Source organism: Camelus ferus, chromosome 9 (genome assembly GCF_009834535.1).
Source record: "Camelus ferus isolate YT-003-E chromosome 9, BCGSAC_Cfer_1.0, whole genome shotgun sequence".
Taxonomy (NCBI): domain Eukaryota; kingdom Metazoa; phylum Chordata; class Mammalia; order Artiodactyla; family Camelidae; genus Camelus; species Camelus ferus.
This window is the reverse complement of record NC_045704.1, coordinates 36,714,828-36,827,399: the sequence shown is the minus strand read 5'-3', so window position 1 is coordinate 36,827,399 and position 112,572 is coordinate 36,714,828. Positions and strand designations below refer to the sequence as shown.

At 51.1% G+C, this 112,572-nt stretch overlaps 3 protein-coding genes and 1 non-coding gene across 12 annotated transcripts; 2 read left to right on the top strand and 2 right to left on the bottom strand.

The window, feature by feature from the left end:
* Positions 1-6,932: 6,932 nt before the first annotated feature.
* Positions 6,933-25,638, bottom strand: USB1 (U6 snRNA biogenesis phosphodiesterase 1). Of its 3 annotated transcripts, none has more exons than XM_032486427.1 (8): positions 25,439-25,638; positions 24,418-24,584; positions 22,626-22,809; positions 12,582-12,635; positions 10,375-10,480; positions 9,055-9,138; positions 7,916-8,016; positions 6,933-7,300 (listed from the first exon to the last, which is right to left on the bottom strand). In XM_032486427.1, exons 1-8 carry the CDS (start codon positions 25,534-25,536, stop codon positions 7,279-7,281), a joined length of 816 nt encoding a protein of 271 aa, XP_032342318.1. In that variant the 5' UTR covers positions 25,537-25,638; the 3' UTR covers positions 6,933-7,278. The 3 variants fall into 3 exon arrangements, with proteins under 3 accessions (XP_032342318.1, XP_014410579.1, XP_014410580.1); XM_014555093.2 differs by having other exon boundaries at positions 6,933-7,142; positions 25,439-25,637; XM_014555094.2 differs by having other exon boundaries at positions 6,933-8,016; positions 25,439-25,631.
* On the top strand, positions 13,092-75,401 carry LOC102517361 (cyclic nucleotide gated channel subunit beta 1). 7 transcript variants are annotated; one of them, XM_032486424.1, is made up of 18 exons: positions 41,991-42,101; positions 50,235-50,389; positions 52,605-52,656; positions 52,955-53,027; positions 53,832-53,952; positions 54,052-54,094; positions 54,289-54,325; positions 55,960-56,035; positions 56,277-56,316; positions 56,724-56,889; positions 57,707-57,782; positions 58,779-58,815; positions 64,554-64,716; positions 65,667-65,847; positions 65,887-66,077; positions 72,153-72,246; positions 72,903-72,948; positions 75,220-75,401. In XM_032486424.1, exons 2-18 carry the CDS (start codon positions 50,243-50,245, stop codon positions 75,270-75,272), a joined length of 1,596 nt encoding a protein of 531 aa, XP_032342315.1. In that variant the 5' UTR covers positions 41,991-42,101; positions 50,235-50,242; the 3' UTR covers positions 75,273-75,401. The 7 variants fall into 7 exon arrangements, 6 of the variants coding, with proteins under 6 accessions (XP_032342313.1, XP_032342311.1, XP_032342314.1 ...); XM_032486425.1 differs by lacking the exons at positions 41,991-42,101; positions 64,554-64,716; positions 65,667-65,847; ... (2 more) ...; positions 72,903-72,948; positions 75,220-75,401 and adding exons at positions 30,530-30,652; positions 60,852-61,024; XR_004322426.1 differs by lacking the exons at positions 41,991-42,101; positions 50,235-50,389; positions 52,605-52,656; ... (13 more) ...; positions 72,903-72,948; positions 75,220-75,401 and adding exons at positions 25,766-26,618; positions 28,668-30,652; positions 37,213-37,273; positions 41,721-41,818.
* LOC102508431 lies at positions 37,789-41,332 on the bottom strand. Its single transcript, XR_004322427.1, has 4 exons — positions 41,271-41,332; positions 40,995-41,059; positions 40,607-40,639; positions 37,789-39,474 (listed from the first exon to the last, which is right to left on the bottom strand). It is a non-coding gene; the product is annotated as an uncharacterized LOC102508431 (transcript).
* A 7,110-nt stretch (positions 75,402-82,511) lies between the features above and the next one.
* On the top strand, positions 82,512-110,153 carry CNGB1 (cyclic nucleotide gated channel subunit beta 1; the record flags this gene model as incomplete). Its single annotated transcript, XM_032486426.1, has 16 exons — positions 82,512-82,625; positions 83,418-83,575; positions 84,660-84,815; positions 85,762-85,970; positions 87,042-87,092; positions 87,351-87,437; positions 89,267-89,331; positions 90,202-90,324; positions 94,626-94,767; positions 95,524-95,683; positions 97,408-97,505; positions 97,602-97,685; positions 100,477-100,595; positions 100,857-101,003; positions 107,033-107,249; positions 109,836-110,153. Coding segments are annotated over exons 3-16 (1,893 nt in total), but the record flags the coding sequence as incomplete, so codon positions are not given.
* Positions 110,154-112,572: the final 2,419 nt, after the last annotated feature.

Below are 112,572 nucleotides of genomic sequence, written 5' to 3'. Positions count from 1 at the left end.
TGGATATAATTCCCTGTGCTATACAGTAGGAGCTGTTGTTTATCTATTTTATATATAGTAGTTAGTATCTGTTAATACCAAGCTCCTAACTTATCCCTCCCCCTGGCAGCGTTAAAGTCTTGACAGCTCTGTATGGTGACATGAGAAGGAGAGAGTAGCAGGATTTCGTAACAGGTGAGTCGAGAGGCAGAAGAGTACTGTGTGTTTTCTTGAAGCACTACGGCCGGTGCAGCACGAGGGACATGTATATCAAACAGACGATCTCATACTAAATCAGAGGGAGCGTGGACAAGCTTTGATGCGGTAGCCTTGGCTCACGAGCAAGGGGGCTATGCCTTAGCTGCGGGGTTGAAGGCCCAACTATAATATCCCAGAGGTCCATCATGCTTCTCGGATGACACTCTGAGGGTGTGAGCCTCTCATTCACGCACAAACAAGGAAAAAGGCAGAGAGTAATTGGAAAATTTCAGGATGGGAGGTAAAAGCATAGAGCCCTTAAGTTCTCACAAACATCTTTGGATGAGGGGGTCCTGGACCACTGGGTCTGGGGGTGCCTCCCTAGTCATGGCATAGAGGGATGACGCAGTCATAGTAAAATCTGGTATCCATGTCCTGCAATATCCTACAAGACGTCTCCCCGCCCCCAAAACCTGTCAGTTGTCATTCTCTTTTAAGAAGAGGAAAGTGTTGAATAGCAGAGCCTCCGGTCTGTGGAGATAGTTTTATCTGGAGCTGAAATATCATGACCCAGATATCAGACACGCAGAGCATAGTTGAATTCTGTCTCTAGCTACCTTGTGGCCATTTTTTTTTTTTTTTTGCTAATACCGTAAGAAGGTATTCAGTGTCCAAAAGGAAGAAGCTATCATAACTGCCAGAACGTAGAAGGAGGTCATCTTCATATTGGATTAAAACGGAGTCTCCTGGGAATTTTAATTCCCTTGAATTGGCGTTTGGGGTGTGTGAGAGTAAGTAGGAGCCTCAGGAAATCCTTGGGGCACAACAGTCCACGTATGTTATTGATCATCCCAGGTGAAGGCAAACAAGTATTGGAGTTCCTTGTAAAGGGGAATCCTAAACAAGGTGGAACACAAATTGAGGGCTGTGAACTATGGGGTGCTGAGAGGAATAGCAGACAGGATGGTGCTAGGATCAGGCACTGTGGTGAATCTGGGTTTGATGATTTTGAGAAATCTCAGATCTTGGACTAACTGATATCCTTGCCCATTTGATTTTTTGATGGTCCAGATGGCAGAAGTGCAGGGGCCAGAGGTAGGAACTAGAAGGTTTTTGTCTAATAAATCTTTGATTAGCAGGCAGAGACCCTCAAGGCCTTGTGGTCTTAAATGACATCAGGAAATCTGGGGATGGGCATGGAAGGATCAATTTCCACCTTAAGGGGTTCTACAGCCAGATGCATCCAACATCAGTGGAGGTTTTTGTCCAGAAGTAAGAGGGAATTCTAATAGGTGATTTAAATCTTCAGGAAAATAAATGTTAATTAAAGAGGGCAAAGGACCTCAGAGAAGTTGGACCAAGAAAAAAAAAAAAAGCCTATTAGGAGACAGATGTGAAGGGGACGAGTCAGGGACCCACAGAAATCCTTCAGAGGCACAATGAATGTTTATACCCCAGTTCATGAGAAGGTGCCTTCCTAAAAGGCTTACTGGGCAGGTAGAACCAAGGAGGAAGCCGTTTGGAGCTTTCAGAGGTCCTGTAGAAACAGTAGGGGTTGAGATGGAGGCAGATCATGAGGTAAGTTATCATAACTGGCTGCAGGTAAGGTTCTTGACTCCAGGGAAGGGTGTCAAGAGACAAGTGGTGTTGAGGTGGAATGTGTTACCATGATGTCGATGAGAACTGTGGTGGGGACCTTTTAACCCATAAGGTTATCTCCCCTTGTGAGTTTGGTGGCAGTTGAGGGCCCTGGACATTTATTTTCCTGGAGTAAATTCTCTCGCTTTCTGGTGAGGAGTGGGCTCAGGCTTTTGCCCTCCTCTCGAGGTCTGACCACTCCTGGCAGAGCCAGGGTCTTTTCTTCTTACAATTTCAGCAAGAGTCTTGACTAATAGGAGAACAGGATTTTGGAAATTTCCATAGATGAAAATGTTGAGGTCCTTCTAGCTGTTTTAATTGCAAGGCCATAAGCATGTATTGTATATTTTCCAGTTTGCTGGAAATAGCATCTTCATAATGCTGGGCTAACGTCTGGAGCTCAGACATGTTTGCATTTTGCTGGTTAATACGTTTCTCCATAATGAGTCACGGAGCTCTGGTTTGAGACCATTTACAAAACTTGTGGCCAGAGCAGAGGCTGCTAGGGAAGTCAGGTGCAGCCCTGCTGTTTCCATGTTGTCTCTAATTGATGCCAATGGTAAGCCACATTTCATTTCTTTGCTGCTTATAATTTTAATACACAGCCAATCAGTTTTGGTGAGAGAGACGGGAGGGGTGGCTCCTAGTAATTTTTCTATTCCTTCCCTTATCTTCTGCTGAGAATCAGGGTCATTGAGACTCTTGAGGGTCTTCAGGAACAATGTTCCATTTGGCCTTTTCAAACCAAAGTGGGGCATCCCCAGGGCCAACTGGTAGGTGGATTAGTTGACATAAATTGGGGAATCTGGAGAATATGCCCCCAGAACAGTCTCCAATTGTTCAGTAAATCTTTCCCTTTTCTTTTGGGAGATTCTTTTGGAAACTCCTTTATGATAGCATATAATTCCACAAAGACCAAAGTTTAAATGTTATCTCTTCTGTTGGCCTCCCTTGAGAACAGGTAGCAGCCACTCTGGGCTTCAGCTACAAGAGATGGGGACTGGAGAACCTTACAGTTATGGGGAGTTGAGAGGCTGGGGTGTCACTGGTGAAGGACATACTGGGGGAGGACAGGTATCAAGAAAAGCTGGGAGCTGAAGGTGGGGGAGGGAGCTGTGGAGGGGTGTAGGGGGTTTACTAGGTTAGAAAAATATTCTGAAGATGCTGTTTAAGAACTTCAATAGTTTGAATGAGATTTGAATTGTTAAGTTGCTTTCTGGCTTCTTCATACCAAGTGAAAAAAGCAGACCATTGTGCATCAGATATTTTTGTTCCATTTTGCCCTCGGGTTCCCCTCAGGTGGACTCATTTGGATCCCAAGAGCCCCAGAGAGGCTGTAGTGGCTCAAGAGTTTTTGGTAAAGTTTTGCCAATGAGAAAGAAAGCTCAGGCTGTAGAAGCATGTGGTCAGCCGGAGTATGAGATTTCCAGTCGATCAAGAAGCCCCCATGTTCTTGACTCATGGTACCTTTACACTTATGAACAGAGAAACATGGGTTTCCAACCCAGCCTCTGTTCCTACAGGGACTAGCCTCTTACAATCAGAAAGCCTAGGACTTTAACCAGCCTCTATTTACCCAGGACTCTAACCCAGCTTCTTACAAACAGCTGCTTGCTTAGGGCTCCAACCCAGCTGGTTACAGAGAAATCCAGGACTCTACCCTGGCCTTGGCTTGCCTGGGACTCTAACCCAGCTTCTAGAGTGTACATGGAATCCTAAAAATCAAGATCTGTCCTCACTGTGCTTCATTTGACATTTACCCAGAGCACTGGATTTTAGCACTGGACTCAATCACCAGATACCCAAACCAGCAAGCAGACTGGAGACAAAAGGTTAGGTAGGTGTGCCCTGTGAGGCCTGGTGTTGCATTTGAGGCTTTGGTGGTAGTTCCAATCCAGATTTGATTCACAGCACCAAAAACTGTTAAAGAGAACTAGAGTTGGATAGAGGTTAAGGGAGTAAAGATAGATTTTATTAAAACAACAACAACAACAAAAGTATTGCAACAGGGGGAAAGAGACTCCAGTATAGCACTGGGCTCAATTCCAAATACAACCAGAACAAGTGGGGATTCATAGCCAAGAAGCACGGGGTAGGTAGGGGCCAACATTGGTGAATGGAAAAGTACTAAGTGGAGACATCAAGTCTGAGAGATTCCGGCTGAAGGCAGGTCAGGGTGATCAGATATCTGGAGGGTAGTGGGGATGATTTTGATCAGATATTAAGGGCAGGGAATTCTCAGTAAGCTGACTTAGTAGGGTCTTGCTGGAACTGGATTCTAGAAGGAAGTACACAGATGGACCTTGTTGGGAAGAGGGTTCGGGAGAGCCTGTCTAAAGTTTGGTCAAGCAAAGAATCTTTGTCAGCACCAACAGCGGACATTACCTCTTGTTCGGCAGAGCATCCTAAGGGAAAGGAAGTTGGGGTTTGGAGGAAAGGTGACAATTTCATCCATTTCTATTGACCAGCTTTTATGTGGGGTCCCTCATTTGGGAAATGAATTTCTGATTTTTTTTTACTTTGAAATTTCCTTTTGGGAAATGTACAGTGGTTGTCAGGAATGGTCAACAGGGTTGTCTCAGTTTAACTGAATGCACTGCAATCTTCCACAATATTTATTCACAATCACCGAATTAGAAAAAAAGGTTAGAGGTACCGAGTAAAGACAGGAGCCCAGAAACCGTGAGCAATGCTCTTAGGTGCCTGCGGTCAGACAAGGTCGGTCATTGTTTTCTCTCTATTGGAGGTTCCTGTCTTGGGGTAAATCCTACTTCAGGGAGATGGCATCCCTGGTGGACCAGACCTTGAAGCTCCCAGTGACTGGCTCTGGCCCCTACAGGTGCTCTTCGGGGCTCCAAGGTGGGTTTGTACCTGCATCCATCACAGGGGTCTGTGGTTCTGTCAGGTCTGAGGGGAGCTGTAGGACTGAGCTGTGTGAACTCCAGCTCTTCAGTCAACCAGCTTTAAGTATTACCCACATCTTGCCTCTATCTTTTCTTCTAGCTCCTAACCTCCCCCAACTCTTTTTCTCTTGGAATCTTTTGAATTAAAGCCCAGGCGTGTCATTTCACAGCACAGTTTCATTCTGAGACCCTGCTGTGGTGTGAGAGGTTATACAAACAGCCTGGATCAGAAGCCAGGGCCGGGGGGTGCTGCCTGGCTCTAATTTACTGGGCAGTCTTGACCAAGTTACCTCCCCTCTTTGGGTTTGTCTCATTTGTAAAAGGAAGGTTCTGGCTCAGGTAGAGGCCGAGGTCCCTAGTCTAGTAAAGGAAAGGTGCTGTGAGTTAGAACCTGGCCCAGGGCTGCCACCCCCACCCATGGCTGCCCACTGCGGGCCCCTCGGGCGCCTGGTACCAAGACAGGGAATAAACAAACAAGCCAAAGTAATTTCCCTCTTCCTTGGAAACAAAGCTGGGGTGGTCTGGAGAGGCGTGTGGAGAAGACTGGAGAGTGCCAGGTGGAAAAGAGCCAAACAGACCGAGAGATGATGATTTCCTTGCCCTGCAGGGAACATCTGAGGACACTGAGGCCAGATGTGTTGATTTTGCACCCTCCCCAGTGTGATAAAATCCCCCTGGAGAGCGAGTCTTTACTCCCCGCCAGCCTGCCGAGGGGTGGACCCCAGCCTGCTCGGGTCTTGCCTTCTGTCTCCGGAGCACATCTCCTCTTATGGAAGAGCCCCAGCTGCTTTTGCACGGTCAGCGCGGCGCTCGTGAATGCGCCCTCTCCAGCGGCGCACTCAGCGTCTGGGCGCCCGCCAAGCCCTGCCGACCCGCCACCCGCCGCCAGGCCCAGCCTGCCCACCCCTCCCCTGCGGTGAATCTCCTGCTTCCTTCCTCTATCACCACCTTCCATTCTCCGTTGAAGAGCCAGTTATTGATCTTGGCCCATTTCTCAAAGTTGCTGCACGCTGATTCCATCCAGGCCACATCCTCCCCCAAGGGACCTGCTGGTCAGCCAGTCCTCCTGGGTTTGTTAATGGTGGTGCTACATGACCCCCCCCCCCCAGGGACGGGGGTGCCCTCCCAGGAAAAAGGAGTGGATGACCCCTACAGGTACTCCTCAGGGATTACGCAGCCCAGGATGGAGGCTGGGTATCCCTGAGGAGGAAGATCAGGTGGTCTGTGTCTGCAGAACCTGCTTTGTTGGAGGCTGGCATCCATCCTGAAGCTGGAACCTGCAGGAAATTGTATGGCTTTGCTTGTACCTCCCAGTCTGGGAAGTGCAAAGTCAGGGGTGGGGATTCTTCTCTGCACCCTGTCCATCCCCTAAATTGTGAGAGTCCAGAGGGCTGGATGAATCTGATTCACTCAACTGCCTAGGGCAGGGTCTGGCCAGGAGCAGGTGTCAGTAAGTGCTGGCTGCACAATGGATTTGCCAGGAAGGATGCCTGGCTTCTCCCCCTCCAGCGTGACCTCAAAAGCCAGAGGAACTGACTGGCCAGTGGTCATTGAACCAGCAGCTCAATGCAGAGGGGTAGGGGAAAGAGGCAGAGAATGTGGTTTTCTGGGTCTTTCAGCGTGGACATTGGGAGCCTGGCTCGGGAAGCGCAGAGGAGCAAGAGGGAGTGTGGGAGCCAGAGTGACAGGGCCCCTTTTCCCTTGCCTTTCCCTGGGGGTGAGTTGCATGGGTGGGGAAGGTGGATGGGGGAGAGCAGGCCTGACCAGGAGCAGGCAGCAAAGGGCAGCCTTGATTTCTTGATTTCTCATGTGACTCCAGGCAAGTCATTGAACCTGCTCTTCTGGAAAAATGGAATAGTCATTCCTATTCAGTTTGCTTTTCAGGGGGTTCTTGGGAGGAACAGATGAGAGGGTCCTAGAAAGGGCTCTGAAAGTGTTACAGGAGAATCAAGTCTAAATGTCTGTGCTCATACTGACGCCCTGCCGCGTGCCAAGCCACGGTCCAGGTGTGTGTGTGACCCTCTGGTGAGTGGGCCTGGCAGGCCGGGTGACCCCACTGTGTACGGAGGCATCACTAAGGCCTCTCATAGCCACCACAGAAGTTGCAACAGAGACTCCAAAGAGTTCCCCCAAACTGTGAAGCACGCTGGAGAAGCTGGGGGCAGAGGAAAGTCATCTGTTCACCTAGTTGAATAGAAGCAGTCCAAAACAAAATCCAAAATAAAAACTGCAATTTGTATTTGTTAAACATAATTTAAAACTAAAACGTAAAAAAAAATTTCTTCCTTCATTGCTGTAAGTCCAGATGGCAACTGGAGAGGACTGGGCCTTTGCTCTGGTGAGGGCTTGAAGAAGAACAAAAATCCCATGCGACCCTGGTCCTTCCTCTGTCCCTCTGGAACGCCCGCAGGTCACAGCCGGCCGCTGAGGCAGCAGAAAGAGAACTCAGCCTCGGGAAGGCGCCTCTCTGCCTCTTTGGGAAGCTGATGAGACGCCAGAGGTCACAGAGCGTCGGAGGCCTGGCTTAAAGCCACCAGCCAGGCCAAGATGAAACATCTGCTCAAGTCTCCCCAGGCACCTGGCTGGGGGCGGGGTGGGAGGAAGGAATGGGGAAGACTGATGCTCAACCACAAATTAGCACCCTGGGCCTTGGCCCTGAAATGGCCTCTGCTGGTAGAGGAGGGGGTGAGACTAAAAAGAAATAAATGACACACTTCAAGGGGGGAGGGTGGCAGGCCCGAGGATGCATCCTGTGTTGGACTTGAGCAGGGATGAGCCAGGGCAGGATGGCTTAAAAAACTCTTCGTCTGTGGCCAATGGTATCAAAATGCTAACGGCCAAAGGGACTGTGGGGGAGGGCCATTTGTTGGAGGGACTCCAATGGGGGTTCTGGCTGAGTATGGGTGGGCTCACCGGATGACCCTAGTTTTTTTGTGTAACCAGCACAGACCTGGAACTGGGATACCCAGGCTGCCCTCTACTGGTGATTTCTGGGAATGACCACAATGCAGCAGCACCTGACTTCCAGCTCCAAAGACAGAGGAGAGAACCAGCTCCCAGGAGGACCAGGAGTGGCTGCATCTCTGGCCAGGCCTCCCAGTGGGGTGGCCGGCAGCCTCCCCATCGATCTGAGTAGGTTCCTCCATCTCTGCCTGGCTGCAGATGGGCACAGGACAGTGAGGGCCTCCGGTGCTCACTTCAAAGGCATCGAGAAAAATTTGTTCCCCGACTTGCAGCGGATCTGCTCGGCACACACGCGCAGGAACATCTCAGAGTCTTCAAACTCATCCACAATTTCCTTAAACCAGGAGCCAGAGGAAGACAGTCACATTAAGGGGAGTCAGGGACCCAGAGGGCCCTGCAAACAAAGCCAACCTACCGACACCCTTCAGAGGTTAGACACTGCTCAGGGGAGGCCAGGGGCCACGCAGGCTCCAGGCTCTGCACTTGGGTATCTTGCCTAATTAACTCTGCAGTCTTGTGGGATCAGGCCTATCATCCCAGCTTTGCAGATAAGGAAATGGATGCTCAGAGCCCTGGGTCACAGAATCCAATAAAACCGAGACCAGAGCTCTTTGCCGCCTCCAGCACGATCAGGCCAAGAGCAGAGGTGGCTACTTGATGATGGCCCATGGCTTTGTCCCACCTGCACATGTTTTGTTTGGCTTGTGAAATGTTTTCTTAAAAAATACATGTTAGTTACCAACATTTGAAAACATGAAAATCTAGATTTCTGGCTTCTCTTGAAAAACAGAAGTGCTTGCAGTAATAGGTCCACATTCCTGCGAGGCAACTCCCCACTGTCTCCTCCTCCAGGGGTGAGGACCAGCTCCTCCGAGGGCACTGACAGGAAAGTGAAATATATCCCCAACTTATCACAGGAGGAGAAAGCCTGAGAGGGAGGACGTCCCTTATGCCTGGCACGTTTCATTTCCAACACCTGCCAGCCCCCTGGGGGCACCCAAGCCATTGACCTCTGGGCAAGGGGCTAGGACTTCAGGGGAGGCCTGCAGCATCCTTTCAGATCAGTGTTCTAGGGCAGGACTTCTCAAATTTTAATGTGCACTCAAATCCCTAGAGAGCTTGTTAAAGCCTGATTTCTTAGGTCTGGGCTGGGGCTAAGGAGCACATACTGCTAATAAGCTCCAGGTGATGTCGCTGCGGCTGCTCTGGGGCTGCACTCCAAGGAGTAAGGTAAGGAGTTGGGGTCACTGGCCACGTCAGTTATTTCCCAGGGATGTAGGTTTGCAGGCCTAAACCTCAGGGCCCTTCGGCTCCCCTCCCACCCCCCAACTTCTGTGGCCTCACTCCTGGGCTTCCAACACTGGGAATTCACCTGTAGTTCCTGCAGGCACTGCCCTTCCAGCTGGAGACGCGCATCACCCACACACCAGGCCAGACTGATGTGGAATGAGGGGTCCTGCAGAGGAACAGCAGGGAGGCAGGTGGTCACCTGGATGCCATGGCAGGTCCAGATCTCACAGCAGGCCTGTGACAGAGTTGTCAGGGTATCCATGCTGGACCCCTGGCCTGATCCACAGGAGACCCGATCCTCAGTGTTGATCCCAGGCATCCGCCACAGATAGATCCAGTAACTCAGGGTTGGTCCTTGGCTATGGACTGAACTGTGTCCCCCCTAAGTTCACAGGCTGATGCCTTAATGTGATGGTATTTGGAAGTGGGGCCTTTGGGAGAGAATTGGGTTTAGATGAGGTCATGAGGGTAGGGCCCTTGTGATGGGAGTAGCGCCCACACTAGAGTCAGGGGAGCTTGCTTCTCTCTTTCCATCATGTGAGGACACAGTGAGAAGATGGCTGGCTACAAGCCAGGAAGAGAGGCCTCACCAGAAACTGACCACGATGGCACCTTGGCCTTGGACGTCTAGGCTCCAGAACTGTGAGAAAATAAATTTCTATTGTTTCAGTCATCCAGCCTCTGGTATTTGGTTATGGCTGCCTGAGCTAAGACAGTCCTGTTCTCAGAGGCTCTCCTTCACATAGCTTAGAGAGTCATTAAATCTGGGCTGTGGAGGAGAACCCAGCCTTCAACTCTATCTTCTAATCTAAAACATTTCAATAGATGGCATACTTTTAAAGATGAAATGACCAAAAACCGAACTGTCTATGATAAAACCATAAATTATCTCCATTCAAATTCATATATATATATATATATCTCAGCATGATTTTAAAATAATATATCAAACAAAACCAACAATCTTTTAAAGCCTTGACATTCAAGTTGGAGTTCAAGTTCCCCTGGAGGGCATAGGGCAAGCAAGGCATGGGAAGGTATGCAAAGCTACAGCTCTACCTGGAGTGTCAATTTTACTAAAAGAAAGTATTGGGGGAAATTACTTAAAAAGTATCAGAATAAACTTGGATACACGATAGAGCAGAAGGCATAAATCTCATGGCATGCTGAAGATGTAACAGAAGATTTCTAAGGAATGTTGGACTTCAGGTGGGCTGCATCTGACTACAGCTCAGACCTCAACTCAACAGGGGTGTGTGTCCTCTGAGGACTGGCATTTGGGACACCTCCCGTGGGAATGTTCTGGAGGGCTCTTTGGTTTGCCTCTAACAAGGATATCTTGAAGGTTGGTTTTGTTCCCATAGAGATGGGTCAGTGGAGAAGACAAGACGGTGTTGATTACCTGGTAGAAAGTGGTGAGGTCAAACTCCTTCAAGACCCTGTCTACCTCTGAAACCAGGTCCAGGAACTGGGCGTGCCCAGAGGTGACCTCGAGCCCGACAAAGGTCCTGGGGAGGCAGAGGTGGAGACAACACGGGCATGAGACACAGCCACTGAGAACACAGACCATCCACACTGGGGAGGATGGGACAGACAGACAGCTGGGAGTTCAGCTCGCTTTCATGCTCTAGGAGCCAGCTCTTTCTTTTGGCTAGCCACACATCTCCCCTCCTTCCCCATGGCTGAAGAACCCTCATCTTCACCTGCCACATGCCACGGCTGAGGCTACAGAGCCCCAAGCTTCTGTGCCCAGGCTCCCAGCCATTGCTCTGCAGTCTGGACACTTTCCCCAGGGCCGGCCCTCTGGCACCGGCTCCCTCCTGTCAGCACTCTCATCTTTACATCCTCACCCTTGAACCCACATCCTCAGCCAGCCCCTACACCCCATTCTCGGTGAAGCTTCTGTTCCAATGATTTGTCTACCTCAACTGTCTCTAAGTGCTCCCGTCAAAGCTGCCAACCATCTCTGAACTTTCTCTGTTCTCTAAACTGTCAAGGGCCGCACAGCCCGGTCCCCCTCATCCTCTCCGTCTGCACGCCCCAGCAGGCGGGTCTCACTCAGCCCTGCTTCCAACATCACACAATCCGACGGCTCCCAAATTTCTATCTCCGCCTGGCACCCCTCCTGTATATCCAATTGTGTGTGTGACATTTCCACCTGGGGGTCTCATAGGCAGATTTTACCAGCTACAAAGCAGAACTTCTGATTTTCCTCCCATTGGTGTTTCCCATCATGGAAAATAGGGCTATTATTTACCCAGTGGTTCAAACTCCAACCCAGGAATCTACTTTGATTCTTCTCCTTACTTTGCACAGATCCAGCCTGTTGGTAATTCCAGTTGGTTCTACCTCCAGTGCATTGGGAATGTGTCTGCTTCTTGGCTCTTCCACTGCCATCTCCCTAAGCTAGGCCACCTGCTGGTGCCTCACCTGGATGGTGACATCTGTCTCCTCTGCTCTCCCTGCACCCAACCTCACTCCTTTACATCTCTTCTCTACCCTGTAGCCACAGACATCATCGAGCCAAACTGACATTAACAAACAAATTAGATCACATCTCGCCTCTGCTCAAATCCCTCCAATGGTTTCCACGACACTGAAAATCCAAACTCCTTACCCTGACCTTGAAGGCCCTGCATGGGCTAACCCCACCTGACTCATCTCTTGCTCTCCCCCGCGCTCCCCAGGTTCTGCTTCACTGGCCTCCTTAAACATGCCAACCTCCTTCCTCCCCAGAGTCACCTCGGTGGCTGTGTCCTCTGCTGGGAGGCTCCTGCAGGCAGCTCTTCCCAAGGCTGATCCCTTCTCATCCTCAGGTCGCTGGCAAGTGCACCTCCCTAGTGCCCACCTTGGCCATCCACTCCAGAGTAGCTATCGTGTCACACAGCAGTTTTTAACAATCTCATTCACTTGTTCATTGCCTGTCTCCCCTTGCAGAATGTAAGACTCCAAAGAGCAAGGATTGTGCCGACCCTTTCACTGCTGATCTGTCGTGTATAGCAAGTGCCTGGCACGAGGAGGTGCTTAACAAGTTCGTGCAGCAGTAGAATGAATGAATGAATGAATGAATGAATGAATGAATGAATGAATGAGCCCTCCTCTCAGAGGTGCTGAGAGCAGAAGGCAGCTCAGGGAGTGGATCCGACAGGAAGGCTTGCTTTGAAGCCTTGATTGTAACAATTTCGTCTCACGTTCATCTCATATTTTAATGCTTTGACAAAATTTGTTTGGTTCATCTGAGCCTCACAAGTGCCCGATGATGGCGGCGTCAGGGCAGGCACGTGACCACTTGGAAATGGAAGGTCACAGAGGTCGAAGGTATGAGCTCAGCATTAAATTGGAGACAGAGCTGGGCAGGGACCCAGGTTTTCTTTCATTCTCAGGCTTTTTCCACTAAACAAAGATGTTCTCTACCTCTGCTCCTCCTCCCGCGCTCCCTGCGTTATTTTTCTTAATGAAAGGTTCAGAGTTGGAAACAGCTGCCTTTGTAGTCATAGAGCTGGTTAAGACACAAACAAGAGAAAAACTGGGACAGACAAGGCCCCCTCGAGTCTTTATTCTAAAGAATCCTCTTCCAGAAACAACTGGGGGCAGAGCGGGGAGACCCACCTGGTTTTCTCTTGATTGGTGTAAATCTTTATCCGGTCAGCAGTAAAGCAGAATCTGAAATTCAGAAGAAGAAAGACCACATTTCAGAAAGAAGAATAAGAAAAAAAAATTAGAGAAAATCGTTTGTATTAAAAAAGAGCACTTTGAAAGAAAAAAAAGAGTACTTTGAAAACATAGTTAACTCATTTCACAGTATTGTCACCCTATTTTTACAGGTGGTAAATTGAACTCTAAAATATTAGACCTGGGACAAGACCTTAAATAATCACCCAGTCCAGGTCACACAGAGCTTCACTCAGATGCTAGAAAAATTTTTACTTTATTAAGAGCAGTTTATTCCAATAAGCAATTTGAGACTATCTCAGCTTTACTGATAAGAAATGAGAAAGTCTGGTTCATCAGGTGGGTGATAATAGGTCATTTAAGGGCCAATTTGTTCTTTGCAGGTTAAGACAATTCCGACCCAGTCTAAGCAACAAGAACCTTTCTGTGTGCCTGGGCTGCGCTGAGGGCCTGCACATGTCAGCTGGGGACCCTCCTACGACCCTGAAGCAGGCACCATAATGACCCCCATGTTACTGACGTGGAAACAAGCTTGGTGAGTCACAATCTGAACTTCAATCTGCCTGATTCCAGAGCCCTTGCTCTCACCTATGATGCTTTGGTGAAAGGGCCTTTGTTGGTGTGAAACTGGGGCAACCACCCACCCACTCTCCCCTCAGATCAGCCACACAGGGCTGTCAGGCTCAGCCAGGTGAGTGCTCTGACTCTGGCTGGTCCCGCTTGTGTTCTCTCCGACACCAGGAGATCTCAGAGGGACAGGCTGGCTTCCTGCCCTTCCCGGACCAGCTTGCAAATCCCATTACAGGAAATGCTCACTTTACAGGCTCCAGGCCAAGGTCTCACCCCAACCTGAGGGAATGCCTGCCCACCCTCCCCCAACCCTGCACTTGCCGGGTAGAATTTCACAACCTATCCAAGGGCGCAAAGTCAGTCAACTTTTGGCTTCCCTATTGGCCTTCAGTCTCTTAGTGCATCCCTCCGGAAAACGTAAGGGGTGACAGGACCAGCAGAAGCGTAAGCACAGAGTGCCTGACAAACGTCCTGGAGTGGACATGGGGTGTCTGTGCCCAACTGTGACGGTATTTCTTTGTGTGACTTGACTGGAGTAAGGGATGCCCGGACAGCTGGTAAAACATTGTTTCTGGGGTGTCTGTGAGGGTGTTTTGGGAAAGATTAGCAATTAAATTGGTGAGCTGAGTAGAGCAAATGGCCCTCCCGAACAGTGGGTGCGTGTCATCCAACATGCTCCAGAACAGAACAGAAATGCAGAGGAAGGACAAACGCAGGCTCTCCCTGCTTGAGCCAAGATGCCCGCCTTCTCCTGCCCTTGGACACCGGCATTCCTGATTCTTAGGCTTTCAGGCTCCTTTGGGTCTTACACCCTCAGCTCCTCCCCACCCCCTCCCTGGTTCTCAGGCCCTTGGACTCACGCTGATTTACACCCCTGGCTTTCCTGGTTCCCCAGCTTGCTGAGGAAGCTCACTGTGGGACCCGATCTTCCGAACTGCGCGAGCCATTCCTACAATAAATTTCCTCCTATCTCTGTATCTCTCTATCCTATTGGTTCAAAGTCTCTGGAGAACCCTCATATAGATTTTGGTACTTAGACTGGTTTTAGAGGTTCAGAATTTTAAGGATGAGTTTTCTGAATTAGTTCTGGCATTTCTGGAATTCACTCTCTAATCTGATTAGATTCAAAGACACTAACGACTCTCTATCTCCAGTAGAAAAGAGAGCACTGATAGTCCAGGCATGAACTGTTTATAGAGATGTGAAAATACACTCATGGGATATTCCTCATCAACCACTGATTAGAAGCAGGGAGCTAAGTGACCCTAAATGGTACTTTCACGCATTTTTGGAAAACTAAGGAATATAATAACATTGATTGATTGCTCCTAATGTTACTGGACAAAGTAGTGAAATAAAAAGACAGGCTCAGGAAACTGAATTCCCAACTCCAGCATAAAGGACCTAAGGGCCTCCATGTGTGCCCTAAAGGAGGCCCTTCTCTCTTGTCGCTACAGGGCTGAAATCGCTGAAAATCAAACTCAGGACCTTATTCTCCCATTGGCTGAATTACAGCACAAGTTGAACCCCTTGGCCATGCAGGATGTCCCAGTTAAACTGGGGGCACTGACTGGGAAAGAGTGGGATCCTGTGAGCTGGGAGACCCCGATGAAGTGAGGGGCATAGTGCCCTTAAATTCCGATGAGTCTTCTCTGCCAATGGAAGGGTCCTCCTCACCTAGAGTGTCAGGGATCTTCCCTTCCACCTGAGGGGGTTAACCCTGCCTTGCCCAACGAAGCGGTAACGGTCTCCCCTGAGGGCAGATGCCAAGAAAATGTTGTCTCCTCAGGACCCACCCCATCACCCACCCCATCTCGCTTCTAGATCTGTAATGAGACTCAAGTCACAGCAAACCCCTAAATTAGGTGAGGTACTGTGTGTGACCCACCAGTGTGCTACACTCCAGAACTACTTGAGTTTTCTAATTTATACAGCAGAAATCCAGGCACCATGTGTGGGAGTGGATTTTAAAGGTGTGGGGTGATGGTAGAAGGATCATTAAGTTGGACCAGGCTGAACTGATATGCGCTCACTAAGCAGAGATTCAGCATGTAATGGTGCAGCTTGGGGAGTTAGAAAGGGATCTGTTTTTTGGGTTTGACAGCTGAAGCGTGGACCAAAAGGTGGCCCACAGTGAGTGAACTAGAAATACCTGGCCCGCAAGGGGGGCGTAGTTACCAAAATGGACAGCAGAGGCAAAGCAGCAATCAGAATAGTCTGACTCGTGCAGACCTACGGCATTGGCTAGCTGATCATGGTGTTCCCACAAGTGAAACGGATAAGGAGCTTACTAAATTCTTCCTTCATCTGAATAAGCAGAGGAGTTTTAGGCAAAGTGCACCAAAGTCTAACTTGAATTATAAAGACAGAGTCCTGGACCCTCAATTCCTAGGCTTGAGCCAATTCCCAGACCCAGAGCCCCTTAAATGAAGGGGAGGCTGGTTCCCCTTGAGGAAGGACCCTGGTCCACTACTACAAATTTATATTGTTAATCTTCCTCCCAGCCTTCCCCAAAGGGACCTACGGCATTTTACCAGGGTAACTGTGCATTGGGGAAAAGGAAATAACCAGCCCTCCCAGAACTACTGGACACTGGCTCTGAACTGACACTAATTCCAGGAGACCCAAAATGTCACTGTGGTCCCTCACTCAGAGTAGTGGAGGTCAGGTAATCAATGGAGTTGTAGCTCAGGTCATCTCACAGTGGTTCCCCAAGCCCATCCTGTGGTTATGACTGTAGTTCCAGAATGTATAATTGGAACAGACATACTCAGCCACTGGCAGAATCCCCAGACTGATTCTCTCTCCTGTGGAGTGAGGGCTATTACGGTGGGAAAGGCCAAGTGAAGCTGTTAGGGCTGCCTCTACCCAGGAAAATGGTCAATCAAAAGCAATATCACATCCCTGGAGAGACTGCAGAGCTCAGGGCCACCATCGAGGACCTGAAAGGTGCAGGGCTGGTAATTCCCACGTCTCCATTCAACTCTCATTCTGTCTGCACAGAAGATAGATGGATCTTGGAGAATGGTAGTGGATGGTCATAAGCTTAACCAGGTAGTGACTTCAACTGCAGCTGCTGTTCCAGATGTGGTTTCATTGCTTAAGCAAACTAACACCTCCCTGGTTCCTAGTATGCAGCTACTGACCTGGCAAATACATTTTCCTCCATCGCTGTCCATAAGGCCCAGAAGCCATTTATGCTCAGGCCAGCGATGCACCTTCGCTGTCCTACCTCTGGGCTCTGTCATCTCTCCAGCCCTATGTCCTAATTTTTTTGGAGAGTCTGATCACCTTCCCCCTCCATGAGATATCACACTGGTTCATTATTGGTGACATTATGCTGACTGGACCTAATGAGCAGAGAGAGGCAACTACTCTAGACTTATTGCTAAGACATTTGTGTGTCAGAGGGTGGGAAATACATCCAACTAAAGGGGCCTTCTACCTCAGTGAAATGTCCAGGGGTTCAATGGTGTGGGGCGTGCTGAGATATCCCCTTTAAGATGAAGGATGAAGTATTTTTAAAATAAGGTATGTATATTATTTTTAAAAAATATAATGCTATTGCATGGGTAATAGACTACAGTAGGGTAAACATAACTTTTACATGCATCAGGAAACCCCAAAATTCGTATGACTCATTTAATTTTATTCTGGAACAGAACCCACAATATCTGTATATGCTCTGAATCAGCACCCACTTATGGTGCTGTATCTCCTGTAGTCAGGATTCATGGGTCCAGGAATCAAGGGGTAGAGATGGCACTGGTACCACTCACAATTACCTTACTGATCCATTAGCAAAACTTTTGCTTCCTGTTCCCACATCTTCATGCTCTGATAGCCCAGAGGTGTTAGTTCCAGAGGGAGGAACGCTTCCACCAGGAGACAGAGTGGTTCTGTTGAACTGGAAATTAAGACTTGCCACCTTGCCACTTTAAGCAGCTTGTATCTTTGAATCAGTAGGCAAAAGAGCTGCAGTGTTGGCCGGGGTCCCTGGTCCTGACTACCAAGAGGAAACTGGACTACTACTCCACAATGGAGATAAAGAAGAGGAGGGATGTCTGGACAATAGGAGATCCGTTATGGCATCTCTTAGCATTACCACGCCTGGTGACTTAAGGTCAGTGGAAAACTACAACAACCCTACCCAGGCAGGATTGGTAATGGCCCAGACCCTTCAGGAATGAAGGTTTGGGTCACTCCCCCAGGTAAAGAACCACAACCATCTAAAGTGCTTGCTGAAGGCACAGGGAATACAGAGCTAAGTAGCAGAAGAAGGTAGTTGTAAATACCAGCCACGACCATGTGACCAATTACAGAAATGAGGACTAGAATCGTCGTGAGTATTCCCTCCTTATTTTGTTCTGAGTACATCCCTGAGTAAATATACAGGCATACCTCAGGAGTACTGCAGGTTTGGATCCAGAACATCACAATAAAGTGAACACTGCAATAAAGGGAGTCACATGGAATTTTTACTTCCAAGTGCATATAAAAGATATGTTGGCACTACACCGTAGTCTCATAAGTGTGCAATGCCATTATGTTTTAAAAAACAATGTGCATACCTTACTTTAAAAATATTTTATTGCTAAAAAAGGCTAACCATCATTTGAGCCTTCAGTGAGTTGTAATCTCTTTGCTGGTGGAGGGTCTAGCCTCGCTGCTTATGGCCGCTGACTGATCAGGGTGGTGCTTGCTGACGGTTGGGGTGGTGGTGGTAATCTCTTAAAATACGACAACAATAAGGCAAAGGATGAAGTCTGAAGAATTGATTGACTCTTCCTTTCATGAACAATTTCTCTGCAGCATGTAATGCAATGCTGCTTGATAGCATTTTACACACAGAACTTCTTTCAAAATTGGAGTCAATCCTCTCAAACCCTGCCGCTGCTTTATCAACTGAGTTTACGTTATACTCTAAATGAATGCTGTCATTTCAACAATCTTCATGGCATCTTCACCAGAAGTACATTCCATCTCAAGAAACTACTTTCTTTGCTCATCCATGAGAAGCAACTCCTCATGCATTAAAGTTTGATCATGAGATTGCAGCAAGTCAGTCGCATATTCAGGTTCCACTTCTAATTCTCGCTCTCTTGCTATTTCAGCCACATCTGCCCACTGAAGTCTTGAGCCCTTCAAAGTCATCCATGAGTATTGGAATCAACTTCTTCCAAATTCCTGTGAATGTTGATATTTTGACTTCTTCCCATGAATCACAAATGTTCTTAATGGCATCTAGAATGGTGAATCCTTTCCAGAAGGTTTTCAGTTTACTTTGCCCAGATCCATCAGAGGAATCACTATCTATGGCAGCTATAGCCTTATGAAATGTATTTCTTAAATAATAAGACTTGAAAGTCGAAATTACTTCTTGGTCCATGGGCTGCAGAGTGGACGCTGTGTCAGCAAGCATGAAAACAACACTGATCTTATTGTCCATCTCCATCATAGCTCTTGGGTGACCAGTTGCATTGTCAGTGAGCACTATTATTCTGAAAGGAATCTTTTCTGAGCAGTAGGTCTCAACAGTGGGCTTACAATAGTCAGCAAACCATGCTGTCAACAGATGTGCTGTCATTTAGGCTTTGTTGTTCCATTTATAGAGCACAGGCAGAGTAGATTTAGCATAATTCTTAAGAGCCCTAGGGTTTTTGAAATGGAAAATGAACATTGGCTTCAACTTAAAGTCACCAACTGTATTGTATTAGCCCCTAATGAGTCAGCCTGCCCTTTGAAGCCAGGCATTGACTTCTCCTCTCTAGCTATGAAAGGCCCAGATGGCATCTTCCTCCAACAGAAGGCTGGTTCATCTACGTTGAAAATCTGTTGTTTAGTGTAGCCACCTTTCTTAATGATCTCAGCTAGATCTTCTGGATGGTTTGCTGCAGCTTCTACATCAGCACTTGCAACTGCACCTTGCAACTTTTGTTATAGAGATGACTTCTTTCCTTAAACCTCATGAACCAACCTCTACCAGCTTCAAACTTTTCTTCTGTAGCTTCCTCATCTTTCTCAGCCTTCACAGAATTGAAGAGTTAGGGCCTTGCTCTGAATTAGGCTTTAAGGGAATGCTGCGGTTGGTTTGATCTTCTATCCAGACCACTAAAACTTTCTCCCTATCAGAAGTAGGCTGTTTTGCTTTCTTATCAGTCCTGTGTTCACTGGAGTAGCACTTAATTTCCTTCAAGAACTTTTCCTTTGCATTCACAACATAGCTAACTGGCACAGGAGGCTTAGCTTTCAGCCTGCCTTGGCTTTCAACATGCCTTCCTCACTAAGCTTAATCATTTTGGCTTTTGATTTAAAGACTTTTCTTTCACTTGAACCCTTGGAGGCCATGTAGGGTTATTAACTGCAATACTGCTGTATCTCGGGGGAAAAGGGTGGCCCAAGGGGAGGGAAAGAGATGGGGGGAATGGTCGGTCAGTGAGGCCATCAGAACATACACATTTATCAATTAAGCTTGTGGTCTTACATGGGTGTGATTCCTGGCACCCCAAAATAATTACAATAGTAACACAAAGAACTGATCACAGATCACTACAACAAATAAGATAATGAAAAAGTTTGAAATATTGCAAGAATTACCAAAATGTGACACAGACATGAAGTGAGCAATGGTGCTGATAGACTTGCTTGACACAGGGATGCCACAAACCTTCAATTTGTAAAAAAGGCAGCATCTGTGAAGTGCAATAAAACAAGGTCTCCTGTACATATATTTAGCAAATACCTTGTTTGCTTCTCTTATTCCCTTATCAGGTAACATATGATGTACAGACTCCACATTAGTATTTAAGTCTTATTAATTTTACATCATAGTATTCAAGTTATGGGCTATCAGAAGAGTAACAGCATCACTCAAGAACTTTACCTCCTCTTCTGGGGAAGGGATTAGTGTATCTGCAGATGTGCACTGAATATTATATCATGTTAGGCAGAATTATGACCTTGTTGGGTCTTAATTAGAGATTCAGCATGTTTAAGGAGATGCATACAAGTGTCAAGTTGACAAGAGATGGACTTGTGATGGTTACTTTTATGTGTCAACTTGACTGGGCTAAGCGATGCCCAGACAGTGGGTAAAACATTATCTTTGGGTTTGTCTGTGAGGGTGTTTCTGGAAAGACTGGCGTTTGGATTGGCAAACTGAGAAAGGCAAATGGCCCTCCCCAATGTGGGTGGGTGGGTGTCATGCCATCTGTCGAGAGCCGGAATAGATCAAAATGGCAGGGGAAGGACAAACTCCCCTTCTCTGCTTGAGCTGAGACATCTGTCTCTGCCTTCCAACACTGGCACTCCTGGTTCTCAGGCTCTTGGGCTCATATCAGGACTTAGGCTGTCAGCCCCTGATTTTCAGGGCTTTGGAATCGAACTGAATTAGACCACGGGCTTTCCTGGTTCTCTCCTTGCAGATGGCAGATAGTGGTCTTCTTCACCTCCATAACCATGTAAGCCAATTCTTACATCTCTCGTGTGTAACTATATACATCCTATTGGTTCTGTTTTTCTGGAGAACTCTGACTAATACACCAACCACCACCCCTTCTCCTGGTGATCCTGTGTTGGAGAACTGCTCTCCCATTTTGTGCTGGTAGAGTGGTCAACCCCATCTCCCCGAGGAAGGGGTGTGTACCTGACCCAGGCCTGGCCGATCAGAGCATTCCTGCAGTCATGGCAATCGAATCAGAGGTGCGCTACCCACTCTTGGTCATCTTAGGCTCAACCAGTCAAGCTCAAAGAGGCCACCGGGCCCAGCTTCCTTCAGGACACGGGCTAGGAAACACTGCACCAGCAGGGCAGCACCAGGGAGGGCCATCCCAGTGGTCCAGGTGCTGTTCCCTGGTCCCTAAGTGAGCAGAAGAACAAGCTACATCTATGCATCCCAGGGACCAATGTGATGGCCCTTTGGCAAAGTTTCCAGACGTCCCAGCGAGGGACTTGCCCAGGGAAAGAACCACCGCATGTAGGGAAGCCCACCAGGGACTTGGTTCACTCACAGCCTTCCTAGCCCAGACACGGTGTGCACTAATAAGCCATTTTTACCGTAAGTGACCTGGCCCATGAACATAGCTGGTATTCCACCTTTATCTAGGGAACAGAGCTAGAGGCAGGGTAACTGAAGCATTCACAGGTAGAAGGGGGGAAAGGGTTTGTTAACTCTGCTTATGAAGGGAGAGCTCTGTGCCATATGATGACATATGAAGCCAGGGACACCTCTGAACTTTTTAGTTACATCGACCTATAAATCCCCCCGCCCCCCCCATTTAACCCACTTTTGGTTGGATTTCTGGTTGGATTTCAGCCTGGATGAAAAGTGTCCTGACTAATATACATATGACTCAATAAAAAGGGGGGTGGGGGCTGGATTAGGTGGAGAGATGAGTTTTAGTCCTGATTCTCTGACTAAATGAATTGGAGCCAATCTTTTTGTCTCTAGCCCTGAGAAGGGGTTAAAGGAGGGAGCCAGTTCTCCAGTTGGGCAGAGCATTTGTATGAAATTCCTGGGCCCAAGGCCTCCTGCAGTGTGAGGGTGGGGCTTTGGCTAGAAGACTTCTATCTTTGTCTCTCTTACACATCTACAAAACACATCAGGGATTTGTGTAATGCCTTATTTCAAGAAAGGATTCTGCAGATAAAATCAGGGTGAGAAAACCACCGCCTGGATGGCTTCTTAGGCTCCTTCTGGAACCAGCATTCAGGGAATCCAGAGGATGATATCTGGGTTCCCTCTCCTGCTCAGTCCTTCAACAAACATCTATTTGATGCCTACAGTGAGCTGGAAGAATGATGTAGGGTGATTCAGAGAGAAGCTGCACTCCTGGGCCAGCAGGAACTTGGGCTCCAGAGAGGGAGATGGGACACGGGGATGACTGGATGTGAGGGTGAGTGGAAAGAGCACTGGGGTGTAAACAGCCATGGGATGGCAGGATCCCCGGGACTGAGGAATTCTGGGGGAGAGCCTCAGTACAAGAGCAGGGCTCTGATCTGGCCAAGTCTAGGAGGAAAGGTATTGCTGGAAGGAAGAAGATGTATGAAATAGTTAAGGGGAAAAAAGCCGAGGCTGGCAGACAAAACCAGTAGCAGTGTTGAGTTCTGATCCTTCGCCAGGTGCCACATTGAGGGCACACGTGACCGCAATCATTCTCGCAAGTCCGCTCTGAGGCAGCCACCACCTTCCCCTGACCTGCACACAGACAAGACTCAGAGGCATGCCCAAGGATGCACAGGATGAAGTGCACGACAGGCAGCCCCAGGAGATGCTGGTGTGCTCATGTTTAGGCTCAGCCTGCTTGAAGGGGTAATGCCCCCCACAGGCCCACCCCCACAGGCACTCAGAATAGGAAGGGGAGCCTTGGAGGGCAGGGAAGGGAGAGGCAGAGGCACGCACCAGGCACTCACCTCTGGAAGGAGGCCACACGGTCTTTCAGAGCCTGCATGAAGGGGAAGATCCAGTGATGGCGCAGAACCACGCTCTGGGACAGACTGAGGTGGAACGCCTCCATCCTTACCAACCGGGGGACGTAGGTCCGGGCGCGTGGCAGCAACACATCAAGCAGGTCCAAGAACTCCTCCCCAGCTTCATCTGGAGGGGAAAAGTGGGGAGGGTGGCCCATTCTCTTAGCCAGGGCGGCACGGCTGGATGAGAAAGGCCTTTGTTACTCTGAGTTTTAGGAGAAAGTTACTTTGACAGCAGTCTATGTCAATGGATTCTAATAATATTTTAATATGTATTATGGTTATAGAAGTCACATGCGCTTACACTGCAAAATTATGTGTTATAAAACGTACACTCTTAAGAACAAATTTAAAAAGATAAGATAAAAAGAAATATACTAAAAAGTTTTAATATTTTTCTTTCCAATGGATCATCTTGATCTCCCCTATAGTGCACATACAGCCCACTTTCAAGACCACTGCCCTAAGGATAAAGATTATCAGACTTGATACCTAGTTCCCCAGCCTTTTCTCAGTGCAAGCACTGATGTATATATTTTATTTGTTAAAAAAGATGAGAACATACCATTCAAACTGTTCTTCCACTGGCTTTCTTCATATAACACTATGTGTTGGACCGCCTTCCTCTCATTACATAAGTTCAGCTCATGATTACAACTCCACAGTAATCCATAATCAGAAACAGTGCATTTCTTTCATCAGACATTTATGAGACATCTAGAATCTCCTGATAAGACACTTAGAATGCTCCTAATTATTCATAAAGACAAAGAACTCAACAAGGACCACTGTAGTATGTTTGCAGATTTTTAATTTTTTAGCAAACATGACTGGAGCTGCATGGCTAATAGTCTGCTCACACCTAATGAGTTACTCAATTTGTCCAAATGCCCCATGGAGTAGGTAGTATAGAGAATCATTCCCATTTTGTGGATAGGGAAGTGGAGGTTTCAAGAGCTTAGCTGATATAACACAAAGTGATAAGAGCTACCATGTCCTCTGTGGTGCTAAGAACTTGACACAGATACTTCGATTTAATCATCACAAAAGTCCTAGAGGATAGGTATTACTACTCTCCCCATTTTAGAGATGAGGAAACTGAGGGTCTGAGAAGTCCAGTAACTTAGAAAAGGTCACTCAGAGTAGTGGGTAGTGGAGTGAGGTCTGACTCTGAAGCCTGGGCATTTTCTGCCTGCCACTCACTCATTAGGAATGGAGTGGGACTTGAACTCAGCACAGCTACAGCCCTTTTAGAAATAAAGTACCAGCTACAGCCCTAGATCTTCCCCTGGTTACCTCCTCATAAGCAGGAAGAATAGCATACACAGGGTTAGTAAAAAATATTTCAGCAATGAATTCAAAACTGAAACCAAGTTAACAGAAAAATTCTTCAATTCTTTTTTTAAATTAAAAAACATTTTGTGGGGGAGGCAATCAGGTTTATTTAATTAATTTATTTGTTTTATTTTAATGGAGGTACTGGGGATTGAACCCAGGACCTTGTGCATGCTAAGCATGTGCTCTACCACTGAGCTATACCATCCCTCCCTTTTTTTTAATTAAAAAAATTTTTTTTTCTTCAATTCTTGAAACCTGTTCTCTCCCTGTTTAGTTAATCTCTTTCCCACTATCAATGTCACAGGTTTCTTGGCTTCTTCCTCCTGGTTGGGGCCAGCTTCCTCCCATCAAGGGGTACATATCAGTCTCAGCCACACACCTCTCATGCATTACTCACACTGTAGGTAGACGTGGGTGGCCCAGTTGCCCCGCTCATGGGGAAACGTGCGCACCCGGCCCCCATGTTTTGCACTGTCATCCGCCGGCCCCTCCTCGGTGCCCGGGAACATGAGCAGCACACTGTCGGGTACTGGCAGCCTCTGGCTGGGAACAGGGCTCTGGCCACTGCAAGAAAAAAGGAAAAATAAGCACATTATAGCCCCCTGGCATTCTCTACCTCTACACACAATGCAAGTTGTAACTGCTTGTACAGGGTGACTCTGTGTACAGGGTTTCTCTCCAGGTGCTATAAGCAGCTTAGAGGTAACCAAAAAGCTCTTTCCCATCACTGTTTCATCAGGGTCTCCCAACAACTCCAGAAGGCAGATCTTGGTGCAGAACATGGTCCCCATGGGAAACAACTGGGCAGGTAGCAACATGTGGTTCAGAGGTCACATATCCTAACTGGACAAGCCTGAGCTGGAGACAAGGCTAGTTCTGTGGTTTTGGGCAAGTCATGTGCCCTCTGTGGGCCTCAGTTTCCTCATCTGTAAAGTGTATTTCTATCTGATAGGGCTATTGTGAGATGAACCGAGTCACAGCTTGCACTCAGCAAGCACCAGGTCTGGCAATTAGAAACTGAAGCTCCACAAAGTGGGAGATTTCAATGGTTTTGCTCAGTGCTGAGTCCCCAGTCCCGAGTCTGGAGCAGAGACTGCTCAATGAATATCTACTGCATGAATGAAAACACTCTCTAAAGGAGGAAACAGATCTAGGGTGGTCCAGCAGTGCTCGCCAGAAGACAGAGTGAGCCAGTGGAGGAAGCTGGACCCGAAGCCACGTTTCCTGCTTCCTAACCTTGGAAGAGCCAGGTCGGGGCACTCTGGGACTTTTGTCCAGGGCTGTCCTCTGGATCCTCCTTTCCACCGGTGCCCCTTTTCCTTACCTCGCGAGCAGCCCCGCACCCTCCCCAACCCATCCCGAAGGTTGGGTCCAGTCCAGGTCTCAAGCGTCCCCAGAAAGACTTCCTAGCTCCTCACCCATTGCTGCCTTCAGCCCCTTGCCGGGCCAGGATCCCGGCCTCAGCCTCATCCTCGGAGCCGCTGCTGCTGTAGCCCACCAGGGGCGCCGCGCTCATGGGGCCCCCTCCACTACAACACGGACGGTCAGCCAGCAATCAGCACCTCACCCGGAATTCCGCTGCGCCGGAAGTGCACTCCCGGGGGCGGGGCCCGGGTTAGCACCGCCTCGGGGCGGAGTCGGGGGCGGGGCCGGCAGGACGGTAGCAAAGACTCTCCCCAACCAGACCACGCTGTTTGCACCCTCGCTGCGCTTTGACCGCTACCTGGAGCCTCCCGGAACACCCATCCTCCGTGTGCCCATTTCACAGGTCGCTTTGGGCCCTGACCTCTCTGTCTGCTGCCCTGTCTGCAGCAACTCAGGACCTCCCAGCAACAGATGGTCCCTGGGTCAGCGGTCAGTGCTTTAGACCCAGCCGAGATCCTTGCCATCGCGGTACGGACGGGGTCAGAGGTCCCAGGACCCCTTCCTCAAGGCAGCCCTAAGTCCGAGCTCCAGGGACCCCTTCCCCTAAGAGCGAGCTGAGAAGTCAGAAGAGGTTCAGTTCCAGAAGATCAGGGGGTCTAGGAGGCCCCTCCTCTCAGGCTCAGGGGTCAGACCAGGGGCCGGGCCCTGAGAGCCCCCTCCCTTAAGACCGAGCAGGGTGGTCGGAAGCGGAGCGCCCTTCCTGGGTCAGCTGAGGCGTGTCCGCTGGGCGACTGGAGAGCTGCCCCGCGCTCCCGGCTGTCCGACCCGGCCCGGCCGCGGGGTCCCCAGCAGGGGGCGGCCTCGCTCCGCGCGGCCCGCTCCTCCCGCAGCCGCCGCCGCCCCGGCTGCCGCTCCTCCCCCGGCCCCGCCTCCCTGGCCCCCGCGCCGCCCGCCTGTCCGCCGGTCTCTGCAAGGCCATCGGTCCGTCCGCCCGCCCTCCCATCGCTCCTCCGCCCCGGCCCCGCTATCCCGGCCGCGCACGTCGCTTCCTCGGTTCCGGCCGCCTCTAGCCTGTCCCCCGCCCCCGGGCCGGCCGCCGCCGCTACGCAAGGCCGGGGATTGGCAGCGCGCGTAGGCCGCGCTGCCGCGGATGGAGTCGGAATAAAGGGGCGGCTGAGAGAGCAGCCGGTCGCCACTCGCCCCGCGCCTGACCCCGCGGGCGGCCTGGAGCAGGTGAGCGGCGGAGCGCCCGGGGCCGCGTCTGGGGGCCACTCCCGCTCCCGCCGCACCCTTTCCTCAGCCAGTCCAGCCCCCCCCCCCCCCGCCTCCCTCCAGCCCGACCCGGCGGCCTCCTGAGCTCCTGGGCGGCCCACGCAGACCTCGACGCGCAGCCGCTTCCCGGGCCCGGCCTGCAGCCCTGGGGCCTTCCTCTAGACCAATCGCCCGTGGGACCGGCGCTCGGGCCGCAGTAGCCTGGCCATTCCCGGGAGGGCTGACAGGAGACAGCCCAGCTGGGTCTGCGGGCAGTGCTGGCCGGGAGGTGATCAGCTTTCATTCTGTTTCTCAAGGAGGAGGAAGGGCTGGGGTGGGGCGCAGGTGGGGGCCTCCCCTTGCCTCCCTTATTACCCTAGTTTCTCATCCTCTTTGCTGAGTGATCAGAGAGGCCTCCTGGCTGCACCTTCCTGGACAGGAGCCGGGGTGGGCGGCAGAGCTGGGGGCCCAGGGCTGGGGATCCTGGGTCTGGCTGCCATTCATGCTGGAAAAAACAGTTGGATTGGCACAGCCTGACCTGGACCTCACACAGAGTAGCCTTGCTTCTCTCTTTCCTGGAGAAGCTTTGGTACCTGCTCGCTCATGCAACCTGCTGCCTCCACCCGGAGGAGCGGCCCTTTCCTTCTTCCCTTCCCGGAAAGATGCTGAGCATGACAGCTTTTAGCTTGACTCATGTCTCTTTGCAGAACAGTTAGAGGCCAGGCTGGCCTGTGAAGGCATCCCCTTCCTTCTCTTTTCATCGGGAGAAAACAGAAACTTTTCAAAGTTAGAGGCAGAGGAGTTGGGAACCTGACAGTGGGTTGCATCTGATTCTAAAAGTTTCTCCCTCTCGCTGTCATTACCTTATGCTGCCACAAAGTGGTGAGTTAGAGATTTGCCTGGGCTGGGTGGTCTTTACCTTCCACTGATTTCCCAGAATGTTACAGACTTGGAGTAAGGGGACAAGATTGTCTCCAGGAAGGTGATGGGGAGGAATGCTCTGTGATTAGCATGCTGCTTCCACATTGCAGAGGCAAATTAGAAATTGCTTATATTTTCCTGCAGGCCTTAACACCATCAGATTCAGGGGATTCAGGATTTTTTTTTTTTTTTTTTTGGTGCTTGGGAAGATGACTAGACTGGGGAAGTTCTCGATGTATACATCAAGGCTGCATAAGTCTGTGGACCTATCATCCAACCCCTATCAGGCATTAGCTCAGGTCCCTGCAAAGCCTTCCCACCTGTTGTGTGAAGAGAGACCAGACACATGGTCAGGGTGGAGGGCCTGTGGAAGAGTTGAGAGGGATGTGGGCCAGCCCCTCACAGGAGAAGTTTTCTGAGATGGTCCTCAGTTCCATGTAGTTGTTTTAAATATTGACTGACTGAAGCTATTTGCTGTGGGGCCCTCAGATCTGAGAGGTCTGGCCTCTTAGACCCAGCAGTCTGTTCTTATGAGTAGTTGTGTCCTGCATTGAGATTCAGGGCAGCAACAGGCGAGGAGCTGGCAGGCCTCAGGGAGGCCTCAACCAGAGCCTCTCTACTTTTAGATAAAACCAGTATCTTGTGTATTGGGCTTCCAAGCAAGATGTTTTCTGCAAAAAAAGTTATGTTACTAAAATTCTTGTTTTGGACACTAGGGCCTTCCCTGGTCAGTCTTCCCCTTATTTCCTTGGAGCATGAGCAGAACTTGTGACTTCTTTGTTTTGTGGGCAGATAACCCCAGACTATCACCTGTGAGACAGCCAATTGAAGAGGGTTGGCAGTGAGCTGGGAGGCTGGGATGATAGCCCAGGGATGGGGAACTGAAGGTGAGTGGGCATGGAGACAGCCATCATCCTCTTTGCTGAGGGAGCTGAGCTGCCAGCAGACTTCTTTGGTAGTGTGTGATGTGAGCAGATCTCCCAGCCCAGAGCCTCTCGCTTCCCTGATGTGGTTTATGTCAATGTGGCGAGTGCAGGCAGATCAGGGAGAGGGCCCCGAGAACAGCTGTGTGCCCCCATTTCAAGCTCACAATTTCTCTCTTCTCTACAGAACCAATCCTCAGGGAAGGCAGAGCCTCCCTGTCATTGCTGGCACCCTGCCTCGAAGACTCCAGTCCTGTAGGCAGAGCCTTGTAGTCTGTCTTGGTTAATGACTTGGGCCGCCTGACCAGTCCCTCTGTGCCTTGTCTGAGGTCCTCTTCCGTACCTGATCCCGGGCAACTTCTCTCTCTGTTGTGGGTCACCTTAAGCGGGAAACTGAAGCCATTACTCTCCAAACCCTGTTTCATCTTTCCAAGCATGTCGGAAAGCTGGCAGCAGCCGCCACAGACACAGCCGCAGCAGCCGCAGCCACCGCAGCCGCAGCACCACGCGGAACCACCGCCGGCCCTGGCTGAGCACACACTGCCCCCAGGCACGGCTGAGAACCCCCTGGGCTGTGCGGTCTATGGCATCCTCCTGCAGCCCGACCCAGGCCTGCAGCCCCCGCAGCACGCGCCGTTGCAGGCAGCAGGAGAGCCGGGCCCCAAGTGTGGCGTGTGCGGTCACGACCTGGCGCACCTGTCCAGTCCGCACGAGCACCAGTGCCTGGCGGGCCACGACCGCTCGTTCCAGTGCACGCAGTGTCTCAAAATCTTCCACCAGGCCACCGACCTGCTGGAGCACCAGTGTGTGCAGGCAGAACAGAAGCCTTTTGTCTGTGGCGTCTGCAAGATGGGCTTCTCGCTGCTCACGTCGCTGGCGCAGCACCACAGCGCACACAGTGGCACTGGCGGCCTCGTGAAATGTTCCATCTGCGAGAAGACCTACAAGCCCGCCGAGGCGGCAGAGGCCGCGGCCACTGCCGCCCCGTCACTGCCCCCAGCACCCCCTCCGCCTGCCGTCGCCCCTGCTGAACAGGCCGACAAGCCCTACAGCTGCCCCATCTGCCAGAAGCCCTTCAAGCACCTGTCGGAGCTCTCGCGGCACGAGCGGATCCACACAGGCGAGAAGCCCTACAAGTGCACGCTGTGTGACAAGAGCTTCAGCCAGTCGTCCCACCTGGTGCATCACAAGCGCACGCACAGCTCAGAGCGGCCGTACAAGTGCGCGGTCTGCGAGAAGACCTTCAAGCACCGCTCTCACCTGGTGCGCCACATGTACGCGCACTCGGGCGAGCACCACCTGTTCCGCTGCAATGTGTGCGAGCTGCACTTCAAGGAGTCTTCTGAGCTGCTGCAGCACCCGTGCACGCCGAGCGGGGAGCGGCCCTTCCGCTGCGGCGAGTGCCAGAAGGCCTTCAAGCGGCCGTCGGACCTGCGGCAGCACGAGCGCACGCACAGCGCCGAGCGGCCCTTCAAGTGCGACCTGTGCCCTATGGGCTTCAAGCAGCAGTACGCGCTGATGCGGCACCGGCGCACGCACAAGACGGAGGAGCCCTTCAAGTGCGGCCTGTGCGAGAAGGGCTTCGGGCAGCCCAGCCACCTGCTCTACCACCAGCACGTGCACACCCTCGAGACCCTCTTCAAGTGCCCAGTGTGCCAGAAGGGCTTTGACCAGTCGGCCGAGCTGCTGCGGCACAAGTGCCTGCCGGGCACGGCCGAACGGCCCTTCAAGTGCCCAGTGTGCAACAAGGCCTACAAGCGGGCATCGGCCCTGCAGAAGCACCAGCTGGCCCACTGCTCGGCCGCAGAGAAGCCCCTGCGCTGCACCCTGTGTGAGCGCCGCTTCTTCTCATCCTCCGAGTTCGTGCAGCACCGATGCGACCCAGCCCGCGAAAAGCCGCTTAAGTGCCCGGACTGTGAGAAGCGCTTCAAGTACGCCTCTGACCTGCAGCGGCACCGGCGGGTGCACACGGGCGAGAAGCCCTATAAGTGCCCCAACTGCGACAAGGCCTTCAAGCAGCGCGAGCATCTCAACAAACACCAGGGCGTGCACGCCCGCGAGCAGCAGTTCAAGTGTGTGTGGTGTGGCGAGCGCTTTCTGGACGTGGCCCTGCTGCAGGAGCACAGCGCGCAGCACAGCGCCGCCGCCGCCGCGGCCGAGGGCGCCTACCAGGTAGCCGCCTGCCTGCCCTGAGTCCACGCCGCGGCCCACACCAGGCCCAGCCCGGCCTCCCTGCACCCAGCTCGGTGTTCTGAGGCCCTGGGAGTGAGGACAAAAGGGCACTGGGCAGGTGGAGGGTGTGGGTGCCTGGCACTCCAGGTCCAGGCCTGGAGGGCGGCTAGCAGAGTGCTGTGGCTGGTCCTGACCCCACAAACCTCTTTCCCAATACAGGATTCACTTTCTTGAGAGCTGTCAGCCTCCCTTGTCTCTGAGGGTTTGGAACCCGGCTGGAAGTCACGTGGCCTCTCTCCACCCCAAGAAGGAGGTGGTGCTAGCCCAACCTTCCCACACCTTTCAGCCTAATTAGAAACCAGATAGGCTAGGAAAGAGGAGGGCCATGGTAGGGAGGGCATGGGAGAGGGCTGGGCTCCAGAGGTGGGCTGGTATAGGGCTCCCCCTTCAAGTTTGAGGGAGATGGCCAGCTTTGTGATATCATCCTGGGACCAGAAGGGCAGACCGAGAGCCACAGGTCACTCTGTCAGCTTCAGCCAGGTTCTCTAGGTTTCTGACAAGCGAGACGTACAGCAGGGCTGCACATGTGTGGTTGGGTCTGTTTGGAGAGCAGCTGGCCCAGCCAGAAGGGAGGAGGTAGAGAAGTTCTCCCATGAGACACTCAGCCAGGGACAGTGTCATCCCTGGGGAAAGGAGGAAAGGCAGCTTTTACACTGAGGGCGAAACCCACCGTTTTGGAAGCACGGCTCCAAGTTCCGGTGGGGAATGCGCCCTCTGCCAGTCAGAACTGCTGCTGTGAGAGAAGGGGATTGTTAGACCACCTGGTGCCTGGAAGGAAACAGGGCCAAGCCCATGGTCTTCCCATGTGAACAAGTGTCATTCCTCCTTGAATTGTGAACAAAAGCCTCAAGGCATGGCCGTAATCAGCTCACCCTAGCCCGGCTTCAGGGCCAAGACCATGCCTGGGTACCTGGGTACCTGGGTTGGGGGAGGTGAAAGGGCTGTAGGAATGGCCTCTGACCCTGCAGTGCCCTCTCAGCTCATCAGTCTGGCTGCTGGCCTGGACTCCAGGGGTTTTGCACTGCCAAGATGCTCTAGACAACATTCAGCTACTTCCGAGGCCAGAGTGTTCCCTCCTGGGTCCTCCTAGGGACCCGCTTGGTCTCTGGCTTACCAGAGGGCTCATGGAGACAAGGGTGTCCAGGGCATAGGGCATGGGCAGGGGAAGATGGTTGTAAGGAAACCAGTAGGTAGATGGCTTGCTGGCCAGGGCTCTCCTCAGGAACACCAGAGGACCTTCACTAACAGAATGATTATTTTGAACCCAGCTCTGCCCCTGCCCTCTTCCAGCCCCTTTCCCTGGTTGTGGGTCTTGAAAGGAGATTTTAATCAGTGCACATACCAAGAGCCCAGAGGAGCAGGGAGACCCGCATTGCCCACTCTCACCTTAGGAAGTCTGAAAAGCCCACATTCACCTCCTCTGTCTGACCCAGTCACTCCATGTGTCCGCAGAAAGGGCCGGTCCTTCCCCTCGGTGCTGGCTTTAGTCACAAAGCCTCAAAAGACATGGAACCCAGGCTGACAACAGTCCCAAATGTTAACTTTTTCCTTTCATTTTGCTTTCTAAAAGCAGTTGTTATACTGTTTATAACATTGTATAGTTTAATTTCATGCCATTTTGGACTTATGTAAAAATGTGGGAATTTGGATTTTTAAAAAGAATGACTCCATTTTAGATAGCTCCTTTTGATGTTAATATATAGTGAGTCCAATGTATGCTTTAGAAGTAAAGACATTGACCTTCACAGACCAAAACACTGCTTGTTCCAGTCATCCTTATACAGGGGAATGTTGGGACGTGGAAAGGGAGAGAGGTGTGCAGGCCAGGGTGTCAGGCTTAGGACTGGGACATAAGGCTGAGTCTGAATCCAGAGTTTTGAACATCCTAGTTGTGAGACTTCGGGCAAATCACTTAGTCTCTTTGGGACTCAGTTGCCTCATCTATAAATGGGGAGATTAAACCTTTGCCTTGCTTTGTTCTTGTGAGAGTTAAGTGGAGTCACATGTGGAGGCCCTGGTGGGGAGGGTGACAATACTGCCAGTACCAACTGCCGGACACTTAGGGCCCTCGAGCTGCAACCTCTTGACCTCCTTGGGATTTAACCACAGCCCCTGTAAAGGGAGCTGGGCCATGAGGGACCAGCAGCTCATGGGTGGTCAGAAGCCGGGGCCTGGGCCTGGGAAGCATGAGCACTTGCTCGGCCCCGGTGGGAAGCCAGGGCCTGCCTGGGCAGCCTACAAGTGCTGCCCCCGAGGACTGCCCGCTCTCACCTCGTTCCACTTGCCCTGTCACAGGGTGATCCATCTACATTTCCGACCCAGCCGCCGTCATCTCTGCCTTCCTGCACCCCTCCTCTGTCTCCCGACCCCTGCCCGGCGGTGTGCCAACTGCAATTCAGGCTCCTGTTTCTCAAAGGCAACACTGGAGGTGGGGAGAGGAAGGGAGAAACAACCCCCGCTCCAGGCCTGGACATCTGAGAGCCAATGGAGGGTGGGCAACAGGGATGCTCTGCCCTGAAGGTGGGGATGGAGGTGAGGGTGGAAGGAGGACAAGGAGCTTCCCATGCCAGAAGGGGCTCAAAACTGGCTGCAGAAGGCTTAGTGGAAAGGCCAGGGGGACCCCAGATGTGACCTGGACGTCACGTTCCTTTCCTCCTCTGTGTGTGGCCATGGGAGGACCCTTCCTTTGGGAAGCTGTGTGCTTCCTTCCTGCAGGCATCTACCTCTCAGCCAGAGGACGCCCGGGCCCCTTGTGTCTGTGTCAGACTTGAATCGAGGCTTCCTTCCTAGCTGAGTGACCTTAGGCAAAACCCACCCCCCTCGCAGAGATGCCTGGAAAACACTAGCAGATGTTTGGTGTTTTATAGCTTCAGGGTGCCCTCCTGAATGGATGATGGTCTGTGTGAGCCCAGGGCAGAAGGAACCCTGGCTGGGCACAGACCAGCTCACATGGAGTCTGCAGTGACTTTTTCTTCCTTTGTCCCCACCCCTGCCTCCCTTCACAAAGCAATGGGGCTCTTATGGCTCCCACTTGGGCCCCAGCCGTGGCCCAAATCAGGGCAATGAATGGAGCCCTGGCCTGGGAGCCTGGGTGTTCAGGCTCAAGCCTTAGACCTTTGATAACATGTGGTCCCAGGCAGGCTCTGCTCCTCTCAGGGCCTCAATTCTGTCTGAAGCAGAGGTCTTGATCTCTGAGAGTCCTTAGAGATCTGTCGCTCTGATTCTGGGAAGGTGACAGGATCAACCTGAGCTTCCATTTCCCCTCCCTGCCTCTCCTGGCCTGCAGTCTGCTCCCCACCTGTCTCAGTCTGGTCTCTCTTGATTGTAAGTGACAGAAACAGCATAAACTGGCTTTAGCAGCTGCCCACTGCACCTGGCCACACACACAGGTAGCTCTCCCACACACCTGCCCAGGAACCCCACAGCTCCCTGTGTCCTGTATCTGATGCGAGTCTCCTCTCTCAGAGTGTGGAGTTCTCATGGGGGAACTTCAGGCATTATGACCAGGGGTACAAACTAGTGCTGTCTTCTCTAGCCTCTGGGGAATCATTCCCTATGTCCCAACCACTAACAGGATGGGAGGAGTGTGGTAATTTGGGTGAGGGGTTACATCTGGATGAGAACCAGAGAAGTGAGAGGGAGAAGCTGGCATAAACTTCACATTTGGGAGGCAGTAATTCGCCTTTTCTGGGGAAAGAGGCACTGCACTGGGGTGGGGGGTGGGGGGTGAAGAGCATTTTCCCAGGTCGTAGAAGTCATCGTCAGGGCAGGCTGGGCCACCAAAGACAACTTTCCCAGGGAGCCCATCATCCTGTTGGCTTTGTCAAACCCCCTCTGTGTGGCTTGCTCTGTGCTCGGTCCCTGCAGCAGGACAGTGGGAGGGGACCCTGCTATCTGGGAGTGGAGCCTGCACTCGTGAACCATGGTGGCAGTGGCAGTGCTGTTGTGGTTAAGAGCACCGCTGGGCCTGGCCAGAGTCCTACCCCCTCCACTCATCAGCAGCAAAGCTTTGGGAGGGTTATTGGATCGCCCTCATTTTCCTCCTCTGTGAAGGGGGCACTGTAATGTTCTTTACTGGGCTTTAGGGTGAGGGCCCAGTGAAATGACCTGTGTGGACTCTTTGGCACGTAGTGGCCACTCAGGAAAGCAGAGCACTGGGAGGTCAGAGGCAGGAGGGAGCCAGCCTAGCTCTCTGGTCTGAATGTCAGTGTCTCCCCACCCCTGCTACAGAAGACCTTTCCCATTCACCAGCTGGTTTGAGCCTCATACCGTCTTGATAAGATGGGCAGGGCAGACCTGAGGATCTGCTTTGTGCTGACCTTTGAGAAGTCCAGGGGCTTCCCAAAGACATACAGTTGGTGATGAGAGTGGCCTGGAATTGGAGGATGGGCTGACCAGGTGGGGGATAGGCAGTGGGGTGGGACTGCCCAGCCCTCTGAAACTCACAGGCCTCCAGCTCCAGCCACTGGAGCCTGGGACTCTGGCTCCAACGTGGTTTTTGCTGGCCAGGAAGCCAGGAACAATGGCCGGGACTGGTGCTGGCACCAGGGCTGGCCAGGGGAGCAGGAAAGGTCTTCACCAGCAGGCAGAGGGGGCAGCCAGCTCTCTGGGCAGCTCTCAAGTCCTTGAGGGATTGGAGCCGCCGTGCTCTGTCTTTCCATCTGTGCAGAGGCAGCTTTGTAGAGAGCCTCAGCCTCCCTAGGCAAGGCTGTCTCCAGTCCCCCAACCTCAGTCTCTCCTCCAGAGCAGAGCAGGCCCCAGACAGGACCAAGGGCTGCTCAGGCCTTGGAAATTTGCCCAGGGCCTCCCTGTCTGGGCCAGGCTCACCTGTGATAAGCTCCCATCCTCAAGCGGATACTTTCTTTGTTCCTTGAAGGTCATGCCTCCAGGAAAAGCTTTGGCCGCTATTGATTTTCATAGATCTACAAAGATTCCAGCAGGAATGCCCAGTCCTCCTCAGGGCCCTGAAAAGGAGGTCAAGAGGAGGGGTGGGAGGGTAGGAAGGGGTCTGTGGGGTCTCTCTCTTCACTGTGTCTGTGTGTCCATCCCCACCTTGGGTCTGCGTCCCTGCTTTTGTTCATCCACCAGTGTTCCTGAGCACCTGCTGTTTGCCAGACACTGAGCTGGTGCGGCAGGGCTTGAAGCTAAAGCTAGAACTTCAGATGAGAGACTTTTGAGGTTTTCATGTATTAAAAGGTAGGGTCCCAAAGGTCAAGGCTGCTGATATTTAGTACAGAATAATACTTGCAAGAGTCCTCCCTGACCCTCACGCACCCTCCTTCAGCCGGGACCCTTACTCTGTCCCTGATCCTCCCCATTGTCAGTTCCCGGCCCAGGGCGAGGGTACGTGTTTCCTGTGTTACTTTGTAATAATTGCAACTATCACTTGTAGTAGTTGTTTCATTTAGTCCAGGTCTGTGCCTTGGTTCTGGGAATCCACAGGCCCCATTCCTGAGTCCTAGGTTCACTTAGAGAGGCAAGAGGGACTGACAGGTGCAGTTTTTTTCCAAGAGTCTTCTGTGGGCCACAGGCTATGAGTTAGTCCCCCGAAGCAGCCACAGTTCCTGTCCTCATAGTCTTGGGGAAGAACTGGGGAGAAGGGAGGACTTGAGAGAGGCTAGCCTAGAAGAAAGAGTGAGATTTGGGTAGGAAGAGATGGAGAAAGAATTTCAGGTGGCAAGAAGCCTTTGAACAAAGTTAGGAGGCAGACAAGAGCCTGGGGTGTTTGCAACAGCAAGGAGACTGGTGATAGGGTTCAGGTCAGTGCCCAATAGTGGATTAGAGTCAGGTTAGAAAAGCCTGGAGGTGAGGCCATGGAGGCTGGGCTGTCCCCAAGGCAGTGGCCACAGGGAGGATTTCTAATATGATCTCTCTATGAGAGCAAAGAGCCCCGTGAGGCTGAGGGAACTTGGAGGCCAGGAGACTGTGGCCCAGGCTGGGGTGGAGGCGGGGCTTCTTTCCTTCTCTTGGGATTTTCAATCTGCAGAGTCTGCTGCTGCCAGCAACTCCACGAGAGCTTTCTGGTGGAAAATCTTCTCTCTCTAAGCCCCGGTTGAATGTCCCCACTGGTTTCCTCCCCACTCTTGGCTTGCGTCTCTCATAGCAGGAAGGTGGTAGTGGGGTGGCCACAGGCTCAGGGGTTAGGCAGGCTGGCTTCAATTTCTAGCACTGCCAGTCCCCAGCTGTGTGACCATGGGCCAGTCACTTAACCTCTCGGAGTTCATTTCATCATCTGTTAAGTGAGTTAAAATTACCCACCTCAGGGGGACTAGAATATTTAATACATTGCCTTGCACTTAAAACCTAGAAAGTGTATACTAAATCAGACTAAATCAGGCGTGTTCACACATCTTCTCTGCATTTCCTTTATTCTTGGGCACACATTTTTATATCTATGAAATCAGGATTCAATGTGCAACTGGTGGTTAAGGACCTAATCAAATTCCTGGGCTTGAGGAACGTGGTCTAGGTGTGCCCATGTTCTCACTTTCTGCTTTCAGGTTTGAGCCAGCTGGGTCAGCCTCTCTCCCCCTGGACTAGAAGCTCCTCTATCCTCCTCAGGTACGGCATCTGCTCTGTGTCCCTCCTGCACCCACATGGGGCCTGTTGAGGCCTCAGATGTCTGCTGGGTCAAATTCCCAGAGGGACTTGCCCAGTCATTCAGTGTCAAGGAAGCAGGGCTAGGAGAAAACTCAGGCACCTGATGCCCTCTGGCATCTTAGCACACTCTCTGGAGCCCTCTGACTGGCCCCGGTCTCACACAGGCCGGGACTCCAGCATCCCTGCTATCAGCCTTAAGCAAATCCATCTCTATCTGAGCTGTCAGGTTGGAAGGGACACTCAGGGTTGAAGAATGTGGCTCTGGAACCCCAGGGGGCTCTACCAATGGCTTCCCAAGGTTCAATCCAGGGGGACTGCCTCTCAGCTTGGAAGAAAGTACTCCTTCCTGCATGAAATGGTGGGAGGCTGGGTACCTCCTCAACAGGGTCCCAAGGAGGAGGGGGCTCTGACCTGCTTACCACTTCCCATCCACTCCCCCTCATGCTATTTTCTGCCCTGCTGTCAGCAGAGCCCATACCTGAGGACGGAGAGATGGACACCATGGTCCCTCACCTCCGTATACGGGTAATGATTCACCACTACCCCTAAAAGAAATTAAAGTCAGCCTCGAGTATATAAGGCAGGCTCCGTCTGCATAACACACAACAACACAACTCATCTCCTTGTTTATTAGCCAAGATTGAACAAAAGACCCTCATTCTGGGAAATAACTTATTCTACAAATATTGAACACAAACCATATGTAAACACTGTGCCAAGTGCTGGGACTTGCTTTGAGTTCTGGGTTCTGGGTTTGGCTAGAGGCTTTCCCTGACCTGGGCCTTAATTTTCCCACCTGTGAAATAGGGTAGCTTTGGTTCTGCTCACTCTCCAGGGTGCTTATGGAGCATGAGGCCTGGAGGAGAAAAACGGGTCACATGATAAAGTATAGCACAAGGTCCAGAAGTGAGGGTCCGGTATTATTCTTTAAATTCCTTCCACCTGAGACCAGGCTTACATGCACTAGGTGCTCAGTAAATATTGGTGAATGGGGACAGGGAGGATGTAAGTCAGGTTTTCTTAACTTTTGTGGGCACTGACTGTTCTGAGCATCAATGAAAACTAGGAGCCTTTCCATGGAAAATGCACGTGTGGGCAGACCCATTGTTTTGCACATGATTTCAGGAGATTCATGGACCCCTGAAGCCCCAGATCCTGGAATCAGAAGTCTTGCTCCACCAGTTCTGGAGCTAGGGGGCCATTCACCCTGATCTGGGTCTGTCCTTGCAGACTGCCACAGCTGAGTGGGGCGGGGTATCTGATGGCCCTGGAGCTAAGGGCTGATGCTGGCTGCTCCAACCCCCAACCACGCTGAGACACTCTGCTTTAGCCCAAAGCTTTGGGCAAGGTTATTCTGGACCTGGCCCAGGTGCACCCATGGCTGTCTGCAGGACATCATGCCTCCTTTCTGTCGGTTGGTTGGCAGATAAGTTCTAGTCCTAAAGCTCTGTGGACAGAGCAGATAACTATTTGCTTACAAGGTATGTTCTTTGGCTTTGGGGAACAGGAAAGTTTCTTCTCTGAGTGGTCTCAGGCACCTCATCTTACTTCTCGGCTTTGCAGGGAATGGAGTCCATAGGTCTGGCCAGCATTCCAGGACCTTTCTCTACGTCTGCAGGGGCACCCCAGACCCACGGTGTACACTGGTATGGCAAGGCCTTCTGAGATAGGTGTCTAAAAATCCTTCTCGATCCCCTCTTTTCTCTTTAAGGCTCAAGTTCAGAGTCTGAGGTGGAAGGGGCCTGGTTATAGGGGCACAAAGAAAACCTAATTCCCAGGCCTGCCTCTGCCCCTTACCCCTTGCTGGGGCTTGGGGCTTCGATGTTGACTACCTGGGGTCACCAGACATCTTTTCCAGCCTCCCACCAGTCCTCCAGGAGTTGGCAGGAGGCAGGTAAGAGTGAAATATCATCATCCCGAGGTCCTGACCCTCCCCCAGCCCCTGTAAGACACACACACACACACACACACACACACATGGGTGTGTTGCCTCCCTGTGGAGCATAAGGTTTATTTCCAGTCAGGTTGAACTCTTAGGAAGATGGGTGCTGCCACCATACACCCTCTGTCTTGCTGGGGAACCTGAGGTAGCCTGATCTGGCAGCCTGGGGGTCAGCCTCCTTTTCACAGATTAATGCCAGGGGGTCAGGTAGTTGACACGACTGTGGAGAGAAACAGGGGTGAGGTGGGGCCTCCAAGGTGTCCTGGGGAAAAATCAGGCTGTCCTTCTCTAGGCCTTCCCCTTAAAACCCACCTTCCTGCTCTGAAAATGCAGTCTCTCTATGGCTCAAGAGCCTTTGATGGCTCCCTATTTCCTTTAATATATTTTTGGTTGCTCTATTTGACTTTCAAGCCCCACTTCCAGTTGCCTCTTCTTTATCTCCTGTGAGCTTTACTCATTTTTCAATCATTTAGTGAACCTATTCCGCCAATCATTATATAGTAGTAGAAAAACAGTAAGTGTTCCCCTGTGGGTATACATGGTGGGTGAGGGAAGGCAAACTTCCTATCAATAATTAAAAAGCAATAGTCTGGGTGCTCTAAGATTGGGAGATATGCACATGTGGGGACCAACTGGAGTGAGGTTTGAGCTGAAGGGGAGAGGCAGAGGATCAGGGAAGACTTCAAGGAGGATGGGACATTGGTGCTGGGCTTTAAAGAGTAAGGAGAAATTTGCCAGGCAGAGAAAGAAGGCTCTGAAACAGCACAAGCAAAGATGTGAAGTTCTTGGTTGCACTCTTGGTTTGGGTCATTCCAGGAGTCTGGTACTGCTGAAGTGTAGGAAATGGAGCTGGAGAGGTGGGAGATGGCCAGAGTATGAAGGTGCTTGAATATCTTGGACACTCCTGCTAGGAATATGAGCCCCATCCCTTACCACCTAACCTGCATCCTGGAAGGCAAGTTTTTGGCTCTTCCATCCTATTTCTTATAGATATATTTACAATTCCAGCCCCTGCACTTCTTCCAGGTACCACCACCACCACCACTATCCTGGACCCTCTTTGTCTTTTGGCCTCATTGGGGCGAATTGAGTGGGAGATGCACTTTGCTCCCTCCATCTTCCAGTGGGCTACACCTTTGCCAGGCAAGGATCTCTTCAGAGGGAAGCCCTTTGGCATCCCCGACCCCTACATCGCCAAGTAGGATACTACTCCCCTGGCGCCTCCCTAAAGAGGCCCCGAGAGTGGAGAGGGGTCTGAGAATTGCCTGAGTCCTTAGGCTGCCCCTCAGGGCCAGGTGTGATGCGGGGATGGAGTCATTCCCTGCCCACCTCCCTTCTAGTTCCAGCGCTACCTGTAGTTGGAGCCGAAGCGTCGGAAGGCATTCCTGGAAAAGAGAGAGGAGGGTGAGGCCAGGGTGCAGAAGGGTGATCCTCTCTGCGAACACTACTTTCACGTTGGGAGGCGCTGTGCCTTCAGGATTACACTTGCACTTTCGTCCCATTTTAAGACCTCCACTCTAAAGGGTGAAGTTGCTAGGGACTGGATGACAGGATGCTCCATTTGGTAGGAATTAAACTTTTACTCATTTTGAAATTGCAACTTTCTTGTGGTGTATTGGAGCCAATTATTCCTAGGTCTCACATATTCAAGGGCCACTAGGTGTGCGCTGGTGAAAGCAGCCAAGATCCCACCCTCCCTCCTCCAGGTATGGGGTCCCGGGGCCTTGTGGGGTCACTTACAGGGAGTCGAAAGGCAGGGGCTTCTGTCCGTAGCGGTCCAGGCTAGGGTTCTGGTTAAGACAGAACTGGGACGGGCCAGAGGGATGGGGGCCCATTGATCGGGGGGACACGGACCCCCTGCCCACGCCCCACACAGCGCTATCTGCCGGAGATCTTTGCCCTCGGCACTGGGAGACCCTACTTTCGGTCTCCTCTCCCCTTCCTTGACCTCAGTGTTAGCCTATCCTCCCTAGCCCCCGGTCCCCCAGATATGAGTTAGCACGCAGCCCTTCCTACCCGCCAATTCTGGGTCACCTCCGGCTTCAGGTACCGAACCGCGTAGCCGCTGAAACTCTCAACTGCGGAGAGAGGGCGGGTCTCCGGCCCCCAGTCCGCCCAGAGCAAGCCCCACCCCTCCTTTACCTGAGCCCCGCCCCTAGATCAAGCCACGCCCCACGCCTGGTGCTAGAACTGGTCCCGCCTCCGGACAGTGCAGCTCCAGTCCCAGAACCAACCCTGCCCTCCGCCTCCGCCCCACCGGCTCCCCCGGCTCAGACCTGGTGCCGCCCCCTCCCCAAGACAAGCCCCGCCTCTGTGAGCTTCAGTCCGTCTCAGTCTCCCTCCCCTGAGTGCCCCAGCTGCTCTTAGCTTCCCCTCCCTGTCTTTGACGCAGCCCACCCCGCGAAGCCTCCGGTCCGAGGTCCGGGCTCGAGGGACCCAGCACCTCCGTTATCTCTCCCGCCCTAGGGCATCCTCCGCGCCCGTAGACCGACCCCTCTTGCTCGGGCAGGGCAGCTTGAACTCGCCGGCAGAGGACACGAAGCGGGACCAGTCCTCGATGGCGTGCGTGAAGCAGGGCCAGTCAACCCGATTGATGCCCGGAGCCATAGGCGCCAGCTTTCCCTCGCGGCACCTGTTTCGGAGCCTCTGGCCGGTCGCCGTGATGTCCTGCCAGGAAGCAGGGAGTCAGGACGCGGCAGGCCAACTGACACCACCCCTTAGGCGGGAGCTGCCACTTGGCCCATCTGACCGAAGGACCTCCCGAAGCCCCTGAAGGAGATGGGAAAGAGGACAGGAGTCCCAAGCAGGCAGTGGAGAAAAAGAGCAGAGTGGAGCCCAGGACCCAAGGTGCTTGGGGCTGGATGCGCGGGACATTCACGTCCTCTTCCCAGAGTAAACTCAGGGCCAGGGTCAAAGGATACTCACCAAACACTGCAGGGGTTTGTTGGGGACACCAAGGAGTGTGAAGTGGGCATTGTCAAAGTCATCTGAAGAAGGAAGAGAAAGGGAGAAGAGATGTCTCCTCCACCAGTGGTCTCAGGCCCACACAGGAGAGGTCTGGTCCACGCTGCTTTAGCAGGTTTTTGAAATACTTGACAACTTTAAAATCAAGTAGATTTCACTTAACATACCCCTTATAACAGAATAAACTCCAACTAGATCAGATTTCAAGGTGAAAAATTAAACCATTGAAGTGCTAGAAAAAACATGGGTAAATTTCTTTTAATCTTGGGGTGGGAAGGCCTAGCCAACTCTAATTTAAAATCAGGTAGCCTTTACTTCAAATAAGTAAGTAAGTAAGTAAGTAGTAAAATACACCATAAAAAAAATAAAATCAGGTAGCCTTAAGAAAAGATCGATAACTTGGACTACATAAAAATAAGCTTTTGCATTACAACATAAGAAAACATAAAGAAAGTCAAAAGACAAGTAGGAAAAAATATTTCCACATATTTTCCCTTATATTAAAAGAGCTCCTGGAAATCAAGACTAAATACAATAGAAGAGAGAAAAAATAAAAATGGCTAAACAGGTATACAAGACATCTTTGGGGATAATTTGGGACATTTTAAGACGGGCTGAATATTAGATGTTAGGGAACTATTTTTAACTTTCTCAGATGTGATAATGGTATTGTGTCATGTAGGAGGATGTTCTTATCTTTGGGAGCTGCTTGCTGAAGTGTGTGTGTGTGTGTGTGAGAGAGAGAGAGAGAAAGAGAGTGGAAACAAGTATGACAAAACATTAATTGAAGCCGGTGGAAGGTAATGGATGTTCATAGTATTATTAGTCTTTCAATTTTCCTCTATGTTTGAATATGTTCATAATAAAAAAAAGTTGGGGAGCAAAGAATATGTTTGTATTTGCAGTGGTAAACAGTGGAAGGGTATCTCAGGAACTAAGAGTGGTTACCTGTGAGTGGGGGTTGGGAGAAGGGGGAGGAATGAGAATTGTTTAAAAAAGTACATTGCTATAGCATTTTAATTTTTTTTTAGCATTTTGAATTTTGAAAGTTTGACCATTACTTCTATTAAAAATGTACTTGCAATAAAAAGCATATCTAAATCAAGAGCTCTCCCTAAAAATCTCGATTCCTGGCTTCTCTTGGAAGCCAGGGAATTGAGAGAACTGTGCTGACCCTTCCCACACAGCAGTCAGTGGGAGCCCCCTTTAGAGGGGAGGGTGTGAAGGCTCCCCTTCACCTCTCCCCTCTCCCCTTTTGCCTCCCCACCCACTTTTGGCATTTGTGTTTCTCATCTTGGCCCCAGGGGTCTGTGAGATCTCTGGAGATCTCCATGCCACCACTGACATCCTCTGAAACCTGGGTATCACCCTGGACTCACCCCTCTTGCCCCTCTACCCACACTGATACCAAATCCTATTACTTTGTCTCCTAAATACTTTCTAAAACCCTCCCCAGAGGCCAAGATACTATCAATCCTTCCTGAAGACTGTAGTCCCTCCCAGGATCCTAACACCCCCCTTTCCAATTATCCTCCTCTAGTCTCTCTGGGCCTCCACCACCCTTCCCCCACCCCTGCCCCAACGCTCAGACCTCTTTTCCACTTAAAAGTCTTCAGAGGTTCTTATCTACCTCCAGAGAAAGTCCAGACCCCTGAGCTTAGCAACAGGGCCCCCCTGAGCTGTGTCCTCCTCCCCAGCCACAGCTCCTGCTGTTCCTGCACACTTTATCCTCCGGCCCAACCAAAGCCCTCAAGTTCATCAACACCTCGCATAGCTTTTCCCCTCCAGGCCTCTGCACATGCTGTTCCTCTAGCTGGAACACCTTTGCTTCCCTGCAGACCCAGAACAGTGTCAGGCACAAAGTAGGCGCTTAATAAATGTGCTGAAATGAACAAGTGTGGATGTCCATGGGGCACCAGGCCTGCACACCCTAGCTTCTCAATGGATGAAGGGCTCTTCCTTGGCCCCGTGTGGCCCTTTTACCCTGGAGGCTCCTAGGTCCACCTCTCTTTCATGGGAGGTGTCTTCCTCTTCCTTTTTCAAAGGGAGAGATGATTGGGTAGAAGTTGTCATTATTGCCATTATTATTCCTCTTCCTCCTGCAACTGCTGACCTCTGCACAGTTCTCTCTCCATTAACAATAATAACAGCAACAATGTTATCTCTGAGCACATATTATGTGCCAGGCACTCCTCTAAGTGCTTTTCAAGCTGTGTCTCATTTTAATCTCACAGTGGCCCTGAGAGGCTGACCCTCTTATCATCCCCATTTTACTGATAAGGAAACAGAGGCTCAGACTGGGAGATTTCCTAGGCAGGGAGGAGCAGAGCTGGGGCTAGTGCCTTTAACCCTTTCATCTGTCACTCTTGGCTTTTCCCTCTGAGATTTCTCTCCTCCAAACCATCCATGCCTTCCCGGAAGGCCCAGCTGGGCTGGCGCAGGTGGCAACAAGGTGGCCTGACCTTTGTGGCAGTACGTGGTGGACTGGCAGTGCTTGTCGGAAAGGCAGGCCCTGACGGAGTCCATGTCCATGCGTCGCAGGCTGGGCAGGGCCGGGTGGTACAGCTGCTGCTTCACACCGGCCAGCTGGTTGCGCTGCCGCCCCATGGGCAGCAGGATGGCTGGGGATGCGTACATGTGGGTGGAGCCATCCTCCCAGGGCACCAGGTCGATGATGCGGGCCATGGCTAGGGGCAGAGACACAACCTTGTGGGAACACAGGCTTGGCCAGTGCTGATTTGTCTACTTGTCCAACAGTTATTGAGCACCTACTGTGTGCCAGGAGCTATGGTGAGGGGTCCATTCAAATACACACACAGAGAGGATGTGCTAAGGTCTCTGGCAGAGGTCAGAACAGAGTGTGTGTGTCTGGGGCAGCTGAGGTTGGGGCATTCAGGGAATGGCCTAAAAGAGGTGGCATTTGTGTCTATTCTTCAATAATGAGCAGGAAGCATCAGCAGCAAGTGGATTCAGAATTTAGCTCAATATGCCTCTGGGTAACTAATTATGGACTTTTGGTCTTAGCTGAGGTTTCTGGTATTTACTCAAAATTCTACAGGGAGATATAGAAGAGTCTTAAGTAAGGGGATAGACATGATAGATATGAACCAGAAAAAATATGGCTGGTTCCCCAGGGCTTCCTTTGAAAAAGCAGGTAGTCCCAGAGCCTTATTTCCTTTAGCCTTTAAACTTTAGCGAGAATCTGTTGAGTCAGGTTGCTTTCTTCCTGACCCCAGTTAGAGGTGAGAGATGGAGGTGGGCAGGAGGAGAGAGGACCTTGGGCCATGAAGAAATGGGGATGGGGCATGGTGATGAGTGAGGAAACTGCCACCAGGGAAGGGCCTGCGTGGGGAGGGATGGGGAAGTGGGGCAGTGGGAGGAGGGGAAAGGGAGGGCTCCCTGCTCCTGACCCACCAACAGTGGTACCTCATCTGCAGGCCATGGGCTCCACGTGTACAGACTTCAAGAATTTTCTGCTCTTCTGACTGCTCAGTGGGAAAAAGATGCAGGGAGATGGGCCGAGCGCCAGTGCCTTATGAGACAGTAGAAGAATAAAGGAACATTCTGCAGAGACAATGCCCATGGCAGCCTGATTGTGAGGGCACTCGCTCCTCGGCTACCCTGGCAACCGCAGGCTCCTAGGGGAAGAGCCTGCTGCTGGAGGGTCCTTGCACTGGCCTCCTCTTTCAGCCTTCCTGAAGGTTGCTGTCTCCCAGGCCTCAGCACATGCTGGGCATGCTGGGAAATATCAGACAGGGGGATGGGGTCCCAGGGGGTGGCTATACCCGGACTCGCCAGGGCAGGCTCTGTGACCTTAGACTAGTTATTGTCTCTCACTGGGCCTCAAAGCTCCCATTTGTGTTAGGCAAGGGCCCTGGGCCCCCATGAGGGGTGTCTATGAGCTGAAAGGGCACTCCCCTCCTTACAAACCTCAGGAAAGAGGGCACTGCCCTACCAACTAGTCCTTGGGTCTCTAGGGGTGGAGATTAGTGGCTGGCAGGATCTGGGGTCAGCATAAGGGGATCAGGGAGAGTGGTGGCCTCAGCAGGACAGGGATTAGCAGGTGATACTCCACCCCCAGCCCTCTGCAGGCCTGCAGCCTCCCTTCTGCCTTCCCAAAAAAGCAAGATCACGAGGGCCTAAGCGCTGCACCCCTAAACCCTGGGCCTGCCAACCACCCTGGCCACAACCATGGAGATGGACCCTCCAGGTGAGGAAACCTTGGGGAGACTCTAACTCATTTGCATATATTGGCATATGCTTTGCATACACCTGCCCAGGTGCTGAGCCTGATGGGCCCGGGGACCCCTACTATGAGGTTCCTGTAGGATTTGGCTCCCTAGTTGCTCATCTTCCAGTGCTGCTTCCAGGCAGGCTTTGCTCTTCCTCCAGTGCTCCATACAGCCCCAGAGCAGCATCTCCAAGTCCCATCCCTTACCAAAAACTTTTCTAGGGTTGACCTCATTTGCCATCCAACCCCAATGTATTTTTAACTTTAAGAGTTTAAAAAATAAAACCTTTAAACTCCTTTAAAGTTAAAAATATAAAATATAGAAAATGCAAAAATGTATAATGTAACTCATAATTTATAAAGTAAGACCCTCATATATCTACCAGTCAGACCAAGACATAAGTACTACTTTGCAAAACAGTGTAGCAGTTTCTTAAAATGTGAAACATAAATTTACTATATGACCCAGCAATTCTATCCCAAGGAATCATCCCAAGAGAAATGAAAATGTATGTCCACACAAAGACTTGCATGCAGATGTTCATAGCAGGATTTTATAATAGCCCCAAAGTGGAAACAACGTTAGCATCCATTGACTAGTGTAGAGATAAACAGACTGTGGTGTATCTGTACCATGAAATACTCTTGGGAATCAAAAAAAAGAAAAGAAGTGCAGATACATGCTACAATGTGGATGATCATCAAAAACATTATGCTAAATGAAAGAAACCAGACACAAAAATGCTCCACACTATGCCTACCCCTGCTCCCCTGCACCTCACACAGGTCTCTGCCCTCTGTGTTTGTTTCACGGTGCCCAGCATATTTGCAATATTTCTTTATTTATTGTTAATCTTTTTAATTTCTGAATCCTACATTGTAATGTAAGCTCCGTGAGGACAGGTCATATGTCTGTCTTTCTCAGTGTGCCAAAGCTGGCACGCTGCCCGGCACATAGGAAATGTAGATGATCAAGTCAAGTCCCTGCCCCTCTGCTGATCAACACTGCCTGGCCCCCACCCAGGTACTGTCACCTCACCGAGCCCCTTTACATGCTGGGCCTCTGTCCCTCTCCCTGTCTCCCTGTCTACACCCCTCCAGGGTCAGACCTCAGTTCAGGGGGCCAGCTCCAATGTCAGTCCTTGGATCCTCCCTAAAGGCCTGGCCCTGGGACCACAGTCACTCTGGCAGATCCACAGGAAGGAGCTGCTGAGGCCTTGCCCAAGCTGCAGAGAATTCTGGGACAGAGGGACTCGGCTTGAGTCCCTGCACTGGGGCTGGAGAGCTGGGTGTGCCTCCTGCCACTGCTGACTGAGAGTTGACAAGCCCCTGCCACCCTGAGAGTCTCCCAGAACCAGGTGGGGACTCCGGGCTGTTATTCTCCACCAGTAAACCCTGTGGGTTGGCCAAGGCGTGTGGGGAACCAGGTCCCCTAGGAGCTCATGGTGTACCAGACCAGGGCCATGTGGGGCTCCTTCCCTGGGGCCCAGATCCCTCCTGCCCCCTGGGGGTTTGCTGCCTGCTCTCTTTGCATCAATCTCCTCTTTTCCACCGCCACCTCCCCACCCTGTTCAGCACGTCCTAATCCTTTGCACACAGCCCTGCTGCCACCAATTAATCCCTGCTGTGTCTGGGAGGCCAGCTGAGAGTAGCAGGAAGAAGGCAGTTGCTGGCTGGTGGACGGCATCTGAGCAGGTAACTCAGGATGGGGGAGGTGGAGGCTTGGTGGGACCCTTGATGGGACCCCCTCCATGCTTTCCTCCTGGCAAGGCATTTAGACTTGGAGAACTGGGCAAGGCTGGAATCCTGAGGCTTCCCTCTCCCCTTGTTGGGGCTCAAACCTTAGTGAACGTCCAAGGCAGCTCGTGAAGTGTGGATTCCAGGTCCTGCAGAAGGTTTAGAGGGGCCTAGGAATCTGCATTTCCCCAGCTCCCCAGAAGATTCTGAAAGGCTGGTGGTCCCAGCACCAGAGTTGCCCTGAGCTACCACTCTCAGGTCCCCCTTCCGCCTGAGCCTCCCTCACCAACATGGAGTCAGCAGGGACATGGCAAAAAGATGGGAGGGACCTACAAGTGTCTCTATCCAGGAGAGAATGGCTGGGTCTGGGAGAAGAAGGGAAGTTGGGAAAGGGGAATGCTTTCCTAGTCATTTCCAGAAGGTTCAGAAACACATGCAGAATTGCTGCCCGCTGGGAAAGGGCTTGCAGGACTGGCCTGCAGAAGCAGCCAATCCTGGGCAAATGTCAGTGCTCCTGGGGTGGATGTGGGATGCTTGGATTTGGTCAGACCTGAGCGTAAACTCAGCTTAACCACTTACTGGCTGTGTCACTTTGGGCAAGTCAGCTGACCTCTCTGTGCCTCCATTTCCTTAACTGTGAAGCTGTGATGAAAATGCTTATTTTACTGAGGCTGAGTGAGAGGTGGTGAGAATGAGGGTGAGGTGAACACGACATGTGGGGCTGCCTGTGGCTGGCGGGGGCCGGTGGAATCTGCCATTCTAAACATGCAATCTTGGACTCTACCAGCCTTGGAAATCAGTGTCTATACCCCACACCCAGTGAGGAAATGGAAGACGGGAAGTGTCATGTCTGGCTCAAGTTCACCTTTTTGGGTCTGAGTCAGAGACCTGACCCCTTACTCAAAGCTGAAGCTGGGCTGCCAAGGGCAGAGCGGGGACAGAAGTCGGGGCTGTGAGTAGAAGGGCCAGCAGCATGGCCAGGGGCTGCAGGGAGCTGGGCACTGGGGTGGGGAATCCTGGCCCCATGCCTGCCCTTTTCAGCCTGGGGCCAGGGTCTCTGGCAGAGGAGGGGCAGGGTAGCAGTCTACGAATGCCTTGGCTGCTCACGGCTGAGTGGGGAGCATGCACTGTGCCGGGCGGGGCCTCTGAAGGGCCCTTCGAGGCTGGGAGCTTGCAGATTTTGATCTATGTGATGCCCTCTGGGTCAGGCCATCCTGCAGGAATATAGTCATAAGGGCAGGGCTGCCCATTCCCTGAAGATAAATAGTGCCAGAAACTGAACCTGTTGACGGTAGGGCTGGACTATCACAGTAAGCCATGGAAGGGGGGCTTAACTATCATTTTATCTTAAAACTGTTTAAATTATGAAAATAGGTTAATTTTATCTTATATTAAACAAAAAATATTTCCATTCATATGCTACTCAAAATGTGTTTTAAAACAGTTTAAATGGGATTATGCTGAACATGATAGTCTATAATTAGCATTTTTTGCTTGACATCCAACATTTATTAAGCTTTCAGGGTGTGCCAGTCACTGTTCTCATCAGTTTACTTTATCCTCACAATAATCTCTGCCAGGTAAGTCCTGTTAACATCCCCATTTTACAGACAAGCAAACAGAGGCATGGAGAGTTTAACTGATCTGCTCACAACTGGAGTTTGGAGTGTGTAGATTTTTCCACATGAGTTCAAATAGATCTGCCTTAAAAAATGGCTCCATAGTATTCCAATATTGGATGTATTATAATTTATTTAATATGTGCCCCTCTTACAGATGAACAATTAGATACTACCCAATAACCAGTCTCCTACTGCTGGATTATTTAGAGGTTTTTCATCTTTTGCTCTCACACTGGTTGTGACCAACCTCTTTGTACACGTATGTCTGTGGGCTTGAGCATTTCTAGAAGGTGAACACCTGGAGGTAGAATTGCAAAAACGTTTTTAAAGAAAGAAAAAGGAAATATGTGACCCACAAAAGCAGTCCACGAATGATGGGAGGAACTGGGAGGACTCTGGGGAGGCCTAAGGACTCTGTCTCCACAGGTGTCAGAATGTTGAGCTGGGCCCAGAAGGTGCTGCCTCAGCCCCCGGAGGCCCGTTGGAAGACCAAGACAGAGGAGGAGGAGGGGGCAGAACCAGAGCGGGAGCCAGAGACCGAAACAGCCCTTGAAGAGACTGTCCTAGAGGAGGAGTCCCTGGTAAGAGCTGGAGGGTGATGGAGGGCACACTGGCCTTGCTGCTCAGAGAACTCCCAGCTTGGGTCAGCTGCCCCCACGGACTGTCCACAACAGGGAAAGCTGGAGCCAGAAGGAAAAGGAGGTCACCTCATTCCATAAACGGCCAGATAGTAAATATTTTGGGCTTTGTAAGTCATGCCATCTCTGTTAATTACTCAACTCTGCCACAGTAGTGTGAAAACAGCCAGAGACAATATATAAATGAATCAGCCTAGATGGCTGTGTTCCAGTAAAACTTTGTTTACAAAAACAAGCAATAGGCTGGATTTGGCCCACTGGCCATTGTTTGCCAATCTCCAGAGTCTAGAACAGAGCTACTCGAAGTAGCCAGTCTATGAACTGTTTGCTGCTAGTCCCTGATGAGATCAGAAGCCCACCAGATATAAGTCTACTATGTAACTAAGCACACTGCTTTAGTTGTTGACATACAACCTACTGTAAACTGCTTAATAATTGTGGACCAGTGACAGTTTGCAGACTGACACTGGTTCATGGACCGCATTTTGCGCAGCCCTGTTCTACAAATTTCTTCCTTGCCAGTTCTGCATCCCATTCATTTAGTAGCTTGATGACACTAATTCAGAAACTCAGACAGATTTGATTTAGCTTCTAATCAATGCCAGGCCTGTGTGCAGTGCTGGGAGCACAGTGATGAGTAAGGCATTGCCCCCTGGGGGTCAGCAGACAATACTTAGCCAGGTCATTCTGCCAGGAGACAAGTGATGAAGGAATGTGATGAGCTCCAAGAACATCCTCAGCTCTACCCTTCTGGGAGGACCATATAGGTGTATAGACTGAGAACTATGAGAGCTCAGAGGAGAGAGCCATCTTCACTCTGGAGACTGAAAGCTGGTGGAGGAGTGCTTCCTAGCCTCAGTGCACGGGGCCAAATTGTAACTGGAGGAGACGAAGACATGGGGCCTTCCTGGTGGAGGAAAGGCTATTACTGGGTAGTGCAGGGTGTGTTTAGGAAGCAGTGTGCTATCCAGATGCAGGGTTGTTGTGCATATGTGTTTGCATGTGCACAACATGTGTATATGCAGGTACACGTGCCTCGTATTCTTAGTGGTATGTTTGTACATACGTGTGCATTAGCAAATTGCACTGGAACATGTGTTGATTCACAAGTGTGTATACACACGTACACACATACATGTTTATGTGTGTGTACACACGATTCATGTGCCTGTAGTTCCATGTGCATGTGGGGCATGCTAGTGTATATAAGTGTGTGTACACGCCTGTTTCTGAGTCTGTGAATGTATTTGTGTGTGCGCATGTATGCTCATGTCTGCATATCTGTGCGTGTGTATACATATGGACATAGTGTCTGCATGTTTGTATATGTACACATTTTGTTCATCTGTGCATGTATGCTCATCTATGTGTGTATTTGTGTGTTGGTGCACATGTGAAATGATGTGTTCACAAGTACATTCGTGTGTCAGTGCAAGTGTGCATGAGGATGTGTGTACATGCCTATGTTTATGTGACTGAGCACTTATTTTTGTGTCAGCCCATGTATGCACGTGTGTACACACACCTGTCTCACATATCTGTGCACTGTACACACATGTGCTTGTGTGTGTCTGTGAGTGTGTGTAGATGTATGTGACAGTGAGTGTATATCAGTGCACACACGTTAGTGTGTCCTTGTGCTCGTGCATGCTTGTCTGTGCATGCACACGTGTGCACACAGCAGGAAGTGCACTTGTAGACGCAGCTGAGAGGCAGAGGGCAGAGGCTGAATGCCACGCAGCTGCTAGAAGGGGATGGAACATTCGGTGCAGGACATGGAGGGCTCCGGCGGGCAGCTGGGTGTGGGGTGGGCTCCTCTCAGCAGCTCTTCCCCTCAGTTGCCCCGAGGCCTCATAGCTCTAAATTTTTTCCCTCTTTTCAGGCCATTTGAGTGAGACAGCTTCCTGGGGGATGTGATAGGCCTGGGGGCACCTTAGGGGGATGTGAGGGCCCGGCTCTGGATGAGGGACCCCTGGAGGAAGGGTGTGTCCCAGGTGGAAGGTGAGACCACCAGGATTTACAGAGAGGACTGTGACAAGAGCATTGTTTGGTCTTGTGGGGTGAGGGGTGGGGTCAGTCGTGGGAGGGTCGGAGGCTACCCCTACCTGAACCAGGCTGGTCTCACTGAGGCTTACGGGGTCCTATTTGAACCCTCCAGCCACCTGAGGAGCCCTGTGTCGGGGAGGAAGTGGCTGCTCCAGGCCCTCAGGGTGAGTGCTGGAAGCCCAGGAGGGCAGGGCGGGTGGTGTGGAAGGGCTGTGTTCTCCACTCAGAGCCTAGCTGCAGGCCATGAGGCTGGCAGGCCCATTTCACAGATGAAGAAACTGAGGCTCAGAGAAGCTAAAGGTGGGCTCCTGGGGATTTTTTAGCTGAGCTGAGCTGGGACCCCAGGCTTCTGACTCCCTCAGGGTTCTTCCCTCTCCTCTGCCTCCGACTTGACCTCCCCAGCAGGGTAGAAATGGGTCTCTCTGAGGTTCCAGTTCTAAAGTATGAGGAACTCATTTCCAGAAACCCAGGAGGCTGCCCCTTCTCCACCTACATCCCTCCAGGCCCAAGTCGCTGTGGTTCCTGAAGTGAACAGGTACTGCCCCACTGTCCCTTCTCCTCAGGGCCAGCCCCCTACCCAAGCTAGGGAAACATTAAAGGGGTGGGGATGGGCCCTGCAGTCAGATCTGAGTCACTTCCAAGTAAAGGCCCAGAACATCTTGGGAACTGACTGAAGGGAGCCTCAGACAGATGTGGGGGTCTTCTGGGCCAAATGAACCATATAACCAAGAGAAATGGAGCGTGGGGACCAGAGGTTTCTCAGTGCTTGGGTGAAACACAGGTCCGGTGTGGCCAGAGCTTCTGATTTTCCTAATGAAGACAGAAATCCAGACTTTTACATGAAAACTCCCAGATAGCTCAAACATTTTAGACCACTGGTGCTTGTCCAAGTAAGCATGTCTGCAGCAGGGCTGGCCTCAGACAGCGAGTCTGGGACCCTCATGTTTAGGCTGACCAGCCTCTGTCACAAGGAAACACCTTATAGGAAACCGTCAACCCTCCCAGAGCACAAGACATGTGCCAAACGCAGGAGGCACCCCCACCCCCGGAGCCAGGCTAAGGGGGCAGCAGAATGATAGAATTCAGCTGTTTTTACCAAGCATCTGGTGAAGGTGGGCTTGGAATGGCATGGGCACGCCTGGCCTCACTAAGGGTTGGTGTCCTCTATTTTCCAGAGAGGGATACAAGGCTCCAGGAGGGAGGGGACATGTCTGGAGTGTCCCAGTGGGGAATTAGAGGTTTGGGATTCAAACCAAGTTCTTTAGGATGCTGTGAACTGCCACACTGACCAGGGAGGGGCTGAGGATGTTGAAGGCAGGCCGGTATCTCTGTCTCTCAGTGGTCCCAGCGGCTGGGTGCCGACCTGGCTCAGGAAGGGCCTGGAGAAGGTTGTCCCACAGCCCATCCACAGTGACAGGACCGCCCAGAGCACTGCTGCTGGCTTGGAGGGTGCAGCTCAGGTACTGCTGGGCGGGAGCTGAGATGGGTTGGGTGGGGAAGGGATTGGGAGGGAGTCCGGCGCACCTGACCTCTCTGCCCATGTCTGTCTGTCCTGGCAGGCAGGAGCACAGATCCTTGGGCATTGCAGCACTGGGGGCTCAGGTAAGGCCAGGAGGCAGGATGGCTTTACAGGGGTGGGCTCAGGGGCTGCTGGGTTGGGTCCTGCTCCCTGGGGAGTCTGCAGGGCCAGAGTGTCTCACCTGACTGGGCCCGGGTTTGAACCTGGATTTGAGCTGGGCTGACTGGGGAGCTCCAGGCTGGCCCCTTGCTGCTGACCATCCTTCTTTCTTCCCCAGGTGGACCCAATGAGGCCCCCAGGGCCCAGGACACCGGGTGAGTCCCTGTCTTGAGCGCTGGTTTGGGAGCCCCTGAGCCCCATCTGCAGTGTGTGTGGTGGGCTCAGTGTGCCCAGAGCCCAGGGTCCACCACCAGCTCGGTGTGTGACCTTGGACATGCCTCTCATCTCTTCTGGACTTCATTTTTCTCAAGCACAAAATGGGGATGATGGGTCCAGTGCTACCCAGGGTTTTTTTGTGCTAATTACTGGGAGATTCCCTTCTGGGGATGGAGAGGAGGTGTGGACAAACTCCTCAGAGATGGGCTTCATGCAGGTGGGCACCATGTGGAGCCCAGAGGCAGGGCCTGGGTCACGGTGGGAACATTGGGGTGCCAGGTTTGGCTTCAAAGTCGGCAACAGCTTCGGACTTCTCAGAGCTGACTGAAGGGGTGGCAGACTGGTTGGGGGGACTGTGGCAAACAGGGGAGCCCATGTCCCTCTCTAGGAAGGGGCCCGCTGATCTCTTGCCTCTGCCCTGCAGGAGAACAGGCTGGGATGGGTTTTCAAAAATACTGTGAGGCCCCCAAATAAACCTGAAGCCTCCAGTTTGCTGTCTGCTGGAAGTCCAGAGTCACACCTTCATCTCCATTCACCCCATTCTTTCATTCCTTCCCTCATCCAGTCCTTAGACTGTCAGGTCCTTGAGCTCCAGGATTTTTGTCTCAGTCACTGCTGAACCCCTGCTACCCAGCACAGGGCCTGCCATGGGGAGAGGGCTCAGCACAGAAGGGATGAATGAATGAATGAATGAATGAACATATACAATCACACACCATTCATTCATTGCTCCAGCTTGCTCTCTATTTCTTTTGTCCTCTGGAGGCTGCCCAGATCATGGGTCCCCAGGGCCACTCTGCTGACCTGTGGGACCAGTAAAGTTGATTTAGGATGAAGACACCCAGAGGACTTAACAGCTTTCTTTTGGGCCATATCAGAGGGGATGGGTTCCCCTGGGAACATGGGGCTTCCCTGAAGAGGGAGGGGCTTCCTGGAGGCCAGGTGGATCTGGGGGCCCAACGTTTGCCCCAGGGCCAGCTGCATAATTCATAGGGCTCAGTGCAAAATGAAAATGCAGGACTCCTTTACCAAAATTACTGAGTTTAAAACAGTGACTCCTGAGCATTAACCAAAAATGGGCCCTGCCCTGTGTGACTGCACTGCTCACATACCCATGAAGCCAGAACTATCTGTCCCAGTCACAGGGAGGCCCCCATGCTGCATTCAGGTCCCCAGGCAGTACCCCTTCTCATCTGCTGTCCAGGAGGCCAAGACTAGGTGATCCAGCCCTGGATCAGAATCTGAGGTTGGTAGAAGTTCCCCTCACCAACGGAGGCCCCCCCTTTTTTTCCTTTTTTGGGGACAGTAGTTAGGTTTATTTATTTATTTTTTAATGGCGGTACTGGGGATTGAACCCAGGACCTTGTGCATGCTAAGCAGGCACTCTGCCACTGAGCTATACAGTCCCCCCACTGGAGGCCCTTTAAGGGTATCCAGTACAAGGTCCCCACTGTGCAGAATGGGAGCCAAAGGCGAGGAAGGGCTGGTTGAGACCGAGGATCCAGTGGGCGGTCAGGACAGAGTGGCTGGCCACTCTCTGAGGCTGCTCTGCTGACCACCGGCCCCTCTGCAGGTCCGGGTCCTGGCTGCTCAGGTGGCTTGAGCAGAATGTGGAAAAAGTGCTGCCTCAGCCCCCGAAAATATCTGAGGTAAGTCGAGGAAAATGGGGAGCAGACAGCTGACCATGTAGGAGGGTTTCTGGGGCCCCAAGAAGGGCCTGCCTATTCCAGAGGCTGTCCCCATCCCTAGGACCCATGGAGGGGATGCTCTTTTCTCAAGAGGGTCCTTGATGGGGAGGTGTGACTGCCAGAGAAGCAGGGGGATTCAGGGGAGGATGGGCCAGGGCGTGGCTTTCTTCCTCCGTGACCTCACTTCCTGTTTACGACCCAGGGCTGGAGAGATGAGCCTGTGGATGCTGCCTTGGGTCCAGGTACAGGGAAAGGATCTGGGAAGGGGCTGTCTGGGATGCTCATAGACTGGGCTGGGGGTACAACTGGGGCCTGAGGAATGCTGGGGGAGGACCTTAGCCCTCACCCAGGCTCCGGAGGGGTTCAGGGCTTGCAGGAAGCAGACTGTTGTGGGGCCCTGGAATCCCCGTCCCAGTCCAAGCTGGGAAAAGCCAGTAGCCTGAGACAGCCCTGAGAGGTCTTAGATAAGTCCCTTCCCCTCCCGGGACCTCAGCTCCATGTCTGTCTTATGATTGGGGTAGTCGGGATGGGCCCAAGGGGCTCCCCACTCAGTAGCGTTGGTGCCTTGAATCTGGTCCCCCATGCCCTTGAGGGGTTGCATGGAGCCCTGCGATGCCATCCTTCGTCTCCTTCCCTCCCTGCTGCTCAGAGCCCCCAGGACCCTCCTTGGGAACCAAGCCCGATCCCGTGCTTCAGGCCCAGGAGAGCCCCTCCCTGCCTGCTCCCGACCCCCCAGAGCCCAAGGAGGAGCCGACTCCAGACCCCCTGCCCAGCATCCAGACCTCCTCCCTGCCACCCGCCCGGGACTCTGCCAGGTGAGCCCCCCAAAAGCCACGCCTCCCACGGGCAGCAGGCTCAGTGCCTGGCCCCAGCCCAACACCCAGCCTTCACCAATTGAGTCTTTTTAAATTATAAAAGTAGCACATACACCTGGGAGAAAATTCAGAGGTTTCCAGCATCCCTTCCCAGGGCAATCACATCAGCAGTTTCTCCTGCTTTCAAGCATTTCCTACACACAGACAAGTTCTGAGCACATTTCTCCTTTAAACACACATACCAGGCAGCAGCAAACTATATATACTGTCCCTCATCTCATTTTTTTCACTAAAAAAAATTTGTCTTAGAGGCGGTTTTATGCGTAGAGGTCTGCTGCATTCTTTCACCGACTGCACAGTACTTCATTAAACGGGTGCACCAACTTTTATTTAACCATTTGGCAGACATTGAGGTTTGTTTCCACTCTTTTGCTGCAATCAGTAGCCTTGTACAGGCATCACTGTGTTCATAAGCAAGTAAATCAGAGCAAATGGAGTTACTGGGCCAACAGATACATGCATTTAAAATTGGAATATATACTGCCGAATGCTGCTGCCCTGGCAGTGTGTGAGGGGCCTGAAATGCATCTCAGGGGGTGATGTAGAGGGTAGGGGGCCTGAGTTACCACTGGGGTCTGACCAGTAGCCCGAGGCTCGGCCTAAGGAGGCCAGGGAGCAGCGCGACTGTTTTCAGGGCTGGAGGCCAGGGTTCTGGTCTGCCTTCTGGCTGGCTTGCTGCCTGCCCTGGGAGGGATCTGACACTGGCCTCAGTTTCCCCACGAGCCCTCCCACCTGGCCCACTCTCTCCCACTTGCAGGTTGGTGGCATGGCTCCTCCACAGGCTGGAGATGGCCCTGCCGCAGCCAGTGCTCCATGGGAAGGCTGGGGAGCAGGTGGGTGCTGGACTGGGGAGTGGGGGCACTGTGTGGTGGTGGGAGGGGTCTTGGGCGCTCAGGCAAGGTGGGATGGTCCCTGGGTGGGGAGGAGGGCACAGAGGAAGAAGGGAGCCTGCAGTGGAGCTCAGCCAACTATCCTGCCTGTCTCACTCACACACCCTGGTCACCGTGGCCACAGGGCTGAGAAGTGCTGGTCCAGCCCTACCAGTCACAGTCAGTGGGGGAGGGGCTTCTATGTGGAAAGCAGAGAGGATGCGGGGTGCAGAGGGAGAGCCTCCCAGGAGCACTAAGGAAGGCTTCCTGGTGGAGGTGGCCTGCAAGCTGAAACCTGAAGGAGGAGGAAGAAGCGGGTAGTGTAGGAAGGGCCCTTCAGGCAGAGAATTAGCACATGCAAAGGCCCAGAGACAAGAGAGGCCTGGAATATTCTGGGAAGAAAAGTGAGGCTCACAGAAAGCCAGCGGGGCCCTGTGTGCCTTCCTGACAACCTAGGGCTCCCACGTGGGCAGGCGGGGGTAGCAGGGCCTCCCTCTCCAAGAACCTGACACCTGGCTCCTCTCTCTCTTGGGGACAATTGGACATCTTCACAGAAGTGCTCACTGAGAGGAGGGTCCCTGGGGATGGCGGTGGCGGGGGAAGGTGTGCTGGCCGAGAGAGGCCTTCATGCAGATAAAGCTTTGAGACAACCCTCCAGGAAAGGATGGGAGAGGTTTTTCATATGTAGAGAACCAGAGGGAGGGCATTCGAGGCTGGGCGCCCAGCCTGGCAGAGAAGCTGAGGTGGGACCCAGCGAGCAGAGACCCTGGTAGGGGAGTGACCAGAGCAGTGGGGGAGCTGTGAGGCGGGAGGGGAGAAGCAGGATGGGATCTTCTGCAGGTGTCCTGGGAGCCGTGAGGAGACCCTCTTGCTCCTGCGTGTGCTGGGAGGGCTGATTGAAGCAGGGAGGCCAGTGAGGAGGCCACAGCTGGTTTTTCCCCTTCTTCCCTTCCCATGCAGGAGCCTGACACCCCTGTGACGTGTGACGTGCAGACCAGTAAGTGGCAGTGGCCCCTGCTGTGTGTCTCTGCAGGGCCTGTTTGGTCTGCGCACATGGGCGGTGGGCTGTCCCCGGTCAGGCCTGGACGTGCTCGGTGGGGGTAGGGGGCGGGGGAAGCCAGAGTCTCCGGACCTGGAGCTGGGAGACTCCATGATCCACAGGCCCCACCCTAGGTCAGCCTGTCTAGGTAGCCAGAGCCCAGCCTAGAGCCAGTGATGGCTGGAGGCCCCTCCTGGGGGCCGGGGGTGGGGGATGGGCACACCGGCGGGAACCTGGCCTGCCTTCCCGCTTCTTTCCAGGAAAAATGATTCTGAGATCAAGTTGGTTGGCTCCTCTTCCTGCTAGAAACCCCTGGAGAGAGCTCCCCACTGCCCCCTGGCCCAGTGGGTTTGGCTAAGCAGAGTTCCTGGTTGCAGGATGAAAGGAGAGGGATGGGGTCTCCCTGTGGAAACTGAACCCCATAGACTCCAGCTCCCTTAGGCTGGGAGGGCATCCCCTTACCTGTGGCTGGGCTGAGGAGGTGTGTGCTGTCTTACCCCAGCCCTTCACCAGGAGTGGGGCCAGATGGAGGCCTAGAGTGAAAGGCTAGGATCCAAAATCTGCTCTTCCTTCATTTCATGGCCTCAGGAAAGGCATGTGGTATGTGGGGCATTCACTTGTTCATTTGTCCTTCATTTGTTCACAAATGGTCATGGAGAGCTGCTATGTGCCAGGCCTGTGGTGAACACTGGAGGTGAGCAGAACAGAGTTCAGGGCCGGTGGGCAGTAACCCTGTTCCACCCTGGACACAGGCCCTGGCCCATGGGCCTCAGGGTGTCCCCAGGGCGGCCAACCCCAGTCCCCACTAGGCCGATGGTGGTCTTTACAAGAAGTCTGGCACAGGGGGTGGCTGCCCGAGGCTGGCCAGCTGTGGAGCATGGGTTTGATGGAGTGGCCATGGGAGGGGATGGCATTTGTATAGTTGTGACAATGTTGTGAGGGGGAGGCCTCAGAGCAGGGTGTGCTCAGTCTCGTGAAACTCATGGCCACCCTGGAGGGCACAGAGCAGGGATGCCCATGACTGTTGGGGAAGGCAGAGAGACAGAGATGTGCCCAAGGTCACAGAGCAAGTCGTCATGAAGCAGGGACTGGAAACCCTTTGGCCTGAGAGCAGTTGGAAAGGTTAGAGGAAAGGAAAACCTTCCAGGCACAGAGACCCCTCCCAGGGGGCGCCGAGAGCTCTGAGGATGGAGCCCCTCGCCCCCTCTCACCCTCCTCCCTGCTCCTCTGGAAGGAGGCAGGTCTTAGCCCGCTGTAGGCAGGGCCTCCCTGCATGCCCCGAGCATGTGGGACTCGGGAGGGCACTGGGGCCGCCTGGGGGCCGACTCAGCCTGGGGCCAACAACCGGGGGTCAGTTTCCTAAGGCTGCCATAGCCAAGGACCATAAACAGGCACCTTCAAACAGCAGAAATGCATCCTCTCATAGTTCAGGAGGGCAAGAGTCCAAAATTGAAGTGTTGGCAGGGTTTGTTCCTTCTGGGGCTGCGAGGGAGAAAATGTTCCAGGCCTCTTTCCTGACTTCTGGTGGCTGCTGGCCATCCTCGGTGTCCCTTGCCATCCAGCTGCCCTCCAATCTCTGCTTTTTCCTCTGTGTCTGCCAAACCTCCCTCTCCTGTCTTTTATAAGGACACCAGTCATTGGATTTAGGGCCTACCCTAAATCCAGGATGATCTCATCTTGAGATCTTTAGTGACATCTGCAAAGACCCTATTTCCAAATAAGGTCACATTCACAGGTGACAGAGGTTAGAACTTGGAAAGAGAGATATATAAAAAATATATATATATATATATATATATATATATATATATTTTTTTTTTTTTTTTGCGGAGGGAACGCTATTCAGCCCACTACGAGGGTGACCCTGAGGGGCTTAGGGATGAGTGTCCCTCCCCTACTCCCTGCTCCGTCCCCCAGATGCCCCATCCTTTTCATTCACTCCCTTCAGCTTGTCCACCCCGCCACCCACCCTTCTGTCTTCTCCTTTGTTTCAGGGGTGGCAGCAGCTGGAGGCCTCTGAAACAAAAGGGAAGGGAGCCTGGGAGAGCACAGATGGACAAACGGACAGATGGATGGAAGGAAAGAAGGGTGCCCTGAAGAGAAGAACTTCAGGGGAGGGAGAAGAGGGGGTCATCATCCCCCACCTCCTTAAACCCCCTGCTCTACCCCCCACCCCGATCCCAGGCAGGGCCACTAGGAGCCAGTCCCAGAGGCCAAGGTTGGCGCCCTTCCTCCAGAGCAAGAGGAAGGCCAGCCAAGGGCAGCTGTGGGATTTAAGCTAGGCAGCAGGAGGACTTCCCACTGGAAGGCTGTGGGAAAGCCCGTGGAGGACCCTCTTTGAGAGGACGCCTGTGAAGCCTTCAGCATGGTGCCTGGCACAGTCAGCACCCCCACGGGACACAGTTTTTTTTCCAGAAGAGGGTCTCCTTAGGCCTGGTCATGTTCGCCCCCTCAAAGAGTTGGGCACCACTAGTGGACAGCAACAAATGCTTTAATTGACATTAAAAAAAAAAGTACGTTAGCACATCAAACTTGTGAATGCATGATATTATTGCTTTGGAGAAGGCTAAAGGGCGTATCGAGGTTTGAGAAGTGGGTGGATTATTATGGCCATGTTATTGGGGTTGCTGGAAGGAGGAATTAGCCAGGGGTTCTGAGTTGTCTTTCCTGGGTCCCAGCTAGTCTACAGATGTCTTCGTTTGGGGGTGATTTTAAAAATTAGAATTAGATGTCAACATTTAAACATCAGGTAGCTGTCCATAGAAAAATCTGGCTTCTCTTAAAAACTGGTGCGATAAGGCTATAATGGTCCCGTGATGGTAATCTAAGCAGCAGCTGCCACCGGAGGGCAGGTGACGCCCTCCATTTCACACGTTTACGCCATTTCCCTGGCTACACAGGCCTTAGAGTTTGAGACCCCTGAGGTCTCAAACTGGGAGCAGTGGGGAGGGCAACACAGTAGATGGAATAAAGTAAGCATACGCCTGGAGAGAATGTGCAGAGAGGGTGGTGGGCACTTCAGCAAATATGGAGCCCAGTGTCCTTGATGCAGAAGGTAAAACTAGAGAAATTGGAGCCTGATGTTAGAGGACTAGGCTGTAGGCAATGGGGAGCCATTGAAGGTGGTTGAGCAAGGGAGTGACTTAAAGATTACTCTGAGGCTAAGCAAGAATTGGAGGCAGAGAAAGCAATTGAAGCAAGGATTCTCAAACTTTAGGCCACATCCAGGGGCAGCTATGATGAATGTCCCACCCCCTAGACCTTCCAATTTGAAGAGTGTGGGAGCCTGGTAATCTGCATTTTCAAGAAGCACCCACCTCCCCAGATGATTCTGAAAATGGGGCAGTGGCAGGGACCACACTTTGAGAAATACTCAACTAATGAGAAGTTAATTTAGTGCTTCAGGGGCCAGGTGGGAGAAGATGTGGGTCTGGACCAAGGCAAGGCAGGGGGAGCAGGTATCATGACCCAGGCCTGCCAGGGAGGATGAGGGCTCTCAGCCAAGGTCTAGGCTTTGCCAGCAATGCAGGGTCTGAGTGGGGACCTTGGCCTGGAATCCATGCCCTTGGGGCTCCCTGTCTGCTGGTGTTAGAAATAGCAGCCCCCTTCCCATATGGGGCCGTTGACCAGCTGCTGGAGTCAGAACCCCATTCAGCTGCCCTGAGGGCCATCCTAGGCCTCACAGGATGCTTCACAGGAGGGGATGTGCCTGTGAGGGACTCCAAGGGTCAAGTTTAAGCTCCAGATGGAGCAGCAGTTTCCATGTGAGTTTGAGCACCCATAGTGCTTCGTGTCCCCATCTGTGACATGGGCACCTGGGTAAACCCTGGGAAAGCCTGGAGAGCTGTGAATCAGATGCTTGTGGAGAGGGGTTTGGAGCTCCATGGGCAGGACCTGCCCTAGGATCAGTACCCCATGCCTGCCCTTCCTGGCTAGTGACCCCTGGCATCATCCTCTTCTTTGGCTGTAAAATGGGGACAGGCCTGGCACTAAGATGGGAGAAGGAGGTGCTTATAAAGTGCTGACTCACTAATTAGTACCTAAAAAGGAGCAGCTGCCAGTGCTGGGGAAACACTCACTCCTGGGGCATGTTTGTTACCTGGATATCACCAGGGAAAAGAGTCAGGGGACCTGGCACTTCCTCCGGCATCCTGTGTGGCCTTGGGCAAGTCACTCAGCCTCTCTGGTCTATAAAATGGGAGAGTACTGTTCTTACCCTGCAGGGTTTTTATGAAAACTAATAAGCTTACAGGCCAGGGGATATTCTCTCCCCTGGATGTCAGGCAGGGGCTTGCATCCCTAGGGTCTGCTTGGGGTGGGGATGCCGAACTGTTGCTGGGTGGCAACAGAGAATGACACATACATATGATATACAAGTCCCACTGTCAGATTCAAGGCCATAGTTGGAGGATTCTACCTGATCAAACCCCAAGGCTGCTTGTAGGGCTGGGGAGCCTGGACCACAGTTCAGAATGCGGGTGGGAGGCTTTCCCGGAGGGCACACAGATGTCTCCTCTGAGGGGCAGGATCACTTCGCTACCCGGACACCAGGAGGCAGGAGTGGGGAGCGAGGTGACTCTTGGAAGGCAGATAGCCCTGTACCTGGCACTGGGGAGCACCCTGTAAAAGATGGTGTTAATCTGTGTCTCATTTTGCTCACCTGTAAAATGGGGAATAAAATATATAAGGGGGAAAATTAAAAGGAGGTAACAGTTATTTCCACTTCAAAAGTTTGATGTGAGGACTAACTGGGTTAATCCACATAAATCACTTAGCACAGGGCCTGGCACACAGTAAGTGCTCAATAAATGTAGCTGGTGCTGCTGCTGCTGTTATTATTATTATTCTACACTATGAACAATAACTTCCAAAGTCAAAAGATAGGACTCGAGGCCAGTTTCCAATTAAAGTCGCTGTTAGTAATTCATGCCTGCCTTGAGGGCCACCGAGATCCCTGGAGCTTTTGGGGGAACACCTGCCCTCCAAACAATCTCCACCTTTCTCCCCTTTCTCCTGCCTAGGGGTAGGCTAGGCTCCCAATGAGACCCCCCTGCACTCACTTCTGCCAAGCTTATAGCCCCACGGTGTTTTCACTGCCGGGGACCAGGGTACATGGAGAACTGTTGAAGGTGAGACTACCTCTATGGGAAAGTCGAGTTCCCTTGGAGGCTGGAGCACCTAGTCCAGGAGGAAGTCTTTCTAGACTCCCAGAAGCAGGTTCTGAGACTCTGGGCATGTAGTATGCCAACACCTGGGGGTAGCATCTAGAGAACAGGCAGCATCTAGAGAACAAGCGCTCTCTGCACCCCTCGGGGCATTCCAGGCCACTGCACTGGGATGTAACAGGGTGGACCTCAAGCCTGGGCCTCTTGGCATCACCTGCAATGCTGTGGTTGGAAGCATTGTTCCTGCTTCTGCACAAACCTCAAAGAAAGAGGCCCTGGAGGGAAACAAAGACTAACTAATGGAAGCTCTGTCTCAAGAGGGAAAAGAGTGGAGCACTAATGGAAGGAGACAGGGTGAATGATCGTGGTTAGCCCTGGTCTGGTTGTTAATGGTCCTACTAATAATGGTGCCATTTCTGCTGCTTGGCTGAGAGCAGGCACATGGCTGGTGATGCCCATGCCTGCTGTGTGGTCCCTGGGTCTCAGAGGCCCAGGCCCACTTTCCCCAACACCTGTGACTGTCCCCCACAGTCAGCATCCTCCCTGAAGGGCAGGAGGAGCCCGATCTCATCCTAGAGGAGGTTGACCCTCACTGGGAGGAGGACACGCATCAGGAGGGCAGCACCAACCTGCAGAGCTCAGAGGCAGCTCCAGCTGCTGAAGAAGAGAACGAGGTGGTGGAGCAGATGCCCAGGTGGGAACCAGAGAAGGCCCTCAAAAAAGTGATTGTTTGGGAAGATTACAGGCACATGGTACAGAATCCCAAAGGTATCAGAGGGCATAGAGTGGGAACCACATCTGCCTCCTCCTCCCTCTCCCTCCCACCAGACATCCATCCCTCTCCCCATGGATGCAACAGCTTCCAGATTCTTCTGTACCTTTCCAGGGCCCATCTGAGCACATACAAGCATGGATTCCCTTCAGTTTTGCACAAAAGACAGCATATCACATGCACTTCCCTGTCTGCACCTCGCTATGTTTGTTCAACAATATACCTTGAGATTTTTCCACATTTAGTACATGGAAAGCATCCTCATTTTTTTACAGCTGCATAGTATTCCATTGTATGGGTGGGGTGTGCCAGAATTCATTTAGCTTGTATGCTATTAATGGCCATTTAGGCTGATTCCAAAATTTTATTATTATAAATAATTCTGCCACAAGCATGCTTGTCCACAAGTCCTTGTAAGTGCACATGTGCACATCTGAAGGGAATTGTAAGGTCATCGGGCACAGGAACATGTAATCATGGTACTGATGGCTGAGTCACCCTTCACAGGGACTGAACCCGCTTCGTTCACTGGTGATCTTGGTGATAGCTGCTCAAGCAGGAGGTCTCAGATCCTTAGGTCCATGACCTACATTGCAAAGATTGGGAAACTGAGGCCCAGGGAGGATCAGGGGCTGACCGAGAGATGGCATCAGAATACTTGGGGACCAGGACCAGCCCCTCATGCAGTGAGGGAGCTTTGTTACTAGAGAGAGGCTGGGGCTGCTCAGGTGGGGCTCCCCAGGTGGGATCTTGGTTGGGAAGTTCAGGTCTGGTTTCGGGGATCACAGGATATCCTACTGAAAGTGGGGACAGGAGGTGGACCCGGGGTGCTTCTGCAGGTGACCTCACCTCCTGCCTCTGACTCAACTCAGGATGTTGCCTCGGATTCAAGAGGAGAAAGAAGAAGAGGAGGAGGAGGAGGTTCGAGAGGAGAAGGAGGAGGTTCAAGAAGAGGAGTTTCGAGAGGAGAAGGAGGAGGTTCGAGAAGAGGAGGTTCGAGAGGAGGAGGAGGTTCGAGAGGAGAAGGAGGAGGTTCGAGAGGAGAAGGAGGAGGTTCGAGAGGAAAAGGAGGAGGTTCGAGAGGAGAAGGAGGAGGTTCGAGAGCAAAAGGAGGAGGTTCGAGAGGAGAAGGAGGAGGTTCGAGAGGAAAAGGAGGAGGTTCGAGAGGAGAAGGAGGAGGTTCGAGAGCAAAAGGAGGAGGTTCGAGAGGAGAAGGAGGAGGTTCGAGAGGAAGAGGAGGTTCGAGAGGTGGAGGAGGAGGACGAGGAAGAGGAGGAGCAGGAGTCTGAGTAAGAGACTTGCGCCCTGGCTGAGGGGTGGCCCAGGGAGGGGTTACGGTGGGGCTGCTGGGGCTGCCAGGGTTCCTGGGGTGGGGGTGCTTTCTGCTGCTTACAACTCCTCCCTTTGTTCTGTGCTGTGTGCTGTGTGCCGCTGGGCACTGACCAGAGAGGCTGCGGCAGGGGCGCTGGGGGTCCCCCACTGTGCTCATAATGACCTTGGGACTCATGGTACCCAACACATAACAACCACCCCCACACCTCCCACCCCTAAATATACAAACAAATGGAGAATGCAGCCTCCACAAGGTGAGCATTTTTGTCTATTGTCTTCACTGCCATGGCTCCAGAACCTAGAACAGTGCCCGGTACAGTAGGCACCAAATAAACATTGGTTGAATGCTTGAATGGATGTGTGGACCCATGTAGGGGGCTCCCAGTTCTCCCTGTAATTAACAAAGCCAAGGCAGAGAGCTGTCTCTGTCCCTCACACCCTCCCCAATCCTTGGTCCCTAGTGGTTGCCTTTAATGACTTGTAAGGCTGCCCTGGATTCTGCTCTGCCACCCATTAGTGGTTAATTCTCCACCCATTTCCATAAAGATTTCAATGTTAAAAAACACAGAAGAATTCAGCTACAATAAAGTTTAAAATGGGGATCAGAAATCACTGAAGATTATAATCATCAAACTTGCTCAGACACTAGATCTTAATTACTCCCACCATTAAAAAGAAATGATAATTATGTGACATGAGAAAGGGGTTCATTATCGCTCCAACAGCAACCATATTCAAATATATGAATGTATCAGTCAGCATGTTGTACACCTTAAACTTACACAATGTTATATGTCAAATATATTTCAATAGTAAGAGAAGAAACCACAAAGAGGGCGAGGATTTTGAGCTTTGTAGGGTGGACAGAAGGGCAAATGGAGAGGTGGATACACAGGAGGGGAAGAGAGACAGTTGAGTGCCTGGGTGGAGTTAGGGAGTGAGAGGTGGTACCCGAGATAAAAAGGTGGGAGTCTGGTCTGGAGGGAACTGAAAGCCAAGGGAATGGAGGAGATGCCCTGGGGAGTGAGTGTGGATGGAGGAGAGCCCAAAGGCTAGATCAGAAGTCAGGGAGATAAGGGAGAACTAGAAAGGACTGAGGACGAGGTGCCCGGGAGGGGAGAGGGAGGTGAGAGGAGGATGGGGCCTGGAGGCCCAGCTGGAAAGTGTGTCACGGAGGAGGAAGATCAGCTGCCTCAAGAACAGCCCTTGTGTCCCAGGAACAGTGACCATGTAGCTCGTGGAAGTGGGGGGAGATGATCCTTCAGAGGCGGTGGGGCCATATCATAAAAGCCTTGAAATTGATTTCCCAGGAGCGCTAGGGAGCCATTGAAGGTTTGTGAGTTGAGGAGTGACACAAGCTGGCAGCTGCATTGTGGAGAGACTGAGGCAGGAGGAGCAGCCAGGTGGCTGTTGTACTAGAGACCAGGCCAGACGATTTAATCTGTCCCCTTGCTCCATCCTCCTTGCATTATTCCCTGTCCCTGTCACTCTGCCCTCCGGGGTACCCCCTGCTCCACACTGTTCTTCCCTGGCCATGGCTTGTGGCAAGGTAGTACTGTGAGTGTTAGTAACACAAGCTTTACTTCTCTTAGCAGAGTGCCCTGAGCAAGAGGCTGACCCACCAGCACAGAGCCTCTGCCACTGCATCTCTAAGATGGGAGGATAATAGCCCCTGCTGAGTGGTCAGAGGGCCAGCTGTGAGAACGGGTGCGGTAGGACCTGATGTGGAGCAAAAGCCACTGATGTCCTCATCCTGACTGAGGGTCACTTTAGTCCCAGTCAGGAAAGAGTTAAACCATAAGCCCAACACAGGATTTCTGGGCTGGAAGCCTGCTTAGTGTCATCTGTTTTAGTCCACACTTGCCCAGTTCACATATAATCTTTCCATACTTGCTTGCCTCTAATGACGGGGAGCTCACAATCTCTTGAAGGCTGTCCATTCCATCCATAGGCACCTCTGACTTAGGAAATTGTTTCTTCCACCAAAATTAAGAGTGCTTCTTTCTGGCTTCTGTCCCCTACTCCTAATTCTGCTCTCTGGGCTCCTCCAGAGCCAAGATGCTCCCAGTAACAAGCAACTGCCCTTCCCCTAGGTGAAGACCTTAGTTGCTCCCTGGCTTCGTTAGTACAGCCCTCCTTGTCCTCTGCTTTCCACCTGCCTCTGTGTAGAGTGCACAGCTCTGAGCTGTTCTGCCACCAAACCTGTATGCTCAACACACAGGCCTGCCAGCCCCTTCATATGCCACTGCTCTTGAGCTAAAGCACTGCTTGAAGGCCAGTGAGCCTATGTGCCCACACACAGGCACACACACTAACCACCCACGGGTTCCTAGTGCATAGTACACAGGAGCACATACACATGTGCCAGGTTACACACACACTTATCTGCAGGCAGGGCACTTATACCCACACACAGCCTGCATACATGCACAAGCAACACACACACAGGCACACATGTCCACACTTGCACATGTCCACACTATCCACAAGTGCATGCATACAGTTACCGACAAACGCTGTAGGCACACACTTGCTCATACAAATGTTCACCTACAGCTTCAAACTCAGGGAACTTTTGGCCCTGGAGCCCCAGGTGGGATGAGGGCCCTGTGATGACTGAGTGATCGCAGGGCCCGAGCCAGAGGGACAGGCGGGCTGGGCTGTCAGTGGCTGGGGAAGGATGCCAGCTTTGCGGAGGCACAGGGGTTACTGATGACGCGTGGGCCCTAGTAACGGGCAGATGGTCGCCTAGCGACCTGGTCTCTGCTGGCAACAGCTCGGCTTTTCCTAGCAACCGCAGCCTTTTGGTCCCCACCTGGCCTCCCTGGGGGCGTTCCTGCAGAGTTCCCTGCACATCCCCTCAATCTGATTAGAAGCAGGAAGGACTGGTGGCTCATCTGCCACCCGAGCCACGCTGGCTCTGGAGCCGGCCTGGCAGGCTTGGGGGTGGGCCAGGGCTCCCCAGATTCTCCACTGGCATGCACCAACCGGGGCTTGGGATGAATGTCATCGCCCCCAGCTGAACTTCTGCACCATGGGCGTCCTTGTCGGCAAAGACAGCGAGACCCAAGTAGGTGGCTGCTTCTCCCTGAGTGCTCCCCCACTTTCTTCTTCTGGGGTTAGGGTGCAGGAGGAAGAGTTGGTTGAAAGCAATAGTGAGGACCTTAATTTGGGGGACACAACCTGCTCTGTGACTTAGGGGAGGAGCAGTGGGCTTATAAATTCTTGCCAGCCAGCCGCCACTGCTACTCTCTGCACCTTTAACTTGGAGAGCTGGGGACCTCTGGGATGCCCACTGCAGCCAGTCTGGCTGATCCTCTGCTTGGAAACCCCTGAGCCTTGGGATCTTTCCAGAAGTTGATGGTCTGCTTCTGGGCATGACTAGGGGCAGCATGACTTTTGGGTACATGGGCCCCAAAGCAGCCCCTGGTGGTGCTGACAGGGCCACTGTAGGGCTTCTTGTGTGTCTTGATAGCTGGAGATGTTTGTGCAAAATGTTCCCCAATCTACACGGGTGATTCAAAGACCTACTTGAACTAATAATAATAATGACAAGAATAATCATAACAGCTGTTGTTGGGTTAGCATTTATTTTCCATGCCAGACGCTGTGCTCAGGCTCCTGCTGCTAATCCCGTTTCACAGAGGAGAGAACTGAAGCTCAGAGACAGCAGCCCACATGCCCAGGGGTGCCCTGCCAGCGAGCTCGGAGCTGGGACTCTGTCCACGGCCAGGCTGGCTCCTAAGCGGACCCCTAGTACTACAGACAAGAAAGCTGCTTACCAGTGTTTAGAAGCTGAGAGTCCAGATGACACCTGACATGGGAGGCTTTTTGACTTTTCCATAAACTTCTCACTGACCCTTCTGACCTCCCTCAAGTAAGCCAGGCTGCACAGTACAGGCTGGATAAGTCCTACCCACTTGACAGATAAGCAAACAGAGGCTTCCTCGGGACTTGCCCAAGGCCATACGATGAATTTCAGGCCTGATTCTAGAATAAACAAGACCCCAGGAAGCCTCTGACTTGGACTGTGGGAAGTTCATTTCCTGGGCCTTCGTGCTCTGAGGACCAAGGAGGCCTCTGCCTCTGTTTCGGGGAAAGAGATTTCTGTCAGCCCCTCACAGCAGAAGCCCACCCAACCCTTCCGTGCAGGCTGACTTCTCCATCAGGCAAGGAAGACACAGCTCCCATAATACTTTTAGAGGCCCACAGAACGTTTTAATTTATTTTAAAATCAGACTCTAAAGTGAACTTTTAGATGGAAGAGAATGTTTTAATATACAATATTAGCATATTAATCTTCCTATAAATGTAGCCACAAAATGGAATTTTAAAATTCATTTATGGAGGAAGGGGCCCATGAAGAGGAAAGTGCCCAGGCCCTATGAAAGTCATGATATGCTGTTTTCTTTAAGAAAATTTTCTTCCTGGGCAGGGTGGAGAGTATGACCCTGATACCTAAGGCCTCTCACAATGGAAATGCATATACAAAGAAGAGAGATCAAGTGAGTTGGGTGTTTGAATCCTCTAGACACTTGCCTCACTCCTCTGTGTCACCAGGGCTGTGTAGACACTAAGGGGCAGGCATGGAGTATTGAGTACTTAGCACTGGGGTCAACACCCATCTTTTATCCGGGTTCACCTTGTACAGGCTGTGTGACCATGGGCAGGCCTATCTGACCTCTCTGAGTCTCTGATTTCTAAGCTCAACTGAGATCAGTCCCAGCTGGGCTCTCAGGGTTATTTGGGTGAGGATCTGGTGGGACACTGTGCGTGCAAAGTACTTGGCCCGGTGCCTGGCACACAGCCCTTGGGCGCTGCAGTGACAATATGATTGCCAACTGATTCCTGCTCCCAGGCTGCTGGATCCCAACTGACTGGACCCCAATTCTGTCCCCATCTCTTCACCCACCTCAGGAGGGCTGAGGTGTGGCCCTCTGGGTAGAGGACGGGGAATCCAGGTTTTCTGGGCAGCAGACGCCAAAGAGCATTCTCTGTGAGCCCCTTGATGACAGGGGTTTGTGGGGTGGGGTGAGGCCATTAGGAAGCAGGATCTAATTCTAACCACAAAAATCACATTAGCCCTTGGTCCCAAGTCATCATTTTAACCCAGAGATGACACAGCATCTAAGGGCCTAATTTAGCCTGGAGACAGGCTCTTTTGGATATTGACATATTAATATAGATATTCATATAGATTAATTTAGATTAATTATCAGCATCTAAAGATGAGGAGATTCCACCTTTAAAATGTGTAGTTCAGGGTCCCCTTGAAAATCAGAAGATCTGGCCACTGGTCTCCCATTCCAAGCGAGGTGGGGTTGCTGATTCAGAAGGGCACAGGTTCTCTTAGTTGCCATAGTCTTCTCTGCTCCCTATAGTCTCACCCCTGGCCCCCATTACTCATGAATGCCTCTGCCTGGGCCAGGGACCCCTGAAAGCATCAGCAGTTGCAGCGTGGCTCTGATCTCATGGCATAGAAAGAACCAGGGCCTGTGTTTGAGGTTTGTGTGATGTGGGACTTTCTTTTTTTTTTTGCTGTGTGATTTTGGCCAGGTCAGTTGACTTCTCTGGGCCTCACTTTTCTCACTTCCCACTCTGCCTACATCACCAAGGTTGCCTGGAGACTCTCAGAGGGGAAATATTGGGAATATATTGAACACTATACAGTGCCCTTTGGTCACTTCCCAGAGGACAGTTCCTCAAAACCATCCCCAATGATTTTCTTTGCAAAGAGAAAGAAAATTTGTTTCCCTTTCCTGGGCACCCGTCCCCACCTATTTCCAGATCACAGGCCACCTCCTCTGGGAATCCCTCCTTCCTGGGCAGAATTGTGGCTATGCCCTTCACAGCCACTTGCTCCAGCACGTGGCCCTGACTGGGAGATCATTAGGGATCTGCCGCCTGCCCGGTCTTGGGAGCTTCATGAGAGCGAGGATCTATTCTTAGGCATCAACTGGCACTCAGCACAGTTCGGGAAACATTTAACACCTATAACCCTGCTCCTTTCCTCTGCCCCCTCGCAGTCACAGTGTCCTGCTGGATAGCTGTCTGTTCTCACAGGAAGGCGAGGACCAGAGTGGGGTAGACGAAACCCAGCACCAGAGGACCTCATACCAGGTATGAAACAGCACCAGGCCAGGCCCCCTGGTTACCTCGGAGGCCTGGACTGGTGTTGGCGAAAGGGGCAGGGGCCTTGTCCGCTTTGTTGGCAAGGAGGTTTTGACTAGTGAGTTGCCCACTGGACAGAGGGAAGCAGAACAGTGGATGCTGTGAGGCCCTGCTTGTACCAGGGATCAGATAGTGTCAGAAAGGGCCTTGGGCGGGGAGCAGGTGAACCTGGACTTGTCCTCACGTGGCTGTGTGACCCTGGGCAAGTAACCTCCCCACTCTGGGCCTCAGCGGCCCCCTTTGTAAAATGGGGCTAAGAACCCCTCCCCAGAGTGTTGTACACAGCTGTACACTGTAAAATGTGGTGCCTGGGTGGAGAACACCATCGTGGCCGCTTCAGTTACTTGGTCCCCACACGCAGAAGGTTGCTCGAGAATTTCCCCTCATTATATGTGACAAGTCTGGGTGTTGGACCTGGGGCTCCTGTGGGCACTGGTTGCCCCAGAAGGTGGCCTGGAGGATGTGACCAGCCAGGCAGGGCAAGGAACAGACTTAGGGCCCATGAAGACTCCTGAAGGCAGATCTCCCAGCAAAGGCTGGACTGGACTAGGGCTAGGAGGGGACTTGATGTTCACACCTTCAGTTTTCTCTTTTCTCTTTTGCAGGAGCTGCAGGAGCTACAGGAGGAGGCGGTGGGGGCCAGCTCAGGAGGTAAGTGTGTAGTGGGGGTGGGGTTGCATAAGAATGTCCAGGATGCTTTCAGGCTCGGGGCAGCCTGGGCACGGGGGCAAACCGTCCCCTCACCTCCTCATTTCCCCACTCTCCACTGCCCACCCCCAGCCACTGACCCCACCCTGAGGCAAAACCCATTCTCTGTGTCTTGGGGCCACATTATCAGAGCCTGATGTATTTCAGAGACCCCTGGGGAACTGTGCTGAGGTTCCCAGGAACCCAGCAGGCCTGGGGAAACTATTCCCAGCCAACCCCTCCTGCCACCACCTTACTGGGGACACAGCTCTCTGGGCTACCACCCAGTGAGGGTTTAGCGCAAACATAACATTGTCTATGTGAAAACTGGGGCCAAAGCTTGCTAACTATGTGTCCTAGATGCTGTGTCTTTTGATAACCTTTTTTTTTCCTGCTAAGATCTCCAGCACAAGCACTTTATCACACCCCTTACCCCTAATCCTGAGAACTCCAGGGATAGTGGGAACAGAGTCTAGGGGAATCGAGGATGGCTGGACACCGAGCCCTGGCCTTAGAAACCTCAACAATCTTCAAGGCACTGGTGCTCCAGCTGCCCTGTGGGGCAGACAGTCCGTTTTATAGATGAGAAAACTGAGGCTCAGTGTGGGCAGCATTTGGTCCAGCAGTCAAGGGTACAGACCTGCATTTCACTCCTAGCTTCTCTTTCTTCCTTGCTATGTGACCTGGAGACAGTTCTGTCACCTCTCTTAACTGAGGCTCCCAAATCAAGAAAGAGGGGACAATAACAGTACCTACCTCATGGGGTTGTTGGGCAGAGTAGGGGTGACAGTACATCAAAGTCACCCAGCACTGTGGCTGGCACTGCAGAAGACCATAGTAGGGATCATGATGCTTGTGTCTCTGCCAGCCATTGATGGAGATGGGCCTGGACCCAGGTGCCTTTTTTTTTTTAAAACATCTTTATTGTGGTATGATTCCTGTACTGTACACTACACATACTTCAGATGTGCAATTTGGTGAATTTTGTTAGATGTACACACCAGTGAAACCACCACCACAATCAAGACAGCCAACATTTCCATCACTCCCCAAGAGGTGCACATTTCAAATCCCCACTATATCCCTTCCCGCTCCCTTTACCCCCTGGTAACCATAAGTTTGATCTCTATGTCTGTGAGTCTGTTTCTGTTTTGTAGATAAGTTCATTTGTGTCCTTTTTTTTAGATTCCACAATAAGCGATATCATATGTGGACCCAGGTGTCTTAACTCCAGGTGTCCTGAGCCTGCTCCCCACCTGGTCTTTGAAAAGCATCCTCTGTTAACTGTAACCCAAATCTGCCAGAAACCTACAAAGTCTGCACCCTCCATAGATGAGCAAGACCAGGATCACCTGGGTGCAGACCTGGGCTCCGGGGCACTGGTTCCACCCCCTTCCTCAGGTCATTTGGAAGCAAGTGGCCTGGGAACCACACTTTGAGAACACTGCGGCACAGCCATCTATCTGCTGCTACTCAAAAGTGTGGATCTCTAACCAGCAGCTTTGGTGTCACCTGGGAGCTGGTTAGACATTCAGAATCCCAGGCCCCACCCCAGACCTGTTGAACCAGAATCTGCATTGAAACGAAATCCCTGGTGATTTCTCTGCACATTTGTGTTTGAGAGGTAATGGCCTTGAGCCCTTGTTCTTAATCATGACTGCACATTGAAATCATCTGGGAAGATTTTTAAAATCCTGGTGCCAGTCCTCACCCCAGACCATTAAATCAGAATCTCTGGGGGTGTGTCTGGGCATCAGACATTTCCAGCCTCCCCAGGTGATTCCAGTTTGCAGTCCATTTGGGGAACAAGGGGCCTAGAAAATGTATTGCTTCTGGTTGGAAGTGAAATTAATTGAGCTCCAGGATTTCTTTGGGGTGGAAAATCCTACTGGACTAAGAATGTTCAAGTCTTGAGTCTGTGATCCTAAAAGCCTGAGGAGTTCTGGGTTCTTTGATTCTAACTTTTTTGAGTCTGGGGTAGAAAATGCTACGGTGGTTGATTAGCAGAGAGAGCACAAGACTGGGGGGCTTGGGGCTGTCTCTCAGAGCTGTTAGGCGGACCAGCCACATGACTGGTGATGCTCTGGGCACTGAACTTCAGGGACAAGAGTGATGCTGCAGACTTTGGGTGCACCTGCTCCAAGCGCAGGTGGGCACTGAGTTGGTCTGTGTTGGTGCTGGCGGGGAAGAGCGCCACCTACCCTGCCTCTCCCATCTCTGTGTTCCTCATTGCAGTCCCCAGGGTCCTGCCTCTGCCTGAGACCCCCTGGCCCCAGCACCATGGCTAAACCAGGCCGGGATATGGAGCTAAATCGCCTGGTCCAGGAACAGCAGCCTGGCCATGTGGCCCCCAAGCTCGCCCCCCCAAACCTGGTGGAGCACCTCCCTAATGTGCCCAGCTACCGCCCTCCAATCACCCGCATCCCTGTCCTCATCTCCCGGAGGACAGCCTTGTCCAACTCCAGCTTCGCCAAGGAGACCAGGAGCTCCATTCGTCTCCTAGGTAGCGTGAAATCGCCCACCCAGCATGCTTGTGCCTGTGACATGTGCTTCTGCATGGCTTGGGCTGTTTCTTGTGTAGATGCCATGGTCTTGGTGTGGACCACTAGTTGGGCTTGTCGACTGAAATAAATGCGCAGCCTAAAAGTTGAGAGTTATGTTTTATTTGGTGGGAGGACTCGAGCCGGGATGACCGCCTCTCAGATCGCTCTGAGGGACTGCTCCAAAGAGGCAGGGGAGGAGCTAGGATATACAGGAGCTTTACAACAAAGACCAGGTAGTTGGAACAATAAAAGATTACTTGTTGTCTAAAGAAAACCAGGCATTTCAAGTGAAAGAATTTAGTGCTTTTCTATGTATGGGAGGAAGGAAACATTTGGGCTCATGAATTCATTCCTTTGAGAAGCACCTAAGCTATCTAGGGCCAGTGTCCTGTCCTTTCTTATTTTGAATCCCCTCAGAGTACACCGTTGTGAGTGGCTGCAGAGGCTGGGCTGCAGACTTGTCTTCACTGGGGGATGGCGGCAGCCACTGATGACTTGATGGTTTCAGCATGCTTTGTTTACTGATATGGTTTGCAGTATTTTTCGTTCACAGGCTCATGGAAAACCCCCTTCTTCCTCTGCTGATCAATGCCTTCATTTTGCTTTGTGGAGATTTGAGGGATATTAATTCCCTTCTCTCTGTGCCTAAAATTCCACAATAGCAATTCATTTCTTTGGGTTAAACATGGCTTTCTGCCGATCATCATTTTTATACAGATAGTCACTCACACCCTAGTTTAAACAAGTCACTCTGATCTCCAGGGCAAGAGGCTTGAAGCAGGGAGCTGGGTTGGGGAACAGAGTAATTAGAGGGGAATGGACCAGAAGAGGAATGTGAGTGTCCATTGGAGACAGAATCTACTGGCCTTGAGAGTTTGCTGGGAGTTGGACATTCTGAGGACTTGTTATCTGCCCAGCAAATTCCATCTCAGAAAAGGAGAGGCCCCCAGGTGCCGACAGGCAACCCCAGAGGAGAGGCATCCTCAGGGGCCAGTGTAGCAAGAGAGCCCGTCTGGATCTATTTAATTGTGACAAGGTCCCAACAGTGGCTTTCAGGCTCCTGCTGCTTGCTGCCTGATGACAAAGTGCTCAGGGACTTGCTAGTTCCTCTGGGTTAACTCCTGTCACTTTCTTCCTTGACTCAAACCTGACCTGCCCACTTTCCCTTTAATTTGTTTGTTTGTTTGTTTGTTTTTGGATGATACTGAGCAAGGTTGCCTCTGAGATCAGCAGACAGGTCAAGCTGAACACTTCATGGGACGGGGTCCACCCTTGCTCAGCTCGGGATGGGCACAGAGTGGGAGTAAGATGGAATGTGATCATCCCCAAGACAAGGGATGATGCTCCGGCTCAGTCTTCAGGCAAGCCCTAAATCTACTCACCCCGAAGAGTCCCCCACATCCCCCTAACCCCCGCCACGTATCACTCCGTGATTTTTGTATATTTTGTACCAATTCTATGTTCATTTGATTACTATTTTTCTTTCAATGGATTCACTTTTTCATTTAATTAAGTGTATTTGAACAGGAAGCTTTACATTATAATTTCAGTGGAAAACCAGCCTGGCCTGCCATAAATAGAGGATGTAAATAGAATTAACTTCAAAGACCTAGAGAACAAGGTCATGGTGATATTTTCTAGTGAGGGACGTGGCCTGCTAAGGGGGGTTAAGGTGGTAGCAGCGCTAGCCTGAGACTCCCTCTCTGCACACTCAAGATCTAGAGAGAACGGGAAAGGGGGGGTGGTCTCATTCTATGTCAGCCTTTGCCTTGGCTGTGCCATCTAAAATCCTCATGCGCCCTTCCTGGTCCCTGGGAGCCCCCACACTTTGAGAAATAGCCCCAGCAACACACTGGGGACAGTGGGCTGAACCGGCTGCAGTATGACACACGATGACTTTAGATACTGCAGACAAGGCAATGTCAGTGTGTAGTGAGGACGTTATTCCCACTCCACTGGCGTTGCTAGTCACCAACCTCAGGATGGAGTAAGAGTTTAAGCTCTGGAGTCAGGCTGCCTGGGTCCAAATTCTGGCTCTGCAGCAAGTTTCTTAACCTCTCTGTGCTTCAGTTTCCTTCTCCACAAAATGGGTACAGTGATAACAGCGACCTCTTGGAGTGGCCGGGAATGATGAAAGGGTTTACATATAAAAACACTTAGGGTTCAGTAAAACAAATTCCTGGACAGCACATAGGAAATGCTTAACAGTAAATACTATTATGCTCAGAACCAATTTAAGCATATATTATTCTTTATATTCTTAATCATAGTATTCTTATTCTATAAATCAGTATAATATAAACCAATAGAATTTCTATTTTGAGTTCCTTCTCTGCCAAGCTGACAGGAAATGAAACACCAGGCTTGGGAGGTGGGAGCGATCCAGTTTGGAGGGTCTGATGCAGGCGAGGCAGGTGGTGGGGGGACCATCTATTCCCTCCCAGGCTCCCTGGGATGGCCTCATGGATGCTGAGGCCAGGGTGCTTTCTGCTGTGTGGAGGCCACGCTGGGGCACCCAGGGGCCCTGAGCCCCTGAGCATTTTTGAGGCTCTACCCTCATGCTGACTGCCTCTGCGCCCCCGCCCCACCTCCAGCTCACCTCTGCAGAGGTCTACCAGGAAACAGGGGGCAGTCCCCTCTATCCCATGGCTCTCGTCTGCTTTTTGCAGCCTGGGGCATCTCTGGTTAGCCTGGCAAAACTTCTCCCTTAAAATTTTAAAGCTCCTCATTTCCTGCTCATCCTCTTCCCCTGAGGGCTTCGGGCTTATTACAACAAGTGCCCCAAACTCTTGAGTTCTGCTTACATTTCGTCCACCAAACATTATAAAGTGCTAGCTTTTCCCACGGTGGCCATTAAAAATGGCCACATATCCAAGTGTTTCCATATCCATTTTGGGGGGTGTGCTGGGGCCTAGCTGGTGCCCAGGCTGTGCCTGGCTGCTATTGGGTGGCTCAGACCAGGCATGGTAGGGATTGGGGGCACCATCCCAGCTCCCTGACATCCTCTGAGCTCTGCCTCGGGCAGGGCAGACCTGTCCCCAGAGTCCCTGGGTGGGTAATGAAGCCTAAGGTAGGACTGCATCCAGGCTCCCAGGGAAGACCTGATTTTCAGGATGTGGGACATGGTGCAAGGCTTCTCGGAGATCAAGAGAGGGACTGGTTGATGAATTTGGGGGGCTCTTGGCATGTACAAAAATAAGGGAATACCAAACAGGTACCCAAATGGGGGTAACACAAAGTACAAAGACAATTTGTTGTCCTTGATTGGAAGAATCTTCTGAATGTCTGCATTTGAGATACCTCAAGGATGTGAGGACATGTGCCCTCCTGCCTAATGCCCCCTACAGGCCTGGGAAAGCATCGTTGCCCCTATCTTGGGCTGGGAAAACTGAAGCCCAGAGAGGAGAAGCAGCTGCTCCAGGCCAGGCCCTAGGACTCGGCCCCCAACCCTAAGCACCTCATGTCCTTTCTGAGTGCTGCCACCCCCACCCCTAGCCCAGGGCCTCAGTGCTTCTCCAGACTCAGGGAAACCAGGCTGGGCTTTGGAGAGCTGGGCTCCAGCCTGTGTCCGGAAGCTCCGGTGGCTTCTGTGGTGTCATGGCTTCTTTTGTGGTTCCTAGGGTATTGGCTGGAGTGGGCGTGGCCCTCAGAGGGCCCGGGACTCTGCCTGGTTGCACCGCCTGCATGGAGCTCCTCCGTGGGCCCTGCTGGAAAGTGAGGCTGCCAGAGGCCCCTCCACGCCTGCTTTCCGTGGCCCCCCTGAAGAACACAGCAAGGCCTGGAGACCTAGCTTTTCTTTCTCTGACTCTGTGCCCTTCTTCCCGTCCCCAAGTGCCCGCCACGGAGGAGCACCCAGAAGTGCAGGTGGAGGATGCTGATGCTGACAGCCGCCCCCTCATCGCCGAGGAGAGCCCACCCTCACCCGTGCTGCCGCCCCCTTCTCCTGCTATATCCGACACCCTCATGGTACCAGGATCGGCCACAGGGAGCCTCAGGTCACCTTTTATGCTTCTCTTGGGCTTTTCACAGCACAGTGCCACCTGTGCATTTAGCAGATGAAGACACTGAGGCCAGAGTGGGGGAGAAGCTGACCCGAGGTCACTCAGGGAGTCACTGTCAGCACTGGGACTATGGCCCCATCCTTCTTGGTTCTAATTCCTGGCTTCAGGCTCTAGAAAGAGCTCTCCAAGGAAGTCCTGGCCTGAATACCCTCAGTTGTACGTTAGAAGTGGGTAATAAATGTCACAGGGCTAAATTCCACCCCCTTATTTTATTGTTAAGCAATAAATGGAAATACCAAAGAGCAGCAGAATAATATTCATCCCTAATCCCGCCACTCTGGGTGGTGGTTTTATTCTTCTGCCTTCTCTTCTGTACCTTGTTTGTGGGCCCAGACTTTGGTGCTGTTTTAATTGGAGTGACTGAATCACGTCTCACTTTTGAGACCACATCTTATTCAGTGAGCCCTTTTCCATATTGCTAGGCTGTCTCCTTAATGCTCATTGTGATGGCTGTGTGATGTCCCCCAGCTCCATGTGCCAGGATGGACATAACAGACCTCCTCTTGTTGAACATTGTCCGTAATGGTGCTGTGAACACCTCTTTGGTCTTCTGCTCTCTGTCCTCGGGCTCCTTTCTCAATTGTGGGATTCCTAGTCAGGGTTGCATGTATTTTTGTGCCTCTTGAGATAAGTTTGTTGCTGCGTGGTTCGAGCTGCTGTTGGACAATCTGAGCCAGGTAACTGAGAGAGGTCCTTCATAGAGCTAAAGGCAGACTGGGAAGTGCGGTGCAGTGTTTTGTGAATGACTATTTCAGCTAAAGGAGATCTGCCAGTGCTTCTCCTGTGCTGGCTAGATTGAGAGAAGGTTCTGCTTTCTTGATTAATTTTTGCTCTCATCCATGAGCCCTTGAGTAATTTCTCAGCTGAGGACAAGAGCCTGTCAGAACAGAGATGACTGGATGTAGTAAACAGAAGGCTCCCTGATTTTAATGTGGAGAAAAGAGTCATAATCTCACCCAGCCTTGGAACACAGCTCCCAAACCCATCAGTCCTCATGTTTACTTCATTGAATCACACATAGAGTACAGACAGCAGAAGAAATGGCACCATAATGGTTGCAGACATCTGGTCTCCCTCCCTCTGGTCCCTTTATAAAGGTGGGGAAACTGTGCAGGCAGGGTTAGAGGTGGATATTTGCAAGCAGCAAGGGAACTAAGGTCATTTGGGACTAGAATCCAGGCCTCCTGCCTTTTGCTTATGAGCTGGGCCTGTGAGGCTCCTCTGATTATCATTCATTCATTCATTTATTCATTTGCAAACATTTATTGAACATCTTTTGTGCCAGGCTCTGCTCTAGGTGCTGTGGGTGCATCAAGGAGAAACCTGAAAGGGGCCTGCCCTCATGGAGCTGACACTCTAGTGGGGCTGAGGTGGACAATGAACAAGTGGTCCAACAAGACTATTCCAGAGCATGCAAAGTAGAATGTGACTGTGAGAAACTGGGGAAGCCTCTGCCTGAGCTTGGCCCCAGGAAGGAATCCTGAAGCCTGACATGTGAGGCCGGTGGGGCTGCCTGTGGTCAGGAATGAGCACTGGGGGCAACTGATGGGAACAGAAAAGCCACCGCAGGCCCTGACAAAGGGGCCATGCGGGCAAACCTCTTCTCAAGGCATAAGGCTGTGGCTTGGAGTGAATCCCAACTCACCACTAACCAGATGTGAGGCTTAAGGCAAGTTATTTAATCTTCCTAGGCCTCCATTTTCCCACTGTAAGATGAGGATAAAACACCACCATCCTGTCTACTAGGATTGTGAGAAATTCAACAAGCGACTGAATGTGAGGCGCTTAGCACAGGGCCAGGTACCGGGCAGTGCTGGGGGGCACAGCTGCTGATTTAGTTCCACACTCGGGGTTCTCTGGGGGAGGCATGTGCTCTCCAGGCCCAGAGGGGGCACTGGGCTGGCTGCAGGAGGGCTGCGTTGAAGTCCCAGCTGTGAGACTTTTGCCCCAGTCTTCTCGTGTGTGGCCGACCTTTTAATTAGAGTGTGAAAGAGGCGACCCCATGAGTTTTGCCATCCTAGGCGATTTGGCAGAGTTAATAGAATAGTTTCAGAGCCTTCTGGAATAAAGTAAATGCTGTGCATCTCTGACTGGATCCTTCTAGAAGCCCTAACGGTGGAATCTTGAGTCATGGTGGTTGAGGATGGGAAGAGTATCTGGCAGGTTCAAACCTACATGCCATCAGCCAAAACACCACCGAGTGGTTCCAAATGCCATACTCTGTGGCAGGCTTGGCCTGAATGACAGGGACCCCAGGGATAATTTAGCCTTCGTTCTCAGATAGGAAAGTGGGAACTCCAGGGGGAGATGGGGCTTGCCCCAGCTCACACCAGGAGGTGGAGACCAGACTCCAAGGCCCATGGGTGTAAACTTTTCCAGGCAGGGGCACATTTGTGAAGGGAGGGAAGCTGAGCTTCCAGGAGAGTTAGCAAGATGGGATGTGAGCCCTCAGCCCTTCCTTGGTGGCTGGAAGGGAGGTGTGATAGGGAAGGACGTGGGATGGACTTGGAGGAAGGGAGACGGATGTTTAAATTGAGACCCAATTGAGTAAGTACCTCATTGAGTTGGGTGGATTTAGTCCCATTTTACAGATGGGGAGACTGAAGTGGCTCAGAGAGTTTAAGTAACTTGCCAAGGTCACACATTGGGAAGAGGCAGGGCTGGGGTGCAAACTCAGGTTTCCCTGATACCTAGTCAGTGACGTCACTTTTATGCTAGGCCATGGAACAATGCAGAGACTGAGGTCCAGAGGGTGGGTGTGTCCCCTCTTCTCCCTTTTTGGTTCCCTGCAGGCAAGCGAGGACCCTTTGGCAGCACCATCCTTTGCCCCCACCTCCCACCCAGGATTCCCTCTGGGTAATCTGCAGGACTCAGAGCTGGTTCACCCCCTACCTCCCTGAAGGCCCCCTCCAAGCCTGTGTCCTTGCAGGGAGAGGCTGCCCTCCCAAGATGATGAGGCTGAAGGGCTCAGGGTGCTGTCACCAGCTGTATCGCCTGTGGTCGCCTGGTCGGACCCTACCAGCCCACAGGGCACTGAGTAAGTGGGCGCTCCCTCTGGGGTCTCAGGGAGTCAGAAGCCTGGGTGGGGATGGGTGAGCAAAGGGAGGTGAGTTGGGGGAGCACGCATGTTTTGAGAGCCCTCCACCCCAAGGCAGACTGTGCCAGTGGCTTCCAAGCAGTAAGACAGGGCTGGGTCTCCTGCCCAGGTTGCTTCTGGCTGGCTCAGGAGTTCTGCAAAATCAATCTGAAGGATGGGCTCAGACTCTGGGTCCAGCCATGTCCAGAGCCACAAAGAGTGGGCCCTGGAAAATCCTCATCTTTATAAGCTTGCCAGGTGATTCTGATGCAGCTGGTCTGTGGAACAATGTTTAGAGGCCTCTGCGAGGGCATTGGGATCTGAGTCTCTGGCGTCTAACTGTCCCAAGGGCTGGGCCAGTGGGAGATGTTTTCCTGAAGGGTATACATAGCCCTGTCTCCTCTCTGATCTGTCCTGTGTCTCATGTGAACCCCAGACTGGGGCTAACAGCCCTTAAATGAGTTCCAAGAGTTTCCCCCCAAATCACAAGCAGAAACCAAGTTTTTTTTAGAACTGCTCATCTGAATCAGAGCCTGCATGGTATGTTTTCTGAAAGTTGGGCACCTGGGCATTATTCCAGACTGTGCTTCCTCCAAGCAGATATTAAAGTAGATTTGATGTTTCTGATGTCAGAAGAAAACTGGGGCAGGATTTACCCCCTCAGGCCAGATGGGATACAGAGCCAGTTCTTGCCCGGGGGCACAGGGGTCCCTTCCCACGCAGCCTGCTCAGCCCTGGGTGGTGTGTCTGCAGTGACCAGGACCGCGCAGCCTCCACGGCCAGCCAGAACAGCGCCATCATCAACGACCGGCTCCAGGAGCTGGTGAAGCTTTTCAAGGAGCGAACGGAGAAGGTGAAGGAGAAGCTCATCGACCCTGACGTCACCTCCGACGAGGAGAGCCCCAAGCCCTGTGAGCCCAGAGCTGGGGGTGGCCCACCTGCCAGGGGTGGAGCTGGGCTCCTTGAGCCCCTATCAACTCGTGGGGAGGGTGGTCCCAAGGAAACGACTGGGATGCTTGAGAGAAGCCCAAATCCCCACTCTTTGGAGTTTTGTGTCCCCTGTGTGTAGGCTTAGCTTGTGTCCAGGGGAAGGAAGAAGGTCAAAGTTCTGACCAATGAGCCACTCCCTCCCCCAGGGCAAGTTCCCTTGTTGACCTTCTGCCCCTTTCCCCCTGACAAGCCGGTGCTCGCTCCACCCTGGGATGTACCTCAGGGTCTTACACTCGGATGGTGTCCATAACCCACTCTAGAACGATACAGCCTTATTTTCCAGAGGCCTCAGTTGCAATATTCTTATGGGCCTACTGAAAGCTTCCTGCTTTCAAGGTGCCAAGAGGAAATAAATACCATATTCTCTTGCCAGGGGGGACTCCTGGGTCTTCCCAAAGGAGGTTTGTGCTTTAGAACTTACAGTGCGAGCAATGGACCTACCAGAGCCTGACTTCACAATCCTAAAGCTAGAAGCGTAGCCATGTTGAACCTGTAAGAACCAATCGCTAGGTTAATAGCAACATCACCTAGATGCACAGGAAGGCTGGGATCCCATTTGGTGTCTTATTTTAGAGATGAAGGAGCTGAGATTCCTGCTCTGAAAAACCTAGAGCAGTGTCTCCCTAATTCCTGGCCCTGGGTGGTGGAAGTGGAAGTCCTGGGTATGAGATGCCCCTAGACCTCTAGAGGGAACCGAGCGAGACCAGGCACAGACACACAAGCAGATACTCAACTTGCCCAGAAACACCTCGCTTCAGGCAGCTCCTGAGAGTTGGTCCCAGACAGATAGCTGGGGAGGGTGTTTGGGGCAGGTGCCCAGTTCACTATTAAAGAGGACCTGTGGGTTTTGCAGCAAGGAGAGCACACAGAGTTTGCAGGAGGTTGTGGGATGGCACCAGGGTCCCCTCAGCTCCAGTTCCAGAGTCTGCAGTTGGGGGCCTTCTCTTTGCACCTTCTACCTGAGCCTCAGGGTTGGGTCTGATGGTCACTGGTGTCATCCCATAGCCCCAGCTAAAAAAGCCCCAGAGCCAGCTCCGGACGTGAAGCCCGCTGAAGCAGGGCAGGTGGAGGAGGAGCACTATTGCGACATGCTCTGCTGCAAGTTCAAACGCCGCCCCTGGAAGAAGTACCGGTTTCCCCAGAGCATCGACCCGCTGACCAGTGAGTCCTGCATGGGCAGTGGGCGTTGCCACCACATAACGTGAGAGGGCAGGAGGTGGGGGGTAGGCGCAGCACAAGGGTGGGGCCAGAAACAACCGAAAAGTCCCCTGACTAGGAGCATAAGATCACACCCATCTTACAGACAAGAAAACTAAGGCACAGAGAAGTTAACTGGCCTAACGACACAACTAGTTGGTGGCAGACCCAGGACTCCTGACCCTTATTCAAGACTTTTTTTTCCACTCTGCTCTTGCTGGTTCCTTCCCAGAGCTGCTGCTCTGAGCAGAAAAGGGGAAAATTTCTTCCAACAACTGAAGGGAATTCCTTCTCACTTGCCTTTTAGCCCATTGTATATTTTTTCAGAAATAACAACCCTTCATGTGTGCACAGCACTTTACAGTTTACAAAGGATCTCCCTGCCTTTTTTTACCTGACCTCTCCTTGTGACTTCTCTGAGGACAGAACAGGCGCCAGAGAGGGACTTTCCAAGGTTACACAAGAAGTCATTTAGGGGGCAGGACTCCAACCCTGGTGTCCACTAGTCCTTTAAAAAAATGCCCAGGTGACCTCCACTCTCCATCTATCCATGCCCCTGTATGCATCTGTCCATCTTTCTATGCATTATCTACTATTACAACTTTACAAAAGCAGGAAACACATCTTTGGAAAATTTCAACAAGAATAAGAGCAAAAGGGTTTTCTAGTTAGCTGTTTATTAACTAATAATGACCCCATATGCCTTCCTCAGGGTACTCGGTTTATTAGGGCCCAGCCAGGATTTATTTCTATATCAAAGATAGTTTTGCATACCCTCTCTCCCAAGTTACAGAAGGGCCACATACACTGCCTGTAGGAAAGCGCAGACAGACAAGTGGAAAGCAGAAAGCCCCACCCAAATCCCTCAGGCTGACTTTCTAGCACATTCTTGCCCCCTGCCTGCCCCCAGACCTGATGTACATCCTGTGGCTGTTCTTCGTGGTGCTGGCCTGGAACTGGAACTGTTGGCTGATTCCTGTGCGCTGGGCCTTCCCCTACCAGACGCCGGACAACATCCACCTCTGGCTGCTGATGGATTACCTGTGCGACCTCATCTACCTCCTGGACATCACCGTGTTCCAGCTGCGCCTGCAGTTTGTCCGAGGCGGGGACGTCATTGTGAGTCACAGGCAGGTGAAGGGGGGGCTGGGGGCTGACCCTGCAGCCAGCGCCTTTGTGGGGCTAACCCTTGATGCTGTGATGGAGAGGAAGAGAAATGAGCAAGGAAATCTCAGGGATGCCGGCCCATGGTTATTCAACAGCATGGTGGCTTATTTCACACATCTTTGATACATTCAAACTACACACATCAAATATTGCTTGTGGGCAAAATGGTTCCTGGACCACCTGATGGAATTAGAGATGAAGAAGTGGTCCAGAGAATGCCCTTTAGAGCAAACAGAACTGGTTCAAATCTGGGCCCTACCAGAATTAGCTGTATCTCCTCTCAGAGCCTCAGTTTCCTCATCTGTAAAATGGGGATAATAATCACTCCCACCTCATACCATTGCTGTGAGGATCAATGGAAGTGACATATGCAGAGCACTCAGCACAGGTAACTTCTGGCAATTGACATTTCCTGACGGTCCTGCAAAAAGCATGCTACTTGGCCCAGTTTGGGACCCTGTACTCTGATGCAGGCCCTGCTTACCAGGGAGGAAACTGAAGTCCTGACTGACTTAACAGGGTCCCCATCTCCCTACACAGGCCACTTTTCAAAATTCCACGCTGGCAGAACCTGCTCCACTGTATACAGACAAGTTGAGGTTATGCCTCTAAAAAAATTCAGAGAAAAGAGAATTCCCTGGGTAGCCTCTTTCCTGGTCTGATCAGAGCAGTAGCTAGCTCCTCAGTGGATAAGGTTGAAAATGGTCCAGGTGAGACCAGTGTGCTGAGAGAATAGCTCTGTATCCTCGCTTTCCATCCAACAAGTCAGAATTGAGCTGGGTGGCCTTGGACGACTCCCTGCAGCCCCGAGCTCAACCTCCCCACCAGCAGGCCCACCTGCAGGCCCACCTGCGGACTGGGAGGCTTTCACAAAAGTTCCGCTAGTCCATTAGGCTCCGTGGCCATGGGGCTGTTGCTTTGATAGGAAGGTGGAGATTCTGTGGAGATTACCCTTGCTGCTCCAGTGGGGTCAGGGGTTAAGCTCTTAGGCCACTTCACTGTCATTATTCCATTTTATTACAGACGGACAAAAAGGAGATGCGCAACAATTACCTGAAATCTCAGCGCTTTAAGGTGTGTGCCAGAGACCTTGGAAGGTGGTGTCTCTGGGGGCTTTGCATACTTTGGGGCCAGTGTGACCCGGTTCCCCCAGGACCGGCATGGGCCGGGTAGCCAAACAGAGGCTTGCTGGTGGCATGCCCTAGTTTCAGCCCCTCCAGGGGCGTTCTGACCTCACCTTTCCATTGAAGGTGGAGACCCCCACCACTCACCCCATCCCACAACCCCGGTGTTACCTGTTTTACACACCGTAGTGTCTCGCTGACATTTCAGATGGACATGCTCTGCCTCCTGCCCTTGGACTTTCTCTACTTGAAATTCGGTGTGAATCCCCTCCTGCGCTTGCCCCGCTGTTTGAAGGTAGGACGAGTGGGCTTCTCCATCCAAGGCCTTTGGCTCCTCCATGCTCTGCGCCAGTACTGGCATCTTCACATCTGCCCTGAGCAGCACCAGGGATGCATGGCCCGAGGGAAGATGGGAAATTCCTTACAATTGTTAGTGCTTCTTAATGGTTGCTCTGTGTTAGATATTCTTCTGGAGGCTTCACTAGTGCTTATTCCTCAACCCTATGAAGTGAATATTGTCAGTACCAGCATTTCTTCTTTGTGATGGTCTCCATCTAAAAGATGGGGAAACGGAGGCTTAGAAAGCTTGGGTGGCTTGCCCAAGGTCATAGGAGCCAGGAAGTACCCAGGATGGATTTGAATGTGCATCGTTGGTTGTTGTCCTTACAGTGTCACTACAGCCATTCCTCCTGCCACTGGGGCAGAGCCAGTGTCCCAACAAGGATGACAAAATGCAGAGTGGTGACCTGGCAACTGTCCTTTAATGCAATCAGAGTGGACAGCTAGTCAGAGCACTCAGGATCCCCCTAAATGGATTTTTCTGGCAAACCAATTAAATTCATCTTTCTCCTTATGTGATGCCTGATGCCTCCTCCTCAAAGGGGTAATGAGCGAACTTACAAAAGAGGCAAAAGCAGTAACTTTAATAACCCAGAGAAACAGGGCAGAGACAAACTGCAAGAATGCAAGTACCCTGATGAGAAGAAAGCACATCTTGCTGAAACTGAACACAGAAGCTGCTTCCGAGCTTCCTGGCTTCCCAGAGGAAGAGGGAAACTGGAAGCAGCACCAGCCTTGTCTGACACATGCCAGCCTCCTGGGGGCTGTCTGGTTGCTTTAGAGCCAAACATTAGAGTGAGGAAGGTTGGGTCCATAGCCCATGTTTTTATCCCAAATGCAAGAGTGGGATCCAGATCTTGGTTCACGTAGTGGTAGCGAGGGTGAGTAACTCACACACCTAACGGTTAGCAGGACTCAGAGGACACAACTCTTCGGGTCCAAAGTGGGGATCCAAGTCTGTGATCCTTCTTCATCCCGTGTAAACTCAGGGTGGAAATTAGAATGAACACCTGGGCGACAGCTAGTGTGGCCCACAGGGGATCTTCATCAGTGTCATCTTCAAAGGTCAAACAGTCCATGTGCAGAGATCAAGAGGCAAGTGTAGCGTGATGGAAGGAGCTTGCAGTTTTGAGGTGGATCTGGGTTTGAACTCTGGCTCTGTTACTTACCAGCTGTGTGTTTTGGGCAAGTTCCTGAACTTCCCTGAGTGCCAGCTTCCTCTCTGTAAAAGGAGAATGGTAATACACACGTCATATGTGAGTAGGTACTAAGATAACATGTATCAAGTACAGTCACACAAGTGCTCAGTAAAGAGAAGTCATTCTTATACTTTTTATTCTTCTTTTTATTATTACAGTAAATAAGCCTTTGGAGGAGATCATTGAGGAGTGTTAGGGATGCTGTTTCTTTATATAATTGTTATCCTTATAAGTAAACATGGAAAACAGGTCCTTAACCTGGGATGCATGTACACGAAAAGTTTCATGGTGGGATTCAGAAGGTCTAGGAGTCCCCTGAATCTCTATGCAAACTGTAAGAACACTGGTTATATGTAATTTCCAAGGAAGAGGGGCCAGGGTTTCCATCACATTCATAAATGGAGTTTCTGACTCTCACTCCTTAAAGGGCTAAGGACCTCTGATTTTCAGTGTTCATTCTCCATCCCTCTCCTGCCAGGGGGCTGCAGAAAGAGCCCTCAGTCCTGGCACCCGTGGGGAATGGGCCACCCGTGAGAAGGGAGGGCAGCACCCCAGGCGGTTCCTGATACCTTTTTCTTCCTCCCAGTACATGGCCTTCTTCGAGTTTAACAACCGCCTGGAATCCGTCCTCAGCAAAGCCTACATTTACAGGTGAGACCCCTAAGGCCGCACACAAGCACACACACATGCATGCACACACAGGACCCAGGACATTTGCAGCGAGAATGGAGCAGGCACTCTGCCCTCACTGCCTTCCCTGTGGGCTCTCCTGGCCCTGTGGGGCCCCTCGCCACTGCCTCCCACCGGAAGCTGGGCCTCTTCCTGGCCCCTCTGTGAAGGGATGTTTGTTTTTTAGAGAACAAGGAATGTCCTGTTTCCCCCAATTGTGAGGTGGGTACACACAGGTTGACCAGGGCTCCTCTGCATTTCCAGGGAGCTGGGCCTCTATTTGGCCTCAGCTCAAGGAACTCACCCTCAACCACTCAAACACAGAGAGGTGGCTGTAAGGACACAGTGGGCTGCCTTTCAGATGTCACTGTCTTGCGGATGTCCAAGCTTGGGACACAAGACCGGCCTGGCCACGCTCAGGGACAGGGCTCCTTTCCACATCTCTCATGGAGTAGTGCTTCCCTGCATTCTTTAGTCCCTTCTTTGCCCCTCTGCATGGATGCATACCCCCTCTCCCCACCCCAGCTCATCTACTTCCCCAGAACTGTCTACACATGGAGCTCTGTGCCAATTCCAGACCCCAGTCTAGACAACTTTTTGTTTAACCATCACCATTTCTAACTGGTGCAGGCTCAAAAGAGCTGCTGGTTGGCCCAGTCCAGCCGTTGGTTCCCATCGGCCAGGTGTCCATCCCACCCCGCATGGCAGGGCCATGCGGCTCCAGCGGCGGGATCTCTGAGGTGGGCACTGGGGGAGGAGAAGACTGGCTTGTCCCTGCAGTCCCGACACCTGGGGGCGATGCCACCATCACTCTTTCTGCTGCTGTGTTCATACCTTTCTTTCCTTCTTCAGGGTTATCAGGACCACAGCCTATTTGCTCTACAGTTTACATTTGAACTCATGTCTGTATTACTGGGCATCGGCCTATGAGGGTCTCGGCTCCACTCACTGGGTTTATGATGGTGTGGGAAACAGGTGAGCCATAGTCTTCCTCTTAATAATAATTCATGGCCCAAAGACTCCCTGAAAGGAGCCCCACTGCTGCCACATTGCCGAGGCCACCTTGCTCCCAAGGAATCACTGACATAATAAGGCTCAAGGTTCACATCTCCATGACCTCACTAATCTAGTATTTCCTGAGCACCTGTCATGTGCCAAGCAGAGGGGGATCACAAACATGAACAAGACCTGCTAAAAAGATCCTTTCAGCACCCCAAGGTCTAGTAGAGTTGGCCAGGTGACCACATGTGTGTGTCCTCTATCCCATGGGCATGGTTGAGTCAGGGGGAGGCCAGAGAATTCTGCTCAACAACACAGCTCCCTGGGCATCGCTAGCCGTGGAGGAGCTGGCAAGCTAGGTGAAATCTATTTGCCAGTCCAGAGGGCTGCCGTACATTGTGGGCTGTGTTGGTGGTGGTGATAACGATGATGATCGTGCTGATAATAATAACAACAACAGCAAGCATTGGAGACGGCTTGTACGGACTAGCCCTGTTCTAAGCACTTCACATAGTAACTCACTTAATCTTCCCAACAACCACGCAAGACAGATACCATCATCATCCCCGTTTTGCAAATGAGGTGATAGATGTGAAGTGAGTTCCCCAGGTCACAGAGTTCATAAGTTTGAGAGAGCTGGGATTTGAACCCAGACAGCGTGGCGACAGAGTCTTAATTGTCTTCCTGCCCGGTGCTGTAGAGGGTTTGGGGAGGGGGCTTGGGACTGTCAGTTCTGAAAGGTAAAGTTTGATCTTGGCCTTGGTGGGTGGAGAGAAGGGGCAGAGAACCTCTCGGGGAGCGAACGGCATGAAGAATAGTGTGGAGTTACAGAACAGTGGAGTCAAGGAGCTGGGAACAGTCCTGTGTGGCTGGAGGGGGTGGGATGTGTGGAAGTAACTGGAGAGGGAGGTGGGGTCAGGTTGCCAAACAGCCTCCCACGGCGGAGTCAGCCTCACCTTCTAGAGCTGGGCTGTCTGATACCATCCACTGGCCACACCCGGCTACTGTACTTGACCTGCAAGGGCCACTGAGATGCATACGCTGTAGGTGCAGAGAACACACAGGACTTGGAAGACAGGAAAAAACATGTAAACTTTCTTATTGATAACTTTCAAGGTATTGGTTACATGTTGATATGGTATTAATTTTGATTTGGGGGTTAACTAAAATACATTTTAAAATTAATTTCACCTGTTCCTTTTGCTTTTTGAAAGTGTGGTTACTTGAAAATTTTAAATTATGTGTGTGGACCACATCACATTTTTATTGGATAGCGCTACTCTAGGCAATGGGGAACCAGCCAAAGTTTTTTTCACTTTTCTTTGATATATAAATTTATATATATAGTGATTATAACAGAAAGATAGGAATATGCTCTGCTTTACTATATTTCTTTGATTCTAAGATGCAGTTAATTAATTTTATGACACAGGATTTAGTCAATACAGTTTTTTGGGGAAAAAAGAAATATTATACTAAATGTACACATGGATTATAAAATTATCCCAATCTTAGAAATGTAAAAGTGTGAGGAAAATGCTACTAAAAGGTAATAGAATAATATAATATTGCGCATATTTTCCCATCAGTAAAATTTTGAAAACCATGATATCACTGCCCCCCCATACGGAGATCCCACCATTTATTTACCCATTTCCTTATCAGTGGCCACTTAAGGTATCTCCAGTTTTTCAGGATGACACGATATTGCAGGAACATCTGTGTATAGGAATCTGTGTCCTCTGGTCTGTTTTCTCATAATAAATTCATAAAGAGGGAAGGCAGGGCCAAGGGTATGAACATTTTATGAAGATTTTTTTAATGATTATTATTTTAGTTAATAGACTATTTTTTTAGGATAGTTTTAGGCTTACAAAAAAGTAGATTGGAAAGTACAGAGAGTTCCCATATATACCTCCTTATTTTTAAGGCTTGGATGCTTATTGAAAGCTACCCACTTAAACTCTCACCTCTTGCCTTTCAAAGCCCAGGGGAATCTCAGAAAGATGACTCTCCTGAAGATGGCTGATTGAAGGATGGACAGGAGGACAGGCAGGAAGCAGACGGACAAACCCATTAGGGGGATGCTGATCTGTCTGTTGGGACAACAAAAAGGCCAAGTCAGGGTTTGCGTGATGACGGGGATGGAGGACAGTGCGGGAAGACAGAAGCACATGGGGTCAATGTCGTCGATGAGCCTGGAGATTCAGAGCACAGGCTTTAGAAACAGGAGTCCAGGGGGTGATTCCCGGCACTGCCACCTGTTATCAGTGGGTGAGTCACTTCTCCTCTCTGAGCCTCAGTTTCCTGATCTGCCAGATGGTGCTGATCATGGGACCCACATCTTGAAGAAGTAACTGAGGATTACGTGCATCTGAGTCCTGGTCCAGGGCCAGGCCATAGCGGGTACTCGGTCAGCTCTGGTGACAAAAAGGCAGAGGAAGAGTCCAGGGGTCAGCGAGTCACCTTGGGTAGGACCTGCCTCACCCTGGGCTGTGCCCACTAGTGATGCAAAATGCTCTCAATCCAGCTGTCAACACTTTGACACCTTCCACACAACAGGTCACTAATGTTCCAGTGGCTTCTTTGTAGTGATTGTTGGTTCCAAACATCCCCTACTCCTTACAGATGCCCCAACCTTGGCCACAGTGCCATCAGCTGTCACCTTCTGTGATGGGCCTGTGGCCTGAGGGGGAGCCACACCTAAATAGAGAGTCCCAGGGTCCGGGGCAGTCCAGGCAGGCAGGAGGGGAGTCCTGTCATCAGTCGTGGGGTGGAGTGTGTCGGAATGGGGTCAGGGCCCAGCACTCCTTCATCAGCACCGGCCCTGCTCCCTATTCCCTCGGCTGCACCCATCCACAGCCTTGCTCCTGGCCAGACCATTCCTTCATTCACTCATTTACTTATTCATTCACTCATTCATTCATCCCCTCACAAGGGGATGGAGAGAGGACCTGAAGGCCCCTTCTATGCAAAAAGAACAGAAGCTATTCAATAATAAGATTTTTTTAATGATTATTATTTTAGTTAATAGACTATTTTTTTAGGATAGTTTTAAGCTTACAAAAAAGTAGATTGGAAAGTACAGAGAGTTCCCATATATATCTCCTTATTTTTAAGGCTTGGATGCTTATTGAAAGCTACCCACTAAACTAGTTACCCTTGCTCTGTGACCTTGGGTAAGGCCCTCACCCTTTCTGAGACAGTCTTCCCATCTACAAGATGGAGATAGGATTACATGCAGATTTCTCATCAATAATAAGCCCGTGCCTGGACAGGAGTCAGTGACCCAACTTCCTAGCTCTGGCCATTCTTACGGGGAAGCCTGCACACCAGGAAAAGGGTTCCTAACATGGGATCTAGAGATTTAAGGGGGTCACAATCCTCCATTGAAGTTGGCTACATTTTGGGAGCAGGCTGGCTTTTCCAAGGAGAAGCTTCCTAGCTTTCCTTAGATTGTCAAAGGGGTTAATGTCCCAACAGGCTAAGAACCTACGTCCTGGGCTGTGCCTGGCACCCATCACAGGCAGGCCTGGGAGGACTAGCAAGCAGGGCAAGGGGAGGATGGCGCTGGCTGGCTGGGACTTCCCTCTGCAGAGACTTGGGGAGCTCTCGCTGCTCCGCAGTGGAAGGGGCACACTTCCCTGGCAGTGTTACTCTTTTCCAAATGAGATTCTCTGGGGAACCCCAAGATCGGCAAAGCATAAGCAGTGAAGGAGGATTCCTCCAGAAGTCCAATGTCATGGCTAATAATAACTTCCAAAATAGTGACCACTTCTTGAGTGCCTGCTATAGGCCAGGGGCTTGAGGCCCTGAGTTCCTGGTATATCAGGACACTGGAGCCAGGACAGGCTCCGGACAGCTCCTGTGCGCTGGGAGGAGGACAGGAAGTACAGGAAAGCCGTCTGAGAGTGCCCTGGGTTTAGGCCCTGCTGATCTCACCCCTGGGAGGGCAGTCTGAAGGTGTGGACAGGTGTGTGAGGGACTCTTGCTGCTGTGTGATAATTAGACAAGCTCGGGGCATTTCCTATGCCTTTTACCACATGGTAGGACCCCATCACCCACACCTCTGTCTCCGACCAAGCCAGACAGCACCTGTGAACATGCTCTACAAGCTGCAGAGGGCTCTGTGGGCGGCGGGAGAGGTGGGGTTTTGCATTTAGGAGCTGTGACGTGTTTTCTCTTTTGCACATCGTGCATCTTTCCGAGCCAGGCTGCCCAGGCTGTGTAGGTTGGGGCCTGTGACGACTGAGGTCCCCTTCCTCTTCTCTCCCTAGTTACATTCGCTGTTACTACTGGGCTGTGAAGACCCTCATCACCATTGGCGGCCTGCCCGACCCCAGGACACTCTTTGAAATTGTCTTCCAGGGTCTGAACTATTTCACGGGCGTCTTTGCTTTCTCCGTGATGATTGGACAGGTAGCTGGGTCACTAGTCTGCCTGCAGGTCCCCTCTCCCTCCCTTGGCTGCCAGAAAAGTCACCATCTGTGCCTGTTCCTATTAGACTAAGCCCAGGAAAGAACACTGGACTGAGAGTCAGGAGCCTGGAGCTCTGGGAGCTGCTGGGTGAAGGGGTGGTGATGGGGGGGCAGGTCCCATTTCCTCTCTGAGGTTGCTTCCCATTTGAAATGTCAGTCCCTTCAGGACATCTGGAGAGCTGAGATGAATGGCTTTCTGCAGAGGCTGAGGATTTGGACTGTTTCCTTGGAGAAAAGCCCCTGGTAGATTCTAATCTGTGTGTGTTATGGGCAGAGGGGTGTAGCTCATATTGTAGTCAGTGCATGAGGCGGCCATCAGGGGTCCTCAGAGTTACCTTTGAGGGGCTCTGACTGAGGAGCAGTACACCTGGTTCGACACCGAGGGGCCACATTGTACCAGATTCAGCCTAGTCGGGTTCCCACCTTGTGTGGCCCCAGGGACCTGAGGCCACCTGAGGGGCCAGTAGCCTCTCTCATCCATGTCCACACTGGAGGCAGAACTTCCCCTGTTGGCCACACCTTTGGTGTGGACCTGGAATTCCCCCTCTCTCCTGCTTTCCACCACCCCCACCCACTGCTGCAAGCATGCACCCTGGTCCATGTTAAGAAACTGTGCCCATGACACATGTCCCCAAAGCCCGTTTCAGGGCCCCACTCTGACCCAGTGGCTTCCTTGACCACCCCTCCTTGCCGCCAGATGAGAGACGTGGTGGGGGCCGCCACCGCGGGACAGACCTACTACCGCAGCTGTATGGACAGCACAGTCAAGTACATGAACTTCTACAAGATCCCCAGGTCCGTGCAGAACCGTGTCAAGACCTGGTACGAGTACACCTGGCACTCCCAAGGCATACTGGGTAAGACTGGCCCTCCGCTTCCCTGGCCTCCTGCTCCCATCAGCTGCCCCCACCCAGCGCCCTGCCTTCCTGGGCCCTGCCCTCGTCCTGTGTCCCTGAGGCTGTGAGCACTGGGGCCTCTCTTGGCTGCGGCACCAACATTTAAGTGAGAAGGGCCTAGGGAGGACTTCAGAGTGCCCCATGCTGGGCCATCAGGAGACTCCTGAAGACCTGAGGGGCTTGTCTCCTGAATGCCCTGCCCCACCTTGAAATGCATCTCCATTCGAAGATGGAAGTACAATTGAAGTCAGGAGGAAAGGAAGACTTCCTGTCTCTGTCTCCCTTTTTCTTCATATGCATCCATACATATCATATATATTTTGTAGATTTTTGATGTTATACTTTGCTTCCAAAATTGGCTAAAACAATGCATTTTCATTCAGTGTGGTTTCTGCTTTCATGTCAATGATGAGGTATGCTCAGTAATTCTTGCAAAGTGTAAGAATCTTACCTGTAAATTGTTTCCAAATGTAGTGATATTTAATGGACTCTAAATGGATTCCTTAGTGAAATTTGAATATGCTAATTATATGTTAATTGACTTTTTTTTTTTTAATGTTTCCTTTTTTTATCTTTAGGAGCTAGTAATTTTGCTTTCAGAGCCTCGACATCCTTTTGGAGGCCTCTGAAAAGCTTGTAGGCCTCTGGCAGTGTGACCTAGAGTCCCCCAAGGCCCTCAGCAAAATGAAAGCCCCTCCCCCCCCCTTTTGTGGGATTCATGTCTCAAAGAAGCCACACTTCAGGCCCAAGTTCTCCTGAGCTGGGGATGTTGGCAAGTCTGTGGACAATGCACATGACAATAGTTTCCAAGGCATGTTCACTTCCACTGTCTTATTTCATTCCAGTGACAGCCTTGTAACATCATTATCATTGCCCCCTTTCACAAGGCCACATATTAAGGATCGGAGAGGGCTCTGACCTGCCCAGGGTTGCACAGACCCAGCACTTGAGCCCTAAGCTAATGGTGGTACAGTGGGTGGGGAACAGCATTAGGGCCTGGAGGGGCATCTCCTGTCTCTAGTTACCAGCTCTCTGTTGCGCACTGTAGACCCCATGGTGGGCAGACATACTGCTCTCCCAGGATAGGCTCTGGACCACATTACCTGGCTGGGGTCCTGATTCCATCCCTTGGGTTGTGTGGCCATGGGCAAGTCACTGCCCTCCCAAGCCTCCCTTCCCCTGTCTGTAAAGTAGGTTATAGTAGTGGGGCGCCTCTTGGGCTGCTGGGAGGATTTAATAAAATCACCTTGGTGAAACATTCTGTAAAACAGTGCCTGGTACAGTAAATGCTCCACATACTTTAGTTCTTGCTAGTGTTCTTCTTATAACGTGAGTGGAGAAGACAAACCATTGGCAAACAATTGCAGTAAAAGGCATTATAAGTGCTATGGCACAAGGACTGATAACATAATAGCTGGGTAGAAGGATGTCAAGGGAAGCCTTCCTGGAGGAGGTGACATGAGTGCTGGGTTCTGAAAAATGAATGAACGGGGTTGTTCCCAGCAGAGAGAATGGCATTGGCAAAGGCCTGGAGGTAAAGAGGGTACCCTCCCAACCTAGAATGGTTCTGAATGGTAGAGAAATGGTGTGCCACGGGCCCAGCCAGAGCAGTGTGGGCTCAGCCCTTTGGGTGTGAGGGAGGGGCCTGGCCATGTCTCTGACCCTCGCCAGGCTCTTGTTTGCAGATGAGTCAGAGCTGATGGTGCAGCTTCCAGACAAGATGCGGCTGGACCTCGCCATTGACGTGAACTATGACATCGTCAGCAAAGTGGCGCTCTTCCAGGTACGACCGATCCAGGGGCCCCACGCTCGGGACTCTGGGAGGCCCCGAACCCACGCCTTCCTCTAAACAGCTCCTTTCCCCTCCTCTCGGGGCCAGGGCTGCGACCGGCAGATGATCTTCGACATGCTGAAGAGGCTCCGCTCGGTCGTCTACCTGCCCAACGACTACGTGTGTAAGAAGGTGAGAGACCCGGGGCAGTCGCAGCATGGTCAGGGATTCACAGCCCCCTGCCTGCTGGGAGCCAGGCTGGAGGGGGTGCCTTTGCAGGCCAGTGAGGCTTGCAAGCCTGGGGGGAGCAGGATTGCCAGTGGGAGGAGCACGGCGAGCTGACCCCGGGGCTCTCAGATTGTTTGGCCCAAGGAGGCTTTGTCCAGCTCCAGGCACTGAACTCAGATGTGCCTCTGGCCTGGCTCCCTCTTCATGGGAACATGGGGGCTAGGGTGAGGAACGCCACTTTACAGAAAAAGAAAGTGAGGAACCTAAAGAGGGGCAGGGTCTTGACCGTGTAGATGGAATTTCTTCCAGGGTCTTGGTCTTCCTACCAGGAAAATGGGGCTGAAGAAGGGGTGGGATAGGTCAGAGGTTGCAAAGTGATGGCTCTTACGTAGGATCAGTCCACAGATGTTTTATGAGTGGTTTTTTTTTATCTACTCCAAAAAAAAATGTTGAATTAGTCTCCAACCTTTAAAACTTGGAAGGTGTCACATAAAAATCCAGATTTCTAGCTGAAAACAGAAAATCTGCTAGCACTGAGTCCCACTTTCCCAAATAGCAAGAGTAAGCTGGAGTGGTGAAGGGGCTGGCTGAAGGTCTCTCCTGATGCCACAGGCCCCACCACCCTCCACTGCCCCATAGGCTCCCTTCTCTCCTTTACATCACCCACCTGATTATGGGAAACATTTCGGTTTGAATCCCAGGGCCAGACAGTGTTTAAGGCCCTTTCTGCTCCCATTCTTTGGGATTCAAGGTGAGACCAAGGTCACTCGGTGAGTGAGTGATCGGGGTCGGGGAGCAGGAACCAGATTTCAGAGCTGTTAGTAAGGCGAGGTGTGTGTGCAGGGGTGAAAATATTGCTCAAGAACCTCTTGTAAGACTTAGGTACCTTCAACCCAAGGAGGCCCCCATCTCCAAGTTGTATGCTGTGCAGCGGTGAAGTTTCTGGAAGCCGAAAGCTGTGGGGAGGAGGACGAGGATGGTGCCGGTGGCTGAGAACTTAAAGCTTCAGCCTTAGAGGCCAAGAGAGGTTTGGGAGCCAGAGAGTGATTTGTCTGACATTGGAGCTACTTCTTAGCTGTGCAGCCTTGGGGAAGTGGCTTGCCATCTCTGAGTCTGGCTCTTCTCATGGGTAAAGTAGGGATATTGATGGTACTTCCCTCATGGGGTGGTTGTGAGAATTGAAAAAGGTGTGCCTGCGAAGTCTGGTCCTGTGGCTGGCACAGAGCTGTGCCATTGCCGTTGCTGTCATCCTCAAGGGTAATGTAGACTTTAATTTCCAGGAGGAAAAGTGAATCAGATTGTTGGGGAGTTTGCCGTGGGAGCTGCAGGGAGCACTTGGTGAACATGTGTGAATGGCGCCCTCTGCTGTCAGGTTTTGCTCTGTGACAGTCTTGCTGACACAACCCCCCAAGGCCAGCCCTGAACTACCCTGGGCTGGTTAATGAGATGAGGGTGAGCTCTTTCCACCCCTCACACTTTGGCCCTGTGTCAAACCGGACACTGAAACAGAGAAACAAAATTTCCTTCCTTTTTGTTAAGAAGATCCTGCATGTGTGAAATGTCCAGGAAACATTGGTCAAATGAATCAGAAGTGTAAGCCACTTACCTGTCCTTGGTCTCTCTCCCTTTAAATGGGCCAAGTGTGAGGTAGCGGGCCAGGGCACAGCCCGTGAGGGCACGAGGATTGGACGGTGCATGGCAGACCCAGTATTTCTGATTGTAGTCGGAAACAAGCTATTCCTTCACGCATTCATTCATTTGGTTTAATTTGGGATTAAGACCCTTGTATCAGTCTGCTAGAGCAGCCATGACAAAGTACCAAGAATGGAATGGCTTAAACAACAGAAGCGTATTGTCTGACAGTTCTGGAGGCCGAAAGTCCAAGATCAAGGTGTCGGAGGGGGAGGTTCCTTTTGAGACAGCGAGAGAAGGATCTGCTCCAGGCTTCTCTCCTTGGCTTGTAGATAACTGTCTTCTCCCTGCGTTTTCACACTGTCTTCCCTCTATGACTGTCTCTGTCCCCAAATGTCCCTTTTATAAGGACACCAGTCATACTGGATTAGGGGCGTGTCACTCAACTCCAGTATGACCTCATCTTCACTTAGCTAATTACATCTGCAATGACCCTATCTCCAAATACAGTCACACTCTGAGGAGCTGGGGGTTAGGAGTCCAACACATAAATTTGGGGGAGTGGGGCACAGTTCAACTCGTAACAACCATGAACTCTGGAACTAGAACCCCTGGATTTAAATCCCAGCTCTGCCTTGGCCTAGCTTTGTAAATTTGGGCAAAGAATCCCTACCTCAGAGGGCTGTTAAGGATTAAGCAGGCTCAGTCGCGCAGAGCACTTAGAACAGTGCCGGGCAGATATGGGGGAGGCATAGGTGTCAGCTTATTGTATGAACCACTGTGAACCTTTCATGCCTCTGGCTCTCCATCCCAGCACATAATTGAGAATTTGCCAAATAGCATCACACCTGCACTTCCTTGTCTAGTGCTTTCCTCTCCATCACACCACTCACTCCCCACTGTAATGCTGTCAGGCAGGCAGGCCATCTTCCCAGTCCACAGATGGAGAGACTGAGGCCCCAGAGGGGAAATGACTGTCCCCACACTATACACCAAAGTTGGTGTCAGGGCTGAACCCCAGCCTGGGTTCCTCCGTGCTGTACCACCAGCCTCCGGCCCCAGCCCCACTGCTTTGGGTCGCCTTTGTGTGATGACAGAGGGACTCCCCCCTTCTCTGTTTCAGGGGGAGATAGGCCGGGAGATGTACATCATCCAGGCGGGACAGGTGCAGGTCTTGGGTGGCCCAGATGGGAAGGCTGTGCTGGTGACGCTGAAAGCTGGATCTGTTTTTGGAGAAATAAGGTCAGAGAGGGGTGACATGAGGGGACTTGGTCAACGGCTGGGGGAAGGGGGTGGCCAGTGGGTAGGACCACGTCCTCTAGGGCCCTTTGGTAGAAACTGCTGTGGATATGGCCCCGTACCTGCTGACACGTGCAGGTGGGCCCAGCTCTCACCTGCGTGAGGCCATCATTGTGCTCCAGGCCGGGGGTTGGAAATGAAGATATTAGTGTGATCCAGACTGCAGCCTCTGAAGGGTCTGACCTCCCTCCCTCTCTGCCCCAGCTTGCTGGCTGTTGGGGGCGGGAACCGGCGCACAGCTAACGTGGTGGCCCACGGGTTTACCAACCTCTTCATTCTGGATAAGAAGGACTTGAATGAAATTTTGGTGCATTACCCCGAGTCTCAGAAGTTGCTCCGGAAGAAGGCCAGGTATTTTTTTTTTTTAATTAAAAAAAAAATCTATGTATACTTTAGTGTGCATTTCTTAAGGACTAAGACTTTTTCTTACACAACTGTAGTAGCTTGCTTCAAATCAGGAAGTTCAATATTGAAACAATGCTGTTATCTCAGCCCTAATCCATAGTCAAATTTTGTTAATTGTCCCAACAGTGTCTTTTACAGTTTTCTTTTCTTCTTCCTGGATCCCATGTTGTAAGACATTGCCCAATGACTTTGGTCTCTCTCCATCAGGGATTGAAGTGCCTCTCCTTTCCCCTCTGTTTAATGATTTTGACGTCTCTGAATAGGTTCTGCGTTTTGGGCAGGAATTGCTCATAAGTGATGTGTCCTTCTCAGTGCCGTGATGCTGCTTTCTCCCAGTACTGATGATGTTGGTTAAAGTTTCTGTACCCTAAAGTTATGATTTTTCTTTGAAATTAATGAGTACTGAGTGGGGAGTCACTTTGAGATGACGTAGACTTCCTGTTCCTCGTCTAACTTTAACTCACTACTTTCAGCATCCACTGAAGGTTCCTTGCAATGATTGCCACAATGGTTGCAAATGGTCGTTTTCTAACTCCATCATGGCTTCTACATTTATTAGCTAGCATTCTACTGTAACAAGAGCTTTCTTTTCTTTCTCACTTGTCCATTCATTTATCTATTTGTAACAGTATGAATTTGCTTTATTCCATGGATATCCTGTTACAGTCATTATTTTGATGCCTAAATTGTTCCAGATTGGCCACTGGGTGCCTCCTCAGGCTGGCTGTAGTGAATCTTTGTTACATCCCCCATCATATTTTAGCACCTGCTTGTTTATAGGCACGCTAAGGAGTCCTGGACTCACCTAGTCCTTTCCCTGCCACATTCCCGGAAATGGCCATTTCTCCAAGCGGGCTTGATTCCTTTTAGAGGGGAATGGTTTTTAGAAACCAGGATCTGAGTACTAAGTGGTTTCATTGCTAGTGGGGTGCTATTAGGCCTCCACAGTGGACAGAGCTGGGAAATATACCCACATATACACCTGTCTGTAGAAATGCAAATATATATACATGTGTGTGTATATATATATACACACACATGTATATATATATGTATATATATATATATTGTATATATATATATACACACACATATATATATATATATACACAATATATATATATATATATATATATATTGCACATACAGGTACAGATATCTCAGCATGTACTTCTTGGTCTGTGTCTATCTGCATCTCTATACATCTCTATCTCTATTTCCACCTAGCTAGCAATTTCAATCCAGCATCACAGAGTTCATTCTAATCTTTTTTTCCATATTTGTATATTCTCTAACACTGAAAAATTTGACTCCCTTTATCCTTATTACATTTATTCACTTATTCAGTCCTACAAGATAGAGAAAGCAGGACCAGAATGCCTGTCCCTTACTGCTGGGAAGAAGGACTCCTTCCAAGTAGAAAGCAGTTCTTTGTGCCTTTGGCCTGAGTGCCTCTGATGGAGGTGTTGTGCTCAAAGTTACGTGGATTAGTTCTGTTTTCCTCCCTTTAGTGTGGTGGTTCTGTTCATTTGATACACAGTGAGGTTCACACGTTTTGGTTTGCATCCATTTTAGGGTTTCCCCCACCCTGATCCTTGTTGATTTTTTGTGTTTTGAATGTGTAGAACATTAACATGGCAGAATGTTACAAAACAGCGCGCTCAGAGAAGCGGCCAGACTCTCCCCCAACCTCCGTTGCCACCCACCCTCTGTAGGAATCCAAACTCAGTAGTTCCACTTTTTTCTTCTTGTGTTTCCTTTTGCAAAAATAGGCAGCTCCATGAACATTTTCTTATTTCCCTTTCTGTCTGACACGAAGGGTAGCATACTGTAGATTCTCTTTTGCACTTGGCTTTTTTTCACACAACAATAAATCCTGAAGAACATTCTCTATCTGTACACAGACAGCTTCCTCATTCCTTTTGACAAACTGCAGAGCATTCCTATGAGTGGGCACTTAGGCTATTTTCAGTATTTTTCAATGATAAATAGTACTGCAGTGAATAACCTTGTGTGTCTTTATGTTGTGTTGTTGGGGAGTGGAAAAGCAGGTTTTTGCTTTCAGACCCTTAGACCAGGTTTCAAATTGAGTGATGAAGGCAGTACGTTGTGGTAGGAAACGCATAATAGGCTTGGAAGGCTGATAGGGCTCAAATCTGGTCCATGCTAGGTACTGGCTGTGTGACCTTGGGTAAGTTACTTACCTTTTCTGGTCTCAGTTTCTCCACTGTAAAATAAGGATTGTGGAGATGATTAAGTAAAATAATGTTGTGTCTCCAGCAGAGGGCCCGGCACATGGAGCGCTCAATAACTATAAATAATAATTGTTCCTTTTTATCCATTAAGTTCTGTCTATAATTTTTCCATGGATAAAAGGATGAAGCCTTTTTAATTCACCTGTCTGCTGGATAGCCCTTGCCTTTATCACAAATTCTTATTTTCTATTTCAGTCACCATAAATAAACTGACAGAGAATGGTCATGATAAAGGGAACAAACTCACCAACATTCATTCACAATAATTTATTGAGCATATAGTTCAAGGCCCTGGGGACACAGCAGGGAATAAAGCAGCTTACCTCCTAGTTGGGGAGACCAACAGTGGAGAACTGAATGTGTCAGCTGGGGATAAAGGCCATAAGGAAACGTAAAGTCACAGAAGGGAGATTTGTGAGCTCAGTTGGTCAGGAAAAGTCATCCTGGGGAAGTGGCATTTCAGAGAACTGCACAGAGTGAAGAAGTGAGCTGGGGAACTGCCTGCAGGGAAAAGCATTCCAGCATGTGCAAAGGCCCCTTGGAGGCACGGACTCAGTATACCCTCAGACCAGCAATCAAACGAGCATAGCTTGAATGGGATGGGAGATGTGGAAGGGATAAGATTGGGTAGGACTTTGTAGGTGAGCCTTGCAATGGCTTTGACTTTTACCCTGAGGGAGATGGGAGCTATGCAGGATTTATACTGAGGAGTGACTTACTGTGACTTAGGTTTTTACTGGATCCTTTTGGCAGCCCCTAGGTGAGTGGATGTAGCCCCAATGTTAGAGTATAGCACACACAAGGCGCTGTTTTAGTCGTAACCCCAAAAATCAGTACTCAAGGGCTTACGTGGACATTTGCAGATGTGCACAGATCAGCGAAAATTTTGAGTCCCCCGAAGTGCACATTCCCTGCTAAAGTTGAAAAAGGTGACCCGCTGCCTTCTTGTTTCGGCTCATATTGTAAACAAGTACTTTTTTTTTGTGGTCCACTCTGGACCACATGATTCACATTTTTGTGATTTTTATTGGTGATTTTGCTATTAAAATGGCCCTGGGGGTAGTGCTGAAGTGCTGTCTGTGTTCCTACGTTCAGGCCTGGGTTAGAGAGCCAGAAGTTCGTTCTAAATGAATCAATGGTTTATATTAAATAAGATGTCTTTAAACAGAAACACACACAAGACCAGACTATGGAGCGATCAGGTGATGAAAATGTGTTGAGAGGCTCACAGGAACGGAATCCTGTATTCCCCTCAGAAGCGATGGGTCAGTAGTCACTAACTCAGTGTTTGCAGGGACTTTATAGAATTTAACTACCATGGATAATGAGAACTGATGGTTTATGGCTGAGAATGGGCACCAGGTTCCCCTCACCTTCCTTCCTCCCCCCTGCAAGGGGAGATCTGCTCAGAAAAGCCATGCTTATCGCTGTCATCCCGTTCCTGTGGCTGGGTTAGGTGTGGGTTTGGCAAATCAACTAGGATCCCTCAGAGGCTCGCTCCTGACTATGCCTGCAGTGTCCTGGCGTGAGGCAGCCAGGGGAAGGAGGGGGCCGATGGGCCTTGAAGTCCAGAGGGGACCGTGGCATGATTCATCAGAGGCTAGTTCTCTGGACAGGCAAGCTTGCGGAGAGAGGCAGGGGATCATGGACGAGCTCAGCCCATCCAAGGAGAGATGGGTGTGAGACCCACAGGGCCTGGTGCTGTCTGAGTTGCTGGGAGCCACATGTGGGATTCTGTCCAAGCTCCCCACTTTACAGACGGGGGAGTGGGCTGAGGCCCCAAAGAAGTAAGATGCTTGGCTCTGACTTTGCCGTTCCAAGAAATGAGGCAGAGAGGTCTCAGGCATGCCACTCTCTCCAGGGGTGAATTATACAGTCATTATAGTGAAGTGCGTGTCATCTGAAAATGAGGATAAATGTTCTTAATCTGGAAATGTCCCAGAGCTGGCTCGATGTTTCAAAACAGAGACAGCCATTAGCAATCAGCAAAGGTCCCGTAGATGGTTCTTTCGTGTCATTTGAGTACCACGCCGAGCCTTCCCGCAGACTAGAGTGCTGTGAATTATGGACTCAAATAACACAGGTGACAGAGCCGGTCCTGTAAAAGGCTTCTGATGAATTATCATGTTTATGGTCTCCTGGGGGAGCCTCAGTTAGAAAACGCAAGTCTTGGGCAATTAATATCAATATGCACAATTTAAATCCGTTGCCTCTGATTAGATAAGCAGCCAGTAATGGCCTCATTTTTAAACAAACAAGTTTTGCTGGAACCCTGATGTATGAATTTGCCAATTAGTTGTCTAGGCCCACTAGACTGCAGGCAAAACTCATTTGTTCTTGAGCCAGACCACTCATCACATATTTGTAACATGAACAATCCCTTATAAAAGGCTGAGGCTCTCTTTGATGGAAAATTCTCCCGTTATTTAGAGAATCAGGGTGGTATATTGCAGTTAGATCTGGGTTGTAACTCTGTCTCTGCCACTTCCTAGCAAATTTGGCTGCCACTCTTCCCATTCTGAGCCTCAGTTTCCCCAACTGTCAGTAGAATAATCCCAGCCCTTTCCATGTCACAGAGTATTGTCAGCGTCCAAGAAAATAATGACTACAATGCTGTTTAGTAATCAATAAGACCTGGGGCGTTGGAGTCAAAAGCATGGGTTTGAATTCCAGCTCTGCCACTTCCTAGCTGTGTGGCCTTAAGAAAGTTACTCACTTCCATAACCTCATTTGAAACAAGGGAGAATAATAGGACTACCTGTGAGGATGATGTGAGACTACAGGACAAGTGTACATCACTTACCTACTGCTGCATAACAATGTTACCACAAGTTGAGTCACTTAAAACCACAATATTTATTATCTCCGAGTTTCTGTGGGTCAGAAGTCAGGGGGATGGCTTGGGTGAGTCCACTACAAGGCAGTAATCAAGGTGTTGGCCAGTGCTGGGTCTCATCTCAAGCCTTGACTGGGGAAGGATCTGCTTCCAAGGTCCCATGGTTGTAGAACTGGGGGCCTCAGTTCCTTGCTAGTTGTTGGCTGGTGGCTCCCCTCAGGTTCTTGCCATGTGGGCCTCTGCCAAAGTGGCTGATCGCTTCATCTCCCAGCAAGGGAGAGAGTCTCCTTGTAAGACAGACCACAATCCTATGTGACACATTCACAAAAGTGACATTCACTCACCCTTGCTGTACTACATTGGTTGAAAGCAAGTCATGTGTCCCACCACCCTCAAGGGGAGGGAGACACACAGAGGTGTGAACACCAGGAAAAGGATCACAGGGGGTCACCAAAGAATGACTGCCTGTAAAGGACTGAGCACAGGGTCTGATGAATCCAGACACTCAGTAAGTGTTAACAGTAGTGATGGTGATGATGGTAAAATGACACGCAAAAGAAGGAGAAGCAAAAAGCTTGGGCTCTCTTTCACCTGGGCATCCTATTTCTGATTCCATATATTAAAGTCTCCTTCATTTCCTGTGTGACCTCAGAAAAGTTACTCAGCCCCTCTGAGCCTCATTTATAAGGTGCCAACAGTAAGACCCACATAACTTCCATTGTTCTGATTATTCAGTGAGATGTGACACCTCAAGCAGTGCCATGCTGGGCTCAGAAAAGCTCAAAAACCGTTAGCTAAAACAACCGTCATCACACAATTCAGCGAAAGGGCTCTGCCAGAACCGGAGCTTGCCAGTGATGTTAGCGGATGCTGCTTTCTTTCAGGCGAATGCTGAGAAATAACAACAAGCCCAAGGAGAAGAGCGTGCTCATCCTTCCTCCGAGGGCGGGCACCCCCAAGCTCTTCAGTGCTGCCCTGGCTGCAGCAGGAAAGATGGGTGCCAAGGGGGCCAAAGGCGGCAAGCTTGCCCACCTCAGGGCTCGACTCAAGGAGCTGGCTGTGCTGGAGGCAGCTGCACGACAGCAGCGGTTGCTGGAACAGGTAATGTCGTTGGAGACCTAGCCACCTGGTCTGTCTCAGCCACGTGCCAGAAAGAAGGCTGAGGGGCCCACACACTGAATTTTAGGGAATATTTTTTCTTCTTTGAATCAGTCAGGACTCATTTGGTTGTGAGTGACAGAAATACAAGCGACAGTGCACATTTAAATTAACTTGAGAAAATAGGGAATTTATTGGGGGTAAGTCACTGAAAAGTTCAGGCAAGGCTGGATCTAAAAGTCCAAATGATGCCAACTGGATGAGTTCTGCCATTCTGTCATCTCTGCTTCCCTCAGGATGGCCCCAATCCCAGGCAGGCTTTAAGATGACATCCCCCAAGATTACATCCTCCTGGTTGAGCAGCTCCCACAGAAAGTACCTCTTTCCCAGTAGTTCCAGCAAAAAGTCCCAGGGCTCATAGTCATTGGACAGAATTGGGTCATGTGTCAATTCCTGAGCCATTCAGTGTGGTGCTCTGGGCAGACTGGCGCATATGCCCATCCCTGGACTGAGAGTTGGGTGTGGGGCAGAGAGGGCGTTCCCCCAAATGGAAGTCCGGGTGCTGTTGTGGAGGTAGGAGCAGTGGGAGTTGGGCAGGGATGTCTGTTACCAGACGACAGTGATGTTCTCATATTTAATGTTGTGTCTGTGACAATTTAACAGATTTGAAAGGAGAAGCCAAGGCAACAGGCATGGTGCTGGCTGTTCCCGCCCCCATAAATCTAAAGGGAATTTTAAAATTAGTTCTGGGGCTTTTTTCTGTGACTAATGCCAAGAATGCCAATTAGAATGATTGTGCTAATTATGGTTGTTCACGACTGCCCTTTAGGGAGGCTGCTGGGAAAGGGAGGATGGGGTTAGGCAGGAGCTCAGTGGCAGGGAGGGACAGCAGTGTCTGCATGACAGAATCCAATCCAGCCTGGTATCACAGCCCAGGGGACCCGTCCATTGGCCATTTGACAGCAGGTGTCTGGGGAGTGACACCAAAGTCACTTGGGGTTCTAAGACATTCTCCAGACTAGCCACAGACATGATTGGCTCACAAACTGTCAAGGGCAGGGTTCAGCTGGCAAGTTGGGGTCTTTAGTGCTGACTAGGGTCTGGGGCTCAGTGGACATGAGCTCCAAGAGTGTTCTCAGGACAGTGAAAGGTTTTATCTGAAATGGGGTTTGTTGCTTGTAAGTGTTAGCTCTTCACCCAGGCAGCTTGGAGATGTGAATTAAATTTGCATGCATGTTCTCATAAAAGGCAATTTTAGAACAGCCAGGGCAGAATGACAGAGTGCAAGGAGCTCTTAAGTAGCAGTCTAAGTACACAGGTCCAATCCTGGCTCTGTCACTGCCAGCCCTGTGACCTGGGAGAAGCTCCTCTAGGACCCTCTGGGACCCAGATTACTCATGGCTGCCACATTGGGTGCAGAATATCTTGAATACCTTTTATAAAAGCATTTTAAACCTGGTGAAGCACTTGACCAACCTCCTTGTGATCCTTCTGGTTCCACTCATAGCGAGATGCTTCGGGATGATCCCATAATGGGTACCATCTGGTCATCCTGCCCTGGAAGTGTGTTGTCAGAGTCTAGGGTGGAACATGCACACCAAAACATGCAGAAACACCAAGACAGAGGGGACGGCAGGTCCCCAGAGCTGCCTTGGGTTCTAGGGGGGTCTTGGCTCCCCAACTCCCACCCAGTTCCCTTCCTTCAACCCCCTATGACTTGAGCAAACATCAGGGGGGTCTCTATTCCTGATAAACATGCTGACTGCTCTCAGTTTAAACTCGACCACCACCTCAAGTGCATCTTGGTAGCTGTGGACCATCAGGCCTCCTCCTCTGGGGGCTGCTCCCTCCTGCTTCCTCCCATGCAGAGATGGGGTCGGACAGAGCAGGAAGGGCCATGGGAATCCACAAAGGCTTGGGTTTTCACCCAGTTCCCTAACTGTACCCACAGAAACCCCATCCACGGGAACCCTGCAAGCTGGAGGCTAGAGGTAACCACCAAGTCCCCAAATACAGGGGCTCAGCTCAGCCCAATGCCAGTGGCACCCAGACTGTTCCTCCCCTGGGGGGTCTCAACCTTTGAGACTTTCTGGAAAAGCGGCCAGGCCACAGCTGCGTTTGCACTCATCAGTCTTTACCTTATTTGCTTAGAGTTTTTCTCCTTCACCTGGGAGCACCCATTTCTGGTAACTGGGGCAGGCAAGGCAGACCGGCTGGGCTTTGCAGAGGCCTTGGTGGCTGTCCCTCCTGGTCACAGTCTCTCTTCCCTCAACAGCTCAGTGACCAATGCCAGGGCTCTGCCTTTAAACAGGCAACTTCATTCGACTTCCAGCCCTGCAACTCAGCAGAGACCTAAAAAATCCCAAAGACTTTTCACCAAATCCAACCAGGACTTTTAATCCTTAAACTTCCCCATAATATATTGTTTCTACTAAATAACCCTGATGCAGCTCTGCCCAACCCAGCCATTCCATTTCACCCACTGCACTCTACTATCTTCCTCCTCGGGGGTCTGAAAAGGGGGGGACTGGGTGTCCTAGACCCCTCCAAGACCCCTGTGCCTCACTAGTCACTCTTTCTGGATTCCAGGCCAAGAGCTCTGAAGACCCCACGGGAGAAGGGGGCTCGGTCGCTCCAGAACAGCCTGCACCCTTGGACCCTCCAGCCCTGCGCTCTCCACCACCTGCCCCCCAGAGGAGGCCTGACAGAGACGAGGAGGGGGCAGCCCAGCCCGAGGAGCACTCAGTGCGGATCTGCATGAGCCTGGGTCTGGACCCCAGCGAGCAGGTCCTGTCAGTGGAGATCCCAGAGGAGGAGAAGGAGGAGAAGAAGGAGAAGGAGGAGGAGAAGGAGGAGGAAGAGAAGGAGGAAAAGAAGGAGGAGGAGGAGAATAAGGAGGAGGAGGAGGAGGAGAAGGAAGAGAAGAAGGAAGAGGAGGAGGAGAAGGAGGAGGAGGAGGAGAAGGAGGAGAAAGAGGAGGAGGAGAAGAAGGAGGAGGAGAAGGAGGAGGAGGTGAAGGAGGAATGAGCTGGCCAACAGCGCCCAGGCACAGGCAGGTGCATGTGCCCTGCACACCCCCTCGCGACCTCGTGCCCCCTGCCCCTCATGCTCCCCCGCCCCCAGGCCTAGGCTCTGATCTGCAGCAGTGACCTCAGTCACTCTCAGTTAACCGCTCGCTCAGCCAGGGTTCCTGCCTTGACATCAGCTTCTCCCCGGGGCTGGTCTTGAAATCAGCAGACTTCCCAGTGTTTGTGCCCCAAAGTTCCCACTGTGAGTAGAGAACCCTACCTCCCCCCGCCTGTTATTATTTTTCAGAACAAAATATTTTACTATGGGGCTTCAACACATGGGAAGCCTCGTGGGAGAAGTAAGCAGTCGTTGAATTTGGGGTTTTCCCTTGGCTTTGTCTCCCCATTCCTGGCAGAAAGAAAGGCAGTTATGCTGTTTCTTTGACTAAGTGGGAATTACAGCACGTCTGACCCCTGGCCCCATGCTGTTTTTCTTTGCTGGGCTGTCACGTTAAGGCTGTGATGCTCCTTAGGACAGTTAGCACTTATCTTCCTCAGAGTGTATTCAGTTCCCAGTGATGCTGTTATCCCAGGATAGATAAAATGGAAATGGCTTACTGGCAAGGGGCTGTGAGCGTTTCTGAGCATCCCCTCTGCCAGTCACCCAATCCTCCTCAGCAGGGATTAATCTATCACTTGCTCTGGACACCCTTGCTGTAGAGATGATGCTAGCAACTTCGATTAAGCCTGAAAGGTGAAATCTCATGGCTGACACCACTGAAGTTCCTGAGGTTTCTCCAGATCAAGTTGTGTTGCTTTTATGATTTTCAAAAAAAAAAAAGGAAAAAGAGTCATTCAGTCAAATGAATATTCACGGAGATTATATTTGCATACTGAATAGCTCTTGGGGGAATGAGTGACTGAAAACAAAAACTAGTATTGGGCTATTTGTTTCCATCAGCAACGGTTCACACCAAAGACCCAGCATTCTAATGGGTTCTGCTCATTTCAAATAAAATCACAGGAACCTTGTGAACTACTGAAGGACCCTTTGAAGGCTGGCAAAAGTGTGTTTTTATCCAGCAAACTAAAAGCAGAACCTTCATTTCCCCTGTGAAAAGAAGTAAACAATATGCGAATTCTCAGGCTGGTCTAAGCATTTCCAAATACCAGGGTAACAAATTCATCTAGTCAATGACATATCATGTGATCTGAGTAATCATTATATTGAATATAGTGATGGGCAATTTATGTTACCCTTTTTAAAAGCTTTTATTAATTCACTTTTAAAAGTAATAACATATTTACATGTGTACAGAAGGTTAGCCAGTAAAAATTCTCCCTCCTACCCCAGATGCCCAACCTCCCTGCTCCCCTTCCTGGAAGCAACCACTATTATCAGTTTCTTGTTTATTCTTTCATAGATTTTTTTAAGCTTATACAAGGAAATAGGTAAATTCATTCTTGTTTCCTTCCCCGCCCCCCCCCCCCCCCATAATTGGTAACCTTCTAGAACCGCCGTTATTTTTCACTTGATTTATTTTGGAGATTGATCCCTATCAGCACATAAAGGGTCTGCTTATTTTTTCATGACTGCAGTCTAGTCCTTTGTATGGATGTACTGTAACGTTTAACCACCCTCCCATTGATGAGCATTTTCAGTCTTACGCTGTGAAAAATAATACTGCAATTAAAAAATCTTATACAGAGGTCATTTCACTGGTAAACACTGTTTTTAAATAAGGGAAGTCTGGAGGTTTTGGCTAATTTTTTCTTTACCACCCCGATTCCTCATTTTCATATTTGCGCTATATGTTCCTCAACCCAAGGACAGAGCATGGAAAGCATAGAAATCGATGCTTTCATCTTTAGCGAGTATTTCAGATGTATCAATAAAGCAAACGTATTATTACCCTTCAGTAGATGGTGAAATGTTTCAAGGACACCTTCACTGTGAGCTCCTAGTTAATAAGGAATCTTTTTTATATAAATGTACTTATTCTTTGAGATCTCAACCCTTGAATGTATACTGTTTATTATATAAAGTGAGAGAATCTTGAGATTTCCCAGAACTGTCCTGGAAAGAAAATTGATTTTGAAATGAGATCAGTGGTGTCTTCCTTTCACTGAGAAATCTCATAAAACTTGACATGTTCACAGACTTTGGACATGAGATAAATTGAATTTGAGGCTGACGTTGTTCTTCAGATAGAACAGTCCTGGTTGATTGCCAAGATCTGGTTGGTACAGCTCAGGATTACCATCATTCTGTAGCTGAAACAGGACTCTACGTTATGTGTGTTGAATCTCTCCTAATT

Coding starts and splice junctions, on each gene's coding strand:
- LOC102517361 (XM_032486422.1), top strand. CDS start 28,916: ATGTCGGAAAGCTGGCAGCAGCCGCCACAGACACAGCCGCAGCAGCCG. Junction 30,653..41,720: donor CGGCCGAGGGCGCCTACCAG/GTAGCCGCCTGC, acceptor CTCCCGCCCTAG/GGCATCCTCCGCGCCCGTAG.
- USB1 (XM_032486427.1), bottom strand. CDS start 25,536: ATGAGCGCGGCGCCCCTGGTGGGCTACAGCAGCAGCGGCTCCGAGGAT. Junction 12,636..22,625: donor CGTGTGGCCTCCTTCCAGAG/GTGAGTGCCTGG, acceptor TCTGAATTTCAG/ATTCTGCTTTACTGCTGACC. Junction 9,139..10,374: donor ACCTCACCACTTTCTACCAG/GTAATCAACACC, acceptor GTTCCTCTGCAG/GACCCCTCATTCCACATCAG.